At 38.7% G+C, this 144,179-nt stretch overlaps 1 protein-coding gene across 1 annotated transcript; it reads right to left on the reverse strand.

Moving 5' to 3' along the window:
• Positions 1-1,384: 1,384 nt before the first annotated feature.
• On the reverse strand, positions 1,385-86,519 carry LOC127452628 (lysophosphatidylcholine acyltransferase 1-like). The gene is made up of 14 exons (XM_051718254.1): positions 86,195-86,519; positions 36,015-36,154; positions 24,051-24,265; positions 16,141-16,253; positions 15,803-15,863; positions 13,018-13,076; positions 11,311-11,345; positions 10,882-10,936; positions 10,010-10,092; positions 5,798-5,923; positions 4,893-5,046; positions 3,329-3,427; positions 2,971-3,112; positions 1,385-2,570 (listed from the first exon to the last, which is right to left on the reverse strand). The coding sequence occupies exons 1-14, from the start codon at positions 86,306-86,308 to the stop codon at positions 2,389-2,391; spliced, it is 1,578 nt and encodes a 525-aa protein (XP_051574214.1). The 5' UTR covers positions 86,309-86,519; the 3' UTR covers positions 1,385-2,388.
• Positions 86,520-144,179: the final 57,660 nt, after the last annotated feature.

A 144,179-nucleotide genomic window follows, 5' to 3' on the forward strand; every position in this document is an offset into this window, starting at 1 on the left:
GTCATTTAGCTTTTGATGCAAGTAGAACGAACACAAATTGTTAAAATGTTAAAAATACAAAACATCATCCTACAGGCTGTTCTTCAGTTCAAAACCAAAACAAATGTGACTTTAGTTGGACTTTTGATAATCTAAGAATAAAAAAAATTAAAAAAAAGGAAAACGAAGAAAAAAATGTGAGAATTTACCCAAAAGTATCTGAACCTGAGCCATTAAGAAGTAAATTTATGCGCAAAGTTGAGATTTCAAAGCCAAATTGTTCAGCTTGATTTTTTTAAATTGTCTTTTTTGAAAGAAAAATAGAAAAATACAGGAACGTGGCATTTATCAAAAAGTTAAGCATTCGATTAATATACTATATTCTATATTTTAAATGAAAAAAAATAAATAAATGTATTCTGGATTCCGGATTCTAAAGGTTAACTACACCACAGTCGCTATTATGTATTTGGTCCATATAAATTCAAGATTTTAGTAACTTTAGCAGTATATTTTATTACCTAAAAAAAGGAAAAAAATAAATAAAAATAAAATATCAACCTGGGACAGCTGACTGACAAATGATCGTGTTATGAATTGGTTGTGGTATGCGGGGAATGTAAGAATGTGTAATTGACTGTACAAAAACATGATTTACCTATTGCCAAAATAATACTATGGAACAGCTCTTTTAAAGGGATAGTTCACCCAAAAAGGAAAATTCTCTCATTATTTACTCACCCTCATGATATTCCAGGTGTGTATTCAGCAGAACACATTTGAAGAAAAATAGAAAAATATCTCAGCTCAGTAGGTCCCTTAAAATGCAAGTTGATGGTGATCAGACCTTTGAAGCTCCAAAAATCACAGATAGCATAAACATCATCCATACGACTCAAGCGGAAAAGTGAATGTCCTCTAAGGTGACACAATCGCTTCTGGTGTAAAAAAGATCAACATTTATGTACTTTTTAACTATAATCCAATGCTTCCGGTAAGCTTCACGAGAGGGTGGAGATCACGCTGTCTCTTGTGTAACGTCTTTCCGTTGCCATGATGCGGACATAATCTCATGTTCTTCTCTCAGTTGAGACATCCAGGATGAGCACACAAATGCACCACGGTATGTAAAGAAACAGATCAATACAAATCTAAACCAAAACCAACAAAGCTACTGTACAGCTTTCCTCCTACTCACTTGTAAACAGCGCTGCTCTTCTGGCTGTAACTCACGTGCATCAGCTCTAACGTGAACATGCCAACGCAACTTTCACATGCGCATACAGTTGCTGAACGGAAGCATGATTTAGAGTTAAAAAAAAAAGTACTTAAATATTGATCTTTTCTGCACCAAAAGTGATCGTGTCACTTTAGAAGACATTGATTTAACAGCTGGTGTCGTATGGATGACGTTTATGCTGACTGTCTGTGAGTTTTGGAGCTTCAAATGAGAAATCTCCATTCACTTGCATTTTTAGGACCAACTGAGCTTAGATATTTTTCTTCAAATGTTTCGTGATGAAGAAAGAAAGTCATACACACCTGGGATATCATGACATTGAGTTAATAGTGAGAGAAATTTCATTTTTGGGCAAAGTATCCCTTTAAAAAAACACACACACACACACACACACACACACACACACACACACACACACACACACACACACACACACACACACACACACACACACACACACACACACACACACACACACACACACACACACACACACACACACACACACACACACACACACACACACACACACACACACACACACACACACACACACACACACACACACACACACACACACACACACACACCATTAGCCACTTTCCCGCACCCCTGAGCAAAGGGACAAAAAAAAAATGCTAGAATAAGGAGGCATAATAAAAACATTTGATTCTGACCACCACTTCACTGGACCATTTTGCACCTCAAATCTGATACTCGCATACAGATATTTGTCACTAGTGCTCAATGATCTTATAGTCATATACTAAGTAACACTGTTATCAAGCATTGAGCCCAAGCAAATACTTATTATTTCATAAAGGCATCTACAGTCATAAAACATGGGGGAAAAATATGTGGGTAGTGAGGGTGAAAAATAGAGTGCAAGCCAACAAACTCACACAAATAAATCACCCTATGAGAAACTGAGTAAGTGCTTGGCCTTTAAGTATTTACGTTATACAAAATAAAGAGAAATCCCTTTAATATGTCCTAAAAAAAAAAGTTTCCAATTTCAAAACGACAGAGTTGAAATGTTCAGGAGGGAACCAGCAAGCGTAAAATAACCCTAAAATATTGTGGATGCCAGGAAGTAAACTTTGCAATGACGTGACTCTGACTGCCTTCCTCTGTTTCTCTGGCGAGGGACCGCACGTTGAGGAAGGGACTCAGTCGAGTTTCTTTTGAGGAGCGCGGTGGTCTTGGCCGCTCGGAGTGAAATCAGCACAGAAACCGTTGACCACGGGACTTGAGGCGTGAGAAGAGGAACTGCCTCCGAATCCTGCGTTGTCTGAGTAGAGGTACTCCTCGGCAAAGTCTGGATGTTGTTCGGCAAAGTTCCTAAAGCTCTCTGCCACATGGTGGCATCAGAGGAACAATAACAGGCAGAGAATGAAACAAGCACTTTAACAATATGAAACCACCTCACAAACATGAGAAAAACTTCAATTTAAGTCTAGATCAGGGGTTTCCAAATCAGCTAAACCTGTAGGACCGAAATTATTTCCTTGAAATAACCACTGATATTTTAAATAATGTTAACCTTTCAAAATATTATTTATTTTACTTCTCATTATATTTTATAAAGTCTATGATCAATTTTTATCCATTTTTATTGTCATTTCCCTGACAATTTTATAAACCATCATTCCATTTGTGTTCGTGCATTTGATATCTTGATATTATATCATTAAAAAACGGGCCAGGGGTGTGATGTGCCCTTTAAATAAAATAAGAATCCTTATTCTTACCAAATGAGAGTTTGCCAGTGTCTTGTTCATCAATGGCTCTGAACAGACGACTGACTTTGAGTTCTCCAACCCCTAGTGCTGTCCTCAACATACACATCAACTCATTCTCTGTGATCGCACCATCCTCCTCTGCCTCAAACATCTGAAACAAACAAATACACACCAAATACCAAATCTCAAACCAATAACACTCCACGTCTCTCCATCAGAACAAGGCTGCGCATCATAAACACAATTAAAATCATATATCATTTACTAAAACATTTAAACCTGCCTTATCTGTTACCTTATAACTTCTAAAACAAAATGTGGTCTTTCACATGAAAGTGATTTCAGTAGTTGGTTTTTAGACACACACCTTGAAAGCCAACATCATGGTGACCAGTGTTTTTGCAGGCCTGCATACAACAGAGAAGGCGATCACAAATTCTCGGATATCCATTGAGCCATCTTCACTCTGCTCAGAGAGAGAAAGAAAGAGTGAGATGTTTGATTTCACTGAGACTGAGCAACGGCTAATGTATGAAAAATGGACAAAACCGCAAAGATAATGGACAAAAGCAACTTTTTCAAAAGCAATGTTTTCCCACAAGATCACCCTAAAGTTTCCTTTAAATTTAAGGGTGTTGAAGGAAATAATCCTTAAGTGTTACTTAAGGGTTTTTACAGGTAAAACGTTACAACCCCTTACGATTTTCCTCAAGTTCGCCCTTAAAAACCGTTAAGTGTTGCATAAAGCCCCTTAACTGCCATTTTTCATTTTTAAAGTAATTCTTAAGATTAGGAAAACTTCACCTTAAGTATAGGTTAAGAGTTACAAGGTTTCTAAAATTGAATAAATGGCCACATTTATACAACCAATTAAAGAGTATAGTGTGCCGAGGCGAATTTTTTGCGATAAGGAGAACCCAGTTTAGACCATTTTAGTGATGAAAAACTGCTGCAGGGGTACAGATTTGATGGCCACACAATATGAGAAATGACTTACAAGCTGGAGGATGATCTAACAGGAACACACACAAACCAGAAGTGTTCCCAGTATTATCTGCTCTCTGCATCTTTATAAACTCTACGAATGGATGCATTAAAATCACACCGCAAGTTCATTTGATATGTCGGCAATTTTTATAAGCCTAAATATCCTACACCACTAATATTCTCAATTTGAGATGGCAATCAGTCCTCTGTACAGTTATAAAAGCATCTTAATGTCTTGCAATTCTAGTCCACCACTTCCTGGCACAGTCTTTCAAAGGTGTCTTTCTCAAAACGAACATTATTTGGTCTGCATGCGAAACTCAGGACGTTTACACAGGAAAAATGTGTACACACACACAAAAAAGTGTTTGAATCGATTAAATTCGAGGATTGTACCTCAGATACAAATGGAAATCTGCCCATGGCCATGCATCCTCCAGAAAATTAGTTTGAAAAAATATTTATGCAGTAATCATCAATGACTGTGATTGGTGCATCCTGAAAAATGCTGTGAAACCAGGTGCCACGTGACAAAAACATTCATGCGCTGCTGTGGTAGAGGTCGGACAATAATCGACACATTAATAATGATACTGAGAAACTTTAATAGTCTTTATATTATGTTTTTATTTTAAAGTATTTTCTATGTGGTAAAACTGCCAAAGAGTTGGTCGGGACATTTCCGATCTGCTGAAAGTTGGCAGGGACGTGTCGTGCCCATGGTAACAGTAGAATTTTATTATGGTAAAACCTCGCTCACTGTAGTAAATCCCTTAACGGTTTCCCTCACCTAAGAGAAGTGTCTAAGGGATTATATGCAACACCCTCAAACATGTTATACTTAAGGGGATTTATGCAGAGAAGATCTTAGGAAAATTATTGAAATACTTTTGGATGTAAAAACGTTTAAGAACCAAAAATATATGTGTGAACATAAGAAACACCTCGTCAAATAGAGCAAACATATCTCGTAGCACGTCTGACACTGGCAGGTCCAGGAACTGAGCAAAGTCTTCCAGACTCAGTCTTTCTCCCTGGAGTTTACGTGCTCTGTTCCCATATTCCTGCAGAAGTCTCTCAGGGTTCTCATGCTTTAACCTGAAATGAAACATTCAAATAGTTTACAGTACATTCATTTACACAAATGAAAGGAACAAACCTCAAACCTCACAATCCTTAAATATGATAAAAATGAGCCATATATCACGACGTATTAGAAATTCAGATATTCAACTTTTCCTAACAAATGTTTGGCCTTCTTCTACATTATCATACATGTCTATACAAACATCTGACATAAATTCAATATCCTCTGTTGCAGAAATGCATGTCAACTGTGTCTTATTTTTTCCGATTTAAAATACTCTCTCCAATCATAGCTTAACGTGCAGAGACAACTTAGTACTTGGTTATTTATTTAAAAACAGTCATTTATTTGCAATTCTGTTTAGTAATGCACAAATTACACTTAATAATACCACACACACACACATATTTTGTAATTGACCATTAAATGACGGTGGTAGAAGACATTTTTGAAAATAATTATGAACATTTTTGAATATTTCAATTGTTCCAATATAATCAAATGGAACCAAACCGTGACCAACTTTCTGGTTTTATTTAGTAAAGAATCAATCAAATGTAACCATTGTCAGTGCAGATATTTACACTGCTACTAAGCATAAATTATACAGTTTGAGAGGTTTTATTAGTTCTGTGTCAGACATTTTCTCAGGCTGTTGTGTAAACTAGCAGTGAGCACATACAACTTCAAATCAAAAGATCACCCTTAAAATATTTTACTCCCATCTCCCTAATAATTATTATGTGCTGTAATGCAACTCACCCCAGTCTGCGGACAAGTTTGGCAAACTCCAGCAGACACGTGTCCACTGGCAGTCTGATCTGACCCTCAGCCATGGCCAACTGACAGTCTTCAAACGAGTAGTCTGTCACGGGGACCTGTAGGGCTCTTCACACAATACATCTACATTACAAACTTCTCTCTCTCTCATTTCATTCAGTCACATAGAGAAACAATCTGAAACCAGGACCTTAATTTAACCCTATCATTTAACTTTTTTTAACTCGTAGACTGACAGCTACTGTGTAACAGCTCATTTCTGCACACTGTATAAACCCCTAAAATGAAGACGAATGCCATGAATATTTACAGTACGTTTACATGTGTGTGTGTGTGTGTGTGTGTGTATACACACACACACACACACACACACACACACCGATCAGCCACAACATTAAAACCACCTGACTAATATTGTTTAGGTCCCCCTCGTGACGCCAAAACAGTGCCAACCCGCATCTCAGAATAGCATTCTGATGGTTGATGTGAACATTAACTGAAGCAAGTAATTCAGACAGTAACCATAGTATTACCATGGTATTTTGTAGTAAAATCATAGTAACCACAAAAATTAACGTGGTTAAATATTAACAGCATATTACTGTCGTAACACCATGGTTAACTGCATTAAAACTACAGCCAAATCACAGTGAGGAAATCAACCTTTATATTCATTTTTATTTATTATTAGTAGTAGTAGTATTAAGAAAATATTAAGAGTGGAGACAGGAAAAACGATAGGAACAAGTGGGACAAAAGGGGCAATCGAACCCAGGTTGATAAAAGCACATCCACACAGTCGTTACAACCCAAGCCACAGCAGCGACACTTGAGGGGGCAGTTTGTCTTTAATTTCTGTTTCCACCAGACCAAGTTTTTTTTTTTTTTTTTTTTTTTTTACATGACTTCAGATTTAATTAATATCAATGAATTATATATATATATATATATATATATACACACACACACACACACACACACACACACACACACGCATGCACACATACATACACACCGATCAGCCACAACATTAAAACCACATGCCTAATATCGTGCAGGTCCCCTTCATGCCACCAAACAGCTCTGAACCATCAAGGCATGGACTCCACAAGACCTCTGAAGGTGTCCTGTGGTATTTGGCACCAAGACATTAGCAGCAGTCCTTTAAGTTGAAAGGTGGGGCCTCCATGGATCAGACTTGTTGGTTCAGCACATCCCATAGATGCCTAATCGGATTGAGATCTGAGGAATTTGGAGGCCAAGTCAACACCTTGAACTCTTTGTCATGTTCCTCGATCCATTCCTGAACAATTTTTGCAGTGTTGCAGGACACATTATCCTGCTGAAAGAGGCCACTGCCATCAGGGAATACCGTTGCCATGAAGGGGTGTATGCGGAATGCAACAATCTTTAGGTAGATGGTACATGTCAAAGTATCATCCACATGAATGCCAAGACCCAAGGTTTCCCAGCAGAACATTGCCCAGAGCATCACACTCCCTCCGCCGTCCTGCCTTCTTCCCATGGTGCATCCTGCTGCCATCTCTTCCCCAGGTAAACGACACACACGCGCCCAGCCGTCCACATGATCTAAAAGAAAACGTGATTCATCAGACAAGGCCACCTTCTTCCATTGCTCCATGGTCCAGTTCTGATGCTCACATGCCCATTGTAGGCACTTGCGGCAGTAGACAGGGGTCAGCATGGGCACTCTGACCGGTCTGCGGCTACGCAGCCCCATACGCAGCAAGCTGCGATGCACTGTGTGTTCTGACACCTTTCTATCATGACCGGCATGAAGTTTTTCAGCAATTTGTGCTACAGTAGCTCTTCTGTGGGATCGGACCAGATGGGCTAGCCTTCGCTCCCCACGCGCATCAATGAGCCTTGGGCGCCCATGACCCTGTCGCCGGTTCACCGGTTGTCCTTCCTTGGACCACTTTTGGTAGGTACTAACCACTGCATACCGGGCACACCCCAAAAGACCTGCTGTTTTGGAGATACTCTGACCCAGTCGTCTAGCCATCACAATTTGGCCCTTGTCAAAGTCGCTCAAATCCTTACGCTTGCCCATTTTTCCTGCTTCCAACCCATGAAATTCAAGAACTGGCTGTTCATTGCTGCCTAATATATCCCACCCATTGACAGGTGCCATTGTAACAAGATAATAAATGTTATTCACTTCACCTGCCAGTGGTTTTATTGTTGTGGCTGATCAGTGTATATGCTTTATTTTGATTAATATGCAACAATAATTTCATTTTTATCTTTTGATTTTAGAATGAAATGTGATCTAGACATGTTCTTCACAGTTTCATGAGATTTACTGTAAAATCCATTTCACAACTTCATGGTGAGCCTGATAAAACTTAACAAGAAAAGTATAAAACTCAATTGCAAAGTCTCAATGCCATATCAGGGTTCCCACTCTTTTCAAGGCACAATTTTCCAGGATATTTCCGGGACATTTTATGTGCCCAACAGGTGTAATATTTAAGCAAAACACACAAGCGTTTATGATGTATACTGTGGTTACTGGATGGTTATTTTTTTCTGAACTCCGTACTCGAGAGTTTTATAAAAAGTTTTTATCAAAATGGTGTCTAGTGAAATGAATCACAAATTCAATCAAATGAAAATATAATTATTTTAATTAACGTAAGTTTTCAACATAACTGCGTTATTTTTACTGAATGCTGTTTTTTTTTGTTGTTTTTTTTTTTCCACAATCCTCAGCACAACACTGGGAGATAATTATTGGAAATATTACATTCCTATACAGTAGCAATATATTGTTGTCTTTTCCTCATTTCACATGTCCATTTAAATCAAGCTTTTATTTTGCCATTTCTGTGTGTTTTTGACAGTAGTATCTCACCTCTGGATATACAGTTTGCTATATTGCCAAGTGTGATTATTAAACCCCAAAAAGCTACACACACAAAGAGCGCACGTGACGATCATGATGAGGTGTTTTCAGTGTATGAGCGGCCGGTTCCACACATTCATTTTGAAGCGTGCAAAACATGAAGATTTTATATTTATTAAATTAAATCACAGCCTTTTGCAGTTTAATAATCACTCTAGGACATATCGCAATTTTAATGCAATTCATTGTGAATTCCTACGTTTATTTTCATCCCAACTATGTTATAATCCATGACATTCCGCGCTTTATACCTCATGACATTTTTATGACTGGAATCGGTGATTCCGTCCATTTTTTCCATATCTCGGAAATCACGGGGTCCTTCAGGTGGTAATGGTGGGGTAAGTGGACGCGGATCCTAGAATTTCTTTTAATTAATTCACACGGTGTGAAGGCCGCATCACCACGCTACCATCTCAGGTGTGAATTCATTTTTAAATCAGCAGTCAGACCATCATCATTGTTTACTCTTTACAGCAATTTTGGAATAAACCATTTTTAAAATCATATTTTGCACTGTATCATCATCCCATCATACTTATTATGGGTAAATAGATTCAGATTTGTGGTGCTGTTAACCTATTTCATTGGAGCAAAGCAGAAATGACAGCAGATGAGCAGAAAATGTACGTGACAGGGCTTCGTTCATGACAATCAACCGTTGTTTAACAATGTGAAGCCGCTGGCAGTGAAGAAACGATGTAAATTTGTGTACTTGACACCTATCCTGAGTCCCCATCATAACAGTGTCTTTTATACAGTATGTAAAACAAGTCAAACTGTTTTATTACACTAAAATATTTTCCAGGACACATCATTATTTTCCAGGACATTTAGGTCTTTTTCTCATTTTCCATGACTGGAAAACTGCACTACAAAATTCCAGGTTTTCCAGGACATGTGGGAACCCCGCATATTTTTATCATTCTCATTCTTTATCATTCTCTGAAAAAAGTCTGAATACCTTAATTAATTGGGCAATACAGCAATTAACAAATAAATAAATAAATTGGACATGGAGATAGCATTTATAGAGATTTTTCAGTGTTTAAATTTTTAGTTGTCGTGCATGTTTTTTTGTGCTGTAAATTCAGGCTTGGTGTGAACAGGCCTAGTTAAACTTGTAATCTAACAGGCTAATAGTTAATCAAACTAATGACATCTGTATATTTACAGAATGTTTACAGACTAGAGGTATTTCGAATCTGAAAGTAACAGACAGACACACACAGATTAAATTCAGGCAGTGAGAGCGCAGAACTTACTTTGCCATCAAGCGGCGCACATTGTGAGCGAAGAGCACTGGGTTCTTCTTCTCCTCCTCTGAGGGAGTATAGATGGGCAGATACTGAAAGAAAGAGACAAAGAAACAGTCAGCAGTTCTCTTCATGCTCCCTTGACCCAAGCGGCCTGCCTCACCTGTCTCCTTAGAAAATCCGTCAAGCGAAGTCCAGACACAGTGCCACAGCCCAAACAAAAACCCAAAGTACTTTCATACTTCGCTGTCATTACATACATTACTTTTAGCACAAAGTGGGCCAAATGAAGCTCCCCGAGACCGCTGTGCTCATCTTCAGTGAGCGGATAAATGAGGTCACAGTCTGACACTGTGATGAGTGTTCGCTTCACTGCATTAATGACAGCAGCAGGATCTCCACGTAGCACCTAGTCCCTCTTTACCGCTCATAATTAAACTCTGTTAATGGATTCCTAATGAAAAGTATGAGTCTGGAGAGTTTGCAGGACTCTCAAATCAACATTCACCTGCTGATTTGAAAAGCCAAAACCAGCTGCTCAGAAACCATTCCAGAACACAAATAACTACATATCAATATTGTACACGTGTGTATGGAAGTGAGGGAAGATTAGAATAGAGATGTGCAAAACGACATATCGGGTGGAGACAACAAGCACTTTTAAAGATGAAATAATCACTGGATTGAAGTTTGTCAAGGTTACTGATTTTACATCTCTGAGAGAGTTTCATTTGAGGCACTTAGTAGCAAGTAAACTAGAAAACTAGAAAGATACTGGGAAACAGTTGTACATTTTATTGTTGTAAATCCAGGTGATATTCCAGGCCAAATAAAAACAAGAGGCACAGCCATTTTAATATTTTTGTGTGAGAGAGACTCACCTCAATCTCAAATTCATTGTGAAGCTGGCACAGAGTCAACCAAAGGATCTTAAATCTGCAAAAAGAACAATTTACAGTCAGTGTTCAAATGTTTTTTTTTTCCTTTTGTTTTGTACTACAGCCGAGAATGAGAAACAGAAGTGAATAGAGTTATTGCATTATTCATCTTTCATGAATACAGTGTATTTGAGCTTTTACAACAAGTTGGCACAATGTTTTCCAATTGTTAAAGTCAATTACGATGAGAAACAAGTAAAGCAAACAAAAAACAATTGCTTTGAAATTTTATGGATTTCTGAATTTTCAGTCTGGCATTGCTCTTTGAACAGATTACAGAAAATAACACATATAGAGAGCTCTTTCAAGAAATAAAATAATGCTTTCAAGCCCCCCAAAAAAAAGAAAGCTTTCGTGAAATATGGTACTCACGCCCCAGGCCCCTGCCATGTCCAGGTGATAGTGTCCTGTAACAAGGCAGCAAAGTCATTTATCCATTAGCACTCTAAACTCTGATTTTAAAGGGATAGTTCACAAAAATAAATAAATAAAATGTAACACTTTTAATGAAGCCCATATTTATAATGCCATGAGTTCATTTTACAACTTATAATGCTATAACTTTTCATAAAAAACAAACAAAAAACATTGTAACTGCAGTTCTAATACCTAACCTCTTCATAGTTATACCTTAAAGGGTATAATGCATTATATATAAAACTATCAACATCAATTTCCCCTGTAATTTTGCCCAGCAGGGTGTAATTTAAGTGAAAATAATTGAGTAATAGATTATATATATATATATATATATATATATATATATATATATATACACACACACACACACACACCAATCAGCCAAAACATTAAAACCATCATTCACACACAACCAAATAGCATTCTGAGATGATATTCTTCTCACCACAATTGTACAGAGCAGTTATCTGAGTTACTGTAGACTTTTTCAGTTCGAACCAGTCTGGCCATTCTCTGTTGAAACGCTCTGTACAATTGTGGTGAGAAGAATAGCATCTCAGAATGCTACTCTGAAATGCGGGTTGGCACTGCTTTGGTGGCACGAGGGGGGCCTACACAAAATTAGGCAGTTGGTTTTAATGTTGTGGCTGATTGGCAATACTGTATATAATTAAGCGTAATTACTAAAGACAATAAATAATAAAACATCAAATTTATCATAAATCAAGAGGAGTATTGAGACTTCACAAGTTGTTGAAATTCCATCAAAATATGAAATCACTTCAGGAAAGAGTTTTTTTGTATATATCTGGGTTAATGTTTTTGGGCAAAATAAAATTGATTACATGTGTGATCAACATGTTTTTACATACTGTATGTACTTTATATAACTCCCATTTTACAAGCTTAACTTGTAATGTCTTTTAACCACTTAAAAATATATTATGGATGTTATAAAAATACATTATTTTTGTATATATATAATATTGTATATGTATATAAAACCTTATAACTTCTGCCGACAACATTTCTGTTGGTCATATTAGAATACATTATACTCTAAGGCAGGGTTTCCCAAACAAGGGTTCATGAGGGAACTACAGGGGGCTTGTGAGAATGTAGAGGTTGCGTACGAAGATATTTACGTCATTTACAGATTTGTAAAAATTCGTCATTTGACAAACAATAATAATACTAATAACAATAATTAAAAAAAATAATAACAATAAATAAAAATAAAAAAAACAGGAAAGAACAACTTAAATCAAGTGCATCAATTCTAATTCTAATTGCTTTCGAATGCCTTCAGGAGACTTAGAATATGACATACAAGTCACATGGACAACTTTAATGACACTTTTTTAAGCTTTAAAGTGAGGCATTACCCACTGCCATTGTACTGTAACCAGCAAACGAGACATCCTTCAAAACTCCTTTTTTCTGTTTTGCATTAAGTCATATGGGTTTGGAACAACAAAGTAAATGATGTCAGAATTTTAATTTTTGTGTGAAATATCCCTTTAATGTTTTCTTAATTAAAATACAAAGAAAAAAATAGACGGTCGGCAGTGATTTGCTATAATCACTACAACAATTCTATTAAAAAAAAAAAAAACAACAAAAAAAAACTTAAAATTGACAAGAATGCAAATGTCTCACCAGTTGGTTAGGGTAGCGAATTACTACAGGCTGTACAGGTACTGCAGGAATGAATGCTCCTGCATAAAAAAACAAAAAACAAAAGAAAAAAAAAAGTGATTCATTTAAAGTCATACAACAAATTCATTCAACTGTATTCAATAAAGCACTTAAATCATTTTGTTTTGGACCATTAATATTTTCTGCTTTTGACATTATATTACTGATAATTCAGCACAATTCCCACCGTCAGTTCTCATTACCATAATGCCTGTCCATCCTTTCGAGACACAGTGATTTGTTTTCATTTTAATTACCGGAAATTAAAGTCAGTACAAAATACTTCCGTGTTGTAAATTGTACACACAATATATAAATCTCAGTGTGAAAACAAAGGGCCGTTCACATTGTCAAGTGTCAGAAAGCCATTTATTTTCAAGTAGAGCTTGAGATTTGGAGTGATTAGTCATTAACATGAGCATGAGTCGTTAACAATGCAACAAAGTAGAGTATGACTTTATTCAAATGAGTTGTGATGCGGCAACTACCAATAACGCTCACATGATCGGTCTACTGATACAACTGGATACCAGCAACTGCCTAATATTAGAAAAAGTAAAATAACTTGGTGACCTGACTGTTATAGGGGTGGGTCAGAACCACCAAGTTCATTAGTGAGGTTGACTAGCGAGTTTATCTATTTTTTTAGTGGCAGTTTTTTAAAGGCAGGAATTTAGAGGCAACAGCAAGTCTGTCAACATGCTAAAACCCCCTCTGGGATGTTATTTCTCTTAATCCATCCCCTTTTAAAGCACCACTTCTACACCCAAAAAAATGCTTTTGTCACAAACAGGGTTCGTACAGATGCTTTAAAGTGAAATTCAAGGACTTTAAGCACATTTTAATTTGTGTTCAAGGACGATGCTCGAGATGTCATTAAAACAAATTCTTTTTGTTAATTTTAAATTAAAATATTTTAACCATTCAGTTAATTTATTTTAATAAAACACCACTTATTACAAGTACAACAATGAGCATCTTTAACTACATATTCTCACAGTAACAATTCTTGGTTCATTCATGAAAAAACTGATGTGCAATTGTAGTGTGCTCCCTTAAAATGCACTTCGCTTTCAAACAGAAGTGAATAACTGGGTCCGTAAACAGTAGTCCATATGACTCGTGCTATGTTTCACGTTTTCTAAAGTCATACAACAGGTTTATGTGAGGAACTGCCCCAAATCGCAAATGGGTCATTCTCAAAAAATTGTGACTTTCCAACTTACAAAATATTGAAATGTTCCATTTAGTTAAATTTTTGCCTATAAACGCTGAGGGTAAATATTTTGTAACATGTTGACATTCATTTTTATTCATAAAGGACCACTTGGCTGTTGTTCTTTCTTTTATTATTAATTGTGTTTCACGAACGAAGCAAGTTACACTAAGTTAACACTAACGGAGGTTAAGTGGGTTACAACACCAAATTTTGAGGGTTCAGTGGGGTACAACACCAAATATTTTTATGTGAAAATTAGTTAAAATGTGAATTAATAACATTTTAACATGCTGGGAAAAATCACTATGTGCATATTTAAGCAGCCTCTGAACTTTGACCTTAATTATTTTCCACAAATTTTTGTATAAAAAAAATAAATAAAAAGGTTTTTAACACTGATAACACCAATGCCATGAAATCAAACACTCTTTTTAAATTATTAATAATAATTTTGTTTTGCTTTTTTGCACACTTGTTCAGCCTTGCACTAATGCTTTTATTAAAAATAAGTACAAAATAAATACACAAATAACTTTACATGTCATAGAAGTGGTGTACCAGATGAAGGGAACAAGGATTTTTTTCAGGCAATTAACAATTTCAAATATATTTTCTAAAAAATGTGCAAAACAGAGTCAAGTCACTTCATATCATTAAAGGTTAGGTTATAAAATTATAAAAAAATATATGTATTTATTTTTTCCGCTAAATGAAAGCATTTTCATGACTAAAAAAAGTCAAGGGACATGACTTTGTCAACATATTTTGATACTGACCCAAATGTCGTAAGAAATAACCTATTTTGTGAGACACAAAGCTTTCTTTACAGAAGGGGGCGCTAGATGGCTCACAAAACTGAATCCTCCATTGATCTGCATTCAAATCATTCAAAACGTTTTACATCTCATCGTTTTTTCACTCTGGAGAGTAAACTGTAATGTAAACCGATAGTTGCAAGGATTCATACTTGATAAATCCACCACAGCAGTATCTATAATATATATATTTTTTAAATATATTTAACAATTGATTGTGATTGGCCCATTCTGAACAGCGCTGCCTGCTTCAGCAGTGGTCTACTGGTCTGTCGTCGTGTTAAATCGTTATCCGAAAATAAATAATTACATTTTATTTATTAAATGATTTAAGCATCGTATTTTAAGATGTTCTTTAATTTAAGAACTTTTTTATTTTCATGGGTTTTCCAGGACTTCAATTTGAAAAAGCCAAATTCAAGTACTTCAAGCACCTTGTACGAACCCTGAACAAATTTACTGCTTTCAACAATACATTTCAAGACAATTACTGTCAGACTTCAAATCACTCACTGTGAGTGTTCCCATTATTATGCATAATCTGTAGGTCTCCAGTATGTTTGTGAAAACTATGATAGCTTTGTGCAATAAATGTTATAAAGTCCTTACCATCCATATATTCCTAGTATAGAACTATTATAAGACCAACTAGTCAATTTTGAAAACGTGTATTTTTGCACATTAGACAGCAAGTGTATAAAGACATACAAACCTGGTTTGAATGTGATCAGACAGGATCTATTGGTGCACGTCCCCTCTGGGAATATCATTATCTAGAAAGCAGAGAGATATCAGGCTAATGAGTTTCCGACACATTCAAAATGATTAATTATTTTACCATCTACCAAGTTCACCACATCTCAGAGTGTAAAATCCTAGTAATGCTGCTACACAAATCACTGACGTGAGGAATCACACATGGGAAGAAGAAAAAAATTAAATAAGTAAATAATGCTTGTTTAACAGTTTCAAAGACTGCTGACTCTATGAAACTATGGGAAATATTGACAAACATGTAGAAAAACAAATCATGCAGTCACATGATTTTACCTGAGGCCACTCCCCTCCTGATTTAGCTCTTCTCTTGATCTCCTCCACGGTCTTCCGTCTGGAGTCCTGGTCCGACCGCGACACAAACACCGGTCGGATGTATTTGATCAGAGCTGGACAATATGAAGATATGATTACCACCACATGTGCTGTTTTACAAGCTCAAATAATCAGTGCTCAAAAATGTTGGAAGCCCCAAAATATTTTTTGTAGTAATGAAGATAATAATAAAAAAATCTATTTGCTTTAACCCTCCTATTGTCTTTGGGTCATTTTGACTCGGGACTGGTAAAGAATTAGTTATAAATATTGTATAAATTTAGGTTTTAGAAATCAAACGTAGTGACTTTTTCAAGACCATCAAATCAAACAAAATGAAAAGGGAAAATTAATTTTTCAGCATGATCTCATAAACATTAAGTGACCATGTAAATATTTTTGAAAAACTACATTATGCGCTCGATTACACGTTTGGCTGCAGTTTTCCAGTGTAATGTCCAGCAGGGGGCACCAAAAGTGAGTGAAATTGTGTCGTAATCAGACGAGGTTTTAAAGGTGAATGTTACATGGAGGTTTTAATTAGTTAAACGTACCTTCCTAACCTAAAACTTTAGTATGATCCTAACCATTAGTGTCCTAAAAGCAAATGAGAGGTGAACAAAACAGACATCCTTACCCTTAACAAACACCTAAACCTAACCAACAGTGTCCTAAAAGCAAACAGGAAATGAAAAGCACATTTTCTGGAGCAACCACATCATCTCATGTCACTTCTATGGCACTTTTATCTCAAGTGTCAGCTTGCGTGTTTGGACTTCTGAGTTCAAATTCCAACACTATCAGGTGAGCTACCGCTCAAGCTAGTCACGTTGGAATAAGTGTGTAAATGTAGGTGGGTCTGAGATACAAATGTTAAAATGTTATGGATGTTATACAGCTTTAAATAGTTTTCTGTACATTAGTCAAATCTGACCTTAAAATATTTCAGATTTTCTCAAATTTAGCCCCTTGCCCCATACTATTCTCTAGCTTCCCCACAAGTTGCATACTTTCCTATGAAACGGGGTTTGTGTACCCCGTTTTCTTTTTTTTTTTTTTTTTTTTTTTACAGTTTTCAACTAGTAAAATGTAACAAATAGGTCATTTTCATTTTTGGGTGAACTATTGCTTTAAATATGAAAAATCTGTTTTAATGTCTTTACAGCAGGGTTCGTACAGATGCTTTAAAGTGAAATTCAAGGACTTTTCAAGCACATTTTTATTTGTTTTCAAGGACTATGCAAGAGATGACATTCAAACAAATTGTCCACTTGTTTATTTTAAATAAAAAATACATATTACATTTATTCATTAATTTTTTTAGAAAATACCACTTATTACAACACAACTCATAAGTGTACAGCCTTAAAATGCACTTTGTTTTCCAACAAAAGTGAATAATTGGAACCTTAAAAAGTAGTTCATCTGATCATGAGCTATGTTCCATGTTTTCTAAAGTCATACAACAGCTTTATGTGAAAATTGCAAATGTTGTCAGCCACTGCCTGTTTTCTGTGAGACACAAAGCTTTCTCGGCTTGACGGAGAAAACCGAATCCTCCAATGATCTGCATTCAAAACTTAGAACGTTTTATACATCTCATTTGAGAATTTTTTACTCTGGAGTAATAATTTTTCATTAAAACTGATTGTTGCAAATATTTGTACCTGTAAATGGAAATACGCCACTGCAGTCTATATATTTTTTGAATCCTCAACTATACTGAACAGCTCTGCGAAAAGTATCAGGTGCCACATGACAGCGCCGTCTGCACCTTATTTACAATCGATAATAATGATATTAAAAAAAACGTAACTCAATAAACATTAAATAAATTCATCATGCCGCACTGTATAGTGAGCTTGCTGTACCAAAGACAATTAAACAGACACCGTCACCTGATGCCCCCCATGGATGTGATTAATCTGGCCCAGTATGTTTTTTATTCTTTACAAAGATAGGAGTCATTTGTTCGCAAACAGCACTACACTGTTTGCGCTGCATGTTTCTTGATGTAAATTCAGGAACAGCGCACAAAGCTGAATAGCGCTTCCAGGAAAAACCATGGGGGGAATTCACTAAACAGTTGTGCCACTTTTGCGCATGGTATTATTCACTAACAACCCGCAATCTATTTTAGCAGGCGCATTCAGTGCTGAAATTGCGCTGCGTCTTCAATATTTAAATGAAGTCGTAGACATTCCTTTCCACACAAACACGCCTCCTTTCTATGTAAATTAGGCTCATCAAATGATGGAGAAAGGTGTTATAACCTGTCATGTACAGATGGTGCAGTGCACTTTCGGCATGTTAAAGAGATGACACGTGGGTCTGGATCACAATAGTGGATTAATGCTGTTCAGTCCTGGCAGAGTGTAATAATAATTCCTTTAGTGAATGGCGCGCTAAACCAGTGCAGAGAGAGCGTACTAATAAATAGTTCATTTACCAGGGCGCAATTAATTCTTAGTAATTCCTCGTGTGTGTTACTTCCGCACCAGCGGAAGAATGGCTGTTTGAGAATCGCAACCACAAAGAGGTATGCAATAACATTCATCAAATAAATTCTTTATTCTTTATGATTCAGTGTCTGTGAGAGTGAGAAGTGGGAGAAGGGGGATGTGGTGTTTGGCTGTAGCAGTGGGGGTTCATGTAAAATGAAAAGCTACTATGGGAAACAAATCTAAGCTTTCTCTCTGTACTAATCAGTTAGTTGAGGCTTCACAGCATCACAATAAAGAGACTTCCTTTTTCACTTCCCTACAGTTGCAGCTGAAACTAATCGCACCTCGGGCTTTGTGCATTCTTCAGTTCTGCCTGTTCTTCAAACCATGCCATACTAAACATCCAATCACTGTGCACCAGAGCCATACGGAACGAGAGTGTGTGCTGCAGGCTGGGATGAGTCACCATCCCTGGGGTACAATCCATCAGCACAGCCCTCAAAGCTCTAGAGGTGTATGGAGGAAGGGCTGATGATTTAGATGAAGACTGTTCACTGCTGATCGGGAGAGTTGAGATGTTGATAGTTGTCCACTATGCAGGGATTAAACTTCAGTGCACAGCTCAACACTGCCCTGACTGATTAGGGGCTTAACGCCTTCTCTGGACAAGCTTCACCAAAATTAGCATGCACTAACTAGCTTTGTCTTGTGTTTCGTGTATTTGCCTGGCTACAGACCCAATGCCCCGGCTTGCTTTGGCCAAAGTGCTTGGAAACTGCATGATCGTATATGCTTTCTCAAAGCAAGCATATTTTGGGCTATCTGCACAGTTAGGTTCAATTTGTACAACCCCAATTCCAAGGGACAATTTACATCTAATAACAATCTGACCAGCTGAAATAACATGATGACGTGACACAGGAGATGTTAAACAGGTGAGGCAATCGTGTTATAGTATACAGTAAAAGAGGTCTCCAAAAAAAAAACAAAAAAAAACTTGTCCTTCAAGAGCAAGGATGGGTCGAAGCTCGCTAATTTATGCCAACAGATGCATCAGCAAATAATCCAACACTTAAAAAACAATTTTACCCAAAGACAAATTGGAAGGATTTTGGGCATTTTACCCTCTAAAGTGCACACTATAGTTAAAAGATTCAAGAATTTCAGGTCAAATCACGGTGCTTAAAGGGCAAGGCCGAAAACCACTTCTGAATGCACGTGATCTTCGATCCCTCAGAATTATGTAATGAATGTCATGACATGGGCTAGGGAATACATTGGTAAACCTTTGTCAGTCAACACCATTCGCATGTTAAATATACTGCCACCCAGACGGCGTCTTTTCCAGGGATGTCCCTGCATTTTCCAGCAGGACAACGTTAAACCACATATTTCCTGGATTGCAAGTGCATGGCTATGTAAGCAGAGAATGCTGGTGCTAGACAGGACTGCAGGCAGGCCAATTCGATCCCCAAATGAGAAAGTGTGGCACATTATGAAGTGCAAAATACGACAATGAAGGCCTTGTAAAATTGTGCAGCTGAAGACCTGCATAATGGATGAATGGAGAAAATTCTGCTTGCTAAACTTAAACTTGTGTCTTTAGTGCCCAAATGCTTAATACAGTACAGTAAGTGTTATTAAAAGAAATTATGATGTTACATTGTGGAAAACACTCGACTGTCCCAACTTTTTTGTAGCATGTTGCAATCATCTTATTGGAAATTAGTGTATATTGAAAAAAATAAAATTAAAATAATAATAATAATAGCAACAATAAATTGACAAGGTAAAATATCAAATTGAAGTGCTTTAAAAATAGCAAAGAGTAAACAGAATTTAAAAAGAATCACTCTTTTTTTGTTTTATTTAGCATTTTCCATATTGTCCCAACTTTTTTGGAATTTGGGGGTGTAGTATATTCTGTAAGAACTACTCCACTTAGACAGGAAAGGGCCATGTGATCAACATGTGAAGCATCCAACCAGTTTGTTTTGTTTTCAGGCGAGTAAATCTGAAATCAATTGATGTACCTCAATAATTGACTATCATAAGGGCCTAAAAGAAGCAGGAAACTAGTTAAGAGCTGTTCTATTAAAACACCTGTGACCTTGACTGAAGACCATCAGACCCCCCTTATGGACAAAACTGAAACCTGAAAATGTTTGACAATTTTTCTTTTTTTTTTTTTTTTTTTTTTGCACCCACCAGAGTAGCTCGGTCAAATCATCGCAGTACCTGAATTTGGTCTTTGGAAAAATTCTTAACCCCTAGAAATTAGTGGGAATAGAGTAACAAGTATTGATTATTTTGCAGCTATAATTTGCATATATGGAATATACAGTTGTGCTGCCTCAAAAAAATACTGCATATCTTTAAAAGATTCGATGTCAAATTCACTAACTATGGCCAATCCAACAACTTGTTCCTCATTCACTGCAGCAGCCTGGCAACTTTGTTTCATTGCGGACTGATACTGACCTGTGCGCAATTAAATCTTGGAAGTTAAACAGATGCCAGCCAATCTCATTAGACCATGCAATTTTAGCCAGCATGCATGCAATACACATCAGACTGTCCAGAGTGCCATTTGAGGATAAGACTAGCATAAGGCTCAGCACCTTTCTGTAAGATGCATATAGCAGTCAACAAGCGCCATATTCGCTAGCATTACATCGACTGCTCTTCAAGTGCTAGGCTGTCATGTAAGCACATGCTGCTGGTCAACCAGACTAATACGCTCTGTATCAAGCACAGCTTTTTTTTGTAAAATAAAAGGAAAACCTAGAATTTCCTTCCTACCAGGGTACCTGCAGTGAGTGAATACATTTGCGAGCATTTGTGGCATAACTGGAGGCAATTTTAGAAGAGAAAGACACCTGTGTAGCAGTGATTACGCAGCCTGCACCGGTGCATTCCAGATGCAATCCATCAATGTCGGCTCAATTCTTTCTCTATTTGTCTGCTGGGCTCCACAGGGTCCTCAGCACAGGCCCCTAATGTCATTTGAGAGCAAGCCTGCTGACTAACTATAGATTTACAATCCACACAGATGAGATGAACGCACTATTGGAATAAGTGGAGCACAGGTCACAGTGTATTCTTTTTACATCGGCGGCTTTTAAAACAGCAGCACTGTCACAAGGAGAAAACAGACAAGTTAATAAACTTCAAAGGCTAAGATGATAACATAGTGCTAAAAAAAAAAAAAAAACAGATGTGTGAGTGTATGCAAAAATAGGGGCTCAACTATAAGAAAGGGCTGCTGGGGGCCAGCGTGAGTGTGTTTCGGTCCAGCTGACTTGCTAGTAAAAATCTGAACTACTGGCCCGACCAGGCTAGCAGAAAAAAATCCCTACCGAGTCTCATCATATATTTTTTATTATATGATTTTTTTCCACCTAAGGTGGTAGTCAATTTTTGTTTTCCCAAAACTGTCATAATTTTGTTTTTCATGACCATTTTCCACCATAGCGCTTTGGCTTTTTATTATGCTTTACATTATGTCAGGTTCACAAAACAATCCATGCTGAAATGTGCCACTCAAACAGTTAAGATCACACTGAAATGATTATCAGATTGATTGAAATATAAATTGTCTTTGTAAAAATAATCTTCAGCCACTCGTTTTTAATGTTGGGATCCTTCAAAAGAAAAAGCTGAGCAGCAGGTCCTACACACAACCTGGATGACTTACCAACATTTACTCGAATCATTAGTTCTTCTAGTGTCATAACAGTATAATAGATGAATAATAGCTTCTCTCCAATTTGCCCTTTATTACTTCACCATGACAGGCTGGGTTTTCTGAACACAGAATAGGCGTCACTGATATGAAAATATAGGCGGTCACGTTCAAGTACACATCTGACTTGTTTCAGTTATGGAAGTTGAGTCTTTTTTACAGCTTGGTTTCAAATGTCTTTTTGGGCTGAAGACGAAGTTTTGAGTTCTGAAAGTTACAGTACGCTTTCATAGTATAATTAACTCTTTGATCTCAAAAGGCCAAGGAAAATTCATTATATAAAATGTAGTGATAGACCAATATATTGGCCAGGCCGATTAATTGGCTGATATTTGGCCATTTTGCAATTATCGGCCAATAAACGTGTTTACTTATTTCTACCGATATTGCTCTGTCGATACTCACCATGGTGCGATTTGTTGAAAAACCAGATTACTTTGAATTTAATTTTAATCAAAATAATTTACTATTGAGAATTAACTGTCTTATTAACTGTAAATTTAGTTAAACAATTAACAGGAGGCATTAGGATAATCTGTCAAATATTTTGCTGGAGGGCTAAAATTAGCTAAAAAATAACACATTTGATCATCAGCCATCTGTAAGTTATTTTTCTGGACTTGCGCGTTCCCACACGTCCATGCCGGTATAAAGCTTTCAGCATTTTTTAACTTCTCTAAAAAGCCCGGTAAATGAATCCCAGGTTAAGGTTAAAATGTTGTGAATCTGAAGTGTCTGTGAGCCCTTGGCTTTAATTATCTGTGTTTCTCAAGTACTCTGTGAGTCTGAGATGGTGGCCATGTAAGAAGATACCAGAAAAAAAGACACGATTCACAAAGAAGATAAAGCTAGCATTTGCGTATGGACGGATGCATGTTTTTCCTCAAGCATTTAATGCTATTAAGTGTTTATTTACCCATGTAAAAGAGAAGAAACCAACGTTTTTTTTATTTTTTTTTTTTTTTATTAGGGAATTTAGGAAACAAGCATTTAATATTGTTATTTGAACAGAGTGAAGGGGAGAAGTTGTGTTTTTGTGCTCGCTAATGTCACTAGTTGTGTTGTAATTCCAGGTATTCCAATCAATTTCTTCTAATAATCCCAGATAGGCTACAGCATATGTTCATGTTTAATATTTCTTGATAATTAATCAGCACAGCTTTACATTTTCTGATGGATTATATACATGTGACGTCAGTGTGTAAATGCAGTGAGTTTACGCACCCATATCTGGGATCTACATCCCTTATTATGTGCGAATCAAAAGTAAACATTACAGACGTCCATAGTAATAATTAATCTACAGTCAGACATTTGTCTGAAAAACTAATCATGTCCTAATATGGCTTTACTTAATATCACCATCTACTGTTGGATATGGTAAATGCATTCAGTCTAACTAGAATCAGGGCTGAAACGTATCCCCTCTAGAGACTAAAAAATAATGACCAGAATGGGGGGATATCAAAAGCAGAATCCATTTAAATTGAGCTTTTATTTTGGACTGAAGCCCTTTCAGTTTCTGAGTGCACATTTTTATGTTTATTATTGTTATTATGCATTTATATCATCCACCAGCCATCCTGTTCTCTAGATATCAGTATCCGGTCAACCACTATATACAATATCACAACAATAAGATATGATAAGACAACAAATCAAAACAAACAAGGAATACTTACTTCCCCAGACAGGGATATCTTTGCTCTCAGCTTTCATCACAATGGACGCCATCGTCATGGTAACGGGAATGGCGTCAAAGTAGGATGAGTGCGGGGCGACGGTGAGAATGGGCGCCTCTGCTGGCAGAGCCTGTCTGCCTTTAATGCTGATCCAATGAAACCCGCCTGCAAACCACATGACCCGCATGATGGTCTTTAGCGCCAGGTCAACTACCCTAAAAAGAAGCTTGGGTTAGAGAGATCAACTCACATTCTTAGGTCACTTTCAGTCAGTTTTAGTGTAGACCAGGGTTCAAATTGACCACAAAGTTTAGTTTATTTTGTTTAGCAGTCTTTTAACTTCAAATATGCTGCACTTGTGCCTGTTTGAAAAGGGCAGTCTGGGGTTCAGTTCATGTGAACAATAGTATGGTTCGTGGTTAAATCACTGTCCATGTGCCACTGAAAGTTGATGTCAGACATGCCGAAAATGTTGTGTGAAGACTTGTGCACATGCATCAGGATGCATTAGTGTTTACACTACAAATGAGAAGTCACGACCACATTCTCAAGTCGTCAGGATCACATGGTGAATTGACCCTGTTTGCACTTGCATTTAGCATTTGTCCACTTGTGATTGGGTACTTGGCTTGAGCTCTGATTGGGAAGTTGGCCAAACTGGAGAGTGGCTATCCCATTTTAAACCTGAATAGGAGACAATCGCTACATTAATTAGGGGTCATGCCCGGTTATTATTAGTTATTAAAATACTGGGATAAATCTGTGTCTTTTTAAAGACTTTAGGCTGGAAATATAGACAGTTTCTCAATGGGTATCTTGAAATAGCCATTGCAAAGACAACAGCATGTGTGTATATTATGAGTGTGCGTCATTAAGATGTGTGTCGTCAGATCAGTTTGACATCTCACTATATACTGTAATCAATGACAGTCAAATCACCAAACTCACCTCTGAGCAACCAAAACATGTTAGCATATTAGTTAGCAACAAACGCTATTAAGAATAATGAAAGTAGCTTTCATTGCCTTTAACAAATTATCAGAAAAAATGCTTTGCTCCAAGAAAGGGATGGTTCACCATGGTCACCTTATTGTCCCAATTCCAACTAGTCAATTAGTGAGGCTGGCTAGTTTATTTAGACTTTTTCCTCACATATTTTTAATGGTGGTGCATTAAAGAAATAGTTAAACAAAAATGTTATTCCTCTTATCATTTATTCACCAACATGTCATCTCAAACTAGTATGATTTTCTTTCTTCTGCAGAACACAAACAGCATTTTGTAAGTCAGTGGGGTTCAAAATTTAAAAAAAAAAAAAAAAGAAGAAGAAAAAAAGCCAAAGGCAGCAAAAAGCCTGAAAGTTTTGGACCCCATTGACATGCATTCACAAAAGTTCACTGCTCCTTCAAAAAAAAAATATATATATTTATTTGTGTTCCGCAGAAGAAAGAAAGTCATATGAGTTTAAAATGGCATAAGGGTGAGTTAATGATGAGAGAATTATTATTTTTGGGTGAATTGTTCCTTTAGTTAGGGCGCTGACAGCCTGTTGTGCTTTAGCTGTTGAACAGTTCCAAAATCCTCTCGGAAATGTTGCATCTTTAAATTCATCCTCTGCAGATGGATGTCTTTGGCCATTGCGTTAAACGTTGCGCTGTTGTTTTGGGGATTTTTTTTTTTTATTTTTAAGACTGCGTCTCAAGTTAAAAATACTCCAACTTTTTTTTTAAACTTGATGTGCACGATTAATCAAATTTTAAAACACTACTCGAATTTTGCAAATTGATCTCCCATTTATCCTTTGCAAGGCCGTGAGCAATGATGAACTATGCCATTTCTGCTCTGAATCTCTCACAAACTTCTTTGGGAGGCACTGTGAATATGTTGTCAATATGTTGAGAGATGGTGGAGTGTGCTTTCAGGCAAAGCCAAATGTTATTAAATTCTACACTATTTGGTTCTTGTTAGAGTCATACATACAAAACGGATGAGGATCCGCATTTATAGTGAAAAGAAAATGTGAATCAGTACAAGAAACTCTAAACATGGTCACGTTTATACAGACTAAATAGTTTATATATTTGCATTACCCATATGGCGTCAGTATACATTTTAAATTGATTTCTAAGTAAACTCTTAGCAATGAATAAAATAATGTCCCCCCCCATTTCCAGTATAATTTTTTATTATTATTATTCTATGTAAGCTCTGGGTGATTGCAAATAATTGTATTAACTATTAATACAATTGCTTATTATTTATTAATACATATTGTTCTTTTTTTTTTCTTTTTTTTCAAAAGGAACAAATAATAATACAAATAATAATAGTTTGTTGAAGTAAGCTTTTGAAACCATTATGTTAACAGTTGTGAATAAAACAAAACAGAAATATCACTGGCATGTCATATTTGTTATTTTTAACTTAGATTTTACTTTATATGGAATATGAGACAATTTAAGTGGACCAAAAAGTGGACCGAGTAAAGAGGACCCAGTTCTCTTTGCGTTCACACTGTCAGTGACTTTGAAAGTGGGCTCAGATCTCTTTTTGGACCATTTGACCCGTTATATTAAATATTAAGAGTACAATTAGCTCTACTTATTAACTTGTGAGATTATTAAATGTGTTTAATACCCTTAAAATTAATAATCAGCATGAGTACAGGTGTCTTTGTTCAATAAAACATATTTTATTGATCTTCTGCATAAAAAAAGAACTGCATTACATAGTGTAAATATATAACATCTTGTTTTATACATTAAGGGGGACAAGCAATGCATTAAACTGAATGTATTGTATTTCTCTATAACTAATACTGTATTTAGAGGCGACATTCAAGAAATTCATTCATGGATCATGGTAGATTAGTCGTATTACCCACATAAAAATAAGATCGATCATGGTTTTATCAGTTAACAGCCTCGGGTTACTTCCATTCATTCTATCGTAATCTCTCAGCTGTCACGCGCTATTCCAATGCGGTTCGGTCAATCCCTCAAGTCTTCATTTGCACAGAAAACTGGAGAAAGATTTTTTAATATGTTTTGTGAGGAATTTAAATAGTTTTCTTCAGCAACTCTGTCATCAACACAGAAACAGAATGCTGCCAGTCCATTCATTTTTGGTGCTCAACAAGAATGGAATATGAGACACAAAAACACATCATGGTAATCATGGCATATCTATATTCGCTTAAAATTCCCATATGTGGACAGTAAATTGTGACTGGAATATGAAGTATGTAATGCAGCTATGTATGGCAAGCCACGAGGTACTTATGTCATAAAATGCAAAGTGGACTGGTACCTCTTCGCTTTCACATCGCACAAATCAATCGAACCACAAAAAGACCCACAAACGAACCGTACTCAGACCACCTACGGTTCGCTTTTGGGTCCTTTTAGAGGGGTCTGAGACCACTTGGGTTGTTCACATACACATTACACTGCTCTGAGAGCGCTTGGGAGTGCTCAAACGAACTAGGAGTGAAAACGCCCTAAGACCAATTAGTCGACCAGTTGCACAGGCAATCCAAAACAAATACTGTATATTTATATTTGAAAAATATGTAGTTTTGCATATGCCTGCTGCAAGCACTGTGATAAATATTTACAAATGTGCATCACTCATGTTGCACCACTCATACTCATGTCCTAATTTAAGAAAGAGTATATGAAATCAAATGCAATCACAAACAAAGTAAAATGTTGAGAGAAATTGAAGTGTTGGAAGAAGAGTAAAAGCAGTGTTTTCAATCTAATCTGAAAAGTCAATGCAATGTCGTTATTTCATTAGATTAAAGTCATGTAACATAGGGCTGTACGATAAATCAACATAAAATCCCTGGGTAGCTCAGCGAGTACTGACGCTGACTACCACCCCTGGAGTCGCGAGTTCGAATCCAGGGTATGCTGAGTGACTCCAGCCAGGTCTCCTAAGCAGCCAAACTGGCCCGGTTGCTAGGGAGGGTAGAGTCACATGGGGTAACATCCTCGTGGTCGCAGTTAGTGGTTCTCACTCAAAATGGGGCACGTGGTAAATTGTGCGTGGATCGTGGCGAGTAACATGAGCCTCCACATGCTGGGAGTCTCCACGGTGTCATGCACAATGAGCCACAAGATAACATGCGCAGATTGACTGTCTCAGAAGCGGAGGCAACTGAGACTTGTCCTCCGCCACCCGGATTGAGGTGAGTAACCACGCCACCACAAGGATCTACTAAGTAGTGGGAATTGGGCATTCCAAATTGGGGAGAAGAGGGGATTCAATTTTTTTAAATAAATAAAAATAGACATAAAATCATAATCTAGGGCTGCAACTACTGATTATTTTGATAATCGATTAATCTTCGATTATTTCTTCAAATAACCAATTAATCAGAATGAGCTTTATTGCCAAGTATGCTTACACATACAAGGAATTTGTCTTGGTGACAGGAGCTTCCAGTGTACAACAATACAAAAACAATACAAAAACAGCAGCAAGACATAGATAATAATAAAAAATTATTATACACATACATACAGACACACACATACATACATACATACACATGGGTAGTGTAAATCTAATACAATCTGTTACGTACAGTGTAAATACAAATCTGTTATGTACAGTGCAAATGTTTTTTTTTTTCTCTCAGAGGAATGAAATGGCAGAAGAGGTTGGATGTGTTGGATAAATATATGAAGACTAAACGGTGTATTGCACATAGTTATTGCTCAATGGGGCAATTTAACGGTTCATGAGATGGAAAGCCTGAGAGAAAAAACTGTTCCTGTGTCTAATGGTTCTGGTACTCAGAGCTCTGAAGCGTCAGCCAGAAGGCAACAGTTCCAAAAGGTAGTGGGCAAGGTGAGTGGGGTCCAGAGTGATTTTTCCAGCCTTTTTCCTCACTCTGGAAGTGTATAGTTCTTGAAGGGGGGGCAGGGGGCAACCAATAACCCTCTCAGCAGTCCGAACTCTCCTTTGTTGTCTTCTGATGTCTGATTTCGTAGCTGAACCAAACCAGACAGTTATTGAAGTGCAGAGGACAGACTCAATGACTGCTGAGTAGAACTGTATCAGCAGCGCCTGTGGCAGGTTGAACTTCCTCAGCTGGCAAAGGAAGTACAACCTCTGCTGGGCCTTTTTCACAATGGAGTCAATGTGGGTCTCCCACTTCAGGTCCTGTGAGATGGTAGTGCCCAGGAACCTGAATGACTCCACTGTTGTCACAGTGCTGTTTAGAATGGTGAGGGGGGTCAGTGTTGGGGTGTTCCTCCTAAAGTCCACAATCATCTCCACCATTTTGAGTGTGTTCAGCTCAAGGTTGTTTTGACTGCACCAGACAGCCAGCTGTTCAACTTCCCTTCTGTATGCAGACTCATCGTCATCTCGGATGAGGCCGATGACAGTGGTGTCATCTGCAAACTTCAGGAGCTTGACAGAGGGGTTCTTGGCGATGCAGTCATTGGTATAGAGGGAGAAGAGCAGTGGGGAGAGCACAAATCCCTGGGGGGCACCAGTGCTGATTGTACAGGTGCTGGAAGTGAGTTTCCCCTGTCTCACAAGCTGCTGCCTGTCTGTCAGAAAGCTGGTGATCCACTGACAGATAGACATGGGAACAGAGAGTTGGTGTAATATTTTCTGGAGAATAGCTGGGATGATGGTGTTGAAAGCCGAACTGAAGTTCACAAAAAGGATCCTTGCATATGTCCCTGGTCTGTCCAGATGTTGCAGGATATGATGCAATCCCATGTTGACTTCATCATCCACAGACCTGTTTGCTCTAAGCAAATTGAAGGGGATATAGAAAGGGTCCAGTGATGTTCTTCGGGTGGGCCAACACCAGTCTCTCAAATGATTTCATGACCACAGACGTCGGGGCGACAGGTCTGTAGTCATTAAGTCCTGTGATTTTTGGTTTCTTTGGGATGGGGATGATAGTGGGATGTTTGAAGCAGCATGGGACTTCACACTGCTCCAGTGATCTATTGAAGATCTGTGTGAAAATGGGGGCCAGCTGGTTAGTACAGGATCTAAGACATGCAGGTGAAACACCATCTGGGCCCTGTGCTTTCCTTATCTTTTGTTGTCGAAAGACGTGGCTCACATCATCTTCACAGATCTTAAGTGCAGGTTGAGTAGCAGGATGGGGGAGGAGGGGGGTTGCAGGAGGTGTTGGTGTTTGTGTGAAGTGAAGGTCAGAGTGGGTGTGGGGCGTGAGATTGGGCCAGCTGGTTAGCACAGGATCTAAGACATGCAGGTGAAACACCATCTGGGCCCTGTGCTTTCCTTATCTTTTGTTGTCGAAAGACGTGGCTCAAATCATCTTCACAGATCTTAAGTGCAGATTGAGTAGCAGGAGGGGGGTTGCAGGAGGTGTTGGTGTTTGTGTGAAGTGAAGGTCAGAGTGGGTGTGGGGCGTGAGATTGGGCCAGCTGGTTAGCACAGGATCTAAGACATGCAGGTGAAACATCATCTGGGCCCTGTGCTTTCCTTATCTTTTGTTGTCGAAAGACGTGGCTCACATCATCTTCACAGATCTTAAGTGTAAGTGTAAGATCTTGAGTAGCAGGAGGGGGGAGGAGGGGGTTTGCAGGAGGTGTTGGTGTTTGTGTGAAGTGAAGGTCAGAGTGGGTGTGGGGCGTGAGATTGGGCCTTTCAAATCTACAGAAGAACACATTCAGGTCATCAGCCAGTTGTTGGTCCACCACAGGGTTGGAGGCAGGAGTCCTGTAATTCATAAGTTGTTTCATGCCACTCCACACTGAAGCAGGTTCGTTAGCTGAAAACTTGTTTTTCAGCTTCTCAGAGTATCTTCTTTTAGCCACTCTGATTCCCTTATTCAGTGTGTTCCTGGCCTGATTGTACAAGACTTTATCCCCAACTCTGTAAGCATCCTCTTTGGCCTGACGAAGCTGCCTGAGTTCCGCTGTAAACCATGGTTTGTCGTTGTTAAATGTTAAATAAGTCCTAGTAGGAATGCACATATCCTCACAAAAACTGATATATGATGTAACAGTATCTGTGAGCTCGTCCAGATTGGTGTCTGCAGCCTCAAAAACACTCCAATCAGTGCAGTCAAAGCAGGCTTGTAGTTCCAGCTCTGCTTCGTTGGTCCATCTCTTTACAGTCCTTAATACAGGTTTAGCAGATTTTAATATCTGTCTGTAGGTTGGAAGATGATGAACCAGACAGTGATCAGAGAGTCCCAAAGCTGCTCTAGGAACAGAGCGATATGCATCCTTTATTGTTGTGTAGCAATGATCCAGTATATTTCTGCCTCTGGTTGGGCATGTAATGTGCTGTCTGTATTTGGGCAGTTCACGTGTGAGATTTGCTTTGTTAAAATCCCCAAGAGTAATAATAACTGAGTCCGGGTATTGTTGTTCCGTGTCTGTGATTTGATCAGCCAGCTGTTGCAACGCGGCATTCAAACACGCATTTGGCGCGATATACAAACTCACCAGAATAAACAAGGAAAACTCCCGCGGCGAGTAGAAAGGCTTACAGTTAATGAAGAGCGCTTCCAAATTAGGACAGCACATCTTCTTTAACATTGTTACAGCTGTACACCAACTTCCATTGATGTAAAAGCATGTTCCACCACCTCTCGTTTTCCCCGTTAACTCCGCTCTGAACAGCCGAAATCCCGGCAGATGTAACGCGCTGTCCGGAATGGCTTCACTCAGCCAGGTTTCTGTGAAGCACAAGGCAGCAGAGTTTGAAAAGTCCTTGTTTGTGCAGGTGAGGAGATGTAGTTCGTCCATTTTGTTAGGAAGAGAGCGGAGATTCGCAAGATGAATGCTCGGCAGCATTGTTCAAAAGCCGCGCCAACGGATTCTGACCAGCATGCCTGCTCGACTCCCTCGCCTGCGTCTCATAGCGCGTTTAAACAACACAGCCGTGCCTCCGACTAAAATGTCAAACAAAACATCAGAATATTCAAAATCCGGGAAAATATTTACTGGTATATGCTGTCGAATGTTCAGCAGTTCGTCTCTGGTAAAACTGACTGAAAAAAGATTACTAAACACAGGACAAACAAACAAAAACAGCAAAACAACAGAAGCACTCCACACCGAGGTGGCCATCCGCGGCACCATCATGATGTATATCATGATTTTAATCAGATAAAAACAACATTTTATTTCCTGCATTTTTAAAATATGATTTTCTTAAAAACAGAAATGATAAAAGGATTGCAGTTCCTTTCCTTTACTTGTAAAACTTAACAAAAAGTAGTGTTTATTAAAGAGTAAAATGATCTACGAAAAATGAGCCCAGCACAGGGCAATGGTGACACCACAATAGAAATATGAATAATTCTGCCAGGCTGAAAAATACATAATTATGTTAGATACATCTGACACTTCAGTGTGATATCCATGAAAAATGCACAATTAATTACATTGAAACTGCAATCGAGGTATGATTTTGCACGAGTTTAATACAAATGATTGCGCTCCATTTTTCCATTGCAATTGGTTTGATTGATGCGGATGCACGCATTCGCTTGTTCAGTGAAGTTTAACAGAGACTCACATTTGGTAAAAACAAACTGATTTTGCCAAGCCTGATTTTGAATTCGTATCATGTATACAAAACATAGAAAATAGCAGTAAAAACAACTCTTAAGCGCATCAAACAGCACAATCACGCTTTCAACGCACCTGAAACAGTAACCACTCCACATAAAACTGTATGCTTATTATGATCTTCTTTGAAGTGTTTATAAAGTGCTCTCATGCGCTGGACAACTTAGGTTGTGTTTTTTTCCGCTTCAACTTGTCTCCATTGTTTTTCAAACGAGTTTCATATTTTTTCGCTGCATATATCCAATTAATCGATAATTACATTCGTTGACGATGATTGTCATTATCGATAATTAACGATTTTATTGATTAGCTGTTGCAGCCCTATCGTAATCACAATACAACCTTCCACGATAATCAAACTGCAAGAGCTTTGTTTTAAATAAATAAACAGTCTGCACGTGCTGCTCTCTGCTCTTTAAGTGCGTAGCTCTATTCTATCTAGGGATGTTAATGATTAATCGGAAATCAATTAATTGTCGTTAATAATTTGATCGATTAAGCTTATTGATCGAAGTCCAAAGGTCCGAAATATCCCACAATCCACAAAGTGAATTTTTAATGAACTCAAACAGCAGCCTAATTGATTGACAGTAATTTAACTCACAAAATTGTTCTAAATATAGCCTAAATGTACTAAAATACACTGAAAAATAATATTTTAAGAGGAAAATGCCAATACTTGCATTCCTTAAGTGTAATAATTAAAATTATATTTAAACAGTATGCTACATGCACATATAATTTTGAGTCCTCCAAGTGCGTTTTGCGATGTTAACGTTAACGATTAATTGATTGTTAATTTTGTAAATGTCTGAAAATTTACATCTCCAGTTCTGTATGTAGCGTTTTACACATGCTCGAAAGCATGCGTGAGGCTCATGATACAGTGTTTTAAGAGCGTTTCTGCGTGCGATACACAAATTCCCTCTCGTGCTCAAAAGTTAACAGCTCTAGGGCTGGACAATTTGCAAGAAATATAGTAAAGATATTTTTCTAAAAAAAATACAACAAAATACAAAAATGGCAATATCCAATTACATCGTCAACCCCACTGCCAAAGTATTGTTGGTTAATTTTGCTTTATTGATTTTGTTTGAAAATGTAATTCATTTATTGAAACATGAAACACTTTAACCCAAAGAAACTTTTACATTCAAATTGCACTTCAAGCAAAAAGAAAAATCAATTAATATAACAAAGTGGTCCAAAAATAGTTTATAACCACCACCCCAAAGCAGTCTCCAACTTCTTCCACCTGCCCCATTAGCCATCACACAAGTCTGTCTACAGATGTTGAAAATTACTAATACAAATAAAGTCCTAAAGACAATTGTAAATGTAATAATATTAATAAAAATAATAATCATTGAAATATAAATAAAACATTATCTCGAGACAATTCAACCCAACCCACATAATTTCTACTTTCATAAAATGGCTACAGCAGTTTTTCTTTTAGGTGTAAGCCTAATTCCCTTATTCCCCCTTATTAAAGCTGCCTAATCATTTCCACTGTGCTCTTATCAAATTTGTGTTTGTATTGTGTTTCGTTAATGCAGATAATGCTGCCTAAAGAAAATTAAATATAACTCAATTTTGGGTTGAAGTTGCACGTGTTTTTGTATTATTTTAAGATTATATCACTTTCATCTTTGTTTCTTAAATTCAAGATTTATATATACAAGTGAACCTGCAGAGTTGTGTTCACAATGCATGTTAAGTGTAAACTGCTTTGTGGAAATAAAGTGAACTAAACTAAGAACACCTCCTGAGAAAAAAGTTGACAACAGTGGAGTGGACAAAAACAGGTACACAGTGAACAGATACAATGTACATGTGGTGTAAATCCGTCCTCTACATTTCACTTTCTATTTTAATTTTTTATTTTATTTGGTTCTTTTTAAGATTACTTAAGTGTGAACACCCTTTCGTACAGCATTTCTTTTGGCAGTAGATCATGTTTGCACATGACTTAGGAAAAGTTCCCTTGGCATGTTTCACCCAATAATGACAATTCTCTCATCATTTACTCAACACTCATGCCATGCCAGATGCGTATGACTTACTTTCTTCAGCAAAAAACAAACAACATTTTTTTTTAAGAATATCTCAGCTCTGTTCATCCATCCAGTGCAAATGAAAAACGTTTTTAGCTCCGAAAGCACATAAACGCAGCATAAAAGTAATCCATACGACTCCAGTGGTTATATATTCAGCAATATGATATGACTCTAAGTGTGAGTGAGAAACAGATCAATATTTAAGTCCTTTTTTACTACCAATCTCCACTTTCACTTTCACATTCCTCTTTTGTTTTTTTTTTTGGCGATTCACATTCTTTGTGCACATCACTGGCTGCCATATCATCCTGTGGCTCTAGACCGGTTGCCCACTGAAGCTTAGCAGGGTTGAGCCTGGTCAGTACATGGATGGGAGACCTCCTGGGGAAAACTAAGGTTGCTGCTGGAAGAGGTGTAAGGGAAGCCAGCAGGGGGTGCTCACCCTGTGGTCTGTGTGTGTCCTAACGCCCCAGTATGGGGACACTATACTGTATAAAGGCACCGTCCTTTGGATGAGACTTTAAACCGAGGTCCTGACTCTCTGTGGTCATTAAAAATCCCAGGGCAGTAGGAGTGTAACCCTGTTGTCCTGGCCAAATTTCCCCCATTGGCCCTCAATCATGGTCTAATATTAATCTCCATCCATCAGTTTGGCTATATCACTCTACTCTCTCCTCTCCACCAATAGCTGGTGTGTGGTGAGTGTACTGGCACACTATGGCTCCCATTACATCATCCAGGTGGATGCTGCACACTGGTGGTGGATGAGGAGAGTTCCCTGCTCACTGTCAGAAAAGAGCTAAATAAGTGCAACATTCATTCATTCATATCGCCACCTACTGGGCAGGGAGAGAATTTATAGTAGAAATATTGATCTGTTTCTTGCCCACACCTATCATATCGTTTCTGAAGACATGGATTATACTGCTGCATTGGTATGGATTTCCCTTGTTGCATTTACGTGCTTTTTGGAGCTTCAAAATTTTGGCACCCATTCACTTGCATTGTATGGACCTACAGAGCTGAAATATTCTTCTAAAAATCTTTATGTTCTTCTGAAGTAAGAAAGCCATACACATCTGGGATGGCATGAGGGTGAGTAAATTATGAGAGAATTTTCATTTTTGGGTGAACTATCCCTTTAATTTTGGTCAAAAGCAATCATTTACTATTTATTTAGTTATTTATTTCTTAATAATATTATGGTTTAATTTTTTTTTTTATAAATCACAATTAGATTATTTTTTTTCCCCAAAACATTCAGCCCTAATGTAATATCAATAAAGCATCTATTCAGCATATATTTGAAAAGTAATTACTTTCTCCATAAGCACTGATGCTCCACTGCCGACTTTGAGCGGCCCATGGTAGCGATGAAGGCAAATGGCCAGGCCAACAGCATCATGAATGCAGCGATGAAGAGGCGAATGGGAAAGAGCGTCACCGTCATCAAACCAATCTAAAGAGAAAATGAAAAAGGAACAAAAAATAAAAAATAATAGATTATATGATATGATATATAGATTATGATTATAAGACTATCCAGCAATAGTACCGTTTCTTGTTGAGACACTAGCCTAAATCACAGAAAGTGACATGCAAAAAGCTAGATTTTTACACTTTCTCAAGAAAGCATGAGTGTTTCAATTGGGTACTTACTGGCCCAAGTAAAAATAGACCATCCCCTGTTTCTTTGATATTCTGGTCCCTAGATATGGCTCAGGTCCCTCCAAGTCAAATTGATTTTTCTTTTTTTTTGTGTGCCTGTTTTATTGTTGGTCGGGTGAATATCATAAGTCTGGTCGCTTTAAAAAGTAATATCACACTTCTCAACAAAACACATTATTTGTTTCTCATCTTTAGCACAAACATTGTGGGTTACAGAAACACTTGGGGTTAGGCGTTTAGAAAACCATCAACTCAAGGTAGCCTATAAGCAAAAATGATAGTGATGCTTGAGGCCGTACGCCACTGGACAAAAGAGCAAGAGGGATTGAAACCAATCCCAAACACTCACCCTCACAAAACAAGCGAGATCTCTCTCACGCATCAAGATGCGGTTTCAGTTGCAGTACAACTAGATACCATGATAAATAGTGATATTAGAGTCATATACTGTATGTATCACAATGTGTATTGTATCGCGATGTACTTGCTGATACACAGCACTTAGAAATATCTGTAAATGTGCATCGATAAGCCTGTCAGTAAATTTAGCAACTGACAAAAAACTGACTACCACTAGATAATAGGGGTGTGACGAGATCTCGTGCCATGAGATCTTGCGATATTAAAACGTGATGATATTTCTCATTGAAGTGAAAAGCTGTCTCATGATATCAGCATGACGGAGTGTGAGGGTGAAATTAGCATAGAAGATGCCCCAGCCACTTTTAAATCGTTTGTGTGGCAGCATTTTAGGTACCCGGTGGAAACAATAAACGGCGACAGAGTGACAGACAAGACACGAACAAAGGCTGTGTCTCGTTTGGAAGGCTGCGTCCTCCGGAGGTCGCAATTATCGGCCACTTACGTCGTCGAGGCTGTCTCGTTTCTTTTTCTTTTTTTGTCTTTCTTTTCTAATTTTCTATCTATTGTCAATGTCTTTTATGTATATGCACTTACATTTATACAATCGTTAACCTTTTTTGCATTCCCAAAAAAACATTATATAAAAAGAAAAATGAAACGAGACAGCCTTGATGACGTATGAGGCCGACAAATGCGACCTCTGGAGGACGCAGCCTTCCAAGTGAGACACAGCCAATATGTAAGCGCTGTAAGAAAATATTGCCATACACCGCGGCTAACACAAGCACTACGCAAAGACACCTACAGAACCACCACAGCTCTCAACTAAAATCAACCAGGTCTGAAGAGACTCATGTGAAATCATACAGGAGAGAAGCCAGTCAGTTGAGTTTGTGGCAAAACCTTTTACAGTGCTTGCATATTGTTCTGTCTTTTACTGCATATGATAATTCATACTCAGAAAGTAGAACTGAAATGACATTCATTAAAAGATGATTAGTTAAAACATTTCAAAATGCACCTGCATTGTTTTGCATTTTTCCAGTCATATACACTACCGGTCAAAAGTTTTGAAACACTTGCCTGAAATGTTTCTCATGATCTTAAAAATCTTTTGATCTGAAGGCGTATGCTTAAATGTTTGAAATTAGTTTTGTAGACAAAAATATAATTGTGCCACCATATTAATTTATTTCATTATAAAACTAAAATCCAATAAAAATTTTTTTTTTAAAGTTTTGAAATTGACGACTTGGACCAAATAATAAAGAAAAGCAGCCAATAAGTGCCCAACATAGATGGGAACTCCTTCAATACTGTTTAAAAAGCATCCCAGGGTGATACCTCAAGAAGTTGGTTGAGAAAATGTCAAGAGTACATGTCTGCAAATTCTAGGCAAAGGGTGACGACTTTGAAGATGCTAAAATATAACACAGTTTTGAATTATTTTGGATTTTGTTTAGTCACAACATAATTCCCATAGTTCCATTTACGTTATTCCATAGTTTTGATGACTTTACTATTATTCTAAAATGTGAAAAAAAATTATAATAAAGAATGAGTGTTTCAAAACATTTGACCGGTAGTGTATATAGTGTTAAAATATCATCTCGTCTCGTTCTCGTGAACCCAGTATCATGTATCGTTTCGTGAGCTAAGTGTATCGTCACACCCCTACTAGATAACTTCCATAATAATTTTGTATTTTTTTTAAAGTGTGATTTAAAAAAAAAAATGTGCTAAGGCACACTAAAGGCAAATACATTTTAAGAGTCAGTAGCCTGAGACGGGGCTCTTGAAAAAGTCAGGTGTGACATGGGACTCATGTCAACAGATTAGAAAGCAGCAAATAATTCGAAACATTAGCTTCCCTTCCCCAACACCTCAATGACAAATTCCATCCTTTGATTCAAAAAGCATGCTCGCACCGTCTTATCAAACAGAAGGCATGGAGGATATCTTGTGTCAATATTTGCTTGCTCTTATCATTCAGCAGTAGGCCATATTTGTGCACTTATAGCTTTCAAAGTGATCAATTAACAACATCAGAACTGTGTGGCTTGGAAGTGGTTCAAGATGCCTTAATGGTTTCCACTGAGCTGATTTAATTGCCAATTCCCATATAGGTGCACAAAGTATGGGATGAGTACACTCTAAAAACACATCAAACCTTAAACAAGGGCCAGGAAGATGATTCAGCTGCTTTCACCAACTTCATGCAGGAAACCATACAAAATGACTTATTTGCTGAAGTTAGCCAAAATAATGCTAATAAAAGGTTTTGTTCATCCAAAAAAGAAAATCCAGTCATTTACACATCCTCATGTTGTTTAAAAAGCATAGACTTATAACTTTTTTCCCATGGAACACAAAAGGAGATTTTTTGCAGTATGTTCCTTTCAAAGTATACTCTTCTAACCAAAAGTGAATACGAACACGTCCGATGCATGCCCAAAACAACTGCTTTGTGATACTCTTTTAGTACAGTTAATGGCAGGTGCATGCGGCAAAAATGCGGGCAGATGAGGACCGTGTCCGCGGGCCAAGAAAATCTGGGATGTGGCCAGTCAGTCCATGCGGACTTTGCTGATGACAAAAGATGCGTCACGCATACTATGCACTGAGCGATCCACAACGTGGACACCCGAAGTATATTTTGGACTTGAAGTGTTTGGTGAGTCTACATAGACCCTTAGAGGAAAGGGAGGGAATTTATTTTCTGAAAAATATTTGCGTTCCCTTGGAATTATTTTTGGTTCCCTCACAACAGCTTTATCCATCCTTTATGAAAATTAACCATGGTTTACTACAGTACTGATGACTATAGGTCCACTAAAGTTTTTGTTGTAAAACCATATCCACAAAATTAGAGTTTTAATACAGTAACCAGATTTTAACATTTATAATAAATCCATAGTAATAAATTTAGGAAAACCAAAATTATGGTACTACAAAATCACAATCATTCTGCAAAAAAAAAAAAAAACACATTGGTTTTACTATAGTAACACTATGGTTAATTTGTGGTACATGTACCATGGTTTCTAAAATGATAGTTCTTAAAAAATATATGTATTTTATAAAAAATACAGTCATGGTACTGCAGTTTTATTATAGTAAAACCACTGCACCTGTGCTGCAAAATAATAATAATAATAATAATTTTTTTAAAAGTTACACGGAAAAAACTTGATGGTCGTGAGCATAGGCAGTGACTGGGGAACGACCTCTATGGTCGTGAGAAGGCTCTTAGGACAGAGCCATGGCGACTTGGCATGACAGGATAGACATGCCGACTTGACAAGGCGGGGCAGGGCCGCTTGACTAGGCATGACAGGCGTAGCGGCTTGGCATGGCAGGCAGAACGGCATGAAATGACGCGGCAGATGTCCTTCTAGCAGCATCTCTTCAATCTCGGAGTTTAAATCTCAACTTAAAACTTTTTTTTGTTTTCTCAGTGTTATTTATCTTAATGCATTATGTATTCACTCTCAATGACTGTGCTATCTGAAATGTGTTTCTGTGATTGTTCTTTGTTTTTGTATTATTGTGTTACTATTGTAAAGTGTCCTTGAGCTCTGGAATGGCGCTATATAAATTAAACTTATTATTATTAGATGTGGCAACATGGCATGACAAGGTAGATGTGGCTACATGGCAAGGCAGGTCCTCTTGACTAGGCATGGCAGGCATGGTAACATGGCATGACGTGGCAACATGGCATGCCGAGGTAGGAATGGCAGGCGTGGCAACATGGTATGCTGAGGCAGACATGGCGGCCGAGGCTTCAAGCGCTGGCTCTGGGACGGACGAGGCTTCAAGAACTGGCTCGTTGACCGTGGCAGGCGTGAACTCTGGCTCGTGGACCGTGGACGCTGGCTCGTGGACCGTGGCAGGCGTGGGCACTGGCTCGTGGACTGTGGCAGGCATCTCAGATTTGGCAGCCATTGTGGGAGTGCCAAGTTCCTCATCAAAGATGAACCGCTCAGCACCAGGGCATAGCCCATGAACTGAGCAAGAGTCCATTGAATTTTGCCTCTAGGCTTCATGGAGCACAGAGGCTCATTTAAGCCAGCACGAAAACAGTCCTTGAGAGCGACATCATTGAAAGCCACATGCTTGCATAATCCACAAAAATTGACTACATAGTCTTCAACGGGACGACTCCCTTGACGTAAATGCAGAAGTTTAACTGCTGGGTTAATTTTGTCAGTCAAGTATTCTGTAACGTTCGGGAAAGACAGGACAGGCTGAACACAGGAACGGACGAGGATGATGATGATGAGAGAACCCAAGTGCAGTTTTATTTACAAAGTGCTAGTATCCAAACACGTGAATCCAAAGAAAATAAAACAGAATATAAACCAGAACGTAGACTTGATGACAGCATGAAGACTGACACGATGTTAAACTAACACACTTGACAAAGGACAATGGCAAACATGAGGGCTTAAATACATGGACATGGGTAACCACATGACACAGACAACCAATGACAAGACTAAACTGATAACAAGACTAATAAACAGGAACCAATAATAAAACAGAACTGATAATTAGATAAGACACATGAAACCAGATACTCACATGACAGGAACAAATGAGGGGAACAGGAAATCACATGACAAGGACACATGACCAGAAACAGGGACAGGAAGTAAACTAATTTCAAAATAAAAGGCATAAAAACAAAACATGAACAAAAACACTTTTAAAAGTGACAATAACATTTAAATTCCCTACCTTACGTAGGATTATGGCAGGGGAAAAAAATTCTTAAGGGATAGATAAAGCTATTGCAAAAGAACATAAAACCTTTTGTGAGGGAAAGCAAAACATTTTCAGAAAATAAATTACCTAAAACAATTCCTGAATAAATTCCCTGTCCTCTAAGGTGCGTAAACTACAAATTGTCAGGCTCTTTAAAAAAAAAAAGTGAAATAAGATATTCACTGAATGGTCAAGAGGTACTCAAGAACCAATATTATTACGAGTTAGAAGCGTCCAATTTTCAGGTCCAATCAACTTTTGTAGTCCATTTCTTTGATAGATGGGTAGAATATTAGTGAATTTGTATATTTTAGTCACAAAAAAATATCATATGACTTCAGAAAATGTATTTCATCTTTTTTTTTTTGTCATTTTGGGTCACAGCAGACCCAGTCCACATTAACTTCCATTATATGGAAAAGAACTGCAAGGGTATTTTTAATTATTTATTTATTTTTCCAAATTTAACCTTGTGTTCCACTGAAAAAAGCAAGTCATACACGTTTAAAAAAGGCATGAGGGTGAGTAAATAAGGTATTACTTTAACAATCATGTTTACACACTACAGACACATACAGGCTTTCTAGGGCCTAAAATTTGCCAGAGTCCTGGCATTCCAAAGTGATCTTAACTATAGTTAAAAAGAATGAGCACCATAGGCAATTTAAGTTCAAGATACATTTACTGTATAACAAATGGGCACAAAAACTATTCTTGTGATGAAAAATATGCTTATGTTCACACGCACATACTAAAATTAGGCTTTTCATAAAGCGAAAAATGCCAGGGTGGGTGATATGACCAAAATCGTATATCACGATACGAGTCATTTTAAATCACGGTAACGATATACAGTATATCGCAATCTAGTCATTTATTTCTGGAAACATAATACATAACCATATTGTAATGCAGTGTTTTCCAACCTTTCTTATGCCACAGCACACTTTTTACAAATAAAATTAAATAAAAAATTCCGGGGATATAACTTTTTTAAAGAATAAGCTAAAACAAAGTCTTTCTAGCAAGTCAGTCCACTGTCGGCTATCTTTGGAACGCTCTCTGAGGGCTATTTCCAGTCATGCCAGTGCAGCTACTATCTACTTGAATGGAGAAAAAACAAAATCTCAAAACCGTTGGTTAAGCTAACGATCAAAGAACATATTTCAAATCAGCAATAAAATCTGACAATACTGGTATCATAAATTGTGATTCTTTACCTCTTATTACGCAAAATTTTTTGATTTTCCCAGCTTGTTTGGCTAATGCGCATGCACGTTCTAGAGTTGATTGACAGGTGATGTCTATATCTAAAAGTTGACTGGCTCTTTTAACTGTAAGGCCGACTTCCTTTCTACATCCCTTGACTGTTGGGCGCTAGAGCTTCTTGGCTGAGTGTTCCAATTTCTCCCATTCATTTTAATAGAAGTGGCCCGTCTCTGCTAAATAATCTCTGGCTAAAAGCACCAATTCCAGTGATTTTAGTGATTCAAGTATAGAAAATTAACTGGACAATTGTGCAGAATTAGCTGCAAAAATAAAGAGTATTTTGGTGTGGCTTGCTTCTGTGTCACAAATTTGTTCAAATTTATTAACTGATTAGTTCAGTGACCCCTTCTGGATATGATACTAGGTGGCGAGAAATGAGCGTCTTACGTGCTATGAATGAGTCGTTGAATATTTTAGAAATTTCGAAATCTACCAAGAGACCTAATAGCATTTAAGCATTAAAAGAACAAAGTAGATCTATACACCGATCAGCCACAACATTAAAACCACCTGCCTAATATTGTGTAGGTTCCCCTCGTGCCACCAAAACAGCGCCAACCCGCATCTCAGAATAGCATTCTGCGATGATATTTTTCTCTCCACAACTGTACAGAGCGGTTATCTGAGTTACTGTAGATTTTGTCAATTCGAACCAGTCTGGCCATTCTCTGTTGTCCTCTCTCATCAACAAGGCATTTCCGTCCACAGAACTGCCCCTCACTGGATGTTGTTTGTTTTTGGCACCATTCTAGAGGCTGTTCTGTGTGAAAATCCCAGCAGTTACAGAAATACTCAAACCAGCCCGTTTAGCACCAACAATCATGCCACGGTCCAAATCACTGAAATCACATTTTCTCCCCATTCTGATGGTTGATGTGAACACTAACTGACGCTCCTGACCCGTATCTGCATGATTGTATGCACTGCACTGCTGCCACAAGATTGGCTGATTAGATAATAGCATGGATGATTGTTGGTGCCAGACTGGTATTAACAAAATATCGCGAAACCAAAATATTAAAAATAGTACAATATCATCTTGTTGCTAATTTCAGTACCATATACAGTGTGGTGCTAATAGAAAAAAATTACGGAATTTGATTTTTTTTTTTAATGAAATCAATGACAATTTGACAATCAAATTCAAATCTTTATATCACCAAGTGTGATCATTATACACCAGAAGGATGCCATTTAATCAAATAATATGCATTCTACACGCGCTACATGCAGAATAAACATACTTCATACACATACACAAACAGATCGCACATGATGCACATAATGTGTTGTGTTTAGTATATGAGCGGCTGAGTGAACACTCACACGAACTCCTTCGGTGCTGCTCTGAGATCTCAGCTTGGAAGTATTTCAGCATTTCATTTAGAATGCAGACCTAATTAAAAACTACTACACAGGAGGAACTCAAATGTCTGACAAAATAAAATTCCCACCAAAATAAAAGCTCTGTTTAACTGGATGCATGAAATTTAAGACATTACAACAGAAAAATATTACTATTGCATAGAAAATAATTAGATTTTGTATTATTATTATAATTTATAATAATAATTATTATTATTATGATTACATGTAAGCACTATCACCAAATCAAGTGTACTGAATATCAGCAGGCTGTGATTCAGCCATAGCAGCCTTGTGCCACAGGTAATCAGATTTTTTTATTTAAAATATGAAGCTCTGTTGTGCAGCATTTTGTTTTACCAAAAAACAATTGCTTTTTTTGTTAGAAATTAATGATTTTTTTATTTGATTAAAGTGTTATGTATTCATTTGACTAAACACTCTTGTGATGATAACATTTAATAAAAGAAAAAAACAGAAACATTAAAATGGAAAATGCAGAATTTGCAACTGAAAGACTTTATGCAGTTCTTTTAATCAAGCCCTTTACTGTGTGATTTCATCAGTAATCTGAGGCTTTTTATTTGTTGCCGAAGTACTGATTTAGTATCGATACCGAGGTACCAGGGCTGGTATTGTACCGAAGCCAAAATTTTGGTTTCAGAGCAACCCTAACACCCAATAAGGAGCTACGACACGGGATCCTTATAAGCGCCTACTTGATGACATACCCTCAAATTTCCTTAAGGCTACTTCAAGTGCAATATTTTGTCTCAGCCCGTGTTGTTCTAGGGTCCGAAGCGAGGATTATGTTCTCCCTTTTTGAGTGGCAACATGAAAGCACGTCATTGGAAACAGCATAACCTAAAACAGCAAATTTCCTGTCCGGCTTCTCGCATTGAAACGGACCGGGAAAAACAACGACTCTTCACTGAGGTTTGCCATTTTCTGTCCTTGAAACACTATCCACCACTGATCTAGTTCTACGGCCTCCAGATGGAGCGCCGTGAGCTTGGAATGAAGATGGGCCCCTTTTCCCCTCATTTTCTCTTTCTGTGTCATTCTGAGAGGACACACCTGGATGAGGAATTTCGGAGGCTCTGCCTCGGCTTCTCTCTCTCCTGTTCGAAGTGTGGATGAGCTCTTGCATGGACCGGTGCCCTGGCGAAGAGGCAATAAAAAGAGCAAATTTCCTAGCTGAGTGATGGGAACCAACACACGGAGTGCTTCGTCAGCGCTACTATTCTCTTGGGCTCTATCAGGTGATGGTGAGGCCTTGGAACCTGCTTCTCCCACATATCTCAGCCCGTTTTTAGATGGCAACATGGATGTCGCACTTGTCACTTTTTTCAGACGGTGGTTCTGCAAACAATGCGTGTTGCAGTCCTACCAAGTGGATCTCATTAGGGAGTGTTTGTTTTAGTTCACTACTGGCTCTGTTTGGTCTTCCACGAATTTAAGTAAACAAACACTTCCTCCCTGCTCATTTGCATCACATGTGTGCGCATCGAGATCGGATCGGCACCATTCAGAGGACCAGCCGAAGCCTGCCTGACCTATTCATTATGAAGCGAAGGGCGAGCCACCATTCAGCGGATGAAATTAGGCCATTCAAACACTCCCATCGCTCACTTGTCTGCCCTTCAGACATCATCGAATCAAGTTCACCGTTCATCATACCTTGATTTTCAACTTAAATCTCACCTCTTCCCCCATGGCCGAGCGTCTTGATTTGCATGCGCAAATCTTACCAGTGTGCAAAAGCACTTTGATCCAACCACCACACGTTGTTCCACCATTGTGGATGCTGGGACCATTTCAGTGGGCCAGTCTTCTCTCAGTCTTCCCCAATTTGGCTCAGTCTGCAGCCGCAACTTGTGCTGGGGAACAAGCATTGAGAACTATCAACTCGAATTTTGCATCTGCCATCATGACCAAGTGTCTTGAGGCATGCATAATACAACTCAATGCACAAGAAAGCACAAATGTAAACAAAACACATTGTTGCAAGCACCAGACATTGTGTTATGAATGCTGGGGCCGTTGTTATAAGCCAGTCTGTTTCCAATTTCTCCCAGGTTCACACACCCCTCCTTGCTGCTGTAGAAACATTTCAGGGCCCACCTTACACACGCCTGAGCACAATAAAGACAAAAAAACAAACATTATTAACCCCCACTCAATCAGCCACAGCAGCGAGGGCACAAGAGTCCCACACAATGCATCAATGGATGTAAAGTAGTCGCCAAAATTAAGGGTGCCATCTTGTGGTTACTAGGAACCATTCTACAACAGAAAATCATTGAAGCCAGTGCCACACTGGTCGATTTTTCCAGTAATTTTCAGGATTGAGCTTCATTTACATCATCGCCGGCCAACAGGTGAAAGATGGAGTGTGCATTAGCCTCTGCTAGTGGGAGGTCATTAATCACTTGACCGTCGGGACTCCCTGCTGAGTTAATGGCTTCAAAAACTGACAAAGCACATCGGGCTTTCTTGAAAAAAATCGTCATGTCGCCAGGGCGGGCTCTTGTGTACACTTCTAGTGACCAACGAGCTTCTTCTTTAACCCTCTGGGGTCGACGGACGCGCCGGCGCGTCCTGCTGGATTTTTTCCTCATAACAGGGAAACAACTTAAAATACTCCGTCATTTTGGGATTACAGATAAGAGTAAAACATCATTAGAGACTATAAAGGGTCTACTTTTATTTGTGTACACTCACAATAACAACAAAACATTGTGCTTTTGTAAAATAAAGAAAATAACCAGGGTGCGCTTTCAGCCGTCTCTGTCTCCGCGAGCATCTTTCTGAAAAACGTCACAAAAATTAACCGAAACTCCGCGCACATTTATCAATCAAACATGAAACATATGTCTAAAGAAAGCTTAAAATGTCTACTTTTGAATAAAAGAATTCAAATTTAAAACAAATATTCTCCTGCAATGTAATCTGTATGAAACTAAAAAGATATAGTTTTTCCTGGCTCAGCTAATTATCGCTAATGTGATCACACCCACCAACAGAGCGCGCTATTCATACGGTAATGTACTGAGGCGATCAATGCAAATAGTAAACACTCCCAACAGTGCCTTAAAAAGAGTCAAGTTCATTCACTTTTCTGCATGTTTGGAAGATGGCACGCTACACAGGTGAGGAAGCTCATGGATTGTGACGAAGAGTTCACATTTTCCTCAGAAGAAGAGCAGGAATCGGACGAGGAACGTTTTGAAGAGCGACTTGATCCAGCCGAGGATACAATTCCGGATGAGTAAGTCATTTAGTTTTACTTACATATTAGTTGACATGCTATTTTATATAAACATGTACATATTTTACTAGCTGGACTATTTCCAGACTTGCCAGCCAGGATTCAGAGTATTGAAATTTGAAATATGTCCTAATAGGCAAGTTTTAGTTACATTTAAATGTTGTTTCGGCTTAAGCAGGTATTTAAATTGTATGCTGTATGATATAAATATGTAATATAATATAAAAATAATATGAATGTTTAGATTATATTTTAACTAGTGTTTCTGCTGCCTCATTATCATCAATGAAGCTTGTGCTTGCAAATATCTTTTCGGGTGTAAATGTGTAAAATGTGCTGTAAATATGCCCACATTAGAAAATCAGCATATTAGAATGATTTCTGAAGGATCATGTGACACTGAAGACTGCAGTAATGATATCGAAAATTCAGCTTTGATCACAGGAATAAATAGCATTTGACAATATATTCAAATAGAAAATAGTTATTTTAAATTGTAAAAATATTTCACAATATCACTGTTTTTGCTGTATTTTGGATCAAATAAATGCAGCCTTGGTGAGCAGAAGAGACTTCTTTTAAAAAATATTAAAACATCTTACAGATCTATAAACTTTGAAACGGTAGTGTAGGTCTAAAGATTTTAAGTAAAGTCTTTATGTAAAGAAAATGTATAGTCAGATAATACATTCAATCGTTAAGTCTGCTCACATTCATTCTCTCTCAGGGGAGGGGTCTTTGTCTCCTCAGGTGTGAATCACATCAATGTTCATGATCATCCACGCCTCCTCGCATATGGCCTTTCTAACACTAAAAGTGCCTTACAAAAGTTAAGACTATATTGTTTTGTATGAATGAGTGATCAGGATCAAAACTCTAGGCTACAAGATCCAGTTCTCACAAGTCTTGTGAACAAATGTTTAGTATGTGTTATATGGCCTTATTTCAGTGACATAAACGTTATTTTCTCAAAGATCCAAACATGTACATACATGTTGCTCACATATTATTGTAGCCCAGTTTGTGCTGAATACAGTGTTATCAGACTTTAGCCATTAATATGTTTTTAAGCAACTGAAATAAGCACAAATGTCAAGGCATGTCAAAACTTCTCCAGGGCCCAAAACACCCTCAGACCCCAGAGGGTTAACTGAAGAACTCACAAGAGGTCAAGCTTATCTGAAAGCTTTCATCTATGATCACACTCAGCTGCATATCACAAATGCTGATTGTAATTCATAGTGATTCTGTCACCAAGTGTTTTTCCTGCATTTTTCTCCTACACTTAATAACCCATGAAATAAGGAAGTGGAGACACAACAGTCTGTTTTTATTTAACACAATTTCTTTACTCACTGTACGCTGCATATGGACATATGCCTTCTACTGCAAGCCTTGAGGGGATAAATATACAATCACACACTTTCAAAATGTCAAGTTAATCCACGAATAACTGTTTGAGTTTGACTTTGCACAAACCAAACATGCACAGGCCGAGGAGACTCTCCGTAGCTAATAAATTGATGAAATATTTTAAAGAGCATAACTATAAAAATACTTATTTACTCTAGATTGTTCCATGACTTCAAAATAATAGCCCATTTTGAAATGCTGCCTTGTGAAAACAATTTGAACCAATGAGAAAAAAAATTGCCCATTTTGGAACAAAACAAACAACAGGTCTGAAAACCTTATTATAGCGTGCTTAGTCGCTGCACTGTAACTAGTGCGTGCCAGTGCTCAGAACTTGACCAAAACGTTTTTCACTTCAACACAGAGGGTCAGGTAATGGTTCAAGCAATAATATCCATTGTATATAAAGAAAGCAGCCTAGATGCCACAAAGAAACGTATATTTAAAAGCGTTCAGGTTTGCATAGAACAACAAGTTCAAGGTTTGTTTATTGGTGACTCTGTGGTAATCGTTCCATTATTATCAGAAAAAAAATTATTTCTGCGCTTCCATATTTAGCTTAATAGTTAGGACATTTAGGTGCTGCAGAGGTCATTTACAAGTATATAGGATTTGTTTAGCTCTCACAATCTTCTTGTCCTGTGGACAGGCATTAGCACAATCTACATTTCCACTGACATTCATGTGTTTCCAATAACTACAGCACTAAAGCACTGCACTAGAGAATTTTCCAATGGGGGGGGGGGGGGGGTTGCTGACATGAAACAAAGGAGGCCTGGAGTCCATTTGACAACTGTCCCCACTGCCTGAGAGTAAACCGCCCTGCACACATTATACCAAATCAAAGAACGAATGAGTATGACAAAATTTACAACAAATTCTGGTTTGTTTTGATGGTCATTACAGACTGCTATTGCGATTATTGCTATCACCAGCTGTGAAACACCTTCTTAATGCCATTGGTTAATGTCATCAGTAGGGCTGAAACGAAGACTCGACATTATCGACAATAAAAAATTGTTGACAAAATTTTTTGTTGTCGAATAGTCATTTGATTTCATTTAACGCAGCATGAAATCATTTGAAACGCTAATGATGACATGGAAGAACAGCACTTCAGCTCGCGTTTGATTGAGGAGAGGAAGAAAGAACAGCTCACAGTCCAGAAGTACTCCAAACTTTCCAAACAGATTAAGGTGATGTAGACTGCAAAGTATGAGGGAATTATAATACAAAAATACATAAGCATATATAGAAGCAGTGCCGTCATGACGTGAAATAAAGCGGAGCCGTACCTGGCATTCCACTTGAGCAAAACTTGCCTGTCAGAGTGTCTAAAAATGAAACACCCCAGCGTTATATCTTTAATGCATCATTTATTTAAGTTCAAATATCAAGGAAGCAGATTGTATAAATAAGCACAAACTCCAAAACTAGCATTTCACTGAGCCGCTAATATGAGTAGCGTGAAAAAGAGCTTGAGGTCAGTTTCAAACTTCTTCCGGCTGATACACTCTCTCACGCGGAGACGCTCATCACTGGTGCGCACGCTGCAGCTAGATTACAACGTGATGGCTCGCAACATAGTTAATCATAATATATGCGTAATGGTGTGTATCTTATCATGAAGAAAATTGGCGATACGCAGCTCTAAGAGGAGAGAGTTTGTTTTTTGTAATTAACATTTTTTATTGATTCAAATAAAAAACACAACAGAGAAAAACACAACACATACACATCCGAATCAACATTTAACTTTTAACCCTCACTAATATCCCTCCCCAAACACCAACCCCACCCTGACCCCAACGAACACCCCTGTGGTCACATAAAATAATACACACACAAACAAACAAACCAAAAAAGAAATTAAAACTAAACTTCTCTCTCATCATCCCTTCCCCGAGAGTCCCCCAAAACCACCAAATACCTACCCCACTTCCTGAAAAACAAGTTCTTCTCAAAGTAAAATTTGAGCGCCCAAAACGTCACACAAATAATTCTGAACCTTCATCCAAAAATCTTGGATCTTAACACCCTCCCCAAAAGACATGGGTTGTGTCTCCAACTTCTGATTGCCATTACCAGCAGGTGGGTGTGTCTTTAAGACCAAGCCTAAATAATCTATAGGGGGTCCAATAAAATCTATGTAAAATCTTAAATTGCATAAGGTGAACCCTTGCATCTCTAGATGTAGACTTGACATTTTTTAGAATCCTAGTCCACACTCCTTCCTTCAATACCAAGTTTGAATCTTTCTCCCATAATCTTGATATAGGTTAAAGCTCCATCCCCCAAACTTTGAATTAGCAGGGAGTAATACACTGATGCCTCATGACCTTTTCCAAAAGCAGTAATCACCTCTCACAAATTATCTGCCTCCTTAGGGGGGTGTGTGCTACTCCCAAAAATAATACAGAGCAGGTGGCGCAGCTGTAAATACCTATAAAACTGAGATCTGGGAATCCCAAAATGTTGAACCAAATTCTCAAAAGATCTCAACACTCTCATATAGGTCACAGAGTGTAGTAACCCCCCTCACAATCCACTCTGACAAACAGAAAGGGGACTTATTAATACGTAATTTAGGGTTCAGCCATATGCTTGAGGCAATGTTAAAATAAATGTCCGAATTAAACACTCTGGACACTTTTGTCCAAACCACGTGCAAATGTGAAATAACGGGGTGTGACTTAACTTCTCCGGTTAGTTTGATAGAAAGGCTATGCCATGGCGAAACAGGGGCAAGGACTTCCTGTTCAATAAAAAACCAGGGAGGGGCTCTCTCAGGTGGAAGCGACCAATGGGCCAAATATCTGAGACCGAATGCATAATAATAAAACAAAATCTTGGGTAGGCCTAGCCCACCTCTGTCAATCGGCCTATGTAACTTGTTGAAAACAAGGTAATCTGGGACATTTACCGTTCCAAATAAAGGACTTCGCTATGCTATCAAATTGCTTGAAGTAAGAGGTGGGGACATCTACAGGGATAGACTGTAGCAGGTAGTTGAATTTTGGAATACAATTCATTTTAATTACATTAACCTTCCCAATCATAGATAAATGTAATCAAGCCCACCTCCTCACATCACTCAAAACCCATTTTATTAAAGGGTCGAAATTAACTAATTAAATCACAGAAATTAGCTGGGAATAAAATGGCCAAATACTAAATGCCCTGTTTGGGCCACTGGAAGGAGCCCGGCTGTAAATCCGTTACTGGACAGTAAGCTGTCAGAGTCAAAGCTTCGGATTTAGACCAATTAACTCTGTATCCTGTGAATTTAGAGAAGGAATTAATAATTCTGTGGAGGCAAGGCACAGATCTAGTGGGGTCAGAGACGAATAATAAAATATCATCTGCGTAAAGCAGAAGCTTATGCGCCAGACTTCCCGCCATCACTCCTGGAAAATCATCCTCCTTTCTTATTGTGGCTGCTAATGGTTCCAGGGCAAGACAGAACAATAATGGGGAAAGAGGGCATCCCTGCCGGGTGCCCCTATCCACAGTAAAATAATCCGAAATTAATCCATTTGTTTGTACTGCCACTACCAGGTGTCTATAAAGTAACTTAATCCATTCAATAAAAGTATTCCTGAACCCATACATTTCCAAAATCTTAAAAAGATAATCCCATTCTACCATATCAAATGCCTTTTCGGCGTCAAGTGAGATGGCCGCGACCGGAGTCTGATCATTCACCACTGACCACATGATACTGATGAAATGCCTAATGTTATTAGAAGAGCTGAGGCCCTGAATAAACACCACCTGATCTATATGTATAAGAGATGTTATAACTTTACTTAATCTGTTAGCCAGAATGTTTGACCAAATTTTAACATCTAGCTAGAATAGGGAAATTGGACAGTAACTCTTACAATTTGGAATGCACCGATACCACTTTTTCTCTTCCGATCCGATTCCGATATCGGAAATCTCAGTATTGGCCGATCCCGATCCGATACCAGTGTTGTTTTTTTGCATAATCAGTTTAGAATATCTTTACATTATTGTGTGGAACTAATTGTGAGAACTCTTTAATATGTAAAGAAGCACAAATCTCTAACTACACATTATTTCAATATAAATGTATAGCTTATTAAGAAACACTTTATTATTAACAAGTATACTGGATAATGTAGCAGCAAAATTAACAGAAAATTCCAGTGTAAGTAGAAAAGAAGCCGTTTTATTTATTTATTTATTTTTTGCAAAAAAATTTAACTTGTATCTGGACTTTAAAGGATTCAGATCTCTTTTTTGTTCAATTTAGTTGTAAGTTATCAGCTCACTTTTCATTCACAGTTATTTTTTGTAAACAAATGATAACAATAATAATATATTATAATAGTAATATATCTCAATTGTGCACCTTTTGTCACGGATCCACCGGTCTCTCTCTCTCTCTTTCTTTCTTCCTCAATGCCATTAGTGCTCACTCTCCCCTGAGTTCTGATTACACGCAGCTGCATATCATTAGTGGCTAATCAAGGACTGCATATACAGTGCATCCGGAAAGTATTCACAGCGCTTCACTTTTTCCACATTTTGTTATGTTACAGCCTTATTCCAAAATGGATTAAATTCATTATTTTCCTCAAAATTCTACAAACAATACCCCATAATGAAAACGTGAAAGAAGTTTGTTTGAAAAATCTAGAGAATGTTTTGCTCAGTCATCCGTTTAGGGAGATCTAATGGTTCCACAAAGTTTCTAATATCTTAATCAGTAGACGAAGACGTGGAACTATAAAGATCAAGATAGAATTCTTTAAAAGCATTATTAATATCAATGGCTGAGGTAAAAATTTCACCACCAGCAGATTTCACTAAAGGAATGGTAGAAAAAGAATCTCTCTGCTTTATATATCTAGCCAAAAGCCTCCCTGCTTTGTCCCCCAACTCAAAATATGACTGTCTTGCCCTGAATAACCAAAACTCCACTTTCTGCGACAAAATAGTATTATATCTGTATTTCAATTGGGTCAAATCTCCGAGGCCATCAGACGACATTCGGCGCTTCAGTTCTGTCTCGGTACTTGTAATATTCTCTTCCAACTCCATGAGTTCTCATGCTTTGGATTTTTTGATGAATGAGGCATATTGTATGATCCAACCCCTAAGAACAGCCTTAAGTGCCTCCCAAGCCACGCCCACAGAGGATACTGAGGACCAGTTGGTCTCCATATAAACATTGATTTCAGCCTTTAACATTTGTTGGAAATCAGGATTATGAAAAGGGATACATTAAAGCGCCAACTATATGATTTCCTTTTCTCCATATGTGGCAACTCTAAACTCACCAGGGCATGATCTGAGACTAAAATGTCTCCAATTGAGCAATCAACAACAGATGAAATGAGGGACTTGGATATAAAAAAAATCTATTCTAGAATAAATCTTATGGACTGATGAAAAAAATTTACAGTCCATACCAGATGGGTTCCAAAGTCTCCAAATATCTGTAAGACCAAGATTTTTACACATCCTGTGAAGCGTCAATGTTGCTTTAGGGGGCTTACACACTTTTGCTTCACTATGATCAAGGACTGAGTCCATCAAAAGATTAAAGTCTCCTCCCAATATTATGTCATGATTGGTGCCAGCGGCCTGCAACATCCTTTCAAGATCTATAAAAAAAGCCCTGATCATCAGTGTTAGGTGCGTAAATATTAGCCAAAATCATCCTTTGCCCCTGAATTTCAGCTAAAACAATAATGACTCTTTAATCTGTTTGAAACATTTGAATTGCAGATGTTTACTTATCAATGCTGCTCTTACTCGAGCCAGCACTAAAGAAAACATGTCTACCCCATATCTTCCCAAGTTTTCAGCTTCCTGCGGGGAAAGATGTGTTTCTTGAAGAAACACTATATCATTTTTCTTACGTTTAAGAAAAGAAATAACCTTCCTTCTTTTTATGGGGTGCCCCAACCCATTCAAATTCCACGTGGAGAGAGATAATCCACTCTTATTAAGATCTGATATTTTGACATATTAGAAAACATAGATTGTGTGTCAAAAACAAGATTATAAAGACCACATTCCCCATTAGTGCAACAATCAAACCCCGAACTTCCCCCAGAACCAAACAAACAGAAAAAGAAAAACGTACACATTAACCCCGTGCACGACAGCGCCAAACGCCGTCCATGCCTCTAAACTCAAAAAGTCCATGTATGCCTATGAGAGCCCCCGCGACAAATTTTCCGTCGGATTGTTCAAGTCCGGTGTTTCTATAAACATTTTGTGATACAAAATTACATAACAGAAAATACTCTGTAAAACAAATTCCAGCCAATATGCAGAATAAACACAAAGAACGTGTAGATTCATTCACAGAACTGTCTCGAAGGTGTGTTCCTCCACAAATCAAATTCCAGCCTCTAGCGCAGGGGTTGGCAACCTTTTTGACATGGAGTGCCATTTTTTATTTTTCTGGTCAATGGCTGTGCCGACGAAAGTGAAGTTAACAGAAAGTGAAGCACTGCCAGCTTGTGATGCACGAATGGCTTGCACGTGCTGCACGAGTCTGTTGGGTATTTTGAAGTCTCGTCATATTTTAACTTTTTGTTTAGCCTCCCATTCAGCTCATGAAAACACGGTGCGTGATCATGAGGAAGGATTACATCAAGATGTAGATTGGAATGCAGGTGCGGAATTTATATAAATAGTCTACTCCTCTCTCGCTGTTGCTGGCGTGCCAGTGATTACCCCTCCATGTGCCAATGCTGGCACGCGTGCCATAGGTTGCAGACCCCTGCTCTAGCGGAACCAAAAAAAAAAACGTTCAGTTTCCTCGGACAGTCAAACAAATGTTCAGTGAGCCGGCATAAGTGCAGCAGATGACGTAATGCTTCCAATGTCCTATAAAAAATACTCCACAAAACTAACTCCAGCCAATAGGAGGCATAAACACAAAGAACGAGCAGATTCATCCAAAACTGTCCTGAAGTGTTATTCCACAAAACAACTCCAGCCGCTAGGCAGAACCAGCACAAAAAGAAACAAAGAAGGAGCATAGCTTCCTCGAACAAACAAAGTGTATGTACGGCGAGACGAGCTCACTCAGGGGCCACATTAGAAGCATCAAATGGTTTGCTCAGTCCATTGCCTCTAAGAAGGACATTGCTTGTTGTGGGCATGTAAATACTTTGCGGCCATCCTTAGTATCTATTCTCAACTTGGCCGGGAACATCAGAGCAAAAGCGATCTTCCATTGATGTAAGCGTTTCCTGCATTCCTTGAATCGATCAAGTTTCTTTCTTGTTGAATTTGCGAAGTCTGGGAACAAGAAAATTTTGTGATTCTTCCAAGAAAGCTTTCCTTTGCTCCTTGCCTCATGTAACACAAGATCTTTATCAGATGATCTCAGAAATTTTGCCAGAATTGATCGGGGTCTGTCTCCCTCTGCGAATCTGTGAGCTCGCTCGATTTCCAGCTTATGGCCTGTTATGTTGAGCAGACTCAGGAAGAGCTCGTTTAGGAATTTTACCATATCTATGCCTTCCTCATGCTCAGGAATTCCAACAATTGGGCGTTATTTCGTCTGTTGCGGTGCTCCAAATCCTCCAATTTGTCAGAAACTCATTCCAATCTGTCTTGATCGCTAGCGGATTAGCGGCTAATTCCCTCTCCGATGACTCCAGATAATCAATCCGTCTCTCATCATCTGACAATCTTGTACCCAACTCAGAAAATTTTGTTTCCATCGCAGTAATCGATCGGCGTATTACAGCAAGATCCTCTTAGTCGGCAACAACTTTCGTCAGCATTAGAGACATGTTGGACAGTTGACGCTGGATTTCTCCCGCCACACCATCCAAACTGTGTCCCTGGTCAGCAGGCCCGTCAGAGTTTTCAGCTTGAGCACGTAAGTGTCTTTTAATATCTCCAGAGCCCGAGGATTTTGACTTCTTTGCCATGTTGACTTCATAGAACAGTTATGTAGCAGGATGTGTCGAAACTCACTGGTTTATGATACAAAAATAATTAAAAACTAGCAAAGTGCGCAGAGCTCGTCGTTTACACATCCGCTCCTCGCATGGCATCACGTGACTCCGAGAGTTTGTTTTTTGTGAATTAAAGATGACTTGAAATCAATAATACAATGCAAAAAAAATAAAACCATTTTTTATTTGATGTCTTTTTTGGTTTGTTTTCCAATATAAATATCTAAAACTCCTTGCAAACATTTAATTTAGGAGCTATACTGCAGAAGAGAATGTTGAATATAATATTTAAATATTTTAAAATATCTAAAAATCCTCAAAGCAAGGTACAGTTGCCTGAGAAGCAACATATACGATATTTAGACTTGATTTCAGAGAATGTATCTTGAACATAAGTATATTTTGTCTTAACTGCACTGGCAGAAGTATGAATAAGAGAAAAAATACACTTACACACAAAATACATTTATAGGCCTATTCAAGATACATTCCCTGAAAGCAAGTCTAAATATCTTCTATTATTATATTATAAATGTATCTTGTTTTAAGGATTTTTAGATTAGTGTTTCTCAACTGGTGGGTCACAACCCAAATGTGGGTGGCAGGTCTACTCGGACTGGGACGCGGACAGCTGGGAAAGAACAATGCCATGGTTCTCCCACTGAAGATATTTCGGCGGCCGCCCTAGTGATAGCCTATTTAGGACTGCCGAGGCAGATTTAATGATAACCTCGCAATCAGCTAAAGGCTTCTCATCTGCACTTTCGCACAAGTGTAACAGAACCAGCTCACGATCATGATCTACTCTTCTCTCTGCCGCGCGCATGCAACAACCGGGCTTCCCTCGATATTGCAGAGCGCAGACCTCAAAACTGATGTGACAAATTTAAATTCTAGTGAGACTTTTCTAGTTTAAAGTGTTACGGAGGAAGTCGAACCTCTCAAACAGTAGGCAGCCCTAACATGCCAAACAGCACTGAGGAGAAAAAGAGCAACACTGTGCAATGCGCTCTTTTTTTTTTTTTCCATTATACATCATCATTAACAAAATTGTTTCACGATTTTACATGAGTAAAAGTAACTGTTATATTTTGACAAAATGTTATAGTTTTATATGAAATAATCTAAAGGTAGAATCCATTAGACCTCATTTTATATCAACAGTGGCAGTTGTAATTTAAGTTTTGAAATTTGAAAAAAAGATTTTTTCATTAATACTAAAATTTGTTATTATTATTACTATTATTTAAAACTAGCTAACCATGGTAATGAGGAGCCTTTCCTCCTGTGTAATATGTATGTTCTTTTTGAATTATGATTGAAATTAGGAAACAAATGGCTCATATAATTAAATATGCTCTTCAATTTTTAAAAGGGGGGAGAGAAAACTTTGTCGCTTTTGTTGTTGACGTCAACCACTGTTTTAGATCATTTTAAATGGAAAACAAGACAAAAACACTTGATAACAATAGGATTTTTTTGCAGTGAATTTTTTAATGAATTAAACAATAAAAAGCTAAGTATTTTTTTTCCCCTTGTAATTAGAGCCTGACCGATATGGGATTTTTTAGACCGATACCGATTATAGAGAGGGAAAATTCACCGATTACCGATATGGTGGCCGATATATTTAATTTTTGAGCTAGAATGAAAACAGACCTTTTCTGTGTGGATTTTTCACCGATTTTTCACCGATTTTGCACTGATATGACTATGCAAAGGTACTCAGAAGGCTGCTTTCTTAAATATTTTCACTGTCAACAAATTCTAGGAATGAACACTGAGAAAATAAAAAATAAATAAAAAATACAATAAATAGCTTAATAAACATCAGTACTGTATGTTTAGTATCAGTCAATGGCTGACCATTTAAATAAAGAATAAATTAAAATAAAATAAATAGCTAAATAAACATCAGTACTGTTTAGAATCAGTCAAATGCTGACCATTAAAATAAAAAATAAATAAAAAAATACAATAAATAGCTTAATAAACATCAGTACTGTATGTTTAGTATCAGTCAATGGCTGACCATTTAAATAAAGAATAAATACAAATAAAATAAATAGCTAAATAAACATCAGTACTGTATGTTTAGTATCAGTCAAATGCTGACCATTAAAATAAAGAATAAATAAAAATAAAAAATAGCTAAATAAACATCAATACTGTATGTTTAGTATCAGTCAAATGCTGACCATTTAAATAAAGAATAAATAAAAATAAAATAAATAGCTTAAACATCAGTACTGTTTAATATCAGTCAAATGCTGACCATTTAAATAAAGAATAAATAAAAATAAATAAATAGCTAAATAAACATCAGTATTACTGTTTAGTATGTCAAATGCTGACCATTTAAATAAAGAATAAATAAAAATAAAATAAATAGCTTAATAAACATCAGTACCGTTTAGTTTCAGTCAAATGCTGACCATTTAAATAAAGAATAAATAAAAATAAATAAATAGCTAAATAAACATCAGTATTACTGTTTAGTATCAGTCAAATGCTGACTATATTAATACTGCCAAGTCAAGATAAACAGCGACAGCAGTGTTACACTGTATTCTGTTATACAAGTTCAGGGGAAACTTTCAACGTTGGAAAACCAGTCTTTTAAATATTATATTTTATAAATGACATGACTGGTATTGTACGGTTGAAGGGGGTACCAAACTGTGAATCCTGAACAAAACAGTTTGGTGAATACATGTTTACACATTAGCTTCCACTCAGCTGACAACAATGAAAGTAGCTACATGATTAGCTAGTTAGCTATAAGCTCGTTGTCACAGAGACTAAAAGATGGACGTTGTTTATTTTACTTTCCAGCATTGTGTCTCACCATCTAGGTAATAACATAGCGTGAACACTCAACAGACAAAATCCACCACCGCACCGTTGTCTGCTGAGCTGCAAAAAGTTGTTCTGATGTTTACCTTTCAATTTGCTACATTACTGACTGCACTGACAAACTATAGCTGGCTAACAGCAAACAGACATGAGTGACATGGTTGTCAGGGACAGGATTAATGTTATATTAGTAATATTGAAAAGGGAAAATGATGGGGTCATTGTTTATTAAGTTTCCAGTATGTATTTAACAGACTAGTTAACAACTTACCGTGATGACACGCTGAACTCCGCCCTGTCTGCAGAGCCACCGGCAGCTCAGAGTCAGCTCTGTAAACAGTGGTGTTGGAGCGTGCTCTGCTGGATAAACTATCTAATGACACCAATTCTAAAGCATTGTTTTCTGCATTATATGTTATGAAAAAAAGTTTTCATATTGGCGCATATCAGTAAAATATACGCAGATGCCGATATATCAGTCGGGCATTAGTTGGGACAGTATGAAAAATGCTAATAAAAACAAAAAGGAGTGATTTTTAAATTATATTCACCCTTTGCTATATTGAAAGCACCCCAAATACACAGAATATGTTTTACCTTGTGAATTTTATTGTTTTTTTAAAAATGTACAGTAATTTCAAATCAGATGATTGCAACACGCTCCAAAAAAGTTGAGACGGGGCAATTTAAGACTAATAACAATTTGCCGAGTTGAAATAACAAGGCGATGTGAAACAGGTGAGGCAATTGTGTCATAATACTGTATACTGTATAAAGAACCTCCAAAAACAGCCTAGGCCTTCAAGAGCAAGGATCGTTCAAGACTTGTCAATTTGCCAACAGATGCTTCAGCAAATAATCCAGCATTTTGAGAACAATGTTCCCCAAAGACAAATTGAAAGGATTTTGGGCATTTCACCCTCTACAGTGCACAATATTAAAAGATTGAAGGAATCTGGTCAGATCTCAGTGCGTAAAGGGCAAGACGAAAACCACTTCTGAATGCGCGTGATCTCTGATCCCTTAAAAAACGTCATTCATCTGTAATGGATATCATGAACATGGGCTTGGGATAACTTTAGTGAACCTCTGTTAGTTAACACCACCCCCGCTGCATCCACAGATGCAAGTTAAGACTTTACTATGCAAAGCAGAAGCCCTACATCAGAGGTTTTCAATTGGTGAGGCGCGCCTCCTCTGGGGGGCGCCAGAGAGCCCCAGGGGAGGCGCAGCGTGGGAAAAAAAAAAACATAACGTTTCACGTCTGTATACATCTGTCCTTATAGCTTGCGTGTTAAAGTGCGTGTTATGCATATGCGTGTTGCAAAATGGATTGCTTTGTAGTGTCTACAATACAAAAGTCTACAGGAGAGGAGGCAGATTCCCTTCACCTCCACTTATGTGAGTGCGGGTTTTCCGCTTTGACCCTGCTTAAAAGCAAATACTGATCAAGGCTGCAGGTGGAGGACGATTTATGTTTATTCCTTTCTACCGTGCAGCCCCGCATCGATCAGCTGTGCACATCAAAAAGTCGGACTCATTGTTCCCACTGATGTAGGGGCGATGAAAATGAAGAGGCAAAATCTTTTTTTTTTTTTTGCTTAACGTAGGCCTATATAGAAGTGATTTTTAAGCATTTGATACTGTGACAAAACAGCGCTGTCCATCTTGCTGATGTTGTTTGATGTCTGATGTTGATGTTTTCAAAGTTGAATTGGCTTAAGTAGCCTAAAATCTCCAAAATAGCTCTTATTCAATTGAGATAACGTTAGTAGCCTGTGGCTGTTAATGACCATGTTTCCAGTTTAGTTATTTGACCGTCGAGGGATATCTGTTCAGTGATCAGAAAATAGAGCGGTCCATCGTGCTGATTTCGTTCTGTCTGATTTTTTTTGGCTCTTTGGTTATAGGGCTGTTGAGAATACTTCGTTCAGTTTTTTGACTGTGGATGATTCTGTTCAGAAGGCAAATTTTAACAGTATCCCAATTGCCTGAATGTGGTAAAAATGTGTTGCAAAGTATGTGTTCATAATATGTTTCAAAAAGAAAGACAAACGTGTTTAAAATGTTTTGAAAAAATATAACCTATTTAAAAATGAAACTGAATTTAAAATGGAATGTTGATAGCTTAATAAAAATGTTTATCTTAATAAAAAAAATAATGTATATTGATGAAACTCATTTTGAGTGGAACATAGCCTAAAAGCAATACTAATAATAGTATTACTACTACTACTAATAGTAGTAGCCTAGTAGTACCAATAATAATAGCCTAATTACTGGTTATGGAGGTGTTTTTGTTTTGGGGGGGGGGAGGCACGGCTGTCTTCAAGTTCTCTGGGGGAGGCTCACATTCACCCAATTTGAAAACCCCTGCCCTACATCAACACTGTCCAGAAGCACTGCCGACTTCTCTGGGCTCGGTCTCATCGGGGCAGTGGTAGCTCAGTGGTTAAGGCTCTGGGTTACTGATCAGAAGGTCGGGGGTTCAAGCCCCAGCACCGCCAAGATGCCACTGTTGGGCCCTTGAGCAAGGCCCTTGACCCTATCTGCTCCAGGGGCGCCGTATCATGGCTGACCCTGCACTCTGACCCCAGCCTAGCTGGGATATGTGAAAAAGAAGAATTTCACTGTATATGTGCAAATGTATAATGTGTGATGAATAAAGATAAATTAAATTAAATTAAAATTAATTAATTAAAATTAAAATTAAAATTAATTAAATTAAATCTTAGATGGAAAGTAGAACAGTGGAACTGTGCTTTTTGGTCCGAAGAGTCCACATTTCAAAAAGTTTTTGAAAAACAGCAGTCGTGTTGTCCGGGCCAAAGAGGAAAAGGACCATCCAAGCTGTTATTAGCGTCAGGTCCAAAACCCAGTGTCTGTATGGGTGTGTCAGTGCCCATGGCATGGGTAACTCGCACATCTGTGAGAACACCATGAATGCAGACAGATTTGTACACATTTTGGAGCAACATATACTGCCATCCAGCACCGTCTTTTCCAGGGACGTTCCTGCATTTTCCAGCAGGACAACTTCAAACTACATACTGCCCGGATTACAAGTGTATGGCAGTGTTAACAGAGTGTGTGGGTGCTAGATTGGCCTGCCTGCAGTCCTGACCTGTCTTCAATTGAGAATGTGTGGTGCATTATTAAGCACACCATCCGGCAACAAAGACCCCATACAATTGTGCAGCTAAAGACCTACATAATGGATATACGGGGGAAAATTCCACTTTCTAAACTTAACAAACTTGTGTTTTCAGTGACCAAATGCTTAATAAGTGTTATTAGAAGAAATAGTGATGTTTCACAGTGGTAAACACTCGACTGTCCCAACTTTTTTGGCGCGTGTTGCAATCCTCTTATTTGAAATTACTGTACATTTTCCAAAAAACAATAAAATTCACAAGGTAAAACATCATATTATGTGTAGATGTGGTACTTTCAATATAGAAAAGGGTGAATATAATTTACAAATCACAAATCAGTTTTGCTTTTATTAGCCATTTTTATACTCTCCCAACTTTGAACGTGAACTTTCAATTCACATGAAACTGGCGCTTAAACACTCCAAAATATAACAGAGGAATTTGATCTACCACTCATATCCACCAAAAAACTACTTAAAAGCAACTTACATTTTCTTACATTTCAACATCTGAAGTACCTTATTTTGCTGTGGATGTGATTTTTTTTTATTTCTTTTTTTAGATTTTCTCCCCTTTTCTCTCCAATTTGGAATGCCCAATTCCCAATGTGCTCTAGGTCCTCGTGGTGGCATAGTGACTCGCCTCAATCCGGGTGGTGGAGGATGAATCTCAGTTGCCTGAGACCATCAATCTGTGCATTTTATCACGTGGCTTGTTGAGCGCATTACCGCGGAGACATAGCATGTGTGGAGGCTTCACGCTATACTCCGCGGCATCCACGACTCACCACGCACCCCACTGAGAGTGAGAAACACATTATAGCGACCACAAGGAGGTTACCCCATGTAACTCTACCCTCCCTAGCAACCGGACCAATTTGGTTGCTTAGGAGACCTGGCTGGAGTCACTCAGCACACCCTGGATTCGAACTCGTGACTCCAGGGGTGGTAGTCAGCGTCAATACTCTCCGAGATACCCAGGCCCCTGTGGATGTGAATTTAATTGATTGTGTAAAATAGGCATATAATATCAGAATATTGATCGCAGGGCCCTGAATTGAATCAAATCGAAATCGTATCGCGGCAGACTTTGAAGTATCGGCAAATATCAGATCGCATGCCAAGAGAATCGATATAAGATTGTGTCGTGATGAAACGTCCGATTTACACCCTTTGTCATCAGCATAACGGTGAAAGTTGAGTCCGTGCCGGTGGATGATGTGACCCAGGGGAAGCAGTGTTTTCCCTATATGCATTTTGCAGTGGCGCTGTATCATAACGCTTGCCAGCCCCAGTCAGCTGTGTGCTTTGTACACTGCGAAAGAGATCCCACCACACACACACACACACACGTACTCACAGTGACTTCACCGTATAACAGCACGTCATACTTTAGTTCATGTGGCCACGATTTTTAAATGTGCTAGTGAACATGTGAGATGCGTGGCAGGGATTGCGAAACCCGTTTGAATGCAGTACAGAATTGTCTGTTGCAAAACTATTTTGTCTCAGTGATGAAACAAACAGCCCCCACATTCTAAACGGCACCGACAAAGAAAACAGGAGAAAACATAAATTAGAAAGCTTTTCAATTCTCAAAAATTTGCCATGGATTTACTGTAGTAAAACTAAATGTACTATATTAACTATGGTAGTTGTGGCGGAAACATTTTCTAAATGTATTTAGACTGCTGTTTTTTCATAACAAAAATGCCATAGTTCTTTATATAGAAACCATAGTTACTATTCATGGTAGTAAGGAGCCATGAATGGTTTAACCTATGGTTAATATGGACTTATTACAAATATCGTTGTTAAAACTCTGGATATTATGGAAGGACTATGGAAATTATTATTTATAATTATTATGGACCAAGCTATCAGTTTTCCAACTGTATAAATGTGTTCTCTGTGTTCATTCAAAATGTGTTCTCTTGTAATGCTCTCTGACTGTAGGAAAATGTAAGCCGTTATGTTTGCCTTCAGAAATTCCAAGAGGAGACTGTAATTTAATTAGTAGGAGCCTGATGAAAGGAATCTGTAAAGAAGGCCCAACTAGTCACACTGTAAAACTGGGTGTTCATTATTTCCACAGATGTTACTGTTCTTAATATCATAATTTTCATCTGCATCCTAACCTCAAAATCAATGCTGTACTGTCAAATGTGCATTTCAATGCACATAACATGTAATATTATTGGTAAGTGCATGGGTGCTGGCGCCACATTTTCAAAGGGCCCTTTGAGGGCACAAATAAACCCTGATGTGGCCCAGGAGTTAAACACCCCTGTTTTAAGCAATTCCTCAACCAAATACGTGTTAATACGGGTCCGGCATTGTGGGCTCGTGGACGCGCACACAACAGTGCCACTGCTGAAAAGAAAATCCTAGGGGAAACACTGGGAAGCATATAAGTGATGAAAAGCAGTGGACCAAGAACAGAACCCTGAGGGACACCTTGAGAAACAGGAGCTGTAGTAGATATGACCCATGACCCATAGATACGTGTCTGACAGACAAGGGATTGCTTTAATAAACTGTTGCAGAAGAAGAAAAAAAAAAAAACTGTCGTATGCCTTGAACTAGGCTACATATTGCACACCCACAATAATCTTACATTTACACACTTTTAAAGCACTCCAGTTACTCTGAAGCAGATCACTGAGCTCGTGATGTGCATAAGTGGTGAGATACCCTAGATTGGAGCATCTCTTATTATATCAGTTGTGATATGACATTCAATTTTTGCATCAGTGCTGTTGTATAAGAAAAACTGCAAATAATCGTGAATAAAACTCAAACCGCAGCATCCCTACTTCGGCGGCCTTTGCTCCTCCATTTCTCCAACAGAATGTGTACCGTGTACGTGTTACGTGAATAGAATGAAGTGCACATTTCTTGCCATGCGGTGTTGATTTTGCATTACTGCGATACAGATGATAATCCAAAATGTATACCGGTTTATCATGTCTACCAGTATATCGCCCACCATTTGAATGACTTTCCAGAAGAGGAAAAAAATAGAGAGCGGTGGATTAAGACAGTCAGAAGGGAGGTGTCAAATTTACTGTCACTCTCTCAGCAGCTGTAATAGAAACCCCCTCACAGCTGTAATTAAGTTTTTAAAAACGAATTCCAGGGTAATATAACACAAAGCATAATGTTATAAATTTACACTCAATAAGCAAAACAATTGCAAGATTTACGCTGCTAAATAAGGCGGAAATGTGTCATTACAGTCTGTGAAAAAGGTCTATTAGGAAGAAAGTCATGTGTAATATTGTAATATATTTCCTGTTCTAATGATTCATTTTTCATGAAGAAACAAACTGGCCTGGTTTGGATTCCTAAATTATTAAGAGTCTGATAAAAGAAAAACAATATCTGTAATGAAGTAGGAAACAAACATTTATTATAGAAGCACAGTCCCAAATCAGTAAAGTGGTTTACTCATGAATATTATAACTAGCCCTATAGATATAAGGTGTGAAGTTAGTTTAAGTGTTGGTTTAAGAACTCAAATGCTGTTGAGTTCAGAAGTTTCAGGGGCAGTTGTGGCTCAGGTGGTAGAGCGGGTTAGTCACTAAATAGCAGGGCTGGAGGTTCGATTCCCAACCCACATGACTCCACATGCCGAAGTGTCCTTGGGCAAGACACTGAACCCCAGGCATGGCAGCTCTGCCATCATTGGAGTGTGTGTGAGTGAGTGTGAGTGTGAATGAGTCACAGTGTAAAGCGCTTTGAAAACCGCTAAGGTTAAAAAAAGTGTTATATAAGTGCAGACCATTTACCCTTTCTAGATGTTCAGATGATCAAAAATAAATAATATTCATTACAAACATGAAATGCAAATTATATTAAATATTAATTGCAATTACAAAAAAAAACATTGCGATGAACATGTATGTTGACCACCACCGAAGACCATTTTTGACCCAGGAAAAACCCTGATATTCAGTATATGAAGATGCCCACTTCTCTGTTTTCTTTATATTTTTTTTTTTAGTTTTTAGTTGCATTATGCTTACATGTTGTCAAAAGTCTGGCAAGCAAAAAAAAAATATATATATATACCAGCCAACGGCATTTCTTTCTCCAACGTGTCCATAGAGGGTTGATTAAATGTACCTTTAAACGCCTCCCACAGCAGTGCGGCCGGAGTCTGAATGCTTGCATACAGTATGATTTTATCTTTAAATGAAGAACTTCTCGATAAGTGTGCTGGGGCCTTAAAATTTTATCCAGCAAGCACAAGGAGTTTGTGTGTGTGTGTGTGTGTGTGTGTGTGTTTTTAACTATTGTTTGTTCAGTTGTATCTGTATCGTTGAATTGTATCTTCGAAAATCAATTTCCACAAAGAAAACATAAAACACATGTATGACGACAAGCATCACCTGTTATCAGTAACCTTACATGAACACTGGTGAATGGATTGTGTCCATTCAATCTGCATTTTACCACAAGCTGAGGAATTGAGCATCTTGTATGGCAAGGTAAGTGTGTAAGATAGTCTCAACCATGTACAAATGACAACCTGGGGTGCTCTATACAGCCAAAAAGCACAGGAAATTGTTAAGTGGAACTAACTGACAGTGTCTTCATTCACACATACGTAGCAGCACAATTCTAGCAAGAGAAAGCACATGAACTGAGCACAAAATGCTATGGACAACCACAGACAAATTTCAAGCAAAATTTGGAGATTGGCTGACTTTGTATTTAGTCTTAAAAACAACGTATATGAAATCACACTTTTTTCATGTTGTTTGGTGAATGACTGGCCTAAGTCTGAGAAATAACTGTCACTGTGTGAGCATGGAGCCCCCTCACTTTAAATTGAATCCAAGCAAAACCCTAAAGATTGACGACAGACGCAATGAGGTTCAAGGCACAGAATGCATTTCCTTTTTAAGTTAAAATTGAATGCACATCTCATTTGTAAACATGTTCATTAGCCAAAGGCATCAGGTTTATGATGTCATAAAGACTGCATTATATCAAAGATTTAAATGTGTGTAATTATTTGTTTAACACAAACATTGTAAAAAGCTGAGCAGACAGTACAAATGTACATAATCAGACCCAGCTCAGACAAAACAGCTGCGTTTGTGCAACGAATGGCCTCAAAAGAAGTTAATTTTAAATCCTTTTAAGAAAAGAATGTGTGAACAGCTTTTGGACTGATTGTTCTTGCACAGGTATCATCAGTGTTGGGGGTAAAGCATTACATAATCAGATACATTTTTCGAGTAACGAGTAAAGTAACAGAATTTTTTTTTTTTTTTTTTTTTTTTAAAGACCATAATATCGGAGTTCCTTTTTAAATAAAGTAACACATTGCTTTTGTACACCTCTACAGAGAGAATAGCATAGGATTTATAGGGAATTGGAAGAGTTTTTGGGGAAGACCTGTTTGCTAAAGAGAGACAGACTCCATCCCTCCAGGGAAGGTGCCCCTCTCCCCTCAAGTAATTTGGCTCATAGTCTTAATAATGATAGTACTTGACTAACTGGGGCCCAGGTCAGGAAGTAGACAAACTGGTTAATCCAAACGTCTGCTAGCTGCCTTGAGACGTCACACAGGTCACATAAACTACAACACATAGAGACTGTATCACCTAGATATCACATAGAGACTGTGTCTGTTCCCTGAACTACCAAACACAAAACTCACTGAATCATTTAGAAAAACATTTATTAAGGTCAAACTTGAAAAAAACAACAACACACATTTAAGATAAACATCATATAAAAGGTAGGGCTACTAAACATTACATATTTTTCTCCCAAAGCACTAAATGTAAATGAAATTATTACTGATCATAGTTTGGATGTGCTGTTTGACTGAAACCTGGCTTAAACCGGATGAATATATTAGTTTAAATGAATCTTCTCCCCCAGGTTATTGTTATAAACAAGAGCCTTGTCTGAAGGGTAGAGGAGGTGGTGTTGCTACAATTTACAGTGAAGTTTTTGGTGTTACACAGAGGACAGGATATAAGTTTAAGTCTTATGAACTAATAATGCTTAATATGACACCGTCAGATATAAATAAAAAATACTATATACTTGCTACAGTATATAGATCACCCAGGCCATACTCTGGTTTCCTTGGTGAATTTGCAAATTTTCTATCAAATCTAGTAGTTACTGTAGATAGAGCTTTAAATGTTGGTGACTTCAACATTCACACAGATAATGAAAATGACACATTGGGATTTTATCGATATTCTCAACTCTCTTGGAGTCAGACAAAATGTGACAGGACCAACTAATCACCATAATCATACTCTCAATTTAATTCTGTCATATGGAGTTGCTGTTGATACTATAGAAATTCTACCGCAGAGTGATGACATCTCAGATCATTATCTCATCTCTTGTTTGCTGTGATCAGCTAATGTCACTCAATCTACACCACGCTATCGTTCAGGTATAACTATTCTTTCGACCACTAAAGATACATTCACTAATAATCTTCCAGAATTGTCTCACATACACAGCAAGCCATAAAGTCTAGAAGAACTTGATGTAATAGCAGAAAATATAAATACAGTCTTCTCTAGCACTCTTGATAGTGTTGCCCCCCTTTGATTAAAGAAAATTAAAGAAAAAAGCCCCGCCCCGTGGTACAATGATCACACTCATGCTCTCAAGAGAGCAGCTCAGAAAATGGAGCGCAAGTGGAAGAATACAAAATTAGAGAAAATCATAGAACATAATAGGGGTTTAAATCGGACGTTTCATCATGATACAATCTTTTATTGATTCTCTTGGCCTGTGATCCGATATTTGCCGATACTTCAAAGTCTGCCGTGATACGATTTCGATTTGATTTGATTCAGGGCCCTGTGATCGATGTTCCAATATTATGTGCCTATTTTACACAATCAATTAAAAGAAATATAATTTGAATGTTTTATTGAGCTCTCTGAAGTGTGCAAATACAGGTGCATCTCAATAAATTAGAATGTTGTGGAAAAGTTCATTTATTTCAGTAATTCAACTCAAATTGTGAAACTCGTGTATTAAATAAATTCAATGCACACAGACTGAAGTAGTTTAAGTCTTTGGTTCTTTTAATTGTGATGATTTTGGCTCACATTTAACAAAAACCCACCAATTCACTATCTCAAAAAATTAGCATATGGTGACATGCCAATCAGCTAATCAATTCAAAACACCTGCAAAGGTTTCCTGAGCCTTCAAAATGGTCTCTCAGTTTGGTTCACTAGGCTACACAATCATGGGGAAGACTGCTGATCTGACAGTTGTCCAGAAGACAATCATTGACACACTTCACAAGGAGGGTAAGCCACAAACATTCATTGCCAAAGAAGCTGGCTGTTCACAGAGTGCTGTATCCAAGCATGTTAACAGAAAGTTAAGTAGAAGGAAAAAGTGTGGAAGAAAAAGATGCACAACCAACGGAGAGAACCGCAGCCTTATGATTGTCAAGCAAAATCGATTCAAGAATTTGGGTGAACTTCACAAGGAATGGACTGAGGCTGGGGTCAAGGCATCAAGAGCCACCACACACAGACATGTCAAGGAATTTGGCTACAGTTGTCGTATTCCTCTTGTTAAGCCACTCCTGAACCACAGACAACGTCAGAGGTGTCTTACCTGGGCAAAGGAGAAGAACTGGACTGTTGCCCAGTGTTCCAAAGTCCTCTTTTCAGATGAGAGCAAGTTTTGTATTTCATTTGGAAACCAAGGTCCTAGAGTCTGGAGGAATGGTGGAGAAGCTCATAGCCCAAGTTGCTTGAAGTCCAGTGTTAAGTTTCCACAGTCTGTGATGATTTGGGGTGCAATGTCATCTGCTGGTGTTGGTCCATTGTGTTTTTTGAAAACCAAAGTCACAGCACCCGTTTACCAAGAAATTTTGGAGCACTTCATGCTTCCTTCTGCTGACCAGCTTTTTAAAGATGCTGATTTCATTTTCCAGCAGGATTTGGCACCTGCCCACACTGCCAAAAGCACCAAAAGTTGGTTAAATGACCATGGTGTTGGTGTGCTTGACTGGCCAGCAAACACACCAGACCTGAACCCCATAGACAATCTATGGGGTATTGTCAAGAGGAAAATGAGAAACAAGAGACCAAAAAATGCAGATGAGCTGAAGGCCACTGTCAAAGAAACCTGGGCTTCCATACCACCTCAGCAGTGCCACAAACCGATCACCTCCATGCCACGCCGAATTGAGGCAGTAATTAAAGCAATAGGAGCCCCTACCAAGTATTGAGTACATATACAGTAAATGAACATACTTTCCAGAAGGCCAACAATTCACTAAATATGTTTTTTTTATTGGTCTTATGATGTATTCTAATTTTTTGAGATAGTGAATTGGTGGGTTTTTGTTAAATGTGAGCCAAAATCATCACAATTAAAAGAACCAAAGACTTGAACTACTTCAGTCTGTGTGCATTGAATTTATTTAATACACGAGTTTCACAATTTGAGTTGAATTACTGAAATAAATTAACTTTTCCACGACATTCTAATTTATTGAGATGCACCTGTATAGTATCCACACTGGGACATCCACAACAAAATAAGGTACTTCGGATGTTGAAAAAAATTATACAGATAATATAAAATATTACATCACACAAGTGATCATCAATCATTTGATAACAGTTTATTTTTCAGTTTAATCCAATTGAAAATACCCATGATTTGTTGCCAACTATACATCCTATCCGTGGTTTTCTTGGCTACAACTTCCACAACAATCCTAGGTGTTTAAGTATTGTGGCTAAATTGGTTAGGAATAAAGAATCGACTGAACCATATATTTCGTCGCAGCACAATAGTAATGACTTGATGAATTTCTTTACTGATAAAATTGAAATAATCAGAAATAAAATTGGAACTATGCAATCAAATGTCAAAGCACCTCAGAAATCAGTGTCTCATAATTTTCCTCACGAGCAACTTCAATCCTTCGCTGTCATAGGTCATGAAAAGCTAACAAAACTTATCAAAAAAATCAAAAGCCACAACATGAATGTTAGATCCAATACCACCTAAGATCTTAAAAGGGGTATAACCTGTAATCTCAGAACCTTTCCAATGTTTGTAGAACAGCATCCTTACACCTCTAAATATTGTTTAGTTACACACATGCTCTCTGTTGCTGATGCCAAAAAACGAATTCATGCATTCATTACCTCAAGACTAAATTATTGTAATGCATTACTGGGAGGATGTCCAGCAAGTTCAATAAATAAACTTCAATTGGTTCAAAATGCAGCTGCCAGAGTGCTGACTAGAACCAAGAAATATGACCATATTAGCCCAATTTTATTGTTGTTACTTTTGCTACCTGTTAAATTTCGTATTAATTTTAAAATTCTGTTAACTACTTACAAAGCTTTGAATGGTCTAGCTCCACAGTACTTAAGTGTAGGGATGCACCGACCTGGATCGGTATCGGCTCTGATACTGACATTTTTAGACGGATCGGGTATTGGTCCAACGAGCCTAATCCAAATCCGATAGTGTGTGTTAGTCATGTTCGTTCCTGTCAAGCTCCAAAAATGACATAAAAGAACCATAAAAACACCACTGAAGTAGTTCATATGGCTCGTGCATTTTATTCAAAGTCACTTGAAGACGTACGATAGCTCTGTAAATCACAAAAGGCTGTGTTTAATAAGTAAATATATCATATGCACGTGCAGCGCCAGCACGTTAGTGAATGGCGCTGCTCTGTTTACACACACACGCGGCTATTTTTAGCCTTCACACTTTGCGCAACATGAGCGCTACTCACGAACAACATCTCAGATGTAGATGCTCAATAGTTCGGTTTACTTATAATATGCATTTAGAATGGCACCGGAGGTGCATTTTTACCAGAATTTGAATAAGAAGCAAATTAAACTACTGTGAACTTGCTAACAAAGAGGCACATACAGGATTTCCTGGAGAGTTCAGAATGTCAAAATAAAAGCCCGAGGGTTTTAAAGTTAAAGGTGCACGATTGAAGTCTATTACTGTTGTATTTAAAATTCTAAAAGTCAATAATGTATTATTATTATTATTGTTGTTTTTATTATTTGTTTACAAATTCCACTGCACGGTACAGCTCGACTCGACTCTGCTTGCTTTTTGGGGGTTTTCCACTGTGGATAGTACCTGGTACCTGATACTTTTTTTTAGTACCACCTCGGTCAAGGTTCCAAGCGAGCCGAGCCAATACTAAATGTGACATCAAAACCCTGCAGATCACTGATTGGTCAGAGAAAATCGTTACTACCAGTGTCACTGGATTTGCAACACGGAACATCAACCCGCTAGTTTTAAAATTAGTAACAGCGACAGCAATATCATTTGTTCACGCGACTTTCGAATTGTAAAAAGAAATGGCTGTGTGCAAAACAACGCCGTTGTCAATAAATGAGGTGCAGACGTTCCTCTTGTTAGCGACGAACTAAACGACACGAAATGAAAAAGTCTTTCAGGCAGTGTCTCAGCTGTTGGCCGCACACGGCTACCACCGGACCTACCAACAGTGTAGGGAAAAGTTCAAATATCTTAAGTGACTACAGAACCATCAAGGACCACAACAGCCAGAGTGGTTCAAACAGAAGAAAGTGGAAGTGGTTCGACCAAATGGACGCTATATATGGCAATAGGCCGGCGAGCAATGGGAGGGAGAGTGCCCTGGACTCGGCGTTGTTGGAGTCCACGATGGAGGATGGTACGTTTTGTTACGTTAACTCTATATTCTGCTTGAAAGCTTCACTTTATTTAGATGACCAGCTACTGGAAAGCTTGCTTCTAAAACAACCAGGCCAATTTAACTGTTACACTTGTGTAAAATCACCATGCAACAACTGCTTTATGCAGCACAATGAGCTAGTAGCTAACAGCTAGCGGTCATGTTATTGTTTATGGTCAACGATTCATATCCCGAGGTTACCAGAGCCGGCCAGATCCAGCTCCGTTCCTGCTTGGTGTCGGACTCCACTTCTACATGTTGCTGAGTGATAACGACAAACTACACCCAGTGCTAGCCAGACATCACTTCAGTCTTTTGACTTCAGAGGATGAACTGATGCCAACTCCAACTGTAAGACATCGGATACTTTATATGTCACTGCCGGAATTTTGGATTTAGGATGGACTCCACCGAACCTCACCAAAATGACCTGCCGGCTGAGCTGCGATTCACCTCTCTGCCTGCATCACATTTGTCTATTGATGGACTAAACTCTTGAAATGGAATACATAGACTATCATTTATTTGCAACAAAAGCCTTCATCAGCCAACTAAAAAAGTACAATGCATCTATGTGAATTTATGCAGTTAATCCAGGATGGACTTCAAAGACATTAGTCATTAATCTTAAAGTTCATAAAAAATATTTTCTTTTTTAAACACTGGACCTTAATACTTAATTTACACATTTTAAACCATGACTTGCACTGCACACACATAACTAATATTGATATTATATTAATGTTGTTTAGCCAGAGGGGAACTGGCCCCCACAGTCAGCCTGGTTTCTCCCAAGGTTATTTTTCTCCATTAACCAACATATTATGGAGTTTTGTGTTCCTTGCCACAGTCACCTTCGGCTTGCTCACTGGGTTTCTAAATACAACTATTATTTAATTATTTAATTTTTATACACAATTTACAATCATATTTTATCAAACTACACGATCACTCAAAAAGTATATAGATATTGCGGTTTCATTTTGCTAATGCATGATTTTCTGTAAAACTGCTTTGAAACGATGTGTGTTGTGAAAAGCGCTATACAAATAAAAATGAATTGACTTGACTCTACTTTCCCTGTATTGTGAGAAATCAGGAGTAAAAGTGTGCAAACTTTGAGGAGACAACGTAGTGCATGATTGGCATTGTAGTTCTATAGAGTGTGAGGCCAGACACTATTTAGCAGTGACGAGTCACTTCTGTTTAAATGAATGGAGAAATTGGAACAGCCAAGAAGCTCTGGCACCCAACAGTCAATGGATGTAGAAAGGAAGTCCTGCCTTGCAGGTAAAAGAGACAATCACCTTTTAGATACAGACATCACCTGTCAATCAACTTGCTAATGTGCATGCGAAATGCAGATCAATCCTGGAACAACAGAAAAGGACCTTGTGAAAATGCTGGAGGAAAAAGGTAGACAAGTATCTATATCCACACTAAAATGAGTCCTATATCGACATAACCTGAAAGGCTGCTCAGCAAGGAAGAAGCCAATGCTCCAAAACCACCATAAAAAAGCCATACTACAGTTTGCAAGTGCACATGGGGACAAAGATCTTACTTTTTGGAGAAATTTCCTCTGATCTGATGAAAAAAATAAACTTTTTGACCATCGTTATGTTTGGAGGAAAAAGGGTGAGGCTTGCAAGCCGAAGAACACCATCCCAACCATAAAGCATGGGGGTGGCAGCATCCTGTTGTGGGGGTGCTTTTCTGCAGGAGGGACTGGTGCACTTCACAAAATAGATAGCATCATGAGGAAGGAAAATGATGTGGCTATATTGAAGCAACATCTCAAGACATCAGCCAGGAAGCTAAAGCTCAGTCGCAAATGGGTCTTCCAAATGGACAATGACCCCAAGCATACCTCCAAAGTTGTGGCAAAATGGCTTAAGGACAACAAAGTCAATGTATTGGAGTGGCCATCAAAAAGCCCTGACCCCAATCTGATAGAAAAATTGTGGGCAGAACTGAAAAAGTGTGTGCGAGCAACGAGGCCTACAAACCTGACTCAGTTACACCAGTTCTGTCTGGGTGAATAGGCCAAAATTCCAGCAACTTATTGTGAGAAGCTTGTGGAAGGCTACCCAAAATGTTTGACCCAAGTTAATCAATTTAAAGGCAATGCTACCAAATACTAACAAATTGTATGTAAACTTCTGACCCACTGGGAATGTGATGAAAGAAATAAAAGCTGAAATAAATAATTCCTTCTACTATTATTCTGACATTTCACATTCTAACTGATCCTAACTGACCTAAGACATGGAATGTGTTCTATGACTGAATGTCAGGAATTGTGAAAAACTGAGTTTAAATGTATTTGGCTGAGGTGTATGTAAACTTCTGACTTCAACTGTATGCAACCGAACTGCTCAGTGTTACAGCTCCCTGTAACTGGGAGAAAGGGATGAGAAAAGCCGATTCTGGATCAGTGGCTCCGAGCAACATTCTACATCAATTGTGTATGCAGAGAAAATGTCTTAGTTTCTAAAAAGATTCTAAATTTTTGTTTTATAATAAACAAGTAGTTTGATTCATGAAACAAACATTAAAAAAATATTCCATTCAAGTTGCATCAACATGCGCCTTTAAAGTTGTATGCGATCAAACAGTGGCATCTGTACGCACAGTGGATTAACCAAAACAAGCGTGCACTGAGATGACTTAAGTGAAATATATTCTTTTATTATCAGACACATTCCTTGAATGTGTTAAGCTGGCATTCCCCACTGAATTTTATCCTGACTTTTGAAAAACATCTTAAGTTGACTCTGACATTGTCGATGGACACAGCACATGATGACATATACACCGATCAGCCATCACATTAAAACCACTTGCCTAATATTGTGTAGGTTCCCCTCGTGCCGCCAAAACAGTGCCAACAGAGCGATTATCCGAGTTACCATAGACTTTGTCAGTTCTAAATAGCCTGGCCATTCTCTGTTGACTTCTCTCATCAACAAGGCGCTGTTTTGGCAGCATGAGGAGGACCTACAGAATATTAGGCAGGTGGTTTTAATGTTGTGGCTGATTGGTGTATGAAGCAGGTTCAAGTGTTGGACTTTGCTGCTTTAGGTAAGACAGTGGTTATTCTTCATTATTCATATTGGCTGCCATGTTGATGGAAAAACAAATCATACATACGGTATTCATGTTATTGATTATTATAAATATGAGGGGAAGACCTACTTTCTAAATATCTGTTTGTTTACTATGTTGTTTTGACATGAGTGTTGTACAGTAGCTAGCATGACATGTAGTGTCTCTTGTATGCAATGCATGGCTTATTTGTATGGAATGCATAGCATTGCAGAAGAGAAAGTGGCTGTGAGAAAAAAGTTACACAAAAATAATGCAAAAGTAATGTAACGCTTTACATAAACATTAACTTTTTAATTTATTAAGTAACTTTAAGGAGTTACTTTTAAAAGTAATGTTACCAAACACTGGTTAACATTGCATAAAAAACTACATACAGTTGTGCTCAAAAGTTTCCATACCCTTGGAGAATTGGTAATATATGTACCATTTTTAAAGAAAACATGAGTGAGCAGGCAAAACACATTTCTTTTATTTCTAATGGGATTCATATTCAACTGTAGGTTATAACAGAATGGCACAATCATAAAACAAAACATGGCAACAATGAAAAAGATGAAATGACTCCTGTTCAAAAGTCTGCATACCCTTAGTTCTTAATACTGTGTATTTCCCCCTTTAGCATCAATGACAGCTTGCAGTCTTTTGTAATAGTTGTCTATGAGGCCCCAAATTCTTGCAGGTGGTATAGCTGCCCATTCGTCTTGGCAAAATGCCTCCAAGTCATGCAAAGTCTTTGGTCGTCTTGCATGAACCGCATGTTTGAGATCTCCCCAGAGTGGCTCGATGATATTAAGGTCAGTGAGCTACCACCATGCTTCACAGTGGGGATGGTATTCTTTTCACTATAGGCCTTGTTGACCCCTCTCCAAACATAGCGCTTACAGTTGTGACCATAAAGCTCTATTTTGGTCTCGTCACTCCAAATTACAGTGTGCCAGAAGCTGTGAGGCGTGTCAAGGTGTTGTCGGGCATATTGTAACCAGGCTTTTTTGTGGCATTGGCGCAGTAAAGGCTTCTTTCTGGCAACTCGACTATGCAGCTCATTTTTGTTCAAGTATCATCGTATTGTGCTCCTTGAAACAACCACACCATATTTTTCCAGAGCAGCCTGTATTTCTCCTGAGGTTACCTGTGGGTTTTCTTTGTATCCCGAACAATTCTTCTGGCAGTTGTGGCTGAAATCTGTCTTGGTCTACCTGAACTTCCACTTCTTAATAAGTGATTGAACAGTACTGACTGGCATTTTAAAGGCATTGGATATCTTTTTATATCGTTTTCCATCTTTATAAAGTTCCATTACCTTTTTACGCAGGTCTTTTGACAGTTCTTTTCTGCTCCCCATGGCTCAGTATCTAGCCTGCTCAGTGCATCCACATGAGAGCTAACAAACTCATTGACTATTTATACACAGGCACTAATTGAATTTAAAAAGCCACAGGTGTGGGAAATTAAACTTTAATTGCCATTTAAACCTGCGTGTGTCACCTTGTGTGTCTGTAACAAGGCCAAACATTCAAGGGTATGCAAACTTTTGAACTTTGGGAATCTTGTGAAAATTGATGGCAAGACATGTTATCAGAAAATATTGGCAGACAATTTGCATTCTTCTGCACGAAAGCTGCGCATGGGACGCTCTTGGACTTTCTAACATGACAATGACCCTAAGCACAAGGCCAAGTTGACCCTCCAGTGTTTACAGCAGAAAAAGGTGAAGGTTCTGGAGTGGCCATCACAGTCTTCTGACCTTAATATCATCGAGCCACTCTTGGGAGATCTCAAACGTGAGGTTCATGCAAGACGACCAAAGACTATGCATGACCTGGAGGCATTTTGCCAAGACGAATGGGCAGCTATACCACCAGCAAAGAATTTGGGGCCTCATAGACAACTATTACAAAAGACTGCACGCTGTCATTGATGCTAACGGGGGCAATACACAGTATTAAGAACTAAGGGTATGAAGACTTTTGAACAGGGTCATTTCATTTTTTTCTTTGTTGCCATGTTTTGTTTTATGATTGTGCCATTCTGTTATAACCTACAGTTGAATATGAAGCCCATAAGAAATAAAAGAAATGTGTTTTGCATGCTCACTCATGTTTTCTTTAAAAATGGTACATATATTACCAATTCTCCAAGGATATGCAAACTTTTGAGCACAACTGTATATATACACACAGTACTGTGCAAAAGTCTTAAGCACATAAGATGTTTCACAAAAGCATTTGTCTTAAGATGGTTATTTATATCTTCAGCTTTAGTGTGTCAATAGGTAATATAAATGTTAGACTCCCAAACATTACTTTTGCAAATAGAAAAGATTAGAAGAACAGGGAGCCCTGCAACAGAAGTCATGGCCCCCACAAAGCCCTCCACTGAACATTGTGTCTGTCTGAGATTACATATAGAGACAGAAGCAATTGAGACAGCCTAAATAGATAGAAGAACTGTGGCAAATTCTCCAAGAAGCTTAGAACATCCTATCTGCCAACAACCAAGAAAAAATGTGTCCAGGTGTACCTACAAGAATTGGTGCTGTTTTAAAGGCAAAGGTGGTCACACCGAATATTGATTTAGATGTTCAGGGGGAGGGACATATAATTTTATAAACTGATTCAGTGTGTGTATGTTCTGTTTGTGTAATCCTTTTTTCGAATCAATAAAAATGTTAATATCAAAAAACGATGGCCATTATGGCCAAACAGTTACATTTTTGTTTCATCAGACCAGAGGACATTTCTCCAAAAAGTAAGATCTTTGACACCATGTGCACTTGCAAACTGTAGTCTGGCTTTTTTTATGGAGGTTTTGGAGCAGTGGCTTCTTCTTTGCTGAGCAGCCTTTCAGATTATGTCCATATAGGACTTGTTTTACTCATTTCATTTTACATCACAAATACACACAATTAGTTGAAGGGAATAAAGCAATAACATTTATAAGAAAAAGAGAGAATCACTCGCTCTTTGGCTGGAGCTTTAGCCTCAAACCATCTAAAACCAAACATAAGGGCCAAGGAACTGAAACCTGCTTAAAATTAATAATAGTTCAATGGGACGGAAACAATGCAACAGTTATTACATCTAATATTTATCCTTGGACCTGTCCATGTTGTCATTATTTCTGTGAGAGGAACTTCACAGTGGGAATGTGTGGCCATGGAACTTGTGTCACCCACAGACATGTGGTGTTCGCAGATATGCGTGACTCTGCCAGAGCTGAATCTCCCACGTAATTAAAGGAAATTCCTCTGATCATGCAAACTATAACATAGCTCCATGCAACAACACAAATTTAAATGTTTATCTGTTCTGCTGTTGCTAATAAAATAATAGTATGAATACATCTTACCCAAGTTACAAGCTAAATCAACGTGAATGTTTTCAAACATTACTTATTTATTCTTTCCGCAAATCATCCCGCTGGTCGGAGATGACTCCTTGGTGGGCCGGTTCCGGCCCGCAGGCCATATGTTTGACACCCCTGCTCTAGAGACTGTTGTGCATGAAAATCCCAGGAGGTCAGCATTTACACAAATACTCAAACCAGCCCATCTGGCACCATAAATCATGCCATGGTAGAAATCCCTGAGATCAAATTTTTTCCCCCCATTCTGATGGTTGATGTGAACATTAAAGGTGAAGTATTAAACTTTTTTGATGTCAAAATACGTTCTACTTTCCCAGTTTAGTTCACTGAAAACTATAAGTAAGCCATTCGTGGGTTTACCTCCCCCAAATGTATAAACACTGAGCCTCCCAGGCACCATCAAAACATTGATGTTTATATTTTGAGTGGCCCGCTCAGCTCCACCCATTTCTTTCTAGCTCAGCCTATAGCGTGAGTTTGGGGCATGGCTACTTGTTCAGCCAGGGGAATGTGAACTACCATGGCAGACTTGTACAGAGGAAAATAAATTTAGCTTCATCTACAGATGTTTAAGCCAAAATTAGAAGACTTGCTAAAAGACACACAGACAGAGAACGGAGTAAAACATGAGTGAACATTGGCATCAAATTTACAAGGTGGAGGACACACACACCACCAATGATGAGATTGATCTGGCAAACGGCAGCGCCAATAACGAGATTGCCGTGCAAGTCACTTAAATGTTTATCATCTTTTATTTAAATATTGCCTATTTGTTCATAAGGAATCAGAGAGTACGAAAGGGCATGATAAGTCCAAGCGGTGTTGCCAAATGTTGTTTGAAAACATGCTTTATTTTTGTAATTCCGTTTGGTTCCTCTAGTAGTGCAGAAATTACACACTTCACCTTTAACTGAAGCTCCTGGCCCGCATCTGTGTGATTTTATGCATTACACTGCTGCCACACGATTGAGGTGCTTGTGAGTGTATATTTGATATAATTTAAGTGTATATTTTGTGTACATTATGTTAAGATCTTATTTGTTATCCTGAGATATATCCAGGCTCAGATGGAATCAAAACTTTGCAGATTTCCACAGAATTGCAGTTCACTTCATGTAAAAGCAACTGAAATGGTGACGAAATGAAAGTTCTTGTTTTGTGAACTGATATTTGTGTGAACAAGCAATTAGTAATTCTCTCAACAAGAATTTTAGCATTTAGTGAACAAACAAATTCACATTGACTAGGCAAAGAAATGTTACTTAGGACAATTATTTAGACAGTTGTTAAGAGTAGGGATGTCAATTCTCAGACATTTTCATAATCAATCGGTGTGAAAATTAACAATCAATAGATTAATCGTTAACGTTAATGTCGCAAAACGCACGTGGAGGACTCCACACAATATGTGCATGTAGCCTATTGTTTAAATATAACTTAAATGAATACACTTAAGAAATGCAATTATTGGCATTTTCCTCTTAAAATATTCTTAGTTCAGTGTAATTAAATACATTTAGGCTATGTTTAGTTCGAATTTGGGAATTGTTTAATTGATGTTAATGAATTACTGTTAAAAATAACTTCTATATATCACTTGATACATATTTGAGTTCATTAAAACTTCACGTTGTAGATCGTGGGATATTTTGGACCTTTGGAAGTATTTATTTTATTACGAATTAAGTCAAATCATAACACGCTGCGAAAACACAGTACATTTACATAACACTTCTCTGGTGATAGTGTGATGTCAGCTGAATGTACTTTCGTGCTTTCCCGGCAAGCACTGACGTAATTGTAGGTTGGGATAAAACAAGGAGATCAACAGTACTTGTTGTCAATGTTGTACTTTAACACACTATCACAGTGAGTGCAGAAAACATTAATGTTCATTCATAGAGAAATGCTCCAACATTGTTTACACTGAGTCCACTTCATCTCTGATCTGCGTGTCGGCTCTTCTTCTGTGAACCGGATAAAGACATGCAGAGCACAGGTGACTGTATTGACCTGTTTCAGTGCCGTCACTTTTCCCCGCAGCCACCATATTTGTGACCATCAGCAGGAAGAAACTATGGTGGTGAATGAACAAACACCCGAAAAATTATATAAAGTAAAACATCTTTAGTAAAACACACAAAAATTGCTTCTGATCCATGCCAAGTCCCAGGAAAAGTTCATACAGGTCTGAAGACAGCACAAATATGGGCAAATTGAACAGTACCGTACATCACCGTAAACATCTCATTCAGAAGTTACAAATGTTTTTTGTGTTGTTGTCTGGTGTGATTTAGTCACAATATTACAAAAATTCTGTGATGATCCCGTCTGTATGAATGTAAGAGCTTCTTTTAACTCCTAAAGGTTTTTGTCGCATCCCACAGCACAGCACAATGAAGGTTTATGGAATATTGGTCACAAACATGGCGGCGAGGCCATACAGTGACATCACATGAAACAGGTCAATAGACAGCATTATAGACGTTTACACGATTACTGAATTTGTCCTGAAATTAATTAATTGACAATCGATAAGCTTAATCACTCAAATTATTAACGAAAATTAATCGATTTTCGATTAACCATTAACACCTCGTTGAGGGAAATCAAAAATCTTACTGCATCATGTTGCCTTGATTTTTTAAGCTTGCTCAACAATTATTTTTATTACAGTGGGTTGCTATTTAAATGTAAGCAAATTTGTGACACTGACCATGTTAACGCTGATGTGTGTAATTTTTTCTCAGACTACTTACAGTTAGGGTTGCAAATGGGTGGAAAATTTCCGGAAACTTTCCAAAAACTTTCCATGGGAAGTTAAGCTGGGGAATTTTGGAAATATTGGAAACAACTTTGGGCACTTGGCTATATGCTGCTGCATCTTTGTGGCATTCTTAACATAGGTCTTTGCACAGTATTTGCAAATGTACACAGCCTTTCCTTCTACATTGGCTGAGGCGAAATGTATCCACACATCAGATGGTGCACGTGGCATTGTTCTGTAGAATAAGATTAGAAAAAAGCTTGTAAAAAACACTAATGCAATGCCATGCACGGATATATAAATAGTTAGCTAAACAATTGGAATATTCTTGAATGGTCAAAATATTTTACAATTGATGCTGGACAAATGAATAGAAATAGGCTAGATGAATAGATGAACACTCCTCAATCAGCATGCTAAATCAAACTATAACCTACGTTCTTTTATGATAACAGAAAACTGGCTAGCAGAAGGCAGAAGAAACAGCATCTCAGTTTAGCTAGCTACAGGTGCATCTCAATAAATTAGAATGTCGTGGAAAAGTTCCTTTATTTCAGTAATTCAACTCAAATTGTGAAACTCGTGTATTAAATAAATTCAATGCACACAGACTGAAGTAGTTTAAGTCTTTGGCTCTTTTAATTGTGATGATTTTGGCTCACATTTAACAAAAACCCACCAATTCACTATCTCAAAAAATTAGAATATGGTGACATGCCAATCAGCTAATCAACTCAAAACACCTGCAAAGGTTTCCTGAGCCTTCAAAATGGTCTCTCAGTTTGGTTCACTAGGCTACACAATCATGGGGAAGACTGCTGATCTGACAGTTGTCCAGAAGACAATCATTGACACCCTTCACAAGGAGGGTAAGCCACAAACATTCATTGCCAAAGAAGCTGGCTGTTCACAGAGTGCTGTATCCAAGCATGTTAACAGAAAGTTGAGTGGAAGGAAAAAGTGTGGAAGAAAAAGATGCACAACCAACCGAGAGAATCGCAGCCTTATGAGGATTGTCAAGCAAAATCGATTCAAGAATTTGGGTGAACTTCACAAGGGATGGACTGAGGCTGGGGTCAAGGCATCAAGAGCCACCACACACAGACGTGTCAAGGAATTTGGCTACAGTTGTCGTATTCCTCTTGTTAAGCCACTCCTGAACCACAGACAATGTCAGAGGCGTCTTACCTGGGATAAGGAGAAGAAGGACTGGACTGTTGCCCAGTGGTGCAAAGTCCTCTTTTCAGATGAGAGCAAGTTTTGTATTTCATTTGTAAACCAAGGTCCTAGAGTCTGGAGGAAGGGTGGAGAAGCTCATAGCCCAAGTTGCTTAAAGTCCAGTGTTAAGTTTCCACAGTCTGTGATGATTTGGGGTGCAATGTCATCTGCTGGTGTTGGTCCATTGTGTTTTTTGAAAACCAAAGTCACAGCACCCGTTTACCAAGAAATTTTGGAGCACTTCATGCTTCCTTCTGCTGACCAGCTTTTTAAAGATGCTGATTTCATTTTCCAGCAGGATTTGGCACCTGCCCACACTGCCAAAAGCACCAAAAGTTGGTTAAATGACCATGGTGTTGGTGTGCTTGACTGGCCAACAAACTCACCAGACCTGAACCCCATAGACAATCTATGGGGTATTGTCAAGAGGAAAATGAGAAACAAGAGACCAAAAAAATGCAGATGAGCTGAAGGCCACTGTCAAAGAAACCTGGGCTTCCATACCACCTCAGCAGTGCCACAAACTGATCACCTCCATGCCACGCCGAATTGAGGCAGTAATTAAAGCAATAGGAGCCCCTACCAAGTATTGAGTACATATACAGTAAATGAACATACTTTCCAGAAGGCCAACAATTCACTAAAAATGTTTTTATTTTTTATTTTTATTGGTCTTATGATGTATTCTAATTTTTTAAGATAGTGAATTGGTGGGTTTTTGTTAAATGTGAGCCAAAATCATCACAATTAAAAGAACCAAAGACTTAAACTACTTCAGTCTGTGTGCACTGAATTTATTTAATACACGAGTTTCACAATTTGAGTTGAATTACTGAAATAAATGAACTTTTCCACAACATTCTAATTTATTGAGATGCACCTGTAGCACCATGATAGCTAGCCTCTTAAATTGTCAATGAAATGGTGTTAGCTAGCTTACATTTAGCATTTCTGATTTACTGGCAAGCTAGCTACTGTATAAACACATTATGATTTAGTATTTGCTAGATAAACTTTAATACCATAGATCAAATATATTTACCCTAGTAATATCATCAAAACTTACTTGACTGGAATGTAGTCCTTGGGCTCAAATGCAGTAGTGTGACTTCAATAGTCCTGCTGTAGTAAGTAGCCTGCAGTTAGTAGTGTGCATGTGACTGAGGAATGCGCAGGGTAGAATTTGCATTAAATCTGGTTGTTTTAACAAAGATTATGCTGCAAGATGTTTTTTGTTTGTTTTAATTACATTTAAGTTCCCTGTTATAGGCTAACTTGCAATTTTGCAAATTTCCAATTTATTCCCATAAATTCCCATGGAAAGTTTCCAACTTTGAAAATTCCCGGAATTTTGCAACCCTACTTATAGTACACTGTAAGACATCTGTAGGCTGATTTCAACTAAATCTACTAAATGTAACAAAGTGGCTCTATGGCACTATCAAAATATTCTTCTGTTTATGTGTCCAGCCAGACAAGGCAACATCGGCTCAACCAATGGTGTGTATAATTTGGATGGGATCATGGGATGGGATCCATTTCATCAGGTTTTTCATGAAGTGCTTGTTACCTCGTCTGCCAAATTCTAAAATTTGAAATGAAACATTTTATATTATAAAAATACAAAACAGAAGACTTTTTGGGTCCAAATAACTTTTGCATTACACTGGCCATTATATCTGTGTTATTCGGTAAGGCAACTAGTAAAGAACAGTTGTTGAAACATAGAACTGGTTTTCTACTAAACAAAACCATAAGTTTACTGAAATGGTCCTTCATGACTGCACCGTATATGACGTGCTCGTCCTCACCATGTAAAACTGATTATCTGACCGGCACCTGCCAACTCTCTGCAGATAGACAGACAGATTTCTGACACGTTTGGTGGTATGTAACACACTGGCATGTTCAAACACCAGCTCATGGTGCAGATCTGCGCAAAAGACAAAAGCCACGTTGTAGTTTCACATGGGATCATCTGTTGATGACCCTACAGCTGCTCTAAAAGCGCAATCGCTAGCCATTTACCATTGCTGAGTACTGCTAGGCTCTTTAAATCTGTGTGCAACATGTAGCACTGGAAGCAAACTCTCATTCGACCAGGCCAGAGGACCTGATCGCACACATACAGCCAGACAGGGCAGCATCACTCACTGATCATGGCCTACATCATCACCCGTCCACATCATGCATGAGATAAACACGCACCGCATACCTGCAGCTTTTGAAGTGTTGTGAATCTTAAGTCATGCACGAACGGGTTTCTGAAAGGAGGAGCCAGCTCATGCTTCTCGCCTCCATCCGCATGTGTGCTCTTGATCAACCTCATCCTCGACAAATCCCGATCGACAAAGTCGCAAAAATCACCGTTAGATCCGTCTCTGCGTCCTTTCGGCCTGTTTGTTCCACTTTAACGCGCTACTATCTGGAAGTCCTGGTGACGCTTGGAGAGGGTTGAGGGATTTGGCAGATCATGTATTTGACGATCACTACTCCTTCCGTGTGCGCAACAACAGCAGTGAGCAGACAGTCCCGCTGGATGTCATGAAGAGGCTCATCTTGCCGCAGTGCGCATGCGCAGCCCCCGTTGCTCCGCTGTGTAGTGAATAAATGCGCATGCGCAGATCCTCCTCATCTTCTATATTGGCCGGCAACTGTTGCTAGCTAGTATTTCTTTTCTTTTATTTTATTTTTATTTTTTTTATCGTCAATCAACAACAATAACATGTCCATTCAAGTCTACACTAAGTATACATATAAATAGACAACAATACTCTTACAATATAAAGGAGCAAAAAAAAACAAACAAATTTTACAAGGGGGAGTTTCATGATATAATGTTTTCAGTTACTTATGTCAGTAGAGGTTTTTGGTCTAAAGAACTCGTCTATAAGGTCCATTAACAAATTGTTCTTCTTACTGACAATTAACTTTAAAGATTTCTTTAAATTATCAATTTCAAGAAAGAATAAATTAAATATTGGTTGACATTTAGCAAATTTTTGTTTGTGAATATAATATTTACCATACAAAATATAAAAATTAACAACATACTTTTTCATCTTATACTTATTTGTATAAGAGCATATGACATCTTCAAGAGTGAGCTGGTAAATAATTTTCAGATGAGTAAATAAGTAAGAGCTGACCTTGGACCAAAATTCTGAAGATACACAACAATTATAAAATAAATTAACCAGGTTTTCCTCGTTAATGCCACAAAAATTGCACTTGCAGTCAATGTCCAAATATTTAGATAAAACAACCTTACAGGGTTAGATCTTATGTAGAATTTTAAAATGCAGTTCTTTCACCTTATTGGAAGTACAACATTTGTAAGGAATTAGCCAAGCTTTTTTCCAATTAATAGGAGAGATCTGGGATTTCCAGAAGAATTTCCCTCTAGGGGAAATCCTATGTTTTGATTGAAAAATTAACCTAATGTGTTTGTTATTTTAGGGAGAACAAAATAAATTAAAACCATCTACAGACAACTCTGGCATTATCCTTTCACTACCTTCAAACAACAGATGACTTTTCATTAATTGTATAAGGCCCTTAAGGATGGCTTTAACCACCAATAAGAATTCATTATTGGAAATAGGGAAATTATGAAAATACATAAACCTCTCATAGGACATAATATTTCCTTCTTTATCAAAAAGATCCATAACTGTTACGATTCACTGTTGTCTGCCCTGTGTTTTGCCTCTGTCATCTGTTCCACCCGGACTACACTTCCCATAATCCCCTGCTCTGATTATTTCCAGCTGTTCCCCATTGTTCTCACCTGTGTTCCATTCACTCATTAGTCTTTGGTATTTAATGCCCTGTTGTTTGCTCATTCCTTGTCAGTTGTTGTGTGTTTTGACCTCCCATGTATTTCCTGTGTTTTCCCACTGTGGATGTTTTCCCTGTTATCCTGTACTTTGTTTATTTCATTAAATAATGTTTCGCTGCACCTAGATCCAGCCTCCCGTGACCTCCTTCCTCACGTTACAGAACAACTGACCGAACCAAAATGGATCTAGCGGTGTACTTTATTCAGTTGAGCCGAGCGAACTTACCCTTCGGCGAATACTCACATCTTTTTAGCACCGTTGCCAAACACACCGGTTTTACTGATTCCCACCTGAAATCAATCGACTGGACTCCTAGTTCACAGGTGGAGGGATTTGCCAGAGACAGGAGACTACACTTGGGAGGAATACATGAGTTTAACATTGGAAACACTCGCTTCAGAGGATCCTCCTCTCTCAATCCCGATCCCGGCTTCTGAGTCTGCCCCACGCCATGTCACAGCCATGTCTGAGTTTGCTCCAAGCCATGTCACAACCACACCTCCGTCTGCTCCGTACCCTGTCACAGTCACGCCACAGTCGGCTCCACACCACGTCAAAGTCACGCCTGAGTCTGCTCCACGTCACTTCACAGTCAATTCTGAATCTGCTCCACGCCAGGTCACAGCCAAGCCTCCCATGGCCCCTGTCTCCAAGTTGAATGATATGCCATTGATATCGGTGCGTTGGGCCACAAGAACCCTTCCTCACAAACTGTCAGAGCCCACGCCTGTCGTGGCCAACGAGCTGGAAGCCTCATCCGTCCCAGAGCCTGCGTTACCTACGTCGGCCTCCAGAGGAGGAGAAAGACTTCCATAGAGGTCATTCCAAGTCTCTGCCCTTGTACACGACCACAGGTCGTTTCCAAATCTCTGCCCTTGTACACGACCACAGGTCGATCCCGAGTCTCAGTCCATGCCCACGACCACAGAAGTTGTTCCCGAGTTTCTGTCCATGCCCACGACCACAGAGATCGCTCTCGAAACTCTGCTCATGTTCACGACCACTGAGGTCATTTCCCAGTCATCCTGGACTCTTAGCCTCGAGTCTCCCATGGCGCCGCATTCCACGGCTTCGCCCCCTTGAGCCTCCTATGGGTCCGCCTACCACGGCTCCACCCTCAGAGTCTTCCACGGCTCCAGTCTCTAGTCTGGGGTCACCACCCAGGCCTCCTGCCTCTGTTTCAGCCCTGTGGCCATCAACCAGACCCCCTGATCTGCTCTGGTCTTCTGGGTCTCTTGGCCATCCGCTTGATATACTCTGGTCTTCTGAGTCTCCTGGCCATCCGCCTGATCTGCTCTGGTCTCGCTGGTCTCCTGGCTGTCCGCCTGATCTGCCCTGGTCTCCTGGCCGTCCGCCTGATCTGCCCTGGTCTCCTGGCCGTCCACCTGATCTGCCCTGGTCTCCTGGCCGTCCGCCTGATCTACCCTGGTCTCCTGGCCGTCCGCCTGATCTGCCTGGTGTCCTTGGTCTCTCGGCCATCCGCCTGATCTGCTCTGGTCTCCCTGGTCTTCTGGCCCTTCTCCTGGTCCGCTCTGGTCTCTTTGGTCTCCGGATTCATCTTGGCCCTGCTTCCCTTACCAGCCTTCCTTGGGCGTCAGGAGCCACCCATTAGAGGGAGGGCTATGTTACAATTCACTGTTGTCTGCCCTGTGTTTTGCCTCTGTCATCTGTTCCACCCGGACTACACTTCCCATAATCCCCTGATCTGATCACTTCCAGCTGTTCCCCATTGTTCTCACCTGTGTTCCATTCACTCATTAGTCTTTGTGTATTTAATGCCCTGTTGTTTGCTTATTCCTTATCAGTTTTTATGTGTTTTGACCTCCCGTGTATTTCCTGCATTTTCCCACTGTGGATGTTTTCCCCGTTATCCTGTACTTTGTTTATTTAATTAAAGAATTGTTTCGCTGCACCTAGATCTAGACTCCCGTGACCTCCTTCCTCACGTTACAATAACAAAATTAACATCCCTTTCAAACCATTTATTAAGGAATAAAGATTTGTTTTTAGAGGTAATCAAATAATTATTTAAGGAGCATTTTATGTGGGAGAAATCTCAACTCATCCAGCGAGATGGAGATTGTATGGCCACAGTTTCAAGTCGGACGTTACTTCCTTGTGCCACGAGGCTACACCTGAGAGCAGCAATGAGCTGCATCTACACATGGCAAGCAAAATTGCTGGAAGCGATGCCCAGATGGATCTCAGAGGTATTTCTACTCCCAGTGACGTCATGGTTGAGGGGCGTTCTGTCATGCACCTCATCCAATAGGAGTTGAGAGTTTGATCCTTTAGTGAGTAAGGCTTCATGGGATTTATAGTCTGTTTTGGACTCCCTTTTCCCAGGAGCAAAAGGAGCATTTTATGTGGGGAGAAGTTGTGAAGGAAGCATATTTTCCAGGACAAAGCTTGCAGGTGGAATTTTGATAATTTAATAGGTAATTTCTCAGGAAGAAAACTGCATCTTAAAAGAAATCCAAGATCCTCCAAGTTTCTTAAAAATGTAATGTGGATAAAGTACCATAGGTGTGTTCATTCAACACACATAGTCTTAGCCAATTAATTTTAAAATCAAGGAAATGTAACCTTTCAAGACCACCTTCTCTTTTGCTAGATGAAATGTCTTTTTAATTTATAGGGTTTATTCTTCCAAATAAAATCTAAAAAGGCTTTGTTAGTTTCTTTGGCAGTAGTGTCACTAACAAACAGGGCTAAAGCTGGATAAACAAATCTAGAGAGGCCTTCCGCTTTGGATAATAACACTCTGCCAAAGATCGAAAGGTCTCTCTGAAGCCAGTTATTAAATATATGTTTTGTTTTCTTTATTTTGGGTATAAAATTTAATTGTTGGCAAACAGTGCTATTTTTGGCAATATGGATACCAAGGTATTTTACAGATTTGATAACCGGTACGTTTTCAGCTGAAGCCTCCTTAGCCTCATGAACGTACAAGATTTAGCATTTGTTAAGATTTAACTTCAAGCCTGAAGAATCAGAAAAGTTAGAGATTGAAATAAGAGCTATTTTAATTTGATTGCTGTCTTTAAAAATAAAACTGTATCGGCCAGTATAGATATTTTGAATTCCCTATCAAATATTTTTAAACACAAAATGTTTTGGTCAGATAATACATGAATTGAAAGGTGTTCAGCTGCTAGTAAAAACAAAAAAGGTGAGATGGGGCATCCCTGATGTACGCCACAACGGATATTTTATCTATTAGAAGTTTCAATATTTGGGGACACGTGACGCCATGCGAGAAGCAGACGTGTGAATCACGAGCTCTGCACTTATTTTCATTTTATAATCCAGTGAGATTCAATACACCCAATTACATATTTGCTCTCTGAGGTAAACATGGCAAAGAAGTCAAAATCCTCAGACTCTGGAGACATTAAAATACACTAACGTGTTGAAGCTGAGGCCTCTGATGGGACTCCGAGCTGGGGACTCAATTTGGAAAGCATGTCGGGAGATGGAATCCAGCATCAACTGTCCAACATCTCGTTGATGCTGACAAAGGTTGTTGCTGACTTGGAGGGTCTCGCTGTAATATGTCGATCGATTATAGTGATGGAAACAAAATTCTCTGAGTTGGTCACGAGAGTGACAGAAGTTGAGAAACAAATCGATTAACTGGAGTCTTCAGAAAGGGAATTATCCGCTAATCGGTCCGTGTTCAAAACAGACTTGGAACACATTTTGGAAAAACTGGAATATCTTGAAAATATGAACCGAAGGAACAATATTCGAATTGTTGGAATTCCTGAGCATGAAGAGGGCAGAGATATGGTGAAATTCCTGGACGAGCTCTTCCCGAGTCTGCTCGACATAACAGGCCATAAACTGGAAATCAAGCGAGCTCACAGAGTCCTGGCTCGATCAATTCTGGCTAAATTTCTGAGATCATCAAATAAAGATCTCGTGCTACACGAGGCAAGGAGCAAAGGAAAGCTTTCTTGGAAGAATCACAATATGTTGTTGTTCCCGGACTTTGTGAATTCGACGAGAGAAACGCGATCGGTTCAAGGAATGTAAGAAACTTTTACACCAACGGAAGATCGCTTTTGCACTGATGTTTCCGGCCAAACTGAGGATAGAAACGAAAGATGGTGACTTGATTGTCAGTGACTCGATTGTCTGAGGAAGCTGGGCGGCATTTTCTGTTTCTTTTTGCGTTGGCTCCGCCTAGCAGCTGGAGTTTGTTTTGTAGAATGACACTTCCTTCAAGAAACATTTGCATTGACAGAAGATCGCTTTTACACTGAAATTCCTGGCCAGATTGAGAATGGACACTTTGGATGACCGCAAAATATCTACATGCTCACATAAAGGACGTCTTTTATAAAGTTGACGACGGACTGAGTAAGTCATGGTGTATTTAAAAAAAAAAAATTGTATGCGGCCTCTGAGTGAATTTGACTCGCTCAATACACATCTGAGGAACTGGGTTGCCTATTTTGTCTCTTTTTGTGCTATTTCAGCCTAGCGGCTGGAGCTTGTTTTGTGGAATAACACTCCTTTGGGACAGTTGTGGATGAATCTGTTTGCTCTTTGTGCTTATGCTTCCTGTTGGCTGGATTCTGTGTTTGTTTTGTGGAGTATTTTCGCGGGACATTAGAATGGTTATGTCATCTGCTGCACTCATAACGGCCGGCTCACTGAACAATTGTCTGTCTGTCCGAGGAAACTGAACGGCTTTATATCAGATGGAATTTGTTTTGTGGAGGAACACAACTTCAAGACATTTCTGTGAATGAATCTACATGTTTTTTGTGTTTGTTCTGCCTGTTGGCCTGGGTCTGTTTTATAAAGTATATTCTGTTATGTAATTTTGCCTAACAAAATTTTTATAGAAGCACCGGACCTGAGAAATCCGATGGCAAAGTTGTTGCGGGGGTTCTCCTATGCGTACATGGACCTTCTGAGTTTAGAGGGATTGACGCCGGTTGGTGCTGTTGTGTGTGGGGTTAATGCACACGTTTTTCTTTTTTCTGTTTGTTTTGTTCGGGGGGAAGTTCGGGGTTTGATTGCTGCACTAATGGGAAATGTGGTGTGTGTAATCTTTAGTTTCTTACATTCCTTGAACTGATCGCGTTTCTCTCTTGTCGAACTCGCAAAGTCCGGGAACAAGAAAATATTATGGTTCTTCCAAGAAAGCTTCCCTTTGCTCCTCGCCTGGTGCAACACAAGATCTTTATCGGATGATCTCAGAAATCTGGCCAGAATCGATCATGGCCTATCTCCCTCAGCAAATCTGTGAGCTGGGACTCTGTGAGCTCGCTCGATTTCCAGCTTGTGGCCTGTTATGTCGAGCAGACTCAGGAAAAGCTCGCCTAGGAATTTCACCATATCTCTGCCCTCCTCATGCTCAGGAATTCCAACAATTTGAACGTTATTCCTGCGGCTTCTATTCTCAAGATCTTCAAGCTTTTCAAGGAGATGTTCCAAATCAACTTTGGTCGTGGGCGGATTAATTCCCTCTCCGAAGATTCCAGACAATCGATTCGTCTCTCAGCATGAGTCACTCTTGTAACTAACTCAGACAATTTTATTTCCATTGCCGTAATCGATCAACGTATTACAGCGAGATCCAGCAGGCCCCCAATAAGAAGCGGTCTTTTATTATCACACTGAATTAGGTTTATTTTAAGATAATGACCACTGACTGTACATTTTCCCTTAAATATTGATCATCATAGGTGAACTTGCTTCAGCTAAAAGAATAATGAATTATGTTGGTTATTTAGACATCACACAAATGGACAACTACCTGTAAAATACTTGGATGCCTGGTAAAACTTTACATCATTGAGTGGAAAGTATTCTTCATCAATAATTTACATTAGTATATCAGTGAAGGAAATCGTATTGATAAGTGTGGGAGTTTTACAAAACTTTTTAAAATATTATTTAATTAATTATTAATAAAACGTACCCTCGGATTGCTAGATCCCTCCATCGAGATGACTGGCTCTGCCTTGCCCTTACAAACAGGCGTGGGCTAGCGCTGTGGCGTGACGTTATCACGTACAATATTTCATTGGCTAGACATCAGCCAATAAAACGACTTTATTGCCCCCTTCCTGCCAAACACTGGTCTTGCTCTCTCGCATCAGTATTTAAAAGTGCACAAGTGAGTTTTGCAAAAGTAGTTGCAAACATCAAGGCGTGAAGATTTAAAGTTGCAGTACCAGATTTGAGAGGTTGTAAGTGCCGTTGTACTGCGAAAATGAATCAAAGTACAAAAGTTAATGTGTAATACAAGTTTGTGTCTGTAGTTGTATTTATCTGAACAACATTTTACACATTTGTGACTACCTGTCTGCAATTGTGAATTCAGAACACAAGCTTTGAATTATTGTCTGTGAGTGCAGATTGCAATATTCAACTTAACATTTTTATTTTACAAGTTTTCACATCGGTGCTGTTAGTGTTGATTTCTGCTTATGAGTATGCTACACATATTTATTGTACAAGATCTCAAATCTATATATGCAGGCTCTCGAGTTTAGCTACTGATTTACCTTCATATGGCACAACCCCATTTCGGAGTAACCCCGTCCTGTCTGGAGATCTCCAGCCTGCAGCTCTTGGTTCTATGGGCGTCTAGAAAGTAGATGCTTTTCACTGCAGTTCAACAGAAGAGGTTTATTGTCAGTAATTATTATGAACACATGAATAGATTGGTGGTGAAATTGTTCAAACACCTTATATTGGAATACAATTTATTAAAAATGATTTGAGAGAATTTCAAATGACAAAAAGTTTGTAGTGAGATTCAGCTGCTAGCAAAAAGCATAAAGGATAGACAGATACAGACACAATAGATAGATTGATACTAGAAGTAGCCTACTGTAGATACCCATTAGTTCGGGACAAATAGCATACAGTGACCTCCTGTTATTAAATGTGTTATGGTCTTCTTTGAAGCTGCCCTTGTCATACCTAAAGACCTCAGGCACTGTGTTTAGCTCATATCTTGCTTTGGGGTGGTGGGGGTTGAGGGTTTTATGTGCATTATTTTCAGACATACAGGAAGATTTGTAAAGCACCGAAGATCTTTCTTTCTGTCTGTGTGGGTGTTTCTTGGTAAAGTTTAATTTCTGTCTGCAGCAATGTCTGATATGATTAAGAATCACTGTCAATTTAAAGTTCCGGACTCAAGATGGCGCCGAGTATGGCTGATGCGTTGCGAGCTCTGACACAACATGGTAGTGTTTTGTTTGTTTTGTTTACAATTCTTATGTTTTTTGTCTTGGATGTTGTCTGCCTTATTGTCTACGACAGACAAACACTTTTGGACATTGGTTCAGCAATCTCACACCGTAAACCGGACTTCAAATTCCTCAATGCCGACCCGCTGTATACAAACACGCAAGTGGAGCCCTTTGTCTGGGCAGTCCGGACGCAGAAACGCAGGAGGAAAAGGAAACAGAGCCGACGTTCTCATCAGAGTAAGACGCCGCGCAAATCGACCCCCACTACCCAGTATTCTACTGGCAAATGTTCAGTCTCTGGATAACAAGCTTTGCGATCTGAAAGCGCAGGGGTTCTCCGTGCACTGAGCGGACAGAGTGATAGACCTCTCAGGTAAAAGCAGAGGTGGTGGTGTATGTTTTATGATCAACAAATCCTGGTGTGATCAGAGGAACGTACATTCTATCAAGTCTTTCTGCTCTCCTGATCTGGAATTTCTCATGCTTCTGTGTCGACCATTCTGGCTACCGAGGGAATTCACAGCGGTCATTATCACTGCTGTGTACATTCCGACACAAGCCGACACAGACCGGGCACTCAAGGAACTGTATGGGAGTATAAGTGAGCAGGAAACCGCGCACCATGAGGCCGCGTTCATTGTGACCGGGGACTTTAATAAAACCATTTTCAAATCAGTTGCACCAAAATACCACCAGCACATTAGTTTCAACACACGAGGGGACCGGGTTTTGGACCATTGCTACTCTCCCTTCCGGGATGGCTACAAATCCCTCCCCCGCCCACCATTTGGCAAATTGGGCCACTCTTCCATTCTGCTTCTGCCCGCTTACAGGCAGAAACTGAAACAGGAAGCACCCACCCTCAGAATGATCCAGTGCTGGCTGGACCAATCAGAATCTACGCTACAAGACTGTTTTGGTCACACGGACCGGGAGATGTTTCGGTCCGCCTCTGATGACGACATCGAGCTTTACGCTGATAGCGTAATGTGTTTCATCAGAAAGTGCGTAGAGGACGTCGTTCTGACCAGAACAACACGGATCTATCCGAACCAGAAGCCATGGATAAATAGCGATGTTCGCACGGCACTTAATGTGCGGACCTCCGCTTTTAATTCCGGGAACACGGAGGAGCATAAACCAGTTATGCCATCAGAACAGCAAAACGCCAGTACAGGAACAAGATTGAAGGACAGTTTAACACCACCAACTCTAGAAGCATGTGGCAGGGAATTAATATCATCACGGACTTTAAAGGGAATAAAAACTCTGCCATGATCACCGCTGCCTCTCTCCCGGATGAGCTAAATACTTTTTATGCTCCTTTTTAGGGAAATAACACCACCCTCGCGGAGAGAGCTCTCGCGGCCAAAGCTACAGAGGTTAGTTCACTCTCCATCTCTGTAGCAGATGTAACCCGATCCTTCCGATGGGTGAATTTCCGCAAAGCCGTGGGCCCAGACGGCATTCCGGGCCGCGTCATCAGAGCGTGCGCGAATCAGCTGGCTGGTGTTTTTACGGACATTTTCAACCTTTCCCTCTCTTTGTCTGTCCATTGTGCCTGTTCCAAAGCAATCAAAAATCACTTGCTTAAATGACTGGCGTCCTGTTGCTCTGACCCCCATCAGCAAATGCTTTGAGAGACTAATCAGAGATTACATCTGCTCTGTGCTGCCTCTCTCTCTAGACCAATTGCAGTTTGCTTACCGCAACAACCGCTCCACTGATGATGCCATTGCATCTACAATACACACTGCTCTCTCCCACCTGGAAAAAAAGAACACTTATGTGAGAATGTTGTTTGTAACAACAGCTCAGCATTCAACACCATAGTGCCCTCCAAGCTAGTTGAGAAACTCCGGGCTCTGGGCTTAAACAGCTCGCTGTGCAACTGGATCCTGGACTTCCTGTCAAGCAGACGCCAGGTGGTTAGAATAGGTAGCAACATCTCCTCATCACTGACCCTCAACACTGGAGCCCCACAGGGCTGTGTTCTCAGCCCACTCTTGTATTCCTTGTACACACATGACTGTGTGGCAACACATAGCTCCAATGCCATCATTAAGTTTGCTGATGACATGACGGTGGTAGGTCTGATCACTGACAATGATGAAACAGCCTACAGAGAGGAGGTGCACACTCTGACACACTGGTGTCAGGAGCACAACCTCTCCCTCAACGTCAGTAAGACAAAGGAGCTTGTGGTGGACTTCAGAAGAAAAGACAGAGAACACAGTCCCATCACCATCAATGGAGCACCAGTGGCTTCAAGTTCCTGGGTGTCCACATCACTGAGGAATTCACATGGTCCATCCACACTGAAGCCATTGTGAAGAAGGCTCATCAGCGCCTCTGCTTCCTGGAGATGGCTGAGGAAGTTTGGAATGAACCGCCACATCCTCACACGGTTCTACACCTGCACTGTAGAGATCATCCTGACTGGCTGCATCTCCGCCTGGTACGGCAATAGCACAGCCCACAACCGCAAAGCCCTGCAAAGGGTGGTGCGAACTGCCAGACACATCATCAGAGGTGAGCTTCCCTCCCTCCAGGACATATATACCAGGCGGTCTGTGAAAAAAGCTCAGAGGATCATCAGAGACTCCAGCCACCCAAGCCATGGGCCTGTTCTCACTGCTACCATCAGGCAGGCGGTATCGCAGCATCAGGACCCGCACCAGCCGACTTCATGATAGCTTGATATTCCCTCAAGCAATCAGACTTTTGAACTCTTGATCTCCCACGATCAAAATACATCAGCACTGCACTTTATTACTCTTACTCTTATATCTCACACTGGACTGTCATAAATTATATTACTATTATATTATATTATATTCTCTCTTAACAACTTACTATCAACCGACAGCCTGAATGTCAATACAGTACAATGCAACCTACTGTACATTCTATATATACTATATATACTTTTTTTATTGAATAATGTGTATTCTATATTGTGTGTATTGTATACTGTACAGTGTATGTTATTATTTGTATATTGTGTTGTGTGTAATTATGTGTATATTAGACTTTAAATTGTGTTGTGTTAATTTGATGTTATTGTAAATTGGTATATGTGTCACCACTGTCACGACTGCTATGTTGATTGGAACTGCACCCAAGAATTTCACACACCATTGCACTTGTGTGTATGGCTATGTGACAATAAAAGTGATTTGATTTGATTTGAAAGTGGAAGGAAACCTCATGCTGATCTCACATCATTTATCAGAAGGTCCATTTAATCATTTCAATGCTTTAACTTTCTGAGGTAGTTTTGAAGATATTTGGGCTGTCCAGTGTCTGTACTTGGTAAATTCCCTCTCTTACAGTATGTTTTAAAAGAATGTGTTCCCTTGTTAATTAGTGATGTTTAGCATAAACACTGATTAGTTTGCCTCTTTACAGTTGCTTAGAATGCCCTTTATTTGTATTAATTTTATTCATACCACTTGCTGATGTTCATTTCACTGCAAATATACATAAAGAATAGATCTTGCCATTGCTCATTATCTACTTTTGTGTTGATTATTTAGGTGTACTTTATAGTGGATTCAAACCAACCAGCAAAGTGAATGTTGACTGAGAAGACCATGCTGCCTAGCAATGTGTTTCACGGAAGAAAGAACACCATATGGGTTTGAAGTTAGGACACGATGATCAGCTGAGCTTTGCAGCCTGCGTGGATAAGAAAACCCTATGACCTGTGGGAGCTACCGGTACAAGTAATGTTGTTGTTATAGGCTTTTGCGCCCTCTTGTGGCAGATTAATTGAAACGACAGTAAAATAATGCAATAATACCAGCCGCAAGATGGCGCCAAAGCGTAGAATGAAATAATAATAATTTAAAAAAATATGTGTTGTGCTTAGCATTAGCCCATTTTCTCACACGAATGTGATATTTTCCAAGATAAAAAGTTGTACAAGAAAGAAAATAATACTCCTACAATCAATGGTATCTTGTCCAAAAATAATATGACACAGAGCCATAACCACCATTCACACTGAGGGGGACATGTCCCCCATAATATTCATAATAGAGGTGTACTGATATGAGTTGTTGAGTATACACACTTGCATTGAAAAGATGCATTACCGATTCCCAAGTAACCACACAATTCACACAAACTTTCAATATCCAAATTAAATCCTTCAAATAACTGCTTAATGGGATAAATACTTCTCTAACTTTATTATACATAAATAATTGTTTATTATCAGGGGTGTGAAGCAACGAATTACAAATACTCATGATACTGTAATTACTTAAGTACATTTTAAGTGCTGTAACTGTACTTTTACTGCGCTATTTTCCCACCGTCTGTGTTCGCTACTTCCCTGTCCTGATTTTATTTTTATCTATCAACATGACTGGCTAGGGAGAGTCTCGTGACTCCCATCCAATCAAATCACACGTAAAAAACTTGAATGGCATCTGTAGATCTGGCGCCAGCTGTTATGGATGCCTCAAGCACAGTTTACACCTGAACATCACGGCCACACCTGAAAGGGCTTTTCGCAGTGAAAAAGGCCAATTACTTGACTGTGTCATGTGAGTTTAACTTGCTCAAGCCAGATATCAGCATTAATCCTGCCTCTAATTTGAAGAAACATATCGAGGTAAATTTCATATTTCTGCTTACTAAATTCTGTGTCTAAAACGTAGCCTGTAATTTAACTATCTATCACTGAGATTATTGGGCTGCTGTGAGAGATTAAGGCAATGTTATCAATAGGGTTGGGCAATAAAATGATCTAGCTGTTTATCGGAAAAAAGAGATGTCCTCGATCAAACTTTTGAGTAATTTTCTATATATCTAGCCTATGTTATACATCTAGAACAGGGGTGTTCATTACAACGATCATGATAGCAAGAGCACCACTGGTTGGTTGATCTAGATGAAATATAAAAGATTGACTTTTTAATTCCTAACGTCTGTAGCTGCGTGCTGTTTGATTGACAGGCGCTAATGCGTGTTTGTGCCTAAACGGTCAAATACACTTTATAATTCCAGCAGTGCCTGTCTTGGTGAGGATTTAATGTAAATGCAGTCGTTTATGTCTAAAGTGAACTTAAACAGTGGGACAAAAAGCACATTTGCATCAAAATGTTGGACTTGAAATGTAACCGAATTGAGCACTGTCTAATAGGCTATGTCATATAAAGGCTATTAATCAAACAGCAATAACAAGGAAATGAGAAAACCACTCACTACTTTTGGCTGAATAACTTGAGTAGCTTTATAGTATTAATGTAATAGAATAAAACATTGACATTTTTAATAATAATATTGTTTTTAAAATATTGTTTGTTTTTTAATAATATCGACCCCAGATGTAGAGAGTGTGTTAATTTGTATAATAAATTACTAGGAAAGTAGAGATGATAAAATAATTTATAATTATGCTTAGCCTTTATAAAAAGTATCAACCCTTGTAGAGCAATACTTCAGGCAGAACATTCCACCAGTCCACAGCTACTTTTACTCTACTCACACTACATTTTTTGGGAAGTAACAGTACTTCTACTTGAGTGTGATTTTTCAGTACTCTTTCCACCCCTGTTTATTATTATTTGTTATTGTCCAGGCTTTTTACCAATCAATACTTTAAAATATAGATAACCAAAATACTGTTGAACGCAGCACATAATTCCTTCCTAATATATTTATTACTGCATTTGTATTTAACAACATTGATGTCACCAACAAAGATTGTATCACTTTATGCATTAAGTTGTTTGTCTACATTAAAAGTAGAATATCCAGAATTCCAGAATTTACTTTTGTAAAAAAATATCTTTGCTATTCCAAACAAAATACTGATTTGGTGAGAAATTTTGCTTATTGACTACTGCCAAGCCAGTAGTGCCTGCTTGTGGAAGTTTGCTATCTTTGTTTTTAATATATTCAATTATCCATTTTATCTTAAAAACATTATTGAGGTCTGTGAAGCTTGATACATCAACCATGTTCTTTACTGTTTCATAAAATATATACTTTCTCAAATAGTGGACACTATTAACTAAGCCCGCGAAACATGCCCAGGAGTGATGCCCACTCCAGTGACACACTTAAGTGTGTCACATTGTCACATTATCGAGTCGTTCTCCCTTAAACTACTTAAACAACTTATATATTTGTACATATAAAAATATTATGCTATCAACATAAAATATATTGTTTCTATACTTATCAACCATCTAAAATCAATAGTTTAATATATTCCTATCGTTTCTTTATTCAATTACATCATTCGCAACGCTTTATGAGATTATAGTTTGTGCCCTCATCTTTCACCTTTGTTTTTTTTTTTTTTTTTTTTTTGTGGATGAATCAGTATGTCCACTATAAACAGATACTTTATGCACAAACAGATAGTAAAAATAAAATTGTGCAAATGTGTCATTATTGTAGTTGATTAACTGTTTCTTTATTCAAAGACCAGCTAATGTACAGTCTTATGTTTTCCTGAACTCTTGATCTCTCACGATCAATATACATCAGCACTGCACTTTATTCATCTTACATTGGACTGTCATAAATTATATTCTCTCTTAACAACACACTGGCAACTGACTATCAACCGACAGCCTGAATGTCAGTACAGTACAGTACAAACTACTGTATATTTTATATATACTATTTTTATTGTATGTGTATTCTATATTGTGTGTACTGTATACTGTACATTGTATATTATTATTTGTATATTGTATTGTGTGTAATTATGTGTATATTAGATATGTAAATTGTGTTGTGTTAATCTGATGTTTATTGTAAATTGGTATATGTCTTATCACTGTCACGTCTGCTATGTTGCTCGGAACTGCACCCAAGAATTTCACACACTATTGCATTTGTGCATATGGTTGTGTGACAATAAAAGTGATTTGATTTGATTTTGATTTGATCATGTGTGAAACAGAAGCAAGTGCTCCACAACAAGATGCCCTTTATTTTTTCAGCTAGTTCAGCAAAATTGTGCAATTAATTTGCTAAACTTGAATCATTAAAATCACTTGAAATGGGGGCTTTTAGCTTATTCTTTTGAAAACATACTGTAGGGTAACATGCTCGTGTTCCTGTGATTGTCTCACCTTTTTGTGCCCTTCACAAGTTTTCATCCTGGAGTTTTGATTAAAATGTTTAGTATGTTTTAATTTAAAATTATTCAAAAGTTCTTAAAAGTTATAATTTTTTTTAATTGTTTTTTTTTTTTTAAAGTTATGATGTTTTGATGTTTTTCAAAGAAATATCCCCATGTTTCTTCAAACTCTATAAATGGCTCACTTATTCAAGTTTGTCTGACAACTACAATGGGCTCTATTTTCGCGACCACACTTTGTGTGCTAAGACCTTTAAAAACCATGTCTGTTCTCAGAGCAAAGTCTAAAATCAGTTGCATTTGCAGTTTGGAGATTCCACCAGCAAATGGTAATAAAAGTTCATGTCCATACTCTGAAAATATAGTGGAACATCAGTATATGTTCCTGTCAATCGCCGTTTTATGAACCAAAATTCATGAGATTTGTGTAAAAATTTCTAAAAGTCATGATTTATTATTCAATTAATGTAATAATAATAATGATAATAGTAATATATTTAAAATTGTATTTAGGATCTAGTTTTCACCTGTCGTTTTAGAGTGATTGTTTAGTTCCCGCAAAAGAAGCCAATGGAAGAAGTTGGAGAGGGTAAAATGTTTGGATTTTACAGGAGGTGGTTATAAAGGATTTTTGACCATTTCAGTATTTTGATAATATTTTGGTTTAGTTTGAAGTGTAATTTGAATTAAGATTTTGTGTGTGTGTGTGTGTGTTTCAATAAATTAATTTGCATTTTAAAGTGAAATTGAGAAGTGAAGTGCGTGCAAAAATCCACAGCCTAACCTCAAAGGCCGATACAATCACTGTTAATACTAGCCATGATTTGTGTGTCACGTGGTCAGTGTGATTAATAATACTTACATTATCTATAATTTAATGGAGTGTACATCCAAATCCTGACAAGAGACACATTTTCCATGCATATAAAAAGAGTGTGTCACTGTCATAGAAATATGCCTGACATTCAACAAGGATGCAATGCACAAAATAAGTGCAAAATTTCTATTCTTCTAATTCATTGCATACAGTCCATTTACACTTCCAGCTTCTTATGAATGTGCTGTCTTCGTTTATATCGCTGGTGCTTTACAGGGAATGGACTAACAAGGTACAGATGGTGCAATTACCGGAGAAGACCCTTTAGAATTAGATTGCCCTTGATCCAGCCCATTAGCGCTTTGTGTGCACAATTTCACCAAACCCACTTGCGCCTAGAATTAGCGCATGCTTGCACAAAATGACCAACACTTCATGGCCATGCCCATTGACTTTGCGTGTATGACTTATCACATAGCACTGCGCTTTGCACTAATGCTCTGAAAATAAGTCCCATTAAGTATTAAAACTGTACTGTAAGTCCAAAAACTTACTGTAAGTGTTGCAAATCCTCTGCATATTTGGTCTTTTAGATGTAATGATATTTATTAAGTCCCTAAATCTTTTATTCACTTTTCTGACATTTCAAAAGAAGTGTTTTGAGTATTTGTTTGCCTGTTGACAATATCCTTGTTCTTTGTTCCTCCGCTGCTAAAATATTTTTTTTCTCATTTCAGCTCTTACAGCATCAGTGTACACTCAGCAAATACCCATCTAATGTATTCCACTTTATATTTATTACATTTTCAAATTAGTTTCCTCTATAACATTTGTTGTTTACTTTGGTACCTTGCATTGTTACTGTGTTGTGCCTCACCCTGCCCTGTTATTTGTTACACCACGACTTTGGAGAAACTATATTGTTCTTTTTCAAGTTGGTCTGTTATGAGTAACAATAAAACAAATATATATCTATTTGAGGACATTATTCAGACAACTTAATAGAGTAAGCAATCTCGACTTAAGACATTTACTCCTGTAGATGGGAATTTTTTGAATGTGCCGGAGGGACATTAGAATGGTGCAGTGACTGCGGTGATGGGCAGTTCTTTGAACCATGAAAATATTACTGCAAAACATTTTTCTTTACTCTTGTAAATTAGAAGCAGACCGGACAGCCTTGCTAAACCCGTGTTCTCTGTTGCTGAACTGGAAAACACGATGGTATATTGAGTTATAATATCAAACAACAAACTGTTCTCGCCTGCACGCATACAGCTCATTTTCTCAGAGCTCTGCTTTCATGTTTCGGGGCTCATGTTTGTAATTGTGGGTGTCAAAAGCAGTCAGCTGCCATGCGGTGTCCCTCAACTTTGCCTTGAATTTCCATGGAGACAGTGCTGTTAAACCCGCCCTCGGAGAGGCTACGTTAATGTCGTGAGGGCCTGCTGTGGAACCCCCCCACCCAGCCAACACCGTAGGAATTAAAACGGAAGAAATGCAATTTAAAGACATGAAGTAAACAATCATATAACACTTGTTTCAAGCACGGATACAATTTCCCTGGCCTTGTCCAATTCCATCGTAGCCCGGGGCTCGTGTTTCTCTTTTACACATGGTTCTACACCACTGATTAGAATGGTAAAGCAGGAACAGAATCCATTCCTATGACATTTCAGAGAATAAAACACAGTTTTCATATACTGCAGCACTTCTGTTTCCCTTAAAGAAAGAAAGTCTTAAAGTCTCTCTTTTCAGGTAAAACATATTGTCTGCAAAAAATATACAAGGAAGTGGATCCAAATACCACGTATTAAACACAGCAAGTATTATACTGTATTGATGATGCAATATTTGTGGTATACTATGATGTCAGTGTAACCTGGATCATAGCACCTGTCATAAAGCACCTGTCATATATATATATATATATATATATATATATATATATATATATATATTCACACACACACACACACATTAATGTTTATTATTAAATAAGTATATAAAATAATCTGTGATATCTGATTTCATTTTGAGATTGTGTAGGTTTGTTTTGGTATATCTCTACAGTATTAATTTGATTTGTTCAGATCTTAAAAAGATTTTAATTCGATTTTAAAATCTGTGCAGCAACCTGTGAATGATGCAACATATATTTTAATATCCTGTAGTAATTACTGTTTGTGCTGAATATAATAATGAGCACAATAATAACAACTACACAGTACTGGAAATTTATTTTTTAAAATCAAATTAAAATACTTTTTTTTAATTTATTGAATGGGTTTAATTTTATTATTCATTGAAGAGGGTTTGATTTATTTTCAGTTATCATTTATGCTTATTGTAGCATCATGTATAGTGCCCTAATCATGTTTTGGTTTTGATGCACAATAACGTGCTCATTGTATATTCAACCCTACATAAAATTATCAAGGGTCAAAATTTAACAAAAACAATATCCACCTAATTTATCTGACCTGAAATGTTTTTATTTTTATTTATTTTTTTAAAGCTTGTTATTTGTTATGACAACCGAATAGAATAGAACTCTAACATAGAATGTTCTAATGAACAAATGATGCATCACAATTTAGAATGTTGATTTAGAATGTTTCTGACCTATAAAATGAGTAGAACCATTCAGAGACCTTCAGTCATATGTTCAATCTGACTGTTTACTGGACATATCAGCTGCATCAGTTTAGCATCTTTGTACACAGACAGCAACAATGGCCTCGTCCTGTGAACAGCATTCTGGAGGTAGTTCTGGTCGACCAACTGATTAGACAGGACCTCTGTTTGTGGGAGACCTCCTCCCATTAAGGGTGACCAAAGAACTGCTTCTGTACACCTTCATCTCATTTGGTCCTGTCTGCTTTGTGCATCTGTGCAAAGACAGAGTGACCAACTGCTCTTTGGGGTATGAGTTAATCAACTCTGTACACCATGCTGATGCTGAACAAGCACTGGCTACAATGATGTTTCAGCTCCTATATTTGGCAAGCACATGAGACTGCTGTGGGAACAGCCCGATTCAACTTTGCATCGAATTGGAATAGGCAACATCTATATCAGGGCCTGGCAGACAACATAGATGACGATGTCCTTTATAACTTATTCAGTATCTTCGGGAACATCCTGTCTGGTAGAGTACTCTGCAATGAGAATAGATCTAAGGGCTATGTATTCGGCTATGTCACCACCTTTAAGAACTGTCGAGAGGGCCATCAAAAAACTGAATGGCATGATGCTGAATGACTACCAAGTGTTGATCAGCCATTTCAAGAGCAGCGAGGAGCATCAGGCAGAAAGAAACTCCGTGAATAAAGACCAAAAGTGCTGTTATCCTGGTTTTAGCCTCTGTGTGTCCAATCTGCCATACAGCATGAACACTGAGCAGCAATGTGGACTGTTTCCTTCTTTTGGACTTGTGATGATGAAGAAGGGATGCAGCAAAGGCTTCGGATTTGTTGCCTTCTTGTCCCTTGAATCAGTGACGCAAGCTTTGTCTGGGATGATGCATATTATGTGTTTATAAGCCGTGGCACTTTGCCACATCATCAGAATTTTTCAACTGAAAGGTGGAGAGCGCATCTCTCAGTCCCTTAACAGCGTGAAATTTGTAGTTCGGCAAAGCTACACAGCATCTTGTTCTCTTCTTTCAGGGGACCAAGGTTATATTAGTAACCAAGTCATTCCTTTTCAAGCCGGTCACTTCGAAGCTGCCTTAGTAGCTGCTGCTATGGGAGCTGTATACCATAACGCCATGCTTCTGATTCACATGCACATGACAAGGCCTACTAGCCAATATGGTAGCAAAAATAATTGAAATGACCTTTCCTTCATATTAAAAAATAGGAAGGAAGAGAGTTCAAGAAATAAACCATTTATGGTAAAGTATAACAATGACACTACTTCTGGGTAGTGGAACATTGCATGGATAGCTCTGCTTCACACATAGAGGGAAGAGCAAAGACAAAAATGATCCTAGACTGGAATGTGATACACTGGCACTAATACTCCTCGCAACGTAGTGCAGAAGAGAGATGATGATATGGTTAAAACCAGCCTGTCAACATAAGCAAAAACAGTTGCAGAAATTGCAGAAACTTGACTTTACATAAAGTGGGAAGGAAAGAGATAAAAACTGTTATAGACTGTCAATGTAATGCTATGACACTGGCCAACAGGATGTGGACAACAGTGAAACATGGACATGCTGTATATCAATCCTCCTTTGCAGCCAAAACCTGGAAAGAAGGTAGGAAACATCCAAGTTATTAAACCTGGTAAAGGTGTTAGGGGATGCCCAGCCTGCAGCCAGAAAGATGTCCTCTAAGGCTACACCCTTTGCTCATGCCCAGAAGGAGGCTACGATCTTGGTAAAAGACTCATTCAGTAGATGTACAGTATATGCCTAACCTCTTTCCACATACAATCAAACCAATGTGATTACACTAAGCTGGGCTCAGAGGCGTTCTCAAGTAGTCTTTTCAATATCACAATATCTTTATTTTGTATAGTACAAACATTCAAATAATCACAAAATAAAAATGTGTAAAGCTTTCACCATCTGAGCTGTCTGTTTTGATGCAGTGAGGTGGCAATGTGTTCTAATGTCAAAGAATATATAAACAATTTAGTCCACTTGAGCTAAATGCCATCCCATACGTCACTCATTCTCACCACTTCCGGGGCAACAAATGTAAGGGCTAGTTTTCTAGATCCATCTATAAATCATTGCTTCCGGCCAGCAACGGGATGCTGTTTGAAATTAACTAACTCTCGTGTGACGTTCGTTCTTCTGTTATATACAAAGCGGGCGCTTCCGACTTCTCACGTGAACACACCATATCGCTTACACTGATCAGCCACAACATTAAAACCACCTGCCTAATATTGTGTAGGTCCCCCTCGTGCCACCAAAACAGCGCCAACCCGCATTTCAGAATAGCATTCTGAGATGCTATTCGTCTCACCACAATTACAAGAGCAACTATCTGAGCGGTTACCGTAGACTTTGTAAGTTCGAACCAGTCTGGGAATTTTCTATCAGATCTATTGTTTACAATAGATAGAGCTTTAATTGTTGGTGACTTCAACATTCACATAGATAATGAAAATGACACATTGGGATTATCATTTATCGATATTCTCAACTCGCTTGGAGTCAGACAAAATGTGACAGGACCAACTCATCGCCATAATCATAAGCTAGAATTAATTATGTCATATTGAGTTTATGTTGATACTATAGAAATTCTACCACAGAGAGAAGACATCTCAAGATCATTACCTCATCTCTTGTATGCTGCGATCAGCTAATGTTACTCGTGCTTTCATTCAGGTAGAATGATAATTTCGACCACTAAAGATAGCTTCACTAATAATCTTCCAGATCTGTCTCATACACTCAGTATGCCCCAAAGTCTAGAAGAACTTGATGAAATAACAGAAAATATAAATACAGTCATCTCTAGCACTCTTGATAGTGTCGCCCCCCTTCGATTAAACAAAATTAAAGAAAAAAGCCCTGCACCATGGTACAATGATCACACTCATGCTCTCAACAGAGCAGCTCGTAAATGGAGCGCAAGTGAAAGAATACAAAATTAGAGGTATTTTGCGATGCATGGAAGGATAGTGTCTGTAGCTACAGACAGGCAATAAAAGCTGCCAAGTCAGCATATTTTAGCAAACTCATAAAAAATAACCACAGCAATCCTAGGTGTTTATTCAGTACTGTGGCTAAATTGGTTAGGAATAAAGCATCGACTGAACCAGATATTTCTGATATATTTACTGATAAAATTGAAATAATCAGGAATAAAATTGGAATTATGCAATCGTCTGTCACAATACCACAGGAAACAGTATCTCATAATTTACCAATACCAACTAAGCTCTTAAAAGAGGTATTCCTTGTCATCCCAGAACCTCTTCTTAATATTATTAACTCCTCGCTAGAACCAAGAAATATAATCATATTAGCCCCATTGTTACATTGGCTACCTGTTAAATTTAGTATTAATTTTAAAATTCTGTTAACTACATACAAACCTTTGAATGGTCTAGCTCCACAGTATTTCAGTGACCTCCTACCATGCTATATTCCATCACGGTCATTAAGATTGCAAAACTCTGGCCTGTTAATAGTTCCTAGAATATCAAAATCCACAAAAGGAGGTAGATCCTTTTCCTATTTGGCTCCTAAACTATGGAATAGTCTCCCTATCACTGTTCAGGATGCAGACACACTCACTGAGTATAAATCTAGACTAAAGACTCATCTATTTAGCCAGGCATACACCTAATTTATTCTTCACACAATTAGGCTGCTTTAGTCAGGTCTGCCACAACCCAAAACATTGATCATGATCTATAATTCTCCAAAAAATTGAATTGCATCTTCACTAATATTATTCTATTTGTTTCCATGTCTCAACCTCAGGACACTTATCTAGGTCACTAGAGTCGGCTGGATCCAGCTCCGTTCCTGCTTGGTATCGGACTCCACTGCTACGTGTCTCTGAGTGATGACGACAAAATGCAGCCGGTGCCAGCCAGACATCACTTCAGTCTATTACGATGGACCTCAGAGGATGACCTGATGCCAACTCCAACCATAACACATGGGATACTTCATATGCAATTGCCTCAACCTTGGATTTAGGATAGACCTCACAGAAATTACCGGCCGGATGAACTGTGAAGCACCTCACTGATCTCGGCCTGTATCACCTTGGTCTAATGATGGACTACACTCTTAAAATGGAATACATAGACTATCAATAAATTGCAAACAAAAGCCTTCATTAGCCAACTAACAAAGGACAATATGAACTTCTGCAGTTAATCCAGGATGAACTTCAAAGATATTAGTCATTAATCTTACAAATTTTACAAAATCTTTGTTTAAACACTGGCCCTTAACACTTACTTAGTTTAATAATTTTAAACCATGACTTGCACTGCACATAAATAAGTAATATTGGCATTATATTCATGCTGTTAGCCAGAGGGGAACTGGCCCCCACAGTGAGCCTGGTTTCTCCCAAGGTTATTTTTCTCCATTAACCAACATCTTATGGAGTTTTGTGTTCCTTGCCACAGTCACCTTCGGCTTGCTCACTGGGTTTCTAAATACAATTATTATTTAATTATTTATTTTTATACACACTTCATAATCGTATTTAATCAAAATATACAATGATGACTCTAAGACTTTATAGATATTATGGTTTCATTTTCGGTAAATACATGATTTTCTGTAAAGTTGCTTTGAAACAATGTGTGTTGTGAAAGGCGCTATACAAATAAAAATGACTTCACTTGACTTGACCATTCTTTGTTGACCTCTTTCATCAATAAGGCATTTCCATCCAGAGAACTGCCACTCACTGGATGTTTTTTTTTTTTTTTTTTGCCACCATTCTGAGTAAATTCTAGAGACTATTGTGTGTGAAAATTCCAGGAGCTCAGCAGTTACAGAAATACTCAAACCAGCCCATCTGGCACTAACAATCATGCCACGGTCCAAATCACTGAGATCACATATTTTCCCCATTCTGATGGTTGATGTGAACATTAACTGAAGCTCCTGACCTGTATCTGCATGATTTTATGCACTGCTGCCACACAATTGGCTGATTAGATAATTGCATGGATGATTGTTGGTGCCAGACTGGCTGGTTTGAGTATTTCAGTAACTGCTGATCTCCTGGGATTTTCACACAGAACAGTCTCTACAATTTACTCAGAATGGTGCCAAAAACAAAAAAACATCCAGTGAGGGGCAGTTCTGCAGATGGAAATTCCTTGTTGATGAGAGAGGTCAACAGAGAATGGCCAGACTGGTTAGAACTTACAAAGTCTATGGTAACCCAGAAAACCGCTCTGTACAATTTTGGTCAGAAGTATAGCATCTAAGAATGCTATTCTGAGATGCAGGTTGGTGCTGTTTTTGGAGGCACGAGGAGGACCTACACAATATTAGGCAGGTGGTTTTAATGTTGTGGCTGATCGGTGTATGTCACTGATGCGTTGACTGCTGGCAGGAAGCAATTTCTTAAAGTTAATAAAATTACACCAACCAATCGATTTGCTTCAGAAGACATTAACTGATCGACTGGAGTCGTGCAGATTACCTTTATGCTGCCTAAATATGCCTTTTTGACCATCAAATAGCCAGCAGCCTAATGGCACCTGTTTACTTGCATTGTATGGACAAACTGAGCTGAAATATGCTTATAAAAATCTTCACTTCGGTTCTGCTGAAGAAGGCAAGTCACACATCTGGGATGGCTCAAACATAAATTTGAGTAGGGCAGTGGTGGCTCAGCAGTTAAGGCTCTGGGTTACTGATCAGAAGGTTGGGGGTTCAAGCCCCAGCACTGCCAAGATGCCACTGTTGGGCCCTTGAGCAAGGCCCTTGATCCTATCTGCTCCAGGGGTGCTGTATCATGGCTGACCCTACACTCTGACCCCCAGCTTAGCTGGGATATGTGAAAAAAAATAATTTCACTGTGTATGTGTGATAAATAAATAAAATTATAGTTAATTATTAAATCATGAAAGGATTTTCATTTTTGGGTGAACTAACCCTTTAAGTTTTGAATGGTCTTAACCACAAATCATTAGTCAGGAAATGACCAAGAACTGAACAAATAAATAAAGTAACTTAGTATGGGATAGTTTTTCTCTTTGATTTCTTTAAATGCTTGAGCCTTGTGGGTAAACTTGCATACAGATTTTTACAGAAAGAAGAGTCAATGTTGTTCAGTTCAGTGTTGATGGCTTCAAACAGTTGATGAGACCAAATATTCTCAATAGGTTTTAAATCTCTGACCAGGCCAAAACATGAGCCTGATAGACTTGTTCTAAAGCTGCTTCTTGGTGGTCTTTGCAGTGTGGGCAGGAGCCTTGTCTTGTTGAAAAATAACATCTGATCATTCCTCTTTAGAAAACAACTTTTCAAAAAGCCTTTCTGCAATATTCTCCTGCACCCCAAAGTATTAATTGACTTTTTCACAGTGAAGCAGCTCACCAGTACCAGCAGCTGAAAAGGCTCCCTACACCATGACACCTCTTCCTCCATGCTTCACTGTGGAAGAGATGCATTCACTATTATTGTATTTCTCACCAGATCTTCAAAGACACCTCTCTGGAGAATCACCATGAAACTCATATTGTGATTCATCACTACACACAACTCTGCTGAACCACTCTGAATCAAACTTTCCATTTTCTGCCAAACTCTTCCAAACATTCCAGAAGATATTTTTTGAAAATTTTGTACACGCAGACACGTGTAAGGTGAATTTTATATCAAACATTTTAATTATATCATGATTTTACCTTTGCGTACAGTTTTTTTTTTATTTTTTTTTATTTTTTTATTTTTTTTCAGGTGTGTACTAAATTGGATGAAAAACGTATTTCTCAGCAATAAATAAAGTACATTATTTGGGTATGCAGGTAGTAGTAGTATGAATACATTCCTGAACATACTTCATATGGTAACATGGGCATTGCCTGTGAACTGAATATATCAAAGCAACTGTGAAAATATAATAAATAGCTTTCCCAAATACTCCACTCATCTGCCACTGGTCAAACTAACTGATAGTCCCACTCCAAACGCATACATTGGATGTGTCAAAATTGCTATACCAGGCTGGAGTACGTTTCCCAAAAGCATCGTTAGCCAACTATGATCGCAAGTTCCATTGTTACCAACATAGTTAGACTATTTGGTGTTTCTCAAAACTGTAGTTCCAATGAACATTCACAAACAGCATAGCACAGTTGAGTGGTTGGAACGTCCTGGTTACTTTTGTAACCTCCGTTCCCTGATGGAGGGAACGAGACGTTGTGTCGATGTAGTGACACTAGGGGTCACTCTTGGGAGCCCTAAACACCTCTGCTTTTTGAAAAAAAGGCCAATGGGAATTGACAAGTGGAATTTGCATGCCACTCCCCCGGACATACGGGTATAAAAGGAGCTGGCATGCAACCACTCATTCAGGTTTTGTGCTGAGGAGCCGAGAAAAGGTCCCAGCCATTTCAGCGGGTAGTTCAGTGTTGTGGCAAGAGGGACACAACATCTTGTTCCCTCCATCAGGGAACGGAGGTTACGAAAGTAACCAGGACGTTCCCTATCTGTCACTCACTCGACGTTGTGTCGATGTAGTGACACTAGTGGTCCCTATACAAAACGCCACAACTAGCTGAACTGTGTTACGTGGACTGGCGGTGCGAGACGGGCAGACCGCTGTGTGCCTCGTAGCCAGCGCACCAGGCCGTCAGGTAACCTCCCCCAACAATCTTATGAGCGTCGAATGGTCCTTTGGGAATAAGTCGACTGCCCAACAAATAGGGACAGGCTAACCCAGCCATGGCCTGTTTTCCTCTTTTTTCTCCCTCCTACTACAGTCCAGTGAAATATATCTGCTTTCCACACTAGAATAACTGCAGAACATTGCAAAATAATAGCAGTTCAGTGTAGTACAATTTCAAATCAATGCAAAAAGATGTAGTTTGTGTAGTTCACCAGTTCAGTGCAGTTAAATGGCTGCACTGCAGTATGGAGCTGCAGTTGCAAATGCAGTTTTCACATTAAACAAAATTGCAGTTCTAAAGTGTCTAAACTAGGGATGTCGAAATTAATGCATGTGATTAATTTACAATATTTGATGCATAATTTGTTTTTAACACATCTAACGTAGTTATCCATTTGGCAATAGATTCTGGCATTATATTCAGGTCTGTGTGCAGGAGCGGCGCCAGCGAATTTTGATTGCTGGTGTTAATGAGGTGCTAAATCATTGATGGGGGAGCTGAACTTTGGTCACTAAATATGTGCAAAATCCAGCATGGCCAAGTGATTTTAATAATATCAGTTTGCACGTAGTGACAACAGAAGTGAGATCTCTATGCTGCAGCCTCAATAAATAAGGCAACACACTTTCAGAGGTGTTTTCATCTTTTTACAGAACTGTCTGAAGCACAGGTACAGCACAACAGTGTACCCATATTAGGGTTCTGGGGACATGCTCCCCCGGGAGAAACTTTTTGCCAAAACGGCACTAAAGCATTTAATTCTGGTGACTTTAGGAGCAGCATTTTTATCTTTTCACAAGTATATATCTTTTGTAGCAATTAATGTAGCTACGGGCTACAAAGCATTGATAAAAGACATATTCACACAGCACATCCAGCACTAGTTACAGTTTCTAAAAATCAGCTACCTTTAAAAAAAAAAAGAAATTGCCTGCTGTTGCAGAACCATGGTATTGTGATGGTATCAGATGGTAATACTGTGGTGCATTGATGTACACCATGGTATTTACATAGTAACCCAATGTACATGTAACAAAACATGCAATGATACTTTTTGAGACCCAAGTTGTTCAAAAACTTTTCTTTTCCCGGTGGGCCAGCCATGCAATGGGGCCGAACAGGTCGCAAAACGGCGCCACGATGTGCCGAATATGCGTGACATGCACCTGTCTGAATGATTCGGACCATTTTGCTAAACCGTTTGACTTATTCTTTGAAGAAATCTACTCAAATGAGTAATTCATTTGTAGATCAGGCATCACTAGTTCTGATTCTAAACAGGCGACAGAAATACGGGACACACAACATGATTGCTAAAATATTGTCAGGGAAAATGTTTCTTCAAACAATCTTCATACAGAGGATTATCTGCTGGCTGTTACAAACATTTGCTGGGGGTGCTACGGAGGTGCTATGGACTTTATTGCGGAGGCTGAAGCACATGCTTGCCCCTCCCTAGTGCTGCATCTGTCTATGTGAGATCTAAACACTGGTTGCAAAAGGATGGAACCTTTGCGATGTAACCGGGGGGACCTTATACAGAGACGCACACACCACAAAAAAACACACAGCAGCAGTTATGAGTTGGTGATCAAAGTGATGGAGAAAGGACCTCTTAACAGTATTTTTTGTACAAAACAAACCCAGACACAGCAAACTATAGCCACATTCACACGACTCATTGGAGTGAAGCAGCCAGCATTTCCTCTGAGCCACGTTGCGCTTCAGTCTTCCCAGACTATTCGAATAAAGTACCATTATGTGGCCATTATTAGTGCTAAAAGCAAGCAAAGCCCTATTCAGACAGTCATTGTTTCTCAGTATAACATCTGTAAAAGAAAACACATGTGAAATTTGCTTCTCATGTGGTCAGTCTCATGTAGTATTTGCAATATTTGTATTAGGTGGTGTACAGTTTAGTCGACTAGTCACTTAGTTCTGCCACTAGTCAACGTGTTGGGTCCATGCCTACTAGTGGAGGATCACATGAATTTGGTTGCGCTTGTTCCATATAGTGACAGCAAGAGGAAAATTCCTCAGTCCACAAACTGCTTTCTGTGTGAAAATACATTTTCAAAAATAGGCTATGTAAATAAATTTGGAATTATGTGAAAGTGTAAAAAGAGTGAACACGGTGCACTAAATACTCACAGCACACAATAACACACACACAAGTCCATATGGCCAGAGAGAAGAGCCGCCAACATAACACATAAAGTAAAGAAAATGTGGACAATTTTGGGAAAAGTTGGATTAGTGCAACCTCTTTTTTTCAATTTTTCTTCAACGTAAGAGCTCCCACTCAGTGTGGTGGAGCGGGGATGTAATATTATTAATGTGAATAAATTCCAACATTTCTACACATGCACATTACCATACATCTTGACATATACTTTAGTAACCCTACGGCACATGGCAGAGGTCAAAAATGTTTTCCAAAACGACTTTTGCATTGATTCCTGCTTTTAAACTCAGAGATGTAAATTCAGCTTGAAATTAAATTACCACATGACTTTGGTGTTTGCCAAAAAACAGTAAGTAATTCGGCCGGAAATTTCTCTTGGGTGGTGGGAGAAAAACACAGACATTCTGGATTTGGACAACAATAAAATCACTGACTCATTTGGATACAGTATTCTTGAAGTTTTCAATTCTGCAGTACAAGTGCGACAATTTGGACACAGTATTCCTGCAGTTTCAGTACTGCAGTACAAATGTGTTCATTTGGACACAGTATTCTTGTAGTTTCCAATATTGCAGTACAAGTGTGGCAATTTGGACACAGTATTCCTGTAGTTTTCAGTACTGCAGTACAAATGTGTTCATTTGGACGTAGTATTCCTGCAGTTCCCAATACTGCAGTTCAAGTGTGGTAATTTGGATGCAGTTTTTTAACATGTCATTTATATTTTAAAACACTAATGGTTAGGTTTAGGCATTGATATGGTAAGGATGTCTTTTTTAAGGTTCGGCAGAACGGAACTGGATCTGTTCACTTTGAGCGAGATGCCGTACTGTTCCCTCTGGTTTTCTTTCTCACCCCAGGCACCACTGGGCATCGATGCGCTGGCACATCATTGGCCAACAGTGCATCTTTACGCATTTCCACTGATCAGTCTGCTGCACGCTGTTCTGCAGAGAGTTCGGGAGGATCAGGTTCAGCTTCTGTTAGTGGCGCCGTATTGGCCATCTCAAGTATGGTTTTCGACTCTGGTCTCTCTCTCTGGAAAAGGTGCCTTGGGAGATTCCAGTCAGAGCAAGCATGTTGTCTCAGGCATGGGGCAGCATTTTGCTCCTCTGGCTGGAATTGTGGAAATAATGGGTATGGCCCCTCAACGGTGTGCTCTTTTTCATGATGGGTTATCTCGCACTGTGGTTGATACCATTCTAAATGCTGGAGCCCCATCAATGAAGAGGCTATATATGTTTAAGTGGTGTATTTTTGCTTCTTGGTGTACAGCGCAAAGTGAAAATCCAGTTCACTGCCCTGTCGGTACAGTGCTGGAATTTTTGCAGGAGCGTTTCGGGGCCAGGGTTGCCCTGGCAATGCTTAAAGTCTATGTTGCTGCTATAGTGGCTGAACATGCACTTATCAATAGAGTCTCTGATAAGTTTTTGACTCTCAAGACGGCACTGCTAGTGGCATTGGCATCGTTTAAGAGAGTCGATGATTAGCATGCCCTGTCGGTAAATCCTTTGTGTATGGATTTTGCCCCAGGGTATTCAAAGGTCGTGTTAAGACCTCGTTTGGGCTATTTGCCCAAGGTTATTTCTAAGTCGTTTCGCTCACAGACCATTAATTTTCAGGCTTTCTCTACTCGTTGGAAGAGCATGAAAGGTTACATATGCTTTACCCAGTTCAGGCGCTGAGAGTTTATGTTGACCGTACTAGCCAGTGGCGTAAGTCAGAACAGTTGTTTGTGTGCTTTGGTGGCCATAACAAAGGTGTTTCGTTGTCCAAGCAAAGACTGTCTCATTAGCTTACTGATGCAATTTCGAGTGCTTATGAAGCGTGCGATTACCTTTGCCTTCGAGCCCATTCTACGAGGAGCATGGCATCCTCATGGGCTTTGGCTAGAGGTGCGTCCTTGGAGGACATTTGCATGGCGACAGGGTGGTCCTCTCCACATACATTTGATAGATTTTATAATCTGTACGAGGGATTGACTCCTACTTCCTAGGTTCTCTCTGTTGGAACAGGGAGGGAGTTCTCTCTGTTGGAACTACTGAGGGAATTCACAGCGGTCATAATCACTGCTGTGTACATTCCCCCACAAGCCGACACAGACCGGGCACTCAAGGAACTGTATGGGATTATAAGCGAGCAGGAAACCGCGCACCCTGAGGCCGCATTCATTGTGACCGGGGACTTTAATAAAGCCAGTTTAAAATCAGTCTCACCAAAATATCACCAGCACCTTAGTTTCAACACACGAGGGGACCGGGTTTTGGACCATTGCTACTCTCCCTTCCGGGATGGCTACAAATCCCTCCCCCGCCCACCATTTGGCAAATCGGACCACTTTTCCATTCTGCTTCTGCCCGCTTACAGGCAGAAATTGAAACAGGAAGCACCCACCCTCAGAACGATCCAGTGCTGGTCGGACCAATCAGACTCTATGCTACAGGACTGTTTTGATCACACGGACTGGGAGATGTTCCGGTCCGCCTCTGATGACGACATCGAGCTTTACGCTGATAGCGTAATGTGCTTCATCAGAACATGCGTAGAGGACGTGGTTCCGACCAGAACAGTAAGGATCTATCCGAATCAGAAACCTTGGATTAATAGCGATGTCCGTGCGACACTTAATGTGTGGACCTCCGCTTTTAATTCCGGGAACGTGGAGGAGCATAAACAAGCCAGTTATGCCCTCCGAAAAACTATCAGAACTGCAAAACGCCAGTACAGGAGCAAGATTGAAGGACAGTTTAACACCACCAACTCTAGAAGCATGTGGCAGGGAATTAACATCATCACGGACTTTAAAGGGAATAAAAACTCCACCATGAACACCGCTGCCTCTCTCCCGGATGAGCTAAGTACTTTTTATGCTTGTTTCGAGGGAAATAACACCGCCCTCGTGGAGAGAGCTCTCGCGGCTGAAGCTACAAAGGTTAGTTCACTCTCCATCTCTGTAGCGGATGTAACCCGATCCTTCCAACGGGTGAATACCCGCAAAGCTGCGGGCCCAGACGGCATTCCGGGCCGCGTCATCAGACCGTGCGTGAACCAGCTGGCTGGTGTTTTTACGGACATTTTCAACCTTTCCCTCTCTTTGTCTGTAGTCTCCACATGCTTTAAAACATCCACCATTGTGCCTGTTCCAAAACAATCAAAAATAACTTGTTTAAATGACTGGCGTCCTGTTGCTCTGACCCCCATCATCAGCAAATGCTTTGAGAGACTAATCAGAGACTATATCTGCTCTGTGCTGCCTCCATCACTGGACCCATTGCAGTTTGCTTAACGCAACAACCGCTCCACTGATGATGCCATTGCATCTACAATACACACTGCTCTCTCCCACCTGGAAAAAAAGAATACTTATGTGAGAATGTTGTTTGTAGACTACAGCTCAGCATTCAACACCATAGTGCCCTCCAAGCTAGATGAGAAACTCCGGGCTCTGGGCTTAAACAGCTCGCTGTGCAGCTGGATCCTGGACTTCCTGTCAAGCAGACGCCAGGTGGTAAGAATAGGCAGCAACATCTCCTCATCACTGACCCTCAACACTGGAGCCCCGCAGGGCTGTGTTCTCAGCCCACTACTGTATTCCTTGTACACACATGACTGTGTGGCAACACATAGCTCCAATGCCATCATTAAGTTTGCTGATGACATGACGGTGGTAGGTCTGATCACTGACAATGATGAAACAGCCTACAGAGAGGAGGTGCACACTCTGACACACTGGTGTCAGGAGCACAACCTCTCCCTCAACGTCAGTAAGACAAAGGAGCTTGTGGTGGACTTCAAGAGAAAAGACAGAGAACACAGTCCCATCACCATCAATGGAGCACCAGTGGAGAGAGTCAGCAGCTTCAAGTTCCTGGGTGTCCACATCACTGAGGAACTCACATGGTCCATCCACACTGAAGTCGTTGTGAAGAAGGCTCATCAGAGCCTCTTCTTCCTGAGACAGCTGAGGAAGTTTGGAATGAACCGCCACATCCTCACACGGTTCTACACCTGCACTGTAGAGAGCATCCTGACTGGCTGCATCTCCGCCTGGTACGGCAATAGCACCGCCCACAACCGCAAAGCACTGCAAAGGGTGGTGCGAACTGCCAGACACATCATCGGAGGTGAGCTTCCCTCCCTCCAGGAAATATACAAGGCGGTGTATGAAAAAAGCTCGGAGGATCATCAGAGACTCCAGCCACCCGAGCCATGGGCCTGTTCTCACTGCTACCATCAGGTAGGCGGTATCGCAGCATCAGGACCCGCACTAGCCGACTTCATGATAGCTTCTTCCCCCAAGCAATCAGACTCCTGAACTCTTGATCTCCCACGATCAAATACATCAGCACTGCACTTTATTACCCTTACTCTTATATCTCACACCGGACTGTCATAAATTATATTATTATTATATTATATTCTCTCTTAATAACTGACTATCAACCGACAGCTGAATGTCAGTACAGTACAATACTGTACATTCTATATATGCTACATATACTTTTTTATATATTTTTATTTTTTATTTTTATTGTATAATGTGTATTCTATATAGTGCGTATTGTATACTGTACAGTTATTATTTGTATATTGTTGAGTGTAATTATGTGTATATCAGATGTTTAAATTGTGTTGTGTTAATTTGATGTTATTGTAAATTGGTACTGTCTCATCACTGTCACGACTGCTATGTTGATCGGAACTGCACCCAAGAATTTCACACACCATTGCACTTGTGTATATGGCTGTGTGACAATAAAGTGATTTTATTTTATTTGATTTGATTTGGAGTAAATTCATAATTCCTTTTTATTCAGACACTTTAGCTCGCTTGTATGCCATATGCTTGCCACACAGGCTTAGACAGTTGGCAGCTACTGTTCGCATGGTGTGAATGTATTTGTTCCCACAGCGATCATACGCAGCTTGAGTTCTCAGAAAGGGAGCCTTTCAGTTACGGACATAACCTTGGTTCGCTGGCCATACTCTCTAGCAGCTGCACAGGCTCGTGACTTTTGCAGAAAATATGACTCAATGGCACGAAAGCGAGCGCCTTTATGGAGCCTGTGACGTAGCTCCCTAGGGAGCGTCGCTTAAGAGCCATCAGCCAATAAATTGGCGTGACTGTATAAGGGCTTCAGACCACGTGACACACAAACGGTGTCCCACAGCGATCAATTGCAGCGTCTCATTCCCCTCAGGGAATTAATAATAATTTTCTTTATTCATCACACATTTGCACATATACAGTGAAATTCTTCTTTTTCACATATCCCAGCTAGGCTGGGGTCAGAGTGCAGGGTCAGCCATGATACAGCACCCCTGGAGCAGATAGGGTCAAGGGCCTTGCTCAAGGGTCCAACAGTGGCATCTTGGCAGTGCTGGGGCTTGAACCCTCAACCTTCTGATCAGTAACCCAGAGCCTTAACTGCTGAGCTACCACTGCCTGCCAAGGTTATGTACGTAACCGAGATGTTGTCAGGGTTGTATGTATTTTGTTCCATGCCATGTTTGTTCCTGTCATGTGATCTTGTCATGTGGTCCCCTGGTCATGTGATTTCATGATTTCCTCCATGTTCATGTGTCTTGTTTTAATTGGTTTATTGTCTTGTTAACTCGTTATCAGTTCTAGTTTGTCATTGGTTTAGTTTATTAGTCTTGTTATCTTGTTTATGGTTCTGTCTGTTCATTGGTTGTCTTGTTACCCATGTCTGTGTATTTAAGCCCTCGTGTTTGCCATTGTCTCTGGTCAGGTGTTTGTTGGTGTAATGTCGTTTCATGGCAAGTCAAGTCATGTCAAGTCAAGTCTAATCAAGTATAGTAAAGCTCATGTTTATGTTTTGTTATGTTTCACGTTTGGATGCCACTGTAAATATACTGCACTTGGGTTCTTCATATCATCATTGTCTTCGTCTGCCTGTCATTGCCAGCCCATCGTTACAGAATACCTGATTGACCAAAATGAACCCAGCAATCCAGCTTCTTCAATTACGCCAGGGGAATCGTCCCCTGGAGGATTATGTCACAGAGTTTTGCGGTCTTTGCTACCTTGTCGATTTTAATGAGATTGCCCTCAAGGACTGTTTTCGCTTTGGACTTAATTAGCCAATCTCTTCCCTGATGCCAGGCAGTCAGAGTACCCACAGCCTGGCTCAGTATATCGACCTTGCCCTTCATAATTTGTGGTTCATTGTTCACTGTGGGGGAGGTGGCTGGCAAGCCAGAGTCCCACGTCATGGCCGCCAAGCCAGAGTTCCTCATCATGGTTGCTGAGCTAGCGCCATCTTTTGCCCCAGATCCTGAGTCTGCTCCATGCCATGTCACAGCAACGCCTCAGCCTGCTCCATGCTATGTCACAGCAACACCTCAACCTGCTCCATGCCATGTCACAGCCACGCCTGAGACTGCTCCATGCCATGTCACAGCCAAGCTTCAGTCTGCTTCATGCAATGTCTCAGGCTCACCTCTGGTCAACAAGCCAATGACCAAGCAAGCCACGGTCAACAAGCCAATGCCCACGTCTGCCACGTCCATCCCAGAGCCAGCGTTGCAAACCTCGTCCGTTCCAGAGCCATCTCTCACTGGGATATTTGAGTTGGAATTGGTTCCTGTCCTTGTGCCCACCCTGAGTTCTCCTGATCAGCCGGTTTCCCCCAAGCCACCGGCTTGATCATCGCCCTCTGAGATATCCCAGACATGGAGAACTTTTGAACCTCCAACTCTGCCTAGACCCTCCGAGCCCCGGACTCCACCTTGGCCTGTCGATCCCTCGACATCACCTCAGCTCTGTGTTCCCTCAGCTCCACTGTGGTCCTTCAGCCTCTCAGCTTTACCGGGGTCCCTCATCCCTCCAGCTCCTCCTTGGTCTGTGAGTCACCTGGCTCCGCCTTGGCTCTCCGATCCTCTGGTTATGCCTCGTCTCTCCGATCCTTCAGCTCCACCAGGGTCCTCCATCCCTACGGCTCCGCCTTGGTCCTCAGTCCCACCGGCTCCGCCTCAGACTTCCGATCCCCCAGCTCCACCTTGCTTCTCCGAGCCTCCGGTGCCGCCTTGGTCCTTTCTGCCTCCGGCTCCATCCTGGCCCTCCGAGTCTTTAGCTGCTCTCCGGGTATCCAGTTCACCATGGTTTCGCCCATCGAGCATCTCATGGTTCCGCCTTCCATGGCTCCACCCCTCGAGCCTCTCATGGCTCCACCTCCCATGGGCTCCACCCTGGTCTCATGCTCCCCAGGCCATGCCCCACACCTTGTTTCACCATGTTTCCATGTCATGCCACATAACCACATCAAGTCGCCACGGCTCCCCCCCCCCCCAGCTCCCTCTTGAACTATGTGTTTTTGTTTTGGGGTGTCGGGAGCCGCCCCTAGAGAGGGGGATATGTCAAGGTTGTATGTGTTTTGTTCCATGCCATGTTTGTTCCTGTCATGTGATCTTGTCATGTGGTCCCCTGGTCATGTGATTTCATGATTTCCTCCATGTTCATGTGTCTTGTTTTCATTGATTTATTGTCTTGTTAACTCGTTATCAGATCTAGTGTGTCACTGGTTTAGTTTATTAGTCTTGTTATCTTGTTTATAGTTCTATCTGTTCATTGGTTTTCTTGTTACCCTTGTCTGTGTATTTAAGCCCTCATGTTTGCCATTGTCTCTGGTCAGGTATTTGTTGAATGAAACTTTGGTTGTGAGTTTCAAATTTATGTCAAGTCAAGTTTGTCAAACCAAGTCTACGTCATGCCAAGTTCATGTTTATGTTTGCTTCATGTTTGTTAGGGTTTTTGGATACACGTTGGAATAAATTTGCACTTGGGTTCTTTACACCATTGTCATCGTCTTTGTCATTGCCAGTGCCAGCAACATCGTTACAGGTGTTAAGGAGGTATGTTTTAAAAACATCCATCTTAAGTTCACCTTAAAACCTCCTCTGAATATGACACTATTGTACTTGCTTTTATTGCCCCCAGCTGGATATTTCACAAGAAAACTGTAGCCAAACGTGTTATACAGCACATACATTTTGAATTGCTAAAAATGTGGTCATTTTCATGTCAATTTCATGAGACCATGCTGTAATTTGGACACAGTGCAGTTTTCAGTACTGCAGTTCAAGTGTGGTAATTTCGATGCAGTATCCATGCAATTTGCAGTACTGCAGTAATACTGCATCCAATTTACCAAACTTGTACTATACAGTTAAAAAACTGCTGTTATTTTTTGCATTGGACAGTGCCACTGTTATTAATTTTTCAGGGCAATCAACCTACAAATGGCTTACATAGTTGACTCCTAGTTGAAGAAACATTAAAAAATATTTTGACATAAAATTTGGCATAAAGAAAACATTGTTTCAAACTTTTATTCAATAATGTTTGTGATGTATACAGTGCATGCTGTAAAATATGGCTTAACATTCAGAAAATACATTTGATATTTTATACACAAGCTTAACTAATGATAAAAGAAATGAAAAAAAAAAAAAGGAAAAAAACAATTGAGACTGTTGGTTGGATGGATTTCTAAATGTTAGATTTCAAAATGTTTTTCTGTGTCGTAGTAGGTCATATTTTGGCGGCATAATGCTGAACCCCTGGGCCACAATGAAGGCCCAGTAACAGACTGACTGAATGTTGTTGTTTCACAGTAGAATGTGTTTTACCAGCCACAGCTGGGCATCAGTCAGATGTGGTCATGTTCCAAACATATCCAAACTCAAATATGAACATGCATTAGCTGCAGGAAATGCAGCCTCAAGGGTGCTAACTTGAATTACATGTGTTTCCAGCTTTTGTGCAATAGTTTTGCGTTAACAACATGCTGTCACATAGTAATGTTGATGTTGGAAAAACATGAAAACAGAGACCCCAGTGGCGTACATGTAAGGATAATAATAATAGAAGTTGTTTCAATATTTAAAGTCTTTGAATACAGTATGTTTCTCTGACATAATCAAAATCCAGTTGGCAGATGTTTTTGAAGTTGAAACCCTCTGTTTTACAGCAAGGAAGGCAAACAATTTTCAGAAATGTGACTGAATAATGTATCAATGTAGCAATTATATTTCAGTTTGGGGTCAATTTGACCCCTGCAAAAACACACTGCAGAAAATGTAATAAAAGAAACATATCCAAAAGAAATATATATCTTTCAGTCCCCAAATTTAACATGAGGGCTAAAAATGTGATAAAATGTCTCAAAGATTCTAAGTAACAGCTTTTAATTCTAGCTAGGAGTTTTTTCCTTTACTTTCAGCTTTTCTATTCAATGCAAAGAAATGCATTGTCTCGTTTTTGTATGCCGTGTATAGGACAAACAAGATTTTCAAAAATCAACATCTGAGGATGCTACAGAGGATGAAACTGTTTAAACATTTATCTATAGCCCCTTTAAAGATTGAATTCTGTTGGCCAGAAATTTAAGCATTGGGTCTTGTCAGTGACAGGTGCTCCATGTTTCAAACAGGCAAAATGTAGCTACTAAAATGTAGCTGCACGCTTTGAAACTTACCCGGCAGAGCTCTGATATGTTTGATGGAGGGGCCGATCAGTAACCAAAGCCATGATGTTACAGTGGCAAGGTTGTTGTTAGACAAGAGAGATCTTTGTGGTGAACACAAGTGGTTGGCTGTGCTCTGACATACCTGTCTGTCTGTCCAATCCTGCCTCAAAAACACCTGCACTGTGTAATTTTAAACTGCTTAGAAATGGCAACACTAGCTTGACAGATAAAAGGAGTAAGTGGTCTCTCTGTTAGCCCTCACATGTGTCACAGAGAAACATCTCAGCAAGAGAACTCATCTGAGGTCAGCTGTGTGTTGTGTTTGAGGCCCTCTGTGCCTCTCAGGTTCATTGTTTTTATTTTATATTTTCCTTTTTTTTTTTTTCACTACTTCTGACACTTGACAAAATACAGTATACAGTCTGTACATATAAATTCTTCAACTTCAAGCACTGTGGACTTCTAGAAATAAAAATCTTGTTAAATAATTTTTTTCACACTTTTTCACAAACAAATTTTTTAAATGTGTCTACATTACTAACAATGCCTTATAGTGTATGTACATACATCACAGGAGATGCATGTCATGTTTTTTATTTATTTATGAAAGTCATTAAAATTCCCACCACAGTGTAATTTCCAGCACGTCTCGTATTCTGTTTTGTGTTTAATAGAATTCTGTGGTGGAAATAACACTGATGGAAATGAAATTTTCTAAGCAAAAAAAATGGACAACTGCTTTGTTTTGCTAAGGCTAATTTCATAGCTAACATTTTAAATACATACAATTAAATATCATTTTCCATATTTTATATAATTTGGCAAAATTACAGCTTGATTGCCAGCCTGGTCTCATGTACATTGTGTCATTGCAACATTTTTGCAAAACTAAATTACGTGCCTTATTACACATTTTGTTGCGGTTTCCCAGTGAAATGTCCAGCAGGGGGTGCCAAAAGTGAGTAAAATGGTGTCGTAATCAGCAGGGCTTTTAAAGTGAATATTACATGAAGGTATTAAGAGTAAAATGCACCTCCCTAACCTAAAACTTTAACCTAAACCTAACCAAAAGTGATCTAAAAATCAAATGATTGGCAGTCACAAAATAGACATCCTTACCCAATGCCAAAACCTAACCGATAGTATCCAAAAACAAAATGATAAATGAAGAGCAAATTTCACTTCTATGACACTCTCATGGTGTCAGGTGTCAGCTTGCATGCTTGACTGGTCTCGAACCGTGTCCAACACTGTTGACGATCAGGTGACCATCTATGAATTAAGCTGCGTTTCCATCCCATTTGTTACTTCCAGAGAAATTGTGGCCACTGTGACTCTTTTAGGAGTTCTTGGGAGTTTTCTTTTTTTGGTAAATGTGTTTCCAGGTAACACTTTATTTTGATTGTCCCAAATGGATATTTAACTGACTATAAGTGACTTATAGCAAGCCAGTTGATAGGCAGTAAACAGGGTTTCAACAAACATTCAGTGGACTTTCAGTAGCCTGTATATAGATCTCTATTAATGACCAACTTACATTATTGTTGAGAACGTCAGTTCATTAAAAGGTCATTAATAAAGATCTATTTACAGGCTACTGAAAGTCTACTGAATGTTTGTTGAAACACTGTTTACTACCTATAGCAGGCAAGTTGATAAGTCACTTATAGTCAGTTAAATATCTATTTGGGACCGTCAAAATAAAGTGTTACCTGTTTCCATCATAGTTTGTGCATTTCTTCTTATTGAATAAAAACATTATTCACTTCAGGCTCTTTAGCGAAGACGCCGGGGTAGTAATGTTAAGATCCATATGCAGTTCAATAAAAGTATAAACAGTACAACAAAGTAGCAAATCAAAGGGTAAACAAAAAGCAGGCAAGGGTTTGGTACACAGGAAGACAGTCCAAGAAAGGCAAACCAAATCCGAGAGACAGAGGGGTAAGGCAATAGGTCCAAAAACACACAAGCAGGCTGGGAAATACGATGAAAAGTAGGGGTCAAAACACAGGAAAACCAGTAATGGTAAATAATGCTCAGAACTGCAGACTAGGCAGAACAAGACTTCACACTGAATGCATGTAAACAGGGAACTTAAATAGACAGAGATAATGTGAAACAGGTGGGTGAGTAATGAGTCTGAGTGGAAGGTTATGGGAAATGTAGTTCGTGATGGAAGGGTTAGTACTCTGGAGATGGCGACCTCTGTAGGCGTTCAGGAGAGATAGCAGGTGCTGCCAGTGTAACACTATTGTATACGTTTTTATGCACATTTTTTAAAAGACAGTCATACTTCTTGAAAAATTCATAGAAATAATTTTCACAAAATAAATATCAAGTGGTTTATGTTTATTTCACTCTTTGTTTATATATATATATATATATATATATATATATATATATATATATATATATATATATATATATATACTGGCAGCCAAAAGTTTGGAATAATGTACAGATTTTGCTCTTATGGAAAGAAATTGGTACTTTTATTCACCAAAGTGGCATTCAACTGATCACTATGTACATTAATAATATGAAAAATTACTATTAAAATTTGACATTTTTTTTTCAGAACTTCTTAAACTACTTCAAAATGTTCTCACCAAAAAATCCTCCACGTGCAGCAATGACAGATTTTCATTCTAGCTGTCAGTTTGTCCAGATACTCGGGTGACATTTCACCCCACACTTCCTGTAGCACTTGCCATAGATGTGGCTGTCTTGTCGGGCACTTCTCATTCGCCTTACAGTCTAGCTGATCCCACAAAAGCTCAATGGGGTTAAGATCCATAACACTCTTTTCCAATTGTCTGTTGTCCAATGTCTGTTTCTTTGCCCACGCTAACCTTTTCTTTTTGTTTTTCTGTTTCAAAAGTGGCTTTTTCTTTGCAATTCTTCCCATAAGGCCTGCACCCCTGAGTCTTCTCTTTACTGTTGTACATGAAACTGGTGTTGAGCGGGTAGAATTCAATGAAGCTGTCAGCTGAGGACATGTGAGGTGTCTATTTCTCAAACTAGAGACTCTGATGTACTTATTCTCTTGTTTAGTTGTTCATCTGGCCTTCCACATCTCTTTCTGTCCTTGTTAGAGCCAGTTGTCCTTTGTCTTTGAAGACTGTAGTGTACACCTTTGTATGAAATCTTCATTTTTTTTTTTTTTTTTTGGCAATTTCAAGCATTGTATAGCCTTCATTCCTCAAAACAATGATTGACTGATATGTCAATGATTGAATGAAAGGTGTTTTTGTTTTCTTTTTTGTGCCATTTTTGACCTAATGTTCTTAAGACATGCCAGTCTATTGCATACTGTGATTACTGCAACTCAAAAACAAAATACAAAGACAATGTTAAGCTTCATTTAACGAACCAAATAGCTTTCAACTTTTAGCAATTTATCATGATTACTCAAGGATAAGGTGTTGGAGTGATGGCTACTGGAAATGGTGCCTGTCTAGATTTGATCAAAAATGACTTTTTTCAAATAGTGATGGTGCTGTTTTTTTATATCAGTAATGTCCTGACTATACTTTGTGATCAGTTGAATTAAAGTACCAATTTCCTTCTGAAACAGCAAAATCTGTACATTATTCCAAATACTTTTGACTGCCATTGTATATATTTCAACATGTTTTCATAGTTTAATATTGAAAGTCTGGCTCTGGGACAAAGCTAAAACAGTCAAATCTATAACAGGCATTTGAAAAGTATTGATTTTTGTTTCAACTGGAAATACAACAACAGAGGAAAGAACGTTGTGTTTGTCAAGTGATTTCATGGGATATTTGATTATCAGTTTGAAATTGTGAGAAGAGTCAGTAAATCAAGACAAGAGTGCTACTGCAAACACTTAAATTGCTATAAAACATACACCTCTTTTGCTCTCAGGACACATTCTTGTCACTTTCTCCTCTTACAACTCCAGATTCACATTTCAGGAATCTTGGTGTGGTCATTCTTTAAAAAGCAGCTCTTAAAATTTGGGACAGACAGAGTAGCTCTGATTCGAGTGCATTGGCTCATGGACGTGGAATGCAAATGGATGACCTAGTTCAAATGGTTAACGCTTGCAAGGTATCGACGGGGCAGAGTGTTAGCTGACAGTAAGCACAGATCTCCACCTCTCCCTAAAGCCTGATAAGAGTCTAGGCAATTGACCCGAGCATCATTTGTTATTTTAAGGTTATCAGAAGTTTTAGTCCTTGACAGAGCACAACAATACTTCCCCTCATCTCCTCTCACCATCCAAGACTTGAGTTTGTCTACATCCTGTAGTAATCTACCCATTTGAAATAGTCAAAACTGCACTTGTTTGGTTGTTTTGTACAGCGCCTTATCTGATGATGGTAGCTCAGTGACTTATGTGTTTAAATGGCTTTCAAAGAATAGAACAGCTCAGAATAAAAGCTCTTGAAATAAAACAATTATTGCAGAAGCTGTTATCGTCTTAAAATGCTGTTTGGCTAATTGTTTCAATTGCTCGCTGCTGGGCGATTTGATCTGAACATTACACACCGATTCACCAGAGCTCAAATCTACAGAGTCCCTGCAACTACATGTACAATTAACAACACCACAAGTAACAGAATCAGTCAGTGTGGCCAGCTTTACCATAATTAAACCCCTGCATCAAAGGCTAGTGGCCACATTTGTCAGCAGACACCCCAATGTCAAACAAGGGAGAAGAAAGTCAGAACAACCACAAATGCTTGCTCGACAAGCTAGATCAAAAAGATAGTAGCAACAACAAAACGACTGCCTTTGATTGGGCGAGCAGGCTTGGCTGCCCTATTTGTCCCTTCTTGTGTTTCCAGGAAGTGAAGGAAGGTGCCCTTTACCATCACTTCGTCCGTCAACATGGCAACAAATGTGCCCTGGTGGAACTGAGAAACAGTGTAGTCTGGCTAAACAGTCTCACACAAAGAATGCTGCCGAGAGGCAGATGCTGTTTGGTCTAATGCGGAAAGCATCTGTGGTGATGAGTGCCGTATCAAAGTGATGAAATTCCAACTGCATTTCCTCCTGCGGGCTCAAGTGTCTCAAACAAAAAAACAAAAAAAACTTTTAGTTGGCTCTCGAGGGCCGTCGCTCACTTTCTTCTCTCAGCTGCTCAGACCAGTGTGTTTGGGAAAAGACAAAAGCTTTTCAAATTTTGGCCAAACCACAAACATTCTTGTAATTTGGACAATGGTACCTGAAAGGTAAACACACAAGGGTCATTCATATAAGGAGGTATTACTTTAAATTCTGCTCAGTTGTTTTTAAAGATACTTGACCACTAAACTTGCTTTGTGCTTGTTAATATAAACCAAATGACCAGTGAATAATACGTGTATTGGTGTATAGGTATGAGCAGTTTTGCTATACTAGAAATTCGTAACTTGCTTTGCAACACAGTACCAGATTTGTTTATCATACAAAAAAGTAAACGAATAATACATATGACAACAAATTAATAAATCAATAAATCATTTCTGTGAACTGCAGAGGCCCAACAATATGCAAATTTAAATATGTGATATAATATATATTAAGCATAACATAGGCTAAATATGAAAATTACAACTTGTAACTGCAGAAGTAGGGTTGCCACCCGTCCCGTAAAATACAGGATCATCCCGTATTTAAAGATAAATTGATGCGGGTAATACGGGACGCGATATGTCCTGTATTTAAGCTGGTCAGATGGCATCACGGTGAAATCGTTCCAGATCGCCAATTTAACACTGATATAAGTAGGAAAATTTGCCTATGGTGGGTAATGGACCGTCTGAAAAGTCCACACATTGTGCTAAAACGTGCTTATACTGAGGAGGGTGTGGTAAGGGACTGTCTAAAAAGTCCACAAATGGTGGTAAAACTGTGGTTTTTTCTATATAAATGTTCAATAAGATCAAACAATGTATAAATACAATCATAAAGACAAGTACGGGTGAAGGAAAAAAAAAACTAATAAAATATATACAAACATATATATATATATATATATATATATATATATATATATATATATATATATATATAAGTGTATAAACCATCCAAAATGTATACATAAATAAGATAAAGACAAGTAATTGAAAAAATTAAAATAAATATATTTTTAACATATAAATTATGTATTTAAAAAAAATGTTTTTTTGTAAGTCATGGGTCAGGAAAGTTCTCATTTTAGCATATAAGAAAGGATATAATTTTTTTTATTAATAACAAATATTAACTCAATGCTTTCATTGCTAAAACTGTGGGGGATGTTAGCCCCCCCCCCCCATTTTAAAATTTCAAAAGTGGCAACCCTATGCAGAAGTGTGATTTACCAGCTTAACACATGTGACAAACACTGACAAATATTGGATTAGAATAAGCCATATTACCAAATGACAAAAGACAAAGTGTTTTCTCCTCCCTTTGAAAAGTTGCTAATTTGCTAGCCTGACTATACATGATTATGGTTAGCTGCATTTTATTATTAACATTTAGCATTGTTTTTTCCCCTATCAGAACAGACCTGTAGCCCAATAATAATTCACTATTTACCAGTTAAGAACCAGTGACATAGGAGTTACGTAGCCTGTCTTTGGTAAGGTATTAGCGGTTGTTGTTGCTATCCCACTATAAAGATAAGTCAGTTACATTAAGAACACATTTTGTCACAAAACCTTATTTGAGCTTTATCTTGAAGACACAAATTAATTTTATAAGCAAAATGTTTCTGGTGGGAATGAATGACATTTTTTGTCATGTCCAAATATCAGTAGATAGAAGCTTTAGTAGCCAGATAACCTCTGCTTGCAGTACTGGTAAACCCCAGATGGAGGCGCTCTAGTGATGTTTTTTTCTTCCTTTCTATCATGTCGGTGAGAGAGAAAGAAAGCCATAGATATAGTTCAGGCATCACATGTCAAATCCTTCCTCCTCATGGCTGAGACAGAAGTTAAGGCTTCTGAGGAAATCCAAAACCTATTAATTACCAAAGCATTAGTGTGCCATCTTCTGTCATTCATCAGAGAACATTCACCATGAGAAATTCATTTGATTCGTTAAAACTCGCTTAATTGTTTTATACTGAGGACAAAGTCAGTATTATGGGGTTGACTGGATTCTCAGGATAATTATCTTCACAGAAATGTTGCATTTAAATCATTCCATGAAATGCATGTATTTATTTATGGATTTATTTATTAAGTATATTACGAGATCTAGACATAAAAATTAAGCTTAATGTCATTGATTGAACTTTTTGGAATGAGCAGCTGAATAGATTTATGTGTTTCATTGGTTGTTTAGATTATAGATTATATACAGTACATCATTATAATTATTACTATTATAAATAATGGGAAGCCCTGCTGATGAAACAAAAGACACATGTGCTTGCCATCCATGTCTGTGGTATGCAGAATTTAACAGCAAATGCACTAAACTCTTTTTCTTCATTTCTGTGATATGTGCCATTCTAGCTAGTATCTGGTTTGCTCTTACAAGTCTAAGGCTGTGACACAAGGGATTCGCTGTTGTCCACTTCTTACAGATTACACAGACTGCAAGGCAATGGCATACAAGCTTCTACTGTGTATTTGTTTGTCAAAAAAGGAGGGAGAAAATAATTGCATGCTGGTAAGAGTGAGTCTATCTCTCTTCCTCTCTCTTTTCCTGGTTATCTCTGGTGCAGGCGGGCTGCTTTCCCAAGGCCACAAATGCTAATCATCAATCTCACTTGCATACTACGTCTCTGTTTAAAAGCTGATAGGGCCTCTCCAAAGACCAATCTCATTGTTTGGAATGACACTGAACGGTCACATCCCCTTATCAGGGTCTGAATGCATTTCCCTCCAATACTTCAGTCCCACATGGGGATTAGGACTGGTCTTACAAAACCTGAGCCACAGATAATTTAATCCATCATTTTAACAGGAAATTAATATGCGATGGGAGGACACTCCTGAGCAGCATGGACAGTCTTGTTCGCTCAGTGGTCATCCTGGGCAGAATGGGTGATTTAAATTGGTTCTCAACTGCTTTGCTTCAGGACCCAGATTTTACATTGGACATCAAGTGGCAACTCAACACAATACCAAAATTGTTAACTGCACAAAAGTAATAAAAATAAAATACAAATATTTCACCGCACACAACACATGGTTGTCGCAAAACATATTTGTCCCTGATGCAATTGAACCTGTATTTACGTTAGTTTGGGTTTTTTTTTTTTCTTAATGTAGATTTGTTCATGGTTTTAAAAGATGAGGGCACATCACACAACCTTTCCATGTTGGCATCCACCTTCTACCAATTTTGCAAGCTTATCCCAAGTGAAAGATTAATCTGTGGCAAAATACTGTAGAGTTTGGAAGCACAGCCTTTGAAATCAACAACAGCAGAAATGGGAGCAGAAAACGATTTCTGCACCCTTTTAAAAGCCTATTTATTTTGCTATCTTAACTATACATTATATTTAGTTGCTTTGTATTGCTTACATTTAGCATTGTTTTTCCCTGCTGTCCTCAACCCTATCAAAACATGATCCATTTTTTGGGTCACAACTAGTGCCCGACCGATATATCTGTCGGCCGATATTATCGGCCGATATTAGACTTTCACCGATATATCGGTATCGGCGTATATGTTTACCGATATGCGGCGATATGAAACTTTTTTTCAGAACATATATTGCAGAAAACAATGCTTTAGAATTGGTGTCATTACGTAGTTTGTCCAGCAGAGCGCACTCCGACTCCATTGTTTACAGAGCTGACTCTGAGCTGATGGTGGCTCTGCAGACAGGGCGGAGTTGAGCTGTGTCTCTTAAAGGTAAGAGGCTAACTAGTTTGTGAAATACATACTGGAAAGTTAATAAACAATGACCCCATCATTTCCCCTTTTCAATATTACTAATATAACATTAACCCTGTCCCTGACTACCATTGTCACTCATGTCTGTTTGCTGTTAGCCAGCTATAGTTTGTCAGTGCAGTCAGTAATGTAGTAGATTGAAAGGTAAGCAGAGCATCTTTTTGCAGCTCAGCAGACAACTGTGCGGTGGTGGATTGTGTCTGTTTAGTGTTGATTTCACGCTATGTTATTATCTAATTGGTGAGGCACAATGCTGGAAAGTAAAATAAACAAAGTCCGTCTTTTACACTCCGTGAAAACGAGCTTATAGCTAACTAGATAATCACGTAGCTACTTTCATTGTTGTCAGATAAGAGGAAGCTAATGAGTAAACATATATTCACCAAACTGTTTTGTTCAGGATTCACAGTTTGGTACCCCCTTCAACCGAACAATTCCAGTTGTTGCATTTATAAAATGTAATATTTAAAAGTCTGGTTTTCCACCGTTGAAAGTTTCCCCTGAACTTGTATAGCAGAATTAGGTGTAACACCGATGCTGCTGTTTATCTTGACTTGGCAGTATTAATATAGTCAGCATTTGACTAAACAGTACTGATGTTTATTTAGCTATTTATTTTATTTGTATTTATCTTTATTTAAATGGTCAGCATTTGACTGATACTAAACAGTAATACTGATGTTTATTTAACTATTTATTAAATTTTTATTTATTCTTTATTTTAATGGTCAGCATTTGACTGATACTAAACAGTACTGATGTTTATTTAGCTATTTATTTTATTTTTATTTATTCTTTATTCAAATGGTCAGCAATTGACATACTAAACATACAGTACTGATGTTTATTAGGCTATTTATTGTATTTTTATTTATCCTTTATTTTCTCAGTGTTCATTTCTAGAATTTGTTGACAATATATAATAATAATAATGTCAAATATTCTTTGATTAAAAATATTTGTTTAAAAAAGCAGCCTTCTGAGTATCTTTGCATAGTCACATCGGTGCAAAATCAGTGAAAAATCCACATAGAAAAGGTCTGTTTTCATTCAGCTCAAAAATTACCTATATTGGCTACCATATCGGGAATCTGTGAATTTTCCCTCTCTAAAATCGGTATCGGTCTCAAAAATCCCATATCGGTCGGGCTCTAGTCACAACCCAAACCACTGGTTAAAAAAGGTCACTTTTAATCACATATAAAAGCTGAAGTATGTAATCCTCACCAAATAGAATTGCAAAAACAATGACTGGTTTCCTAAACACTCCCCCACACATATTGGTTGGACAGACAGATAGTCCCACCCCAAACTCATGACATTGTCACAACCAATGTCGCCATGTTGGGCAGTTTGGGATGCTAAAACAAACAGAGCAATGTATTGATAGTATCACAGAGCCACAATGTTTATACTTTGCAGTGAAATTAACCTTTACCTTTAACCTTTATCTTTACATTACATGATATGCTGATTAATAAATCAAATGAATATCAGTTAATAGCTTATTTCAATATTTTCAGAGAAAGGACCCCCAAAGAATACTTCAATATGCAAAATAAAATAATTATATAATAATTTTGATATTTAAAATAAATTTGGCTTACAGTACATCATTGATTAGACAATAAGAAAAAAAAATGGTTTAGAAGGCAATATATTGTTTATTTCCATATCGTTAAACATAAGCCTATCATTGGCCTATACACTCCACAGCAATCCATTTTGCAAACGAGTTCATCAATCAATCTGACTAAACAGACTCATAATTAGGGTTTTTCTAAGGATATGTCTGTGTACACGTACATCACATGGACGCTTTTGGAGCTTGTCACTCTGGTTGTGTATCTTATTACGGTCCAGGGGTATGATTAATTGTGATGTTTTTTATTATTATTATTATTTATTTATTCAATTAATCACACTGAATTAACATACAATCGACAGCCCAAAAGATTACTGTATATACACTTCACCTTGAACACTCTGCATCCGTCTCTGTGAGACATTAATCCTAGAGGTGTTTGATTCAGGTCCCTCATATCCTTAAACTGGCTCCATCAAATTCAGGCTCACTCAATAGCTGTGAGAAGTGACACCGGCTATAGATCGGGAAGTTTGAACAACAAGCGTGTCTGGGCCGTTCAATGACTCGACAGAACTCACTATTGATCCTTTAATCAGCATCGACCTCTCGCTCCGGTCACAGAAGTCTCCTATCCTTTCTCTGATATTGTTCCTTTGATGTAGTTTTGATGCGGCGAATATATCAGACCTGGGAACTGGAAGCAGAGAATTCAACATCATTAGCATGTTGGAAACATTGTCCCACAGGCAGGCCAACACACTCTCTTATGGAAAAATTAGCAACTGCTAAGGTGTTCTGTGAGGTTTTAACATGTTTCTATGGGGTTGCAAGGGTGTTCTGGGTGGTTGCTAACTAGTACAAAATAGCCCTCCCCAAGTCAATGATATTGTGGTTTCCTAGACATGAATCGGTTTCCTCCTTCAGTAAGTGAATTTTTCACCAATTTTAACAAAAATCTAAAGAACAATCACTTTAAAAAATACAAGCACATCTTTCCTAAACAAGCTGTATGATTTGAGGTAGCTTTCATGTCCATTCATGAGTTACAGTATGCAGTAAAGTTTAGAGTTAGAGGTTTGTTCAAATCCACAATAGTAAAACTGATGCAAACCTTAGTAAGCATCACTAAAAAATAGTCTCATAAGCTAAAGAAGTTGCTCAAATATCAAATGCACATCAACACTCATGAATGCCAGGCTGTTTATTTGTGTGTGTGTGTACCAGTGCGTTTGGTTTTTAATGCATTAGTGTTTCTTTAAAAGACAACATATGTCATTCTCCAGACAATAAAAAAACAAAAACAAAATGTCTCTCCTCAGCAGCCAACATATTTTCCACTTGGACTACTTGAAGCTTATTCCACTTGTAGTGTTACTGAGGCCTGAAACAGAGTGTCAGCAAACAAGCCTTTATAACTCAAATAAGGTTAATTTATTAAATAACCTGCAATACGCTTTCCTTGTCTCATTTCTAACCCCACTGTTGTGTTTCTTCTGTTTTAACAAAAGTTATTTTCCTTTTAAAATCATGGGTTAGGTTTAGAGTTTTGGAATAGGGTTAAACTTAATTTTGGTTTGTTACATTTTCTCTATGGGAGTAAAAGTCTTATAAGATTTTGACATCTCATACAATTATTACAAATTGTCATGGGATCCAGTTGATTTACACAAACAATATATTCCTTTCAGTCTCAATCACATTTGCATATACAGTATATTGAAATATGTGGCTTCAAGCCATGTTGCACCAGGATGAAAATACCTAATGAAACTCATAAGTGAGTGTAATACGTTTTTAAATGCTTTACATTTGTTTGGCATTAGGATGTTGCTAAGCTAATAACACAATACTCTAATAAGAGTATTGTGTGATTAGCTTACTATACTATAACATAGTAAGAGTGCAGAAGGCATAATAATCGTGCTGCCTACCTTTTGGAACAGTTTTTGCATCCAGACTGGTTTCACATTCAAATCGGAAACAGTACATTGACTTTTCTTTAGCTAAACTTGGTCTGTGCTTACCAAAAAAACAAAAACACTGCCCACAGTGGCCAAAGCGGTAAGTGTTGTTGGGCATATGGGAACGTCCAAGCTCCATTTTCTGGGTGAAATGTCCACAGAGGGGTGCCAAGCTATACAGGCTGTAATACAGTGAAGAGGAATGCATATTTTTTTAACTCTACCCCCAAATCCAAACCCCAAACCTAACCATCGGTAGAGTAGAAATGTAATGTTAGAGAGAAAATGCAACCTCTGTATCGCACTCGTCACTGATTATGCAAACACGATTACTTCCTGGTTTCAATGCGAGATCTAAACCCAGGTCCCCTACGCTGCTGATGCAAAACTGAAAGAAACAATAGCATAGCAGTCAGCCCATAATGAAACAACAGGAAGAGATAGATGAGACCTGGTTAAACAAGGTTTCTGTGCTCCACGGGTTGATATACAACAGTGCTTCAATGACTATCTCTAGTTAGTAGCCAAATTACGGGCCAAAGAGGTTAGAGTGAAGGAAATGAAATCACTATTACCAACCATTTCTGTGTGATAGTGCAGCAAGTAACATATGCACGGTCAGGGAGTGTTCACCAAGGTAAAGCATTATTCTTGCCAATTCATTTTTCTCTGGCGTGGCATTGATGTATGTGGCCAAGAAATAAGTAATGCATATGTAACCTATGGACCCTTAAATATACATTTGCCAGAACTAAACCTGGCTATGATTTGATCCTTAACTGCATTCGCAGGTTGGTAAGATCCATCAATGTTTATGAGCCAGGCCATGTCACAGAACACACACATGGAAGTTTTCCTTTACACCATGATGATCATGTTACAACATTTTGAATATCCGGCCTGGATACCATCTTGAATTATTCTTGTGTAAAATCCAAAATTTCTTTATGAGATAAGGAAGGGATCGGTGAGAGGCCTTCCGCGCTTTCTGTATGAAGATAACTAGGTTTTATTAATGACCTGCCATCAGACAGGACCATAATTAAGGTTTTTTTCACTTCTCGCAGAAGATGGTGGATAAATTTTGTTGATAATTTGATAACCAAAGGACACTAGCAGGAAAACGGAGGAAAAAGGGATGAAAAAAGCAAAACGAGCCATTGATGCTATCGCGGCTCATTGGATTTGTCCAAGAAGGCCACTCCTATCGGTCCCTTTCACCTGCGAATACTTAATTATCCTCCTGATGCATATGGGAAAGTCATTAATTAAATTTGACTATTGGTTAATTCTCTTCTTTGCATGTGTTATCAGGCTCTCGAGCAGGCCGGGAAGACTGTAGTTTCATTGTGAGGACCTTGTTAGATACACGTAAGAAGCCTTGTGAAATGGATAGCTTTTATTATGTGAGACACACTGCAAATTAATTGAGATTACTTTTGCATTTCAGTGAATAATATCACTTATTAGAGAGAACAAGCCAATAAATAAAGAGAACTGTCTGTTAGTTAATTTGCCAGTGACTGCAACGTTTGCCTGAATCTGCATTCGGATAGGAGTGGGGCACCGCTCCCATGGAAACTTATCGAACGCAGAGCGTGGACTGCATACTGAGTGGGTTACATTACAGTGACTGTAAATAGAACCAGCATCCAGTGAAGAGAACATCATCCTTAATGCATCGACTCACTCAACTAACACTGGTGACTGAAAGGCAAAAAGAACATTTTGCAAATGTTTACATAACATTAATAATTTTAATAGACTACACACGTGAGAAACTACATGATGATTTTGAATGAATCTAACAATTTTCACTTTAATTTAATTTAATATCGGCAACTTCAGTGACCAAAGTTTCAGAAAACATAATTATATTCAAGAAAATTGTATTTATTAATTTGTGTCACCTTCACCAGCTACATTAGCATCAGTTAGCATCTTTAAATTTTCCTTAAGTGACATAATTAAAAGGAAACACAATATTGCTTGTTACCAAAAAATTACAGACCCCAACTTTTACATTTTGCTTCTTAAATGATATTTCTGCAAATTGTCATATTAAAAAATAAATAAATAAATAAATAAATAAATAAATATGTTATACATTTTTCATTCTTTAGTATTTTACAGGGCCTTTTATCTTTAAAAGGGCCAGAATGCTTATTTACTAGCACAAAGGGTTAGGCTAAATAAATATTTTGTTGTACATTTATGTTAAGCATTTTTTTAAGGGTCTTAAAATCACCAACAGCTCTTCATGTCTCTCTATATGAGTTTTTGATCACATTTTCTGTGGTGTGAAAGTGTTAGCATTTTAAATGTTTAAGTCACAAAACAAAACAAAAATAAAATATTTTTGTCATAATTTTACACACTAAAGTTTTATTTTGGTTAAACAACACAATTTAATCTTATTCGCCTGCAGTACTTTTCATAAAACCATCCTTTTAATATGAGCCATTCTGAAAAATATAAGCTTTTATAAGAACATTTTGTACTCACAATATACTGAACCAGAATTCAGTTCTATGTAGTCATCCTTTATTTAGGTGCCCTCATTTATAATCTAGTTGGAACTTGAACTGGCTGTATGATTGTAAAGCAAATATATAACTTTGATCTATTTAAGTCTGAATCCATTTCCATTGGCAAAATATTCATCCCCTTTTATTAATACATTCCAGATCCAAAGCGCTGCATCTCTCCCACTGTTAACATTATACCAGTCCATTAACTCATCAAATAAAATGAAAGTTCAATGTGTGTGTGATGGGTGTGATAAACCTGACTGCCACAGAGGGTTCTTAAAACGATTAAGTTTCTCAATGTCTCTTGCTTTTCTCTCCCTCCCTTTACCATTGGGTGAAATGGCTAAATGGAAATAGACTGGATAGTTATGAAGAGATCACCACTCCTGCCATACAATATTCCCTCAAAGACGTATTAACCTTTAGCTGGCACAGACTAAGCAGCATCCCCCACCCCCCCACCCCTCCATTAGCAGAATATCCATCACTGCACGTATGTCTGGCTCTCCCTGCCTTGAGATGCATTCATCCTGGCAGTTGGCACTAAGTGTTTAACTGTAACGTTATCCATCCCCTGTGTGTTTCACCAGACAGCCTGCGGTCAGACCAGACCGATCCAATATATACTTATCGCAGCAGGATAAAGAGATTATCAGGCCGAATCGAAGGGTTGCGCTTCTATCTCGCCTGCCATGCTCTCTCGTCTTAATCTTGGAGAGCTTCGGACACTAGATAGAACCCCTCATCACCTTATCAAATACTGTACCTGCACTGCAGACCTGCCATCAAGGTCAAAGCATATCTACAGGGGTTGGAGGAATGTTTTTGGGGACAGAAGGCAAGAAAACCAGCCACATGACTGAGATACAACAAGCTCGTGTCAGAGAAGCTGACAGAACAGACATCGTTCTTAGTTCCATGGCGAGTTACAGCGACTGGCCTCATTTATCAGCGGCAGACTGCCTATTGAGTCTGGAAAGATGGTTTGGTTCTCTCAGCCCTATAAAGTGAGTTCGGGCCTCCAATCAAAGAGGCTTTAGATAAAGGTCCTACAGGGGAGGAGGGGGTAGATTGCATGGTGAGGCTGGCCAGGATGCAAGATAACCTCTTGGTGGCATCAGTCCGATCAGAGCAGCGCTCTACAGCCCTGGCTCAATCTGATTCTTGTCAAATGATGAAAGAACTTGTGAGAGGTCCTGACACACACACACACACACACACACACGAGAGAGAGAGAGAGAGAGAGAGAGAGAGAGAATGTGTATCTTATTATTTGTGTGTTTATGTGTTAACCCCTTTTTCACTGAAATGGTGCTGGTTCTCTACCTGAGCTGGTGCTCGACTGGTTTTCTGGTGGGGCATCTACAGACTTCTCTTTTTAGAAATGACCCATGTTTCCCCTGGCTTGAGAGCGGAACAATGATGTAACTGACCATTACTACATAACCTGCCCACAATCAATCATTAGCTACATCCCAGTTCGCATACTTCTGAGTTGCGGTTTGCTAACGTGCTAAAGCTAGCGACATCACATGCGTATGTTTGAAACATCACCTCCGTCAGCTGAAACAATGATAAATGCTTCCATTTAGTAAAAAAAAAAAAGTCATTTTCCATTTGAGATGATACTACACACTAGATGACGAGTGTATATTGTAAGTCCACAGTGCATAGTACATAATTTGAGACACAGCCATAGTGCATCGTTATCTGTGTTTACAAGAGTTTCGAGAACACATTTTAACATCCAAAGTAATTTGATTCAGTTAATTTAAGCTGTTACCAGCAGCCTTAATAAGAAAAAAAAAATTGTTGTAAATAATATTGTTTTGTATTGTATTGTTTTAGGACAGGGAAAATCAAGTGGTGCTCAAGAGCTGCTGTGCAATCAACATTCATAGAAAAATTAAACATGCTTTGCATCATTGCATTGGTCTTGGTAGGTATTTTTTCTTGCTATTGCTGTCTTTGTTTTGCTCACTAGGGGGTTGTAAGGAACAATTTTTTTCTATTTTCTGCAAAGCTGCTTTGGAACAAAATATATTGTAAAATCTCTATGAAAAAAAGAAATAATAATTGACTATTGACATTTTTCTGCCATTTCCAGTATAAAAATATTATATTATACAATACAACTGATACGATACTGATTATTTTTATGTTTGGATGTCTGATAACCATTATGCATAAACAATTGTAATTAGTGTTTTTATTTCTTTTGCCACTTATCATTAGACCTGATATTGAAGAATCGTTAACAGATTAAGTAGAAAAGTGTCTACAACTGTGAAAAAAATATTGGTCAAATGAATTATCGCTTTGTCTCTAGTTTAAGTAGAAAAGTGTGAATAATGGAAAAACAATTTGGTCAAATCGATTATCGGTCTGTCTCTAGTTTCCAGTGTAAACCAATAACCGATTTAGTTGAAAAGTGTGAGTAATGGTAAAAAATATATCGATCATATCGATCGATATCAGTCTGTCTCTAGTGTCCAGTGAAGACTGTTAACCGATTAAGTAAAAATTGTGTGAATAACAGTAAAAAAATATTAGTCAATCTGATTATTGGTCTGTCTCTAGTTTTCAGTGTTGACAGCTTTCTTGATTACAATGGGAATTATCTAGTTTTGTGCAATCTAGTTTTGTTTTCTGTAAATCTTGCAAGACTTAAGAGTTGTAGTTGTTCTGAAAAATTTATTTGGTGAGGACATTCTCCAAGTTTTAGTGGTTCGAGACTAGCAGATCTGGGCCAGTATGAAGCCAATTTTTACAGCTCAAAATCACCTTTTCTATGGTGGAAATGCATGAAACATTTCCAGATTGGGCATGAGCTCCTTCACCTGTCTTGAAAAAGGGACTTCTGTGGATGTGCCAAGTACTCAGGGCCAGACTGAGACTGCTATCACCTCTTCTAGAGTAGAGAAAGAAACCTGATGAGGAGGGGAGGAAAAGAACTACAGAGACATACATATAATACCTGTATACAGTGTCAGGCTGTATTCATTCTTGTCTGCCAGAGTGAGGGCCACTGTGTGTTTAACCTATGGGTGTAATGAGGCCCACGGCAAACCATGTGTATCTGTGTGTGTTTGTGTACACATGCAGGTGCCAATGTGTATCACTGTGCATGTGTGTTGAATGAGTGTATATGTGTGGTTGTAGCCCATAGCAAGCAGCGGTAAACTTGCTGAGTGACAGACCTGATCTCCTTCCTTCCTTGGTGTTGCACTATTGCCTGAGCCCAAAACACACAGCACTTGGCCTTTCCAAAATAGGGGTCAGATGTACGAATTCCCCCCTCTGTCAGTCTGTCAGCAGCCTGCAGGGGTTAAGAGAAAGATTGGGTAGGGTCAGTCTGCTCCAACTGGAAGACTGGCCGATACTGATTGGTCAGTGGCGTCATCTAGCAGTCTGATATTTCTCAGTAGCAACCACTCATCCGGGTCTTGCAAGCCATTGTTCCAGCTTCTCAGATCACTGTGTGATCTCAACAAGTATACTAATAAAATTATTTAAGCTCAAATCAATGTTTCATGTAATTTTCTTTTTTGTTTATTTGGCAAGCAGTCTTGTAATAGGCTGGATAATGAGTCAGATGGAAACTAGATGCAAACTCTGATGCAAACTAGAGGCATCAGAAATTATTTTCATAATAATTTCTAAAAAAACTAAACTTTTTTCTTAAATAATTACAATTCAGCACAAATCAATATTCTATGTCCATGTATTTATTTATTTGGTTAGTAGCCATGTAATAAGTGGGATAATGTACAGTCAGTCAGTTGTTATCCAAAACAAACCCCTTTAGGATTAAAGTCCTGATCACCCTCTCAGTATTTATTTTTCGATAACAACCACTGAATGTATATTATCCCTTACATATGTATGTCTGTATTTTGATTTAAGGGAATAGTTCAACAAAAAATGAAAATCATTTACTCACCCTTATGTTGTTCCAAACCCGTATGACTTGAATGTTCATGCTGTTCTTTTCAGTACAATGAAATTTTAATAAATGTTTCATTTTCAGTACAAATTAAGCTCAACTGACAGCAATTGTGGCATTATGTTGAACCAATATTATTATTAAATAATAATAATAGTAATTTAGAAAAAGCAAAAATCTGGGTTACAGTGAGGCATTTCACACTGAAAGTGAATGGGGCCAATCCATTAACATTAAAATACACATTGTTTCAAAAGTATAGTCACAATAATTAAACATTATACACGTAAACATGATTTTATTGTGAA

This window comes from Myxocyprinus asiaticus, chromosome 15, assembly GCF_019703515.2.
Source record: "Myxocyprinus asiaticus isolate MX2 ecotype Aquarium Trade chromosome 15, UBuf_Myxa_2, whole genome shotgun sequence".
NCBI lineage: Eukaryota > Metazoa > Chordata > Actinopteri > Cypriniformes > Catostomidae > Myxocyprinus > Myxocyprinus asiaticus.

Coding starts and splice junctions, on each gene's coding strand:
- LOC127452628 (XM_051718254.1), bottom strand. CDS start 86,308: ATGAGGTTGATCAAGAGCACACATGCGGATGGAGGCGAGAAGCATGAG. Junction 11,346..13,017: donor TTCGCTACCCTAACCAACTG/GTGAGACATTTG, acceptor GCCTTGTTACAG/GACACTATCACCTGGACATG. Junction 3,428..4,892: donor TGTTTGCTCTATTTGACGAG/GTGTTTCTTATG, acceptor CTCTCTGAGCAG/AGTGAAGATGGCTCAATGGA.